This window comes from Panthera leo, chromosome C1, assembly GCF_018350215.1.
Source record: "Panthera leo isolate Ple1 chromosome C1, P.leo_Ple1_pat1.1, whole genome shotgun sequence".
Lineage (NCBI taxonomy): Eukaryota > Metazoa > Chordata > Mammalia > Carnivora > Felidae > Panthera > Panthera leo.
In genome coordinates, this window is record NC_056686.1 from 213,925,058 (window position 1) to 214,061,895 (window position 136,838).

General features: G+C 43.2%; 1 protein-coding gene and 2 long non-coding RNA genes across 19 annotated transcripts; 2 read left to right on the forward strand and 1 right to left on the reverse strand.

Annotated features, from left to right (window-relative positions):
- Positions 1 to 1,950: 1,950 nt before the first annotated feature.
- Positions 1,951 to 90,787, reverse strand: USP40 (ubiquitin specific peptidase 40). 16 transcript variants are annotated; one of them, XM_042950551.1, is made up of 34 exons: positions 90,563 to 90,623; positions 90,126 to 90,233; positions 88,732 to 88,949; positions 85,901 to 85,968; positions 84,404 to 84,517; positions 81,562 to 81,726; positions 79,719 to 79,922; positions 77,607 to 77,750; positions 76,117 to 76,245; positions 69,369 to 69,452; positions 67,819 to 67,926; positions 51,585 to 51,885; positions 47,997 to 48,078; positions 46,337 to 46,508; positions 43,984 to 44,068; positions 42,809 to 42,879; positions 41,767 to 42,086; positions 40,353 to 40,476; positions 38,841 to 38,898; positions 32,614 to 32,667; positions 31,815 to 31,903; positions 30,379 to 30,465; positions 25,648 to 25,684; positions 24,022 to 24,086; positions 22,194 to 22,268; positions 19,656 to 19,782; positions 17,563 to 17,657; positions 15,897 to 16,012; positions 11,375 to 11,440; positions 8,972 to 9,182; positions 8,736 to 8,831; positions 5,118 to 5,212; positions 3,456 to 3,616; positions 1,951 to 3,143 (listed from the first exon to the last, which is right to left on the reverse strand). In XM_042950551.1, the coding sequence occupies exons 3-33, from the start codon at positions 88,928 to 88,930 to the stop codon at positions 3,505 to 3,507; spliced, it is 3,753 nt and encodes a 1,250-aa protein (XP_042806485.1). In that variant the 5' UTR covers positions 88,931 to 88,949; positions 90,126 to 90,233; positions 90,563 to 90,623; the 3' UTR covers positions 1,951 to 3,143; positions 3,456 to 3,504. The 16 variants fall into 16 exon arrangements, with proteins under 16 accessions (XP_042806485.1, XP_042806487.1, XP_042806486.1 ...); XM_042950553.1 differs by having other exon boundaries at positions 1,951 to 3,616; positions 77,607 to 77,678; positions 79,776 to 79,922; XM_042950552.1 differs by having other exon boundaries at positions 1,951 to 3,616; positions 79,776 to 79,922.
- On the forward strand, positions 4,762 to 19,716 carry LOC122226798. 2 transcript variants are annotated; one of them, XR_006205771.1, is made up of 4 exons: positions 4,762 to 5,053; positions 5,165 to 5,906; positions 19,185 to 19,293; positions 19,625 to 19,716. It is a non-coding gene; the product is annotated as an uncharacterized LOC122226798 (long non-coding RNA). The 2 variants fall into 2 exon arrangements; XR_006205770.1 differs by lacking the exons at positions 4,762 to 5,053; positions 5,165 to 5,906 and adding an exon at positions 10,878 to 11,613.
- A 2,685-nt stretch (positions 90,788 to 93,472) lies between the features above and the next one.
- On the forward strand, positions 93,473 to 97,484 carry LOC122226800. The gene is made up of 3 exons (XR_006205773.1): positions 93,473 to 93,538; positions 93,734 to 93,852; positions 97,403 to 97,484. It is a non-coding gene; the product is annotated as an uncharacterized LOC122226800 (long non-coding RNA).
- Positions 97,485 to 136,838: the final 39,354 nt, after the last annotated feature.

Here is a 136,838-nt window from a genome sequence, read left to right on the forward strand (position 1 = left end):
AACATGGATGCCTGTCTTTTTCCTCCTGCTGCTGGCCTGGAGGGTGGACCTGATGGGTGGAGCTCTAGCAGCCAGCCGGGGCCACGAGGTTGGAAGCCTACTCCTCGCACCTCCGTGGTCTCCACGAAGCTCCTGGACAACCTCCTCCCTGTACCTGCCACACTTGTTGTATGTGAGTGAGAACTGCATGTCTTGTCTCTATGTTGAACCTAATCCCTGTAGCGTTCCTCCCATAAAGATTTTGTATTTGGAAGGCCAAAGCGAAAGCATATAGACACGAGTTACACCTATTATACAGGTGTGAGGCCAGAGAAGGGGGACCCCCGGGGATGGGTGAAGTGGTACGAAGAAAGCTTTGGGGCAGACTGGTGCGCACAGGGGGCGGGTGTCTGTGGGGCGTGGAGGCCTCTCTGCAGCCGGGGTCCGAGAGCGTGGCCTGGACGGGGGCCCGCTCACACCAGGGGAGGCCGCTCTGACCCCACCAGCCCGGGCTGCGGTGTTGGACGGTGTGTCCGTATCAGGCAGGAACTGAGGCACCGCCCATTCACGGTTTTCATCCCAAAAGCGAACCAGGTTTGCAAAACTCGTAGAGGAAAAGCAGCTGGCTGGGAGTCAGAGGCTCTGTCGCTCACGCTGTTGATGGAAGCAGATCGACCACGAGCCTTCCGAGCGCTCTCAGAAATCGTGTCGCCAGGTCCCTCGCTGGCCGGCAAAAGCCTGCGGTCGCTCGGCCCCAAGGTCATCAGTGCCAGGCCTCCAGGACGTGCACACTCAGGAAAGAGTGCCCAAGTGGCGTCACCCCAAAGGAGAGTCCTTCCGATGTCCAGGTCAGGTGTGCCCACGGGGACAGCTGACCCCGAGGTCGGAGCGTGGCAGGGCGAGCGAGGCTTTGCCTCCTCGGCAGGACGGGGAGCTCGCGGGTTGCTGTCTAGCTGCGCGTGTCCTGCCCGATGCATTCGCGGCCTCCGGAGAGAGCCTCGGTTGTGGTCCTCTTCACCCCCCGTGTAGACTGCTTCCCGCCCCGATTTCCAGGGCTCTTTTAGGCACCAGCTGCCGAACCGTGAGAAGTCTGGAGACCTCGGACGTGGGACGGGAGCAGGGACTGCGTGTAACCGAGCTGCCCCCCTTCGGGATGGGGTTGGGGGACGCGAGTGTGGTTTGGGCGTAGGTGGAGGAATCATGGGTATCAGGTGGGGCGCCGTGAGCCCCGAACCATCCAGCGGTTCCCCTCTGTGGGCCTGATGTCGGCCCCGTCTGAGGGCTCCTGGCGTTGCCGGAACCAGCCTGGCCTGGGTTCGGTCACCCGGAAGTGAAGGGTCCCGGCCACTACGCCGCGCAGCCAGTGACACGGGCCACCGTGGTGAGTGGGGGCACAGGAGGAAATGGAGTCAGAAATAGCTCTTCCTCTCGGGTACACTCTGCCTTGGGAGGTGAGCGAATTTCCAGGATGTAAACACACCCGTGGTGAATTTATTTTGCTGACCCGTGCCCAGGATGGGCTTGTCACAGAGCACAGAATGTGAGGGGCTGTCGGTGGCCTCTGGTCCTTCGCGATGAAGTCTGTTCCAGAGAGAAACTGGCATCTTCGAAGGCATGATTTTTGATCATCGGGAAATTCTGGTGCCCCACTGCCCTCCCCTTTTGCCAGAAAAATGTCCTAGTGGAATAACTGTTCTCTGTAATGCAACCACCACTGCCCCTCCTCCAGAAACTTGCAGTTTCTTCTGGTAGTCTTCCTCAGGAGTCCCCAGAATTTAAATTTCTGAGGCAGGACTGAGACAGCATTTCTAAATATAAACGTTTAGCCTCTAAAGTGGGTTCGGGAACAAAAGCGGGTGGAGCAGGAAACAGCAGGTGCACATCAGACGTGGAGACGACAGTGAAGAATGGTTTATTGAACAAGGTCTCACAGCACCCCCCCCCCCCCCCCCCCCCGCCCGGGGGCCCCACTCCACCCCCATGTGGAAGGATGGACAGAAGGAAGGCAGGCAGGCTCACCGCGGGCCCACGAAGGCACCGTCTGGCAAGGGCTCGGGCTTCTCCACAGCCAAGCTTTTCAGTTATTACGTCACCATTTTATGACCTTACCACAAAGGGACCGACCACGGAGCTCGTGTGAACAGAACAGATTCTACGCCGAGGGGTGGGCTTTCGGCCACGGCCCCCCTCACGTCTAGCGTTGGTGGCTGCGCAAGGTGCATCCGTGGAGCCCGTCTACACCCTCGGGCAGATCCAGCCCCTGGGGCCCGACGCCAGACACGCGCACGGAGGCCCAGGTCTCCCGCGGCGGCTGGGACCGTGCTAGGAGCGGGGCGGGGCCAGGCCGCTCGGAAGCGGCCAGCTCTGTGGACACGTGGCTCGTGCCGCGGCCGGGACGCTGGCCCGCACCTGTCCTCCCGCCACCTCCAGCCACCGAGTGCAGTGGTGGCAGCGGCAGGGAGGGGAGGCGACGGCCTCGCGGCGAGAGCTGCCGCAAAGCCTCATCTGAGGTAAGAGAGCACGTTACCTTCTCGGGAACCCTGCTCCGGCCCAGCTGGAATCCGCGTGCACCGTCCCAGTGTCCTGGTCAGCCGGCTTGGGGACAGATGTAGGTCTGTCACAAATACCGCTGAGGTCTTTGATTATTGGCCAAGCTTAATTAGGAGGAACAGAATCCTGGTATAGGTTTTCTGTTTTGAAGAAACTCGGGACCATCAGCCCACGCCAGGCCCGTCTGCCGCGGCCGGGCTTCCGGACACACGGAGGCTCCGGCGTTCGCAGCAGCAGCAGCGAGAAGGCTCTGATCACGGACGACACGGGGCAGAGGGCACCTCAGGGCTGCCGAGCTGCCACCAGTGTGGCCACACCTGAGGCTTCCTTCTCTTCAGCAGCGTCCACCGAGCCCGGGAGGCCACCCTGTCTCCTCATCCTGGGAAGAGAGCTAACGCTTTAGAATCGGTTTTAACTCCGGTCAAAGGGGGGGGATCACGTGCCGCGTGGGGGCCAGAAACACCCTTTGTGTCCCAGCGTGAGCCTGGCCGGCCCGTCGGCGTGAGCTGAGCTGTCAGAATCCTTGCTGACGCGGGGACAACCTCGTCTGAACCGTGAAGACAGAAGAACGTGAGTGCTTCAGACGGCGGACCCGTCGGAGGGTAGCGACGTGCCTGCAGTTGACGGGGAACGGGTGAACTTTCTCATACAGATGGCAGCCGGGGTCAGGTGTGGTGCAAGGGCAGCGTGGGACCAGCCGCTGTGGGACACCGCCAGGTCTGTGCAAGCCCCCCAGGTGGGGGTGCAGCTCGGCCACGTGATAAAGCGCGCTTGTCTGGCCGGGGATGGAACGTCCCTCTGCCCGTAATAAACGGAGGGTCTGGAATCCCGTCCGCAGGAGGCGGAAAACCACACGCGTGCGCGCACGGCAGCACCCGGGGAGCTGTGGGGGGAGCAGCGCGCCCATGCCCACCACCCGCCAGTACCGGCACCGCTGGGGTGCGGAGGCCACGGGGACGTCGCTGGCTGCCCGCACTATCTGAAACTCCCGACGTGGATGGAAAGAGACGCTTCTGGTGCTCGGGGCCGGGCCGGCGTCTTGACACCAGAGAAGACGTCACTGCTCTGCACACAGAGGGTTTCTTGGCTGCGGGAGACAGGAGAGGCTGTCATAGACTCACGGTCGTGGACACCACAGGCCTCACCGGGTTGGGGGATTTGGAATGACTCTGAAATTCATTCCAGCTTTTTAAAAAAAAAATTTTTTTTTAGATGTTTATTTCTGAGAGAGAGAAAGAGAGACAGAATGCAAGTGGGGGAGGAGTGGAGAGAAAGGAAGACACAGAATCCAAAGCAGGCTCCCGGCCCTGAGCTGTCAGCAAAGAGCCTGATGCAGGGTTTGAACCCACGAATCGTGAGGTCATGACCTGAGCCGAAGCTTAACCAAGTGAGCCACCCAGGCACCCCCGTTCCAACTTCTTGGGGTTAAGTTACGACGGGCCACAGGGACGCGTGTTTGCAATTTGGACAGGTATTTACAAACTGTTCAGTCGGAGGACCTCAATTTATGCCTCCCCTGCCCCCACCTCACCAACCCTATGTCAGGACAATGGGCTTTTGCATGTTGTCCACACAGCGGGTCAAACTTGGGGCCTTTTCCAATCTGCCAGATGAAAACGTCTCATGGCAGAGTGATCTTTACCTTTTGAATCAATGTGTTAAGATCGACAGACGCAAGGATCTGAAACGTCCAGCCCCGTGGACTGCTGCGGGTGTGGTGCCAGAGTGACACTGCCTCCCGCTTGGCCCTCTCTTCCTTGTGGTTTGTTCCGGCCCCGCCGGGTGCCCCTGGCAGCATGCCTGACACATCGGTACCCAAAGCGGGGACGGGTAGGAGGTGAAGAGTAGGAGGTGAGCAGGGGCTCGGGCAGGTGGGTTACGTCGAAGGCTGCTGCAGTAACTCGGGTAAGAAGCAATCAGAACAGGGAAAAGCCAACTGAGGACTCAGACTTCAGGAGCCTGGAAGCAGGGAGCAGATCGGGAGGACCGTGGTGCCCCTGATAGGGCCTGCATGGGGGTGACACGGATACGGGGGTGAGAGCCCTGTTCAGGCACATGGAGTCTCAAGTATCAATACTGATGGAACATGCCAGCAGATTCTGGTAAGTGTACCTGGTTTATGGGTGGGGGGGAGAGGTGAGCGCCACGAAGAGGAACGAGAGTCCATACTGGCAGAGTGGGGAGAGAGCGGGGAGGGCGCGGGGTTGGCGTGAACAGGGAGGTGCTGGATGAAGGGCAGTGAGCAGGCAGGCAGAGGCTGGAGCCGCTCTGTGACAGTGGTGCTCATCTGTCCAGGAGACCCAAGGGTGCCGGCGTCTGGAGGAAAAGGCCCAGCAAGTGGCAGAGAGGAGGCGGGAGACCAGACCAGGGTGCAGGGGGAGGGTTTCCTCCTAGTGACTTGTTGCCCATGTCGCCCAGGCTGTGTCCCTGTTCCCGGAAAGCCTGTCAGGAGGTGACCAAAGGAGCGTGTACAAGCACGGACAGCGGAGAAGGATCCCTGTCTGAGCCTCGATCAAGAGCACAGGTGGGAAGAGCTGCCATCAGGGCCTTCGAGGGGACGCTGCCCGCGTGAGAGAAACTGGCCGTACCTTTTCTGTTTTCCCAGAGCGAGCTGCTTCTGTGTCTCTTTTCCCAGGTCATCTCTGATGGTACTGAAATCTTCATCATCCTCAACCAGGAGATTCTACATTTCAAAATAACGAAGGAACAGTGTTTTCGGATCTCTTCTTAGCCTACTTTTAAGACGTATGCAAAAAAATACATCAACAGAAGGATATCTGAATTGACGTAAATTAAACAACGAACGTAAGACATGCTGGTGCTGGAAATATGCTCGGCCAGCAGTGGAAATGCCGCGCCGGCCTCTGAGTGAGCACACAGCCCCACTGATGGCCGGCACAGGGGCTCCGACAGAGGACGACATAGGCACAGGGTCCTCCCCGGCCAGGAGCACAGCTGTTTCAGAAATCCTGTCACAGCGGCCACCTGCACACCTCCACAGTGACACCGTGGGCGTCTGTTAACTCTCCGGTGTCCCCAGATGCTGTCCCCACGTTCTCCCGAGGGACCAGACCTCTCCACTCCTGGCACGTGCCATCGGCTTCGTACGTGGACATCATTTGCCATGAGCCCTGGCCACCCCCCCCCCCCGGCTTAGCACGTGGGGACACATCACTTGGGTGACAGCACACGGCTCTGACCCTGAGCAGTGCTCACAGGAACATGTGTAAGCGCAAAGTGGCCATTCTGACGCTCGCCACCTGCCACTGTCTTGTGTGACTGACCACCTCCATCGTGTGCCTTTGGGAGGGGCAGCTACGTGCTAAGATACTGAGGACACGCAGGAGGGTTTTGCTGCTTTTACAAGTAGCTCTCAGGTGAGAAAAAGTAACAAATACGATACGATTTCTGTTCCAGTAAGTGCTGCACAAGGAACCTTTATTCGGGTAAGTGGCGTATGATGTGCTTTTTAAAAACAGAAAAGCTGACTGCAAAGTAAGAGGAAATACAGAGGAAACGGGCCGATGTCCACGTCCTCAGAGCGGTACCTGCAAGACCGCAGGCGTGCGTCCCGAGACTCCTACTCCTACCACGGTCACGGGGAAAAACGGAGGTGAACGTATGCACGTGGACGGTGCCGCGTAGATGAAAAAGCTGCTCAGTGACCGCTGTTAACACCACTGACCTTTGACCACATTTGCACATTTGTTTTCCAAGGAAAACTCATATTCCGCCGCTGGCCCCCCCGCCCGTCAGAGGCCAGTGCTCCGTGGAGGTGAGCCTGGTTGTTGCCGTCCTCCCTCCGCCCCGATTACTACCCAGGACTGTGACCCTCAGGGACCCTCCGCATTTTACAAGGCTTTACATTTCCTGTAAATGACCACTTTGTGACTTTGTTTTCAACCCTAAGTAACTGGAGGTCTGTCCGCGTTAACATACGTCGCCCTGATTTATGGACTTTAATTGCCGTGTTCTAGATCACCACGTTAATACCTTTCTTCGTTTTATCTGTCCCCTTTCTGAGGATCACTGAAGTTCTTCCGACCTATGCTGAGGTGAGCCCTCCGCACGTCTCCTCACTCGTGTGTGAGCTGATTCAGGTTGTGTCTAGGAATGGCCGGGGTTTGCTGCGCACAAGATCGTCCTGCCCGGCGTGGACTTGTCTCCGGTGCCAGCCCGCGTGCGCCCCTGCCGGAGGCGGGCGGTGCCGGCTGCTGCTTCACCTCAAAGGCCCTGTTTCCTGGCCAGTCTCCTCCCATGGGGGGGGGGGGTGTTCATCCTCGCCCCGGTCTCCCCTGTCGGGCTGTCTTTCTGTAACTGACTTACACATGTCCTTCACATTCTGGACCATCATCCTTGTGACCGATCTTGTTCCTCTTTGTGGCTTGCCTTTTCACTGTCATTTCCTTTGATGAACTAAAATTTTTACTCTTTGTTTACAGAGAGAGAGAGAATCTCAAGCAAGCTCCACGCTCAGTGCGGAGCTCAATGTGGGGCTCGACCCCACGACCCTGGGATCGTGACTTGATTTCAGCTCAAGAGTCAGACGCTCAACTGACCGAGCCCCTCAGGTGCCCCTGTAATTTTTACTTTTAGTACAGATTTATCCATCCTTTTCTTTTGGTCTGTGCTTTTTGTTTCTTATGTTGAGAAAATCCTTATGACTTAGGTTAAGAAGGATTTCTTAAATCTTCTAAAGATTGGAAATCACTGCCTTTCACATTTGAGTTTTCATATTGATGTATCTGGTGTGTGAGCAGAGCTGGATACAGATTTTCCGGGGCCTGAAGCTCAAATAAATTTGGGGACCCTCTTTATGAGAATTTCTCCTGTACGAATAACCCATTTTCCCAGTACCAGTTACTGAATAATCCGTTTTTAATGTGGCTTCAAGTGCCCCCCTCCTGCCTGCCCTTGTCACTTTGTACCTGGTGAGGTGAGCACCCGGACTGTGGTCTTTTATTTACTTATCTACTGTTGGTTTATTTTTGAGAGAAAGAGAATGAGTGGGGGAGGGACAGAGAGAGGAAGACAGAGCCTCTGAAGCAGGCTCCAGGCTCCTTGCTGTCAGCACGAAGCCCGACGCGGGGCTCAAACTCACGAACCGTGAGATCATGATCTAAGTTGGACACTCAACCAACTGAGCCACACAGGTGCCCCTGGACCGTGGTCTTTAAACACCTCAGCTCTCTGCCCTGTGCTCCTGCACGTGAGTTTATGTCTCTTACTGACCAGCACTAACTTCACAGACACGGGAAGCATTCCGCTATCTTTGTACCGTGAGGTGTAATATTGCTGTGTGCCTAACTGAAGCTTCAATACTGCTCAGTGTTTTTGTGATCTCTGGAGAGGTCTTCTAAATCTTTCGGCTGGATGCATTCCCGGGTACCTTGTAGTTTTATGTATACCGACCTTGCAGTCTTTTGAACTCTCCTGATCTGAGGGTTTATCTGTACAGTCTCTTGAATCTCCTTTGTAGAACTGCATGTAACGGTTTCATGCTTTCCTTTTAGAATTTCCTTTATTTCTCCCGCAATTTTTTCTTTATTTACTGTTCTTTGGGAAGGGTCCCACTGTTTATTACAATGCTGAATGCAAGTGGTGGGTAAGGGAATACTGGTTCCTTGATGTGAAAATATCAGTCAGCAATTTAATCCTTAGTCAACTTAATACCTGGAAGTTAATTCTTAAATCAAGGATCGAAATGACTAATTCTTAACCTAGAAATATTATAGTGTGAAAAGTAGGTTTGTCCAAGGCAAGCCAGGTGGCTCTGTCACTTATGTAGGAACAGGACACCAGATGAGAGGTGGGAAGCTGTGAAGCTAATTCAACAGGTGCAGACACAGTAGGGATTTGGTATCACAGTGCTCATTCGGGATGAAAAGAAAAGGAGCAAAGTAGGAACGGAAGGAAAGGTCTTCCCCTAATACAGGAACCTACGAACACCTACGGCAACGCACTGAACGACACAACTTCAAAAGCATTTTTTTCATGTGAGTCAAACCCAGATTAAGGTTTTGATACTGAGGTCCTACTGACCTCATAACGAGCTGCCTGGCTTTCTCTCTTCTGCTTCCCATTCTCTGAAACAATTTCTAGAAGACGGGATTATCTGAGCCTTGAAGAACTGATACAACTTCTCTATAAGATCACTTGATCTTGGTGTTTTACTAAAATGGTACATTTGCTGTTAAGTAACTTACCTTGATACCAACAGTGTCTCCATCTTTCAAGTAATAAGGTGCTCCCTGCAAATTATCTTGCTTTTTCTTCTTCTTCCTCTTGGTAATTTGCTGGTTCTATAGAGAAATCAAGCATCTTGAATAAAGAAACGTCAATCTCAGGTTCTCACTAAGTTCCCTATCTGTGGGAAAGCGCACGTGGCCTAGCGACTACACCGGCGAGGCCCAGGCTCTCTGAGAAAGGCCCACAACTTTACCCAGCTGGAGACTGGAAGCCACTCGAACTTTTCGGGGAAGTACTTGGCGATTTCAATTTTCTCCACGGGAAGAGAGCAGAAGTGGGCGATGTGCTGCCTCAAGGAGCCGGCGGTCCAGCCGCAGGCGGTGTCCCACACCAAGTCCACGTGCGGGGCGTATGCCCTCTTGCCGGGGATGCGCATCTGTGTTCTCAGCACCACGTCGTGGGGCCTGCGCCAGAAAACAGTCGAGTGTCAGACCGAGCAAAGTGAGAACGCAGTAACCATGGGGGAGCGTGACGGGCGAAGCCTCCCCTCCCACTCTCCTGGTTTTTCCAAGACCCTCTAATACTCTTCCCTACTCTGACTTCCTTCGGTGCTGATCCGGCCCCGAGCGGGGCGAAGCTCCCACGCCGGGCCGGGCCAGTGTGCCGAGGTCGCCAGACAGAGCTATGGAACAGGTGCCCGAAGGCTGAGCTGCTGCGGGGCAGCCAGGGAGAAGCGAGCAAAGGCTTGGCGTGGGGAAGAGGGGCCCAGGGAGACAAACGCAGAAGAATGGGAGGAGCTGGGCGTGTGGGGTGGTACGGGACATGGGGTTCCAGCTGGAAGGTGGGGAGGGGAGAAGCGGGCACAACTGCTGGGCGTTTAGGGTGCTGAGACCATGTGGGATTTTAAGTGACACGTTTCTGTTGTGTGGGTGCTTTCACCAAAAGAAGGGGTGACATGATGGGGGAACAACTGGGGGCAGTGGCACGGGGAGGGTGCAGGTGTGGTGAGGCTGGGGGTGGGGGGGGTGTGGGACTCTGGGGGCTGGTCAAGGACAGGGAGCCACCAGGGAGGGGGTCCAAGCAAGTGCACGGCCTGGTCTGCAAAGGGACATGTACCACTTACAACAGATGTGACCAAGGGTCAGTGTCACTGAGAAAGCACTCACAAACCACTTTTTCATATGACCCCGTTATAAAATCACACAAAATATATGAATTCACACTCGCAAAATGCAAATGGCTTATAATTACAAGCCCTTGAGAAATACCCAGTCTTACCAGCAATCAACGAACTGAAGCAAATGAGAGAAGACAACCATTTCTCATTTATCAGTTTAGCAAACATTCAAACCAACACTGAATACTTGCAACTGAGGGCAAAGTAAAGTAATACTACTCATAGACACTGCCCGTGGGAACAGCAATTGGTGTAACTCACCCGGAAAGGACCCTAACTTTTAAGAAGTGTAAAATATCCATACCATCTGATCCAGAAATCCCCCTCCAGGGAACTACTCCTGGTCATATGGTTTGTATTAAGAATGTACTGTTACGGGCGCCTGGGTGGCTCAGTCGGTTAAGCTTCTGACTTTGCTCAGGTCGTGATCTCACAGTTCGTGAGTTTGAGCCCCGCGTTGGGCTCTGTGCTGACAGCTTGGAGCCTGCTACGGATTCTGTGTCTCCCTCTCTCTCTGCCCCTCCCACTCAAAAATAACCGTTGAAAAAAATGGTAAATTAAAAAAAAAAAAGGATGCACTTTTATAAACGCAGAGGGGTTAAATGAAAGTCCTGTCGATGGAGGGCTCCTGGTTACTACACAGCAGGACGAACAGCAGGAATGGTGTTCCCATCACATCAGGTAGAAACAACCTATTTTATGATACTGATAGAAGGTCTTATAAAATATTTTATATTTTTTAATTTATTTAAGAGAGAGTGAGCGGGGGAGGGGCAGAGAGAGAATCCTGAGCAGGCTCCACACTGTCAGCACAGAGCCCCACATGGGGCTCGAACTCACAAACTGTGAGATCGTGACCTGAGCCGAAACCAAGAGTTGGACACTTAACCGACTAGCCACCCAGGTGCCCCTAAAAGACTTTCTTGTAATGAGAAAAGAAATAGGAAGGTTGATTACAGACCCCTTAGGGGTGTTTCTTTATCCAATAATTAGTGACCACGACGCACCTGTCAGTAACTTGTGTTACTGCGGCAAGAGCAGTGACCAAAACACAAAGGATGTGTTCTCACAAGGCTTACATCCCAGCAGTGGGAGACCAGTAACACACAATTCAGTACGTATATGTCAGGCACTGTGAAGACGAAAAAGTAGGGTGGGGGGGGCAGTGACAGGTGCTGTGCTAAGTCAGTCTGACAACACACTATCTCAGTGCACTGGTGAGAGCTGGGAATGAGCAGCTTCTTACACTTTGAGATCATTACGGAGTCAGTATGCATTTGTGACTCACTGTTTTCATGGAAAACTGAGTTCTAAATTCCAGACACCAGACATACAGACATATTTGCAGAACACAATCTGGTTTAAGCTGCCATGCTACTCAAGCAGTGGGAAAAAAACCCTTCACTACTGATCACATTGTTAAGTTTTTCAGGAAACTACCCACCTGACGAGACATGTACATGGAATAGGATGGCTTACCCCAAGTTTTCTTCCTTCTGAAGGGGCTCTAGACAGATCTCCGTTTTCCTTCCCAGTTTATACTCCCTGATAAATGAAACAAAATACTATTGAGTGACATTTAAGTTTTTAGATTTTTGGGGGGAAAATTCTAAGTTTTCTCTTGAGCAAAAGAATATACTAAATAAGAACACTCAATATTTGGGAGGCAACTATGAACAAATGGATGCCAACAAACTGGACAGGCTGGAAAAAAATGGGTAAGTCTTGGAACATACTAGACTTAGTATGCACTAAATAGAAAATCTGAACAGACCAACTACTAGCAAGGGAACTGAATCAGAAAAGTCCAGGACCAGATGGTTTTACTGGTGTGTGTGTGTGTTTTTTTTTTTAATTTTTTAATGTTTATTTTTGAGAGAGAGAGAGCATGCAAGCATGAGTTGGGGAGGAGCAGAGAGAGGGAGGGAGACAAAGTAGGCTCCACACTGTCAGCACAGAGCCCACCGCAGGGCTCAAACCCACGAACTGCAACATCATGACCTGAGCCGAAGTAGGATGCTTAACCGACTGAGCCACACAAGCGCCCCACACTGGTTAATTCTAATAAACATTTCAAGAATTAATACCAATCCTCTTCAAGCTCTTTCAAAAAACAGAATAGGGAACACTTGTAAATTTCTATTATGAGGCCAGCCTTACCCTGATACAAAACCTGACTTAGCAAACCAAATTCAACAGTACATTAAAAGAATCCTACACCATGATCAAGGAGAATTTATTGCAGGGATGTAAGAGTGATTCAATATCTGCAAATCAATCAATGTGATACAGTAACAAAACTAAGGGTATATATCTAATCATCTCAATAGAGGAAGAAAGAGCATTTGACCAAAATTCTACATCCTTTCCTGATAAATATTCTCAACACAATGAGTAGAGACAAAACACAACTTGACATAATTAAGGCCATATATGACAAGCTCACAGCTAACATGCTGAGTGGTAAAGTCTGCAAGCCTTTCCTCTACCGTCAGGAGTAAGAAGACGCCCGCTCTCGCTGCCCTCGTTCAGCACAGTCCTGGAAGTCCTTCCGAGAGCAATGAAACACGGAGTAGAAAAGGCATTCAAATCAAAAAGAAATAAGTAAAACTGTCTCCAGTTACAGAAGACATATTATATATAGGAAACCCTAAACACCAAAGAACTATTAAATGAATTCGGTAAAGTCTCAGGATACAAAATCAGTATACAAAAATCATTTAATGTTTTACACACTAACACTGAACTATCAGGAAGACAAATTAAGAAAACAGTCCCATTTACCAGCATTGAAAAGAATAAAATACGCAGGAAGAGATTTTAACCCAGGAGGCAAAAGATTGATATGTTGAAGACACTGATGACAGAAACTCTCTGAAGAAACAATTAAGTGGAAAAGAAATTCCACGTTTGTGAATTGGAAGAATATTGTTAAAATGTCCACATTACCCAGAGATATCTATAGACTCGATGCAATCTCTATCAATTTCAATGGCATTTTTCACCGAAACAGAAAACCAATTCTAAAATTTGTACGGAACCACAAAAGATCCCAAAGAGCCAAAGCAATCTTGAGAACAAAGCTGGAGACATCACCCTTCCTGATTTCAAACTACAGTAACCAAAACAATATGGTTTTGCCATAAAAACAGACACAAAGACCAATGGAGAAGAACAGAGACCTCAGCAATGAACCCATGCACGTACGGCCCATGAGTTTACAACAAAGGAGCCAAGACTCCGCACTGGGGAGAGGAGAGTCTCTTCAACAGACGGTGTTGGGAAAACCAGACAGCCACGTGCAAAAGAACGGAACCGATCGCTCTCTTACGCTGCGCACAAAAATCAGCTCAAAAACTCTTCCTTGGAAGCCGAGCGGCTTCGCTCGCTTTCTGCCGCCACCTCAAGGGGAAAAGCAGGTCGTGCTGTCTGCTCTGTGCCACGGACAGCTACCGGCACAGCTGGAGCCTCGCGTGCCCCCGCGGCTGGGCGCAGCGCGGCGACATCGGCCCTGTCCTGTTACACCGAGGGCGGTGTGGTCCCGTGCCCAAGTGACTATGGCCGGTGATCTGGGAACAGCAGAGCCTGCAGCGCTTAAGGACAGTCGATTCCTGCAAGCAAACTGGGCCCGAGGCGATGCATATCATCTCAGTGTCTTCCGTGGTCCTAGGAGATCGGTTTCACTACATCAGTGGCAGTTTATTTTGTGGACGTGATAGACCCACAACTCTCATCGGTGGCCATTTACGTTCACTTCAGTGCCATCCACTACTGCCAGACCCGGGATGCTGGAAGGTCAGAGTAACGCCAGATGCGTTCCGACCGCGTTCGTCACAGTGAACCCCACGTTGTCTTCAGTAGACAGTTGCTTTGGTAGCCCCAGTGCCAGCTCCACGCCACCGCACCTCCGTCAGACCTGACTGCCCTTCCTACATTACCGGTGTATTAAAATGACTGAATACGAACATTAAGCACCCCACGAACCTGGGCTGATGGAGAGACTGTAGAGAAAATGAAAAAAAGATCCACGGGGGGCACATCTTGGGTGGGGGGAGCATGGGAGGAGGGAAATGACTAATGAAGCTAATTAAGAGAATTAAGAGGAGAATTCAAATCTGCTTTCTACTCTCATTAACAATTAGCAGGGCACTGGCCAGAGTCTGCACCCTGTGTTTTACCTTAACAACATTCTACTTACTCTTTGTATATTTAAGCGTTGTAAGGAAATGTGTTTCAATCAAAACTGAACATGAGATAAAGGAAAGAGATGTGGCATTTGCAACACTCTATCTATCGCAAACGCTTTTGTTGTGTCTCTGTAAAATACAGCGTATGTATGCATGTAAGTGTTCTCGTCCTGATGTTGTTACTTCCATGACAAAGAAGAAAAAAAAAGAATGAAAAAAAAAAAAAATTGGAAGAAAGAAATCAGGCTCATAGCAGCTACTGTGTAGAAATTTCCCCCTACTTCTAATTTGCTGAAACAAGAAAAAAAAAATCTTTTATTTGTGATATTTTCAGAGACAAGTGCTCTAATATGGTGTATTTAAATAATACAAACTTAAAAAAAAAGCAACTCAAAATGGATTAAAGACTTGAATGAAAGGCCACAAACCACAAAACTCCTAGAAGAAAACACAGGAGGTAGGCTCCCTGACATTGGCCTTGGCGATGACTTTTTTGGATTTGGTACTGATACCAAAAGGAAAAGCCAAGAAAAGCAAAAATAAGTGGGACCGACTGCATCAAATTAAAAAGCTTTTGCACAGCAAAGGAAACCATCAGTCAATGAAAAAGCCACCTATGAAATGGGTGAAAATACCTGCAAATCATCTATGTGATAAAGGGTTAAGAAAGAACCCAGAAAGCTCAAAAGCAAGAAACCTCTGAAACAGTCCAGTAAAAAAAATGGGCAGAGGAACCGAATAGACACTTTCCTGAAGAAGATCTACAGGTGGCCAAAAGGCACGTGAAAAGGTGAACATCACTCCTCATCAAGGAAATGCAAATTGCAACCACCCTGAGATGCCACCTCCCACCAGCATCAGGAAGACGAGATTAAGTGCTGGCGAGGGTGTGGAGAAAAGGGAGCCCCGTGCACTGTTGGTGGGAATGTAAATTGGTGAAGCCAGTCTTCTGGAGGTTCCTCAAAAAATTAAAAGTAGAATTGCCAATATGACCTAGCACTTCTGGGTATGCACGGAAATGAAAACAAAATCTCCAACAGGTACTATTCACAGCAGCATTATTCACAACAGCCAGGATTTGGAGACACCTAAGTGTCCATCACAGACAATGACGTGGTGTCTATACGTGTAAGCGACAGACTATCATTCGGCCACGAGAAAGAAGGACAGCCTATCGTCTGTGACAACATGGATGGACCTTGAGGCCATTATGCAAGTAACGTGGAGTGAGTGAGACAGAGAAAGATAAATCAATCCTGTGCGATCTCACAAATATGTGGAATCTGAAAAGGCCGGACTCCTAGGAACAGAGAGTACGTGACGGTTTCTAGGGCTGCAGGAAAAGAGGAGATGCTGATCACAGAGTCCAAACGTCCGGGAGGAAGACAAGTGAGTTCTGAGGCTCTAACGTACAGCCCAGCTCTTCCCGTTCACCGTGCTGTATCCCATATTTGAAAGTTGCTAGGAGAGATCTTGAATGTTCTTACCATGAAAAAGAAATGGTAATTATGTGATGCGATGCAGGTGTTTGCTAACGCTATGGTGGCAATCATTCTAAATTTACACAGTGCTAACATGTCAATTATATCTCAATAAAGCTTGAAAAAAACCTCAAAATTCTGTTCACGGTAGCTGAAGCACAGTAAAAACACACAAAGCTACATTTATGCTTAATGTGGCAAACTAAAGGCCCAGAGTTTCTGCTTCAAAGCATCTACCTGACAACAGGCTACCTGCCTTCTCCCCCGGCCTCTCACCACCTGGTACCACAGCAGTGGAGGAAACGGAAGACAGAGTATCGAGGGGGAACCTACTTGAGTTGCTGCAGGTTGGTCCGTAAAAGCCTGCCGGGGCGCTTACTTTCCAAGGTCCAGGCTCTAAGGAAGGCTGGGGACGGGATGACGAAATCAGAGGAGGACAAGGTCATGGCCTAGAAAAGAAACAAGACGTTTCTCCAATGGTGTGAAAAAGCACTCCCGCAACATGTATTGTTTTTGACGAAACTGAAGCCCTACACAATGTCATCTGAGGGAAAGAGTATCTCGCATAATGATAAAATCTATCAAAAAAAAAAAAAATCTCAGGGATATCGCTTGAATGAAATCAGTCCAGTTACTGTTGTATTCCTCTCTAGGAAAACCAGCTTGTGGGATAAGTGAATTTTCTATTGAGCCATAAGCTCCTTCTAAATCATGTTTTAGAAAATGAAACTTAGAAATTAATTTCTATGAGTATAACTCACAAGAGCTCCAATGAAAGCAAGGGGTTCATCATCCGCTTTCTTTACCGTTAACGTAGTTCTTCAGAGTTTCCTCAGTCAGTGAAAGAACTTGAATTTGAAATGTTTCGGAATCTTTGGATGCAACTGGTAGGCCTCAACTTCTGCACTAATTTTGCAGGGGCTGAGAACTATTTATAGATTTAGGTTGTAGTATATAAAATGGCCAGTATTGGGACGCCTGGGTGGCTCCGTCGGTTGAGCGCCGACTTTCGCTCAGGTCACGATCTCGCGGTCCGTGAGTTCGAGCCCCGCATCAGGCCCCTGTGCTGACAGCTCAGAGCCCGGAGCCTGTTTCAGATTCTGTGTCTCCCTCTCTCTGACCCTCCCCCATTCATGCTCTGTCTCTCTCTGTCTCAAAAATAAATAAACGTTAAAAAAAAATAAATAAATAAAATGGCCGGTATTCATTTTTTATCTAAAAACAGCAATTTTGGATCTCTCAATCCAATATAAGACAAAAAAGTCTCCCCTCCTGTCCCTCATGGGAATAAGACCATTTGCTGCTTCTGAGGAAGGTTATTTCATATGCCGAGGACACAACAGGAAAGTCAAAAGTCAAGATCAGCCACTGATACTCAATTGGACACCCCGATTTTTTTTTTAAGAGAAAGGGATGCCCAGTAACAGTAAGATGCTTCTTAAGCATTTTGTGTTGTTTTCAATCCAGCCTTTCCATTTGGACCGAATGCCCTTTCTCTACTAATGTTAATACAGAAGAAAATGATACAGTATCCAGTTTGACCCCCTACCGTAAAGCTGATGTCTGGACCTGGGAGACGGATAACACGTCTTTCAACGGACAACATTTAACACATGGATCACGATGATACAAAAACAATGTAAATAAAGGGGTAAAGTGAATGCTTTACAGATGTTTCAATAAATCATGTTTCCTTACAGACATCAAAATGAACATAAGCTGCAAGTCACTGAGGACAAATTGAAATGAAAGCACACAGCATGCCTGTCAGAGTGGGGGGAAATGAAAGGCACAAGGCCAGTGGCAGAAACAAACACCAGGGGCCGTCTGAGCCATATGCGTGAGTCGCCTGTTGGGTACTTACCACTGAACATGGCATATAACACATGCCATATCAGAACAGACTGTAAGTGAGGCAAAAGGAAATAGAAGAAGATATTAATATCTCACTGGAAGAAGCCACGCCACCACTAACGTGCGCCACGGGAGCAAGTCTGACCTGGGACTTCAGCTCCAGCAAGGTGGCCTCTTCTGAGATCTCGAGGTCCCCCACGTGGCGGAGGGAAGCCTCTGCATACAGGTCACCTGGAGCGCCTACGAGGGACAGAGCTGGAGGTTAGAGAGGAGCTTTGCCGTGTGTTCGCTTCCTGTTTCTGAAATACACGCCATGTTTTGATATTACAGACAGGGTTAGTATAGCTCCATTCGAGAAACTACGAATCCGAGTTCCTCAAATTGGGTCCCTGGGGACTTGGGAAGGGAGGAGGCCACGCCTGGTACACTGGCAGGGAGGGAGGATGCTGTGGGCACAATGCCACGGTTCTCTCACTGCAGTGGGTTTGAGGAGTCTCACGCTTGTGATGTCCACCTAGAATATTCTTCTCCACATTTTCTCCTTCCTCAGAGAGAACTTTACTGGTAGGATCCTCAGCCCTTACTATTTTACCTTCTTGTTTCTCTCGTAACACTTACCCCAACATGTTTTGTCTGTTTTCTTGTGTGTATGGCTTTCCTACTCTGTCTCCCCAAGACAATGGTCATTTTCCACAGAGGGCAGGCATTCTCCATCTATCCTGTCGGTCTTTCCAGTGTCTGGGATTGGTGGACGCCACATAGTAAATGGCCAGTAAATGTCTACTGACTAAAATTTCCTTGACAGTAAGAAGGACTTTCTACATTTGTTTTAAAAAGGCAAAACCAAAATGTTCTCTTATCTAAAACTCTAGACATAAAAATTGGTAACTAAATTTAAAACTCATTTTTGCTTTGTTGATTGCTGGGCACAGTGCTGATACACAGTAAGATATCAGATTAAGTAAATGAAGTAAAAAAGCTCTTTGTGAGTGGTTCTTCTGTCTTAAGTACACCACGAGCTGATGCCACCAGAAGATACTTTTAGGAAACTCTCAGGAACGAAAACATATTTCCCATATATTGTGATATAGAAGGACTATCAAAAAATGAACTATTTTGGGGGCGCCTGGGTGGTTGAGCATCCGACCGGCTCAGATCATGATGTCACGGTTCCGGAGTTCGAGCCCTGAGTTGGGTGCTGTGCTGACAGCTCGCACTCTGGAGCCTGCTTCAGATTCTGGCCCCCCGCCCCCCTCTGCCCCTCCCCCACTCGTATTCCATCTCTCTCAAAAATAAACATTCAAAAAAAAAAACTTTTTTCTTTACTTTCATGGAGAAAGACACTGCTTTTTAAATTTGTATCCAATTCTCTATGTAATTAATATTCTACCACCAAAGCATTTTAGAATTAGTGCGTATGTAATATAACCCAAACAAACAAAAAAACTTAATGCCAATTTCAGAGGTAATTCAACATGAAGTATTTTATTGCTCGTTACGTATAATCCTGACTTCAGAGTAAGGAGACAACAACGTGACTCATCTGTGTTCATTTCAGTACTGAGGCTTTAAAAGGTAAAAAGAAATATTAAGTGTGTAATACCTCAAGGCACTAGAACAGCTAAATAATGAAGTAAAACACAACAAAAGGAAAAAAATATGTAAAGAGTTGGTCCTACCATAAATATATTCTTTATTTAGCTACAAGGAAAATTAACTTGTGTTTTCTCTGTAATGAAGTGAAAATCTTTTTACGACACATTCCAGCTCTCTGCTAGTGACTTCTTGCTCATCACGATGTGCGCGCTCAATTCTGTCCGTGGAGAACAACTTAGAGTAAAACAGCGTTCGCACTCGGGCTTCTCAGAAGTCAGAGGTGAGGGGCGGGGACCTGGCGGGGGAGGCAGGAAGGAGGGAGCCGGCAGGTGTGGTCTCTGCCGTGGGGGCCGCGGAGGAGCCCCTGCGGGGACTAAAGACTCAGTGTCCCAATCTGCTACAATAAATGGGCTAAATTCATGAGGATCTTGTGGGGTGAAAACATCTGATACACTGATTAATAAGGATAATAAGAGCCGGCACTTTATAGGGGTGACAAAGCACTGTAGGAAAATAGGACAGTGTTATCGTGGCATGAGTTATGGAATAAACAGGTTTCGATTTTCAGCCTTACGCTGAAGACACATACTTCCTTTGTCACTTTTCTTTAGGACACACTGGCTGCCACTGTTCTGTTCTCACCTTGGGTGGAAGTAGCTGTCCAGACCCCACTTGGAGAAGGGGTACCGTCCACCTGGTCCTGATGACTCTTCCAATGACCGGAGGGACCCCCAGGCTGGTACCACCAGATGGGCACCTTCAGGAAACCCTGAAGAATGGAGCATTTCTAACTTCTGTGACGTACATGCATGGAGTGAATTTCTACTTCCACAGAGAGAAATATCTTGATAACAGAAAACGTTCCTGAATGTATTACTTTTCTTTTTAGATTACTGCCATACGCTACATCTGTTTATTGTTTTTACAATCAAAAGTTTAAGATCGGGGCTCCTGGGTGGCTCAGTTGGTTAAGCACCCGACTCTTGTTTTAGGCTCAGGTCGTGATCTTGTGGTTTGTGAGATCGGGCCCTGCGTCAGGCTCTGTGCCATCAGTGCAGAGCCTGCTTGGAATTCTCTCTCTTCCTTGCCCCTCTCCTCCTCTCTCCCAAAAAAAAAAAAAAAAAAGTTTAAAGTCATAAAAAAATTAGTCTTTGGGATGGATGACTGGGACCCAGTGTTCTTTGCTTAGAAGTATCTTAGTAGATACACTTACTTGTAGTATCTTACCACAATAAATGACAAGTATAAACAAGACAACAAAATATTTAACAGAATAAACTGTACAAATATTTTCAGGCATTGTAAGAGCTCCACTAGTACAATGCACCTGTTAGAAGCAGTTTTCACTCATTAAAATTCCTAAAGGAACTTTATAAGGAAGGAAGAACCTACTGCTCTAAGTTGGATTCCTATATACAAACTACAGGAAATAAAGCTGATATATTAGCCCACGTACACAAAGCCACAGATGCAAACTGTTTACGGTGGCAAAAACCACAAACTGGTTACATTATGGTAGGCCATAACCTTTGACAAAGTGATTTCAGTTCTAGGAACTTATCCCGTAGATACATGCGTGCAAATGGCACATATGCGATATTTTTTGCAGTGTTATTTGTATCAACAAGAGACTGGAAACCACCTAAATCCTTGAAAAGAGACTGGATGGATAAACCACGGTACCTCCACACAATGGACTATATTACATAGCCATCAATCAAATAGCTGTATGTATACTAACGTAACATATATATGGAGATAAAATATTCATGAAGAAAGGGAGGTACAGAAAAAGAATTGCATATGATCTTTTGGGTAAAGAAAAACATGCATGTACACAAACATGTATGTATGTGCTACGTATGTACACATACACACGTGTGTGCATATGTGTGCATTAAAAAGTATATACTTCTGGAAGGATACAGTGGAAACTGGTTGCCTACAGAGGGGGGGCACTGAGCAGCTGGAGGGCAGGAGGGATGCTTACTTTTCCTGGCCCCACTTTTTATACACTTTAAATTTTGTATTATGAATATTACCCATTAAAAAGTTCACTTTAAAGGTCATGGAATAAAACAGAATTCTAAGAAGTGATGCAGAAGAATAAGGTGTGTGCTGATATGAGATCCTCAAGATACAGTAAGTGAATAAAAACAAAAACCAAGTGTAAAACAATGCAAAGAATACGACCCCCTTCACGTAAACGTTAGAAGGGAACACACATATCCTTCTGTACCATTCTGCATACAAACAGGCATCAGTTTTTTCTTGGAAGGATATGCAAGGGAAAGTAAATTCATTCTCTCTCTGGGGAGAAAAATATGGGAAAACCTTTTTCATTTTATGGCCTTCCGTGGTATTTGAATTTTCTAATCATAACCAAATGGTTATCTCAGTGCTGGAATCTGGGATCATTTTTTTTTTTAACTTTTGCCTTTACATGTGTCCACATTAAATAACCAAATAAATAATGGTCTTAAAAAGCGGTAATACGGGGGCACCTGGGTGGCTCAGTCAGTTGAGCATCTGACTTTGGCTCAGGTCACGATCTCACGGTTTGTGAGTTCAAGGCCCACCTGGGGCTCGCTGCTGTCAGTGCAGAGCCCGCCTCAGATTCTCTGTCCTCCTCTCTCTGCCCCTCTGCTTGCACTAACATTAAAAAAAAAAAAGTGGTAACATGCAGTGTTTATTTAAGAGCTCTCAGATGTGGCTGATTAGGGATGTCAATGTGGTGCAGCTTTCTGGGAAAGCAACGTGGCAAGATACAGACAGTGTCTGGTCTGTAAAAGTTCATACCTTCTGACTTGCTGATTTTGACTCTGGAACAATTTTAAGGAGGATTTGTATTTAAGTATTAACAAATTTAAAACGGGAATATATATGAATTAAACCATGGTAAGGCATACACTGACTATGATGATTATTTTTGGATTTTGTAGTCAGGTTAAAAAATGAAATATGAGAAGTAGGAAATAACATCGTATACAAACTGGTTTTATAAGAGGGAAACCTACAAAGATGTAGAATCTGGCAGCTGTCTGATCAGAGAACTTACCCCAAATCTCATCATTCTCTTCGTGATGGGTCGCATTTCCCCACAATGAGAATATACCATCTTTGTAATCTGAAAGCAGTAACTGTGATTTATAAAATGTCAATTCAGAAGCGAAATCTTACCGGAAGAGGAAGTTTCCCTTCAATTAAAAGCAAGGTATCTCCAGAACATATCGTGAGTTCTTTCAGGGATGCGTCCTGGGGAAAGAAATTCCTTTATCAGTTCTGACAGCAACGAACAGAGATTAGGTTCTTTTCTTTGCACCAGATGCCTCTACTACGCATTCAAGAAAGAAAGAAACAGTAAGGCAGCTATGGGGGAAGACAGGAAATAAACGGAGGCTGTAAAACAGCACATCATTACGTATTAAATTATCGGGTATGAACCGTAGTATCATAAAAGATTAGGGGAGGGGGAAGTGGACAGAATGAGAAAGGATGAGAGCCTGAGCTACACAGGATGAAATTCTAGTTAAGCCTAAAGGATGGGTTTGATTTGGAAAAAGCTGGAGGAAACGAGAGAAGGGATTCTCCTGAGAAGAAAAGGGTTACGGTAGAGGTTATGTCAAGAATCCAAGAAGAGCTGAGAGATGGGCCGACTAGAGTGTCAGTTGGAGAGGGAACTGATCGGAGGGCGGGGGGGGGGGGGGGTGTCACAGGTGGAAGGGCTGTGAACTAGAAATAAAGGAGTTTTTAGGTGCTTTGAAAAAAGGCACTCAAGTTTTCTGAGAAGGGTGTTTAAAGACCAGTCTGGCTGCCACAGAACGACATACTGAAGTGGGGAACACCTGACTTGGGGAAGCCGGTTGGTGTAATTTAGGTAAGAGGCCAAAAAAGAAGAAAAAAACTTGGCCCAGGCAGCCAGTGGTGGGAAGAATCAGGAAGGAGTGGAGGAGCTGAGAGGTCTCCGAAGGCCAAGACCAAATACGAAGGAGGCAGGTAAGCAGGGGAGGCGCCACTGTGGGCTGACGACACCAGGCTGGGAAACAGCAGGTCTGGGAGGAGGAGCCAGTCATGAGGACACGGAGATGGCTTTTAGACGAACCGATACCGATGTGGGAATTAACAGAGAAGAAAATGCAGAGACCACATGACCAGATACGCTCTCTGACATCCGAACCGTGTGTCCCCAAGATTCTCTGAGGTCCACTTCTTACTCTGGGCAGTCAGATTCCTGGCCAAGACTCAGAGGGGACTCTCTGTGCAGACTCGCTCAGCCCTGCACAGCGAAGAGTATTCCAGTGGGAGGGCCCCAGTCCACCTGCTTGAGTCAACCTTCTGATGATGTTCAATGCCACCACCTGTTACTGAACAGAGAGCACGCAGAGGCAGACTGCGGGAAGAGTGGCTGGTCACAAATGCCTAAGCTTTCTCACAGAGCTTCATCTTGGGGCTCCTTAGAGCCATGGTTTGATGCTACCTGAATCAGCAAGAAGACGGCTGACCAGATTCCAACTAGCCTGTGATAACACTGTTTCTAAGGCTACCGGAAGAGTCTGGATGGATCCTGAGATGCAGTTTTGATCAAAGCCTAAGTGACCGGCTGGGAAGATGAATTCTGCCATCGTTAACATTCAGAGAAACGGAGATTAAAATATTCAGGTTTCCAAATTCAGAGTGTAGCTTCACATTCTTTCACCGGCTCACATGTTTTCTGTTCTCTGAAGTTCTCTGTCTCTCAATGGGGAACTATTATTTTTAGGGACATACTCTCTGAAGTCAAAAGAGGACTAACACAGCTGTTAGAAACATTCCCACGGGGCTGAGATTTTCCCTCTGTCTCAAAAGCCCACAGTAAAGAAGTAAAAGTAGACCCAGGTACAGATTTTTGTGTCCTAAAAAAAAGATTAAAGTTTTCTCTCGAATGTATTCATGAGGGGGGTAGCTGTCCTGCATGAAACACAAAATAAACAATCATTTTAAAGAACAAAATGTGTAGAAATAGTCTTACTTCTTCACATAAAGGCTCTCCCGCTTCATAGCACCAATCCATTTTCCGTAAATGCCATGTGTCTCCTGTGAAGGAATCAAAATCAGTATGAAAAAAAATGATGAGTATATTTTAAGAGTTTGTCAATGATGTCCCTTTTGGATAAATGAGTATCAAATGAGATTTGGTCTAATAACTACTAACTTTTAAAGTAAATGATCTCTTCCAGCCATGATTGCTCTCCATCCCACTAAGATCTGCATACTTGTGAACAGAAATAACGCTTGCTGTGATCACACAATATTTACATTATACCTGTATTATTTACATGTCCACACCCATCACACACAAGTACACATATATGTACACGTATACCCAAGTACAGAATCTCTTCTAAAATCATTATGAAGTTGTTTTATTTCATGGTTTTGGTTGAAAGTATATGCTCGTATCTCTTAGCAACTGATAACATGCACAAACTATTCCCATCCAGTTATCAGTTAATCTAACAAAAAAAGTGTTTTTGAAATAGCATTTTAATGAAGTTGTTGTAAACGAACACTTAAAAATGTAAAATATTCTTTAATTAGATTACTGGCTCTCGATATGCTTCCTATATTGAGATGAAATGGGAAATTCTTTGAGGAGGAGAGGGAAGCTGAATAGAGCAAGAGCTGGAAATCCTGGTCATGAAAAAACAAACAAACGCACCAGCCATGTCTTGTGAAGAGTGAGCCACGCCACCCACCCAGAGAAGCTGCAGCCAAAGGAGGAAACCTGGATCTCCTACTTCACCTGCACAGGCCACAGGTTTGAGTCCTTACAATACTGTTCTTTGCAGACCCTCTCCTGCCATTAGTTCTAGTTTTAAATACAGTAAGAATTACAGCAATATTTAACTTGATCTAAGTGTGTTTTAAAAACAACAAGCAGACACCACCAGGAAGCTGAAAGTGAACACCAATACTTCCAAGCATAACCCGGAAGGAAGAACTCAGGTTCTGTGGGCAGAGAGGCCCAGCTACTTGCCATGTGACTCTGAGTAAACCCTGCAGCCAGTCTCAGCCTCTGTCTGTCACCTGTGAGACGGGAACGGGCACTGTTCCCGCACAGGAGTGTAAGCTCCGAGGACAGGGCCCCTTGTGCAGGCCCGTCAGCTTCCCTCCCGGCTACCGGAACCACAGGTTACCCTCCGGTGAAGTCTGAGGACCACAAATGCTCTAAGAGCTGCGTGATGCCCCTGTGAGCTGGCTCGCGTGATTCCACCCAGGTACCTACTTCAAAGATTTATTTTCTTCATTTGTATCACATTCCCTAGTCTCTAGCACAAAAATCCTGGCATGAAGCACAATGCGCTGAAATTCTGAATCCATGACATTAAAAAGAAAAAAAAAAACCCATCAGTGAACAGCCTGGGTAATTCTGGAGGGCATAAATCCTAACTTCGTCTCTGTGCCAGTGTCTGCTAACCCACAGCCAGACTTCTTCGAGCTTGCAAATATGAACCAGGAGACTTCACTATGTACACACAGAGGTGTAAAGTGTAACAGACCTGGCCCAAAAATGTCTGAAAAGCTTTCATTAGGCTTGCAGATAATTTATTCTAAGGATATAGATAAGACTGCATCATCGTGGTCCGTAACTTACCTGGTAGGCCAGACTTCTCCAGCATGAGCTTTAAACACTGTTTAAAAAAAACACACACACACACAGACACACATAGAAAAAACATGTTCATTAGTTTTCTGTTTTTGAGTTACAGTACTGTGAGAGATACCCCTTTTGGACCCTGCGCCTATTTGTATTACATTTAATAATTCCCGAAGAGATCAGGATGTACATAGCCACGGAGAGGATTTAAGCAAGCTCTGCTTCCTAAGAGCTGGAGCAAACCCAGGAGGGAAAAACAAGTTCCTGGTGTTTGCATCTGAGACTTAGATCCACCCAGGTCTATAGTGTGACCTTCTTCTGCTTGTGAGGACCAACACCACGGTTTTGACTGGATAGGATTAGACTGATTTCACAGATACACATTGAACTGAATCTTACAAAGAGAGATTAGTCTTCATGTAGCACTCAAGAAATACCACTGGTCACCTATAAACTCACAGAGAAAGATCTGTGCAGGTGGCGACCCCACAGCACAACGCAATAAGCGAGATGTGATTAACATGAGTTTAAATAATAATAAAAAATAGAAACTCCCAACTTCCTGACGGAAAAAAAATTCTCAAATTAACTGAGAACAAAAGAGTAGATAAAACGTGATTTATACTACACCAGAGTGGAAGGAAGAATAAGGAATAAAAAAAAGAGCAAAGGATCAAAATATCCATTAACAGGGGAACATTTAAATAAGCTATCAGAGGTCTTAAAACAGCTAAAAGGATACAGGAGATTTATATGCACTGGTCTTAAAAGATCTTTAAAATATCTGAAGTGAAAATTCTAGTATAATACATGCAGCGTGATCCCATTTATGATGTAAAAGAAACCATGCGAAGAAGCCCAGCCCCTCTTCTGTACATACACACACACACACACACCTCCCCATGTTGGTCCGTGCATGTCCAAAGTCTGGAAGGACACACATTCACGGGTGTGGTCAGATCACACCTTCCCAAGACAATGGTGACTTCTGAGGGACTAGCACAGGCTGGTGACCAAGGAGGATCTTTAGCACTGCCCAACCCGCCCCCAGGGAGTCCCCGAGTAGTTGTAGGACTAAAAATAACAAAGACTGTTTAGAAAAGGAGGACAATGAGAACACATCACATTAACACACAGGGAATGGGGCGAAGCTGCAAAGCAAACTGCGGTCTTCACAACAGGCATTATTTAAGAAACACAAACAGGGATGCCTGGGGGCTCGGAGTCTTGATTTCAGCTCAGGTCACGATCCCACGACCCTGCACCCTGAGCGTGCAGCTTGCCTGCTAGTCTCTCTCCCTCTCTCTCTGCCTCTCCCCAACCCACGTGTGCTGTGTGCACACTCAAAAAAAAAAAAAAAAAAAAAAAAAACCAAACCCAAAACAAAACAAAAAACCACCAAACAAACAAAAATACAAACAGCTAGACATCTACCTTAGCTGTGTTCTAAGGAGGGGAATGGCCGATGTAAAGGCCGTGTTGGGGAAGAGCATGGAGGCCAATGTGGCTGAGCAGAGTGAACACTCAGGGCCTCTGGCCGTGGCTCTGAATGAGACAGGGAAGCACAGAAGGGCTTTGAATACAGTAAAGGGATCACTCAACTCCTCTGTAGAAACAGACCCTGGGAAATGCAAGGCTGGAAAGACAAAGATCCATCAGGAAGCGGTTGGAATAATCTAGGTGAGAGCTGACCAAGGTGTGGCAGTGGAAGGAATGAGATGTAGCCAGATCCTAGATAAATTTTGATGGTAGAACCAAAAAGACTTCCTGAAGACCCGGATGTGAAATAAAGAAAAGAATCAAGGACGACTCCAAGGTGTTTTGGCGCAAACAAGTAGAAAAATGGAGTCGCTACCATCAACCGACAGAAGCTGGAAGGGTGAGTGAGGCCCGGAGACAGGTGAGAGGACAGGTGTACAGAGCAGGGGTGTGGTGATCTGGGATGACGATCAGACAAGCAGGCAGCAGCTGGATACCCAAGCATGGAGCTCTGGGGCGAGGTCCAGTCTAGGAACTGAGCGCTGGGGTGCTGACGAGGGGAAAAAAGAGCATAAAGCAAACTGTGAAGGGGTAGGCCTGTGAGGCGAAGGAAATTCTGACGAGTTGTGGTCTCTTGAGGCAAGTGACCGAAGTGTTTCAAGGAACAGAGTCACTGGGGCGCCTGGGGGGCTCAGTCAGTTAAGTGTCCGACTCTTGATTTCGGCTCAGGTCACGGTCTCAAGGTTTGTGAAATCGAGCCCCACACCGGGCTCTATGCTGAGCATAGAGCCTGCTTGGGAATCTCTCTCTGTCCTTCCCCTGCTCGTGCTCTCAGAATAAACAAACGTTAAAGAAAAAACAGGAACAGAGAGGCATCAATCATGTCAAACGCCATGGAGAGTAGGAAGATGACAAGTGAGAACCGCTCCCCGGGCACAGCAACATAGAGGGTAGGAGTCTGCCTGCAGCGGGTTCAAGAGAGCGGAAAGATACGCACATCACATCGCTACTTTGGAAAGTTCTGTGGTTTCTTTTCTTTGAAGTTAAAAAGAACCAAAAAGCTACATGGCAAATGAAAAACTGAGAGAATATTTACAGCAGGTAACAAAAGGTAACAAATAAAAAATGTTCTGCCACGGTCAATTTCAAACACGTGCAGGGGTGGTAAACACGAACCGCCTACACCCAGCCCCCGATCTCCATGCCTGCCCTGGCCCAGCTGGTGTGTCCATACTCCCCTCAGGTTCTTTGAAGCGAGAATATCAGCCATCGTATCATTTATTAATATTCTGTACTCATCTCTAAAAGATGAACATTCTTTAAAAAAAAACGTGAACCGAGAACAATTATGACATCTGAAAAACTTAGGAATTCCTTAATAACAAACACCCAGTTGGTGTTCACATTCCCCCGTTTTTTCCTTTTTTTTTAGTAATAAGCTCTATGCCCAACGTGGGGCAAGAGCTCATGACCCTGAGATCAGGAGTCGCGTGCTCCACCGACAGCCAGCAGAGGCGTCCCTACATTCCCTGAGTTTCTCTTAAACCGTGACTAAGTTTTAGTGGTTTGCCCTTGCTCCCCCTAAGTCTTCCGAGTCCCTTTTAACCTCATCCTGCCACCGATGTCATGAAGAGGGGTTTTCCACCTTGGGACTGTGCAGATGGTAGCCCTGTGGTGCGGGAACACATCCCTTTGTCCCCTTATTCCTTATACACTGCTCCTCAGACCTAAAAGCTCAGGTCCACTATTTTTTTCTGGTTGTTGTTGTTGTTGTTGTTGTTGTTTTTTCCCAGAAGAGCATGGGTATCAATTTGGAACTTCTATAATGTCTAGGTTGTTAGTGGTCTTTCAGGATCATTGTTTAGATCCATTAATTCTCTAGGAGTTAAAAAAAAAAACTGTGACAGTCTAAAATTCTTTCTTCATTTTATTAGCTGAGATAGGTCTATAAAAAAACCTTCTCATTACCTATTTGGTTACCCTGCAGTATCGTCTCCAAAAGAAAAAGGGGAAGAATGCTCGATCCCTTTCCTTATGGCTCACTTGTGTCCACTCTGTGTAACCAATGAAGACGGTCTTTTTAGGATCATTCTCAACTCATGAATTTTATGTATGTGGTATGTGTACTCATCAGCTTTACGATCATTCCTACAAAAGCTCCAACGGTCTTATCTGTGACTAGCAACAGCCTCTTCCAAGGTGGCCCTGGAACTTCTCTGCTGCTCCCAGCAGTCTTTGCTAGTTTACTGCTTCTGTGAGCACAAGACGTTCCAGGCTCACCAGACATGTTCCTGACCTAGATACAGAACCAATGGCTACTTCCAGAAGCCCTGATTCCTTCTAGTAGGAAATGGTATTTAGTAATCGCAATCTGGGCGCTGGGGCTCACTCCCGCCTGGCCAGTCACTGTGTCTAAGCTGTTCTAGGGGACTGAGCTAGAAAAAAAAATTTAAAAAACACCAAGATCATTCTGTCTCTTCTGATCCAAATTCAGGAGTGCGGGCTCTATGCAACTACACCAATGTTATGTGTGTTTCCATTTTCCAACACCGAAAGTCCTAGTTCTTAGTGACGCTAATATAATTCTTCGTTTGCTTTACCCTATACACGCACACATTCATGAAGTGTGCGTGCCATTATGTATGAATATAACCTAAAAACACCAGTAGGAAATATGCCAAAATGTTAACATTAGTGAGATAAAGGATAATGAGGTTTTAATTTTTTCTTTTAATCCATTTCTACATAGCCCAGATTTTTTATTTTTATTTTTTTAAATTTACATCCAAGTTAGTTAGCATATAGTGCAACAATGATTTTAGGAGTAGATTTCTTAATGCCCTTTACCCATTTAGACCATCCCCCCTCCCACACCCCCTCCAGTAACCCTCTGTTGGTTCTCCATATTTAAGAGTCTCTTATGTTTTGTCCTCCTCCCTGTTTTTATATTATTTTTGCTTCCCTTCCCTTATGTTCACCTGTTTTGTATCTCAAAGTCCTCCCAGATTTCTGTAATAAACAAGTATTATTGGTAATCAAAAAAGAAAAAAAATAATCATCTTATTTTAAAACTTTGGGTTGGCTCACCAATTTCCAAGTTCCCCAAATTACTCTTTTAATGAATGCACAGAATTCTTTAAAATATATTATGTGAATCCTAACCTCAAAACCCAAACACGGGTTCCCACAGCTCCCTAGACCAAATGCCCACAGACCTTTCCCCACGCCAAAAATAGTAAAATTACTTACATCTCTCGCAGACATTGTTTCTTCTACGATAATCTCCATCTCTGTACCAGGCTGAACATCACTCCCCACAGTGAAAAACAGGAACAGCTAAGATCAATGAATGCAATTTAATCTAAATTTTAAAATTTTATACATGTATTATTTTCTTCCAGAAAAGACAAGCCAATGGCCCATGGAATTTTAATAAAAAACTCATATTGTATACAAATAAAGATGCAATTTAAACAATAATCTCAACCACCTAGAAACGTAAGATGCTTCACACCAATGTTTTTACTCCTGTAGGTACTATTATGTCAATGTTTGTCTGTCACAGGTATTATTTATTTCACTATGATCTTCACTTCTTTCTCAGTCACTCCTCAGAAGGATTTGCTACACACTGTAAGCATTAGCTGGGTTTTTTCTCTGTCATTTGGTTGTGATCTTGTTTTCTGTCCAGGGAATCTGATCTGTCAGTTCATTTCCTTTCAGACTCAATCTTACTTGTCACATTCCCCTGCCACAAGCTTGTCATGCACTCCGACGTGCTAAAGTTCAGGGGAGGAACGAATTAAAGAGGAGGGAGCTGGGCACTAATGAAGTGGCTCCAGGAACCACAGGGATCCTGACAGGAGTCTAGCTTCCCTGGATACAGTCTTAACAGTAAGGACACTGACTTCTGGATGGTAATAAAAGTTTATTAAAAAAGGTAGGGCTTCTCGCAAAGGTCGACCTAATATCTTACACAGAAAATGAATACTGATTAAAAAGAGAACTGCTATGAGACTATTAGACTCCTGCAGAGAGTAATTCGGGGCAAGATCAATACGCTGTTTTCATTCAATCTAAGAAGCCGTGGCGGTTACTCATTCCTTTCTGTACCTCTAAGAAAGAAACAGTATCAGAAGCAATCACAGATGCTACAGATCTTAAGATGGATCCTAATCTCACGATGTCAAAATGTGGGGGGAAAAGGGTGCATTTTAGATTCAAGTAGGTGGCCACTCAACTTTAGAGGCCCCCCTTAACACAAAATTTTCACAGGAAAAGAACTTTATGAATATACTCTGACAGGATATTCTTGATTTAAACACGAAGAACCATATGGATGTATGCCTAACATAAAAGGTACCATTTAAGAAAGAAACTTCTATGAAAAACAATTACTGCTGCAGTAGTTAAGGTAAGAATTATGAAATTAAGAACTTCTGGGAATGCCTGGGTGGCTCAGTCAGTTAAGTGTCCGACTTCGGCTCACGTCATGATCTCGTGGTTCTTGGGTTCGAGCCCCGCGTCGGGCCCTGTGCTGACAGTTTAGAGACTGGAGCCTGCTTCAGATTCTGTATCTGCCTCTCTGCCCCTCCCTTGCACACGCTCTCTCTCTCTCTCTCAAAAACAAATAAACTTTAAAAAAAGAAAAAGAAGTTCTGACTCTGGGAAGGCTGATTCTGTACCTGGGAGGGAGTTGGTGCTTTCCCAGGACACAGTCCCAATGAACTGCCCATCTTCAATTCCGCTTCCTTCACGGTGTAGCTGTCTGGCACTACAAAGAATGTGGATAACATGATGAGTGTTATGAATTCCTACCTCTCTGGGCAAAATAACATACTGAAATCAGTATTTCTTTGAAAATCAACAATGTCAAGAAAGAAAAAAAATGAGGTGCACTCCATGCAAAAAGATTACCTATATGATAGTTACGTTTGATTTTCAATTTCCACACTCTTGAGTTATCTGTACGACAATGCTAAGAAGTAAGAGGCAGCTATCTGTGAGCCACTGTTTACACGGATTAAAAGCGAGATATTCCCCACCGATTCATGAGTGATGGACCAGCCTCTTCCACATTTAAAGCTGCTGTAGTGACCGCCATTGATTATTTAAGTCGAATGACAAGATGCATTACAGAGGCGAGAGCAAAAACTGTTTCACAACTGCTCTCACGATAAAACGAGCAACACAAATAAAACACTTTGACAATAAAACTAGAAAGATAGGACTCGATCAAAACAACAGCCTAAAATGAGGATCAGCTTATCAGAAAGGCAGGCGTTTTCCTTTAGACGACAGAAGTGTCTGAATTTTTTTCTGTAACACGTGAAGATGGCACTGGGACCATAAAATGTCCTAAAAATTAGTTTCCAAAAGGTAAATTTAAGGATGTTAAGCACTGGAAGCCATTACCGGAAGTTAAGTGTTAAGAAGGACCGATGGCATGAGTGTGCGTAGGTTCTGAAGGCTCCCGCGATTTACCTGGACAGAGAAGCTTCCCGTTTCTACCAATAGGTCTCAAACAGCTGTTCTCAGCTAAAAATAAGAAGAAGCTGGTTAGTGCACCAAACCAAACTAAGGAGAGATGCTCTACTGTGTTAATTAGCAGAAAGCTACCATGAGCTACAAGACAAAACCCCACAAGTACAGACAGCGTTCACTTCGCGGGAGCGAGCACCGAGGGAGTGCAGGTCAAGGTGAAACTGTGCAAAGCCAGCCTAGTAGCCATGAGGGCCACTGCAGATGTCCTGTGACCTTTCAGCACTGTTGTTAAAAAAAACATTTAAAGGGGTGCCTGGGTGGCTCGGTCGGTTAAGCGTCCGACTTCGGCTCAGGTCACGATCTCACTGTCCGTGAGTTCGAGCCCCGCGTCGGGCTCTGTGCTGACTGCTCAGAACCTGGAGCCTGTTTCAGATTCTGTGTCTCCCTCTCTCTCTGACCCTCCCCTGTTCATGCTCTATTTCTCCCTGTCTCAAAAATAAATAAAACGTTAAAAAAATTAAAAAAAAAACCAAAAAACAAAAAACATTTAAATCTCTGTTGGTTATGAGTGTATAGTGAAATTAAAACAAATAGTAAAACTAATATTTAAAACACTAGAGACCCTGAGAATACTTTTTTTTTTTTTTTTTTTTTTGTAAAAAACATAGCAAGACGAGTTTACACAGGGCTCTCTTCTTGTCGGAGAGCTTACAATCCGGAGGGGGCATCTGGTCTATCCCCTGGCAAACGTTCATAATCTAAGTTGGGTCTGCTTCCAAAATTTCCTACGTTGTGCTCAACCTCATGAAGTCCTCCAGGAGCTCCTTTTTTTTTTTTTTTTTTTAAAGTTTTTTATCTATTGATTTTGAGAGAGAGAGCCTGGGTGAGGGAGGGGCAGAGAAAGAGGAGACGGTGAGAATCCCATGGCACTGGCAGTGCAGAGCCCGATGCGGGACTTGAACTCACAAACCGTGGGATCATGATGTGAGCCAAAATCAAGAGTTGGCCGGTTAAACAACTGAGGTGCCCCTCCAGGAGCTCCTTTAACGTGAGGTTCTCTGCCAGCACCACGTCCTCTGGAATGTCGCCATCCTTTCTGTCACAACCACTTTCCTCACATTCATTCACGTCCTCTGGCTGCACATCTGGTCTCTAGAGCTGCGCAGTGCCATCGTGCCCACGGTTAGCTACTGCTATCCCTCTGTGTACTTTCTTGGCTGCACCCTCATTTTGTGGAGCGATCGGTTAGCCATTACTGCAGAAAGTGCACAGGTCGCCACAGAAGGGGGGACAGATCGCACGCTGTGCTGCGGTGAGATAAATCCCTGATCGTGAGGCACGTCTGCTGTTTAAGCAGTGATCTGTGCAATGAAGGGCGAGTAGCAAAGTTTGTAGTTCATGCAATTACTCAGTTAATGTCCAGTGTAGCTGGCATTTGAACCATGTTGCCGGGTGGCTGATGTTACGTAATGAGCCACGGTAACTGACATTCGTGCCCACTGCCTACGTGTAAAATACATTAAGTGACTTTTATGCTTATTAAACGGATTAGGCCCCTACTTTTGTGGGGGTGAGGATTCCTGCTTTGTGGGGAGGAGCCCACCAGGTTTTGAGTCCAGACAGAATTCTTAAATAGCCAGATATGAGTAAGGGGCTGGGAGGATAAGAACAGCATGGGCCTTCCCAGCTCACACTCTGCCAGACCACAGCAAATCTCTGAAATTCTGGAGTTCTCCATGTTACACGGTGGTAATATGAAGCTAGCAAACAATTCTAACACAAGTTTCTTGACAACTGAAACAGCTTACGGAGAGTTCTTCAACTTAAAAACATGCATTTTAAATACCACCTCCTTAAAATAGTCCCATTTGATTCCACGAGCCGCATCGCCTATGTGCCAGACCCGCTCTAGAAGCGGACGGTGCGGCGGGAAGCGGAACAGCTATGGAGCCTGTGCTCAGAGGCTCGGCTGCTGGGGAAAGGGGTGCAGGTAGGGCCCCAGCGCTACAAGGGAGGTACGGGGTATTAGGACAAAACAGACAGCAGTGCAGACCGCGTGTTCCGGGACGACGGGAAGTAACATTTCTGCTGGGGCAACTGAGTGAAGTGAGTGAAGAGGAGGGAAGGGGACAGAGCTGAGGGAGGAGACAGCCCTGAGAAGTTGGGTGAGGTGCGGCACAGCTGGCGCACTGGAAACCCAGAAAGCCAGCACGGGGAGTGTGTTGTGAATAAGCAGAGGAGGGGACCAGAAAGAAGTCGGAGGCCGCGGTCAGAGGAGGCCAGGTCTTGGAGAAGAGGGCGGAGAAGGAGGCTCCAGAGAGCTGGGCGCAGAGTGATACGATCGGATTCGCATCCATTTAAGAAGATCACTTGCTCAATGGAGAGCGGCTTGGAGGGGAGCAAGAGTGAAGGAAGGGAGGCCGGTTTCACGGAAGAGGGTGAAGTATTCATTTTAATAAACCAAATGCTTTCAATTTGAGGTGCAGGTTACAATAAAACACATCCAGTTTACGTGTACAAAGAGTGCGATTTAAACAGTGAGCAACCACCTGCAAACGGAGCTAGATTAGCCACATCCCTCAAACCCCTCATGTTACCTTGCAGTCAACCTCCACCCCCAATCCGATTTTCCACCCCTGTAACTACAGCTTAGGTTTTCTTTTTTGAAAACTTCATGTAAATGGAAGCATAAGAATACGAACTCTTCCGTGCCTAGTTTCTGCTCTGCACTCCGAGAGTCTACATGTTCCGCAGGTGGTGGTTGTCTGCGGCTCTTACTGATGAACGGCATCCCTCTAGAAGGCTACACCGTAGTGAGCTCACCATTCACTGGCGCGTGGGCTTCTGGACTGTATCCCGCTTTCGTTACGAACACTGTATAGTGTTTGTAAGGATAGGTTTGAGTTCTCTTGGGTAAGCACCTAGGACGGATAAGTGAACGTTCAAATTCATACTAAGCGGACTCTCTACCAAAGTGCTACCGCTTTTACACCCCCACCAGCACCAAGCGGGGGCTGCACAAGCCCCACATCTTCGCCAACACCGGGTTTGCCAGTGACCGTAACCATCCCGCTGGGTGTGCGGTGCTGTGTTGTCACGGTTGCAGTCTGATGGCTGATGACACCGAGCATCCTTCCCCGGGCTTCCTGGTCATCCACAGAGAGACGTGTTTTTGTAAAGCGTCCTCCCAATGTGGGGTTGGGCTGTCTTCTGATTACGGTACAAGCACATTTTACGTGACCTGGATGCAAGTCTATTGTCAAATGTGTTACACAAATTGTTTTCCTCGCAGTTTGTGGCCTGTCTTTTCAAATGTCTTTTAAATACAGAGGTTTTAAATTTTAATATTGCCAATTTGTTAGTTTTTTTCTTTTATGGTTTGTGTCTGTTGAGTCCTGATTTAAAAAAATCTTTTCCTTATGATAAAGTAACAAAGATTTTCTCATAAGTTCTCTCCTAGAAATTGTATATAAATGGTTTCAACATTTATGTCTATGATCCACTTAGAATTAGTATTTTACATGATATAAGGCAAAGCTAGAGTATCCAGCACCTTACCTTGAAAATATACTCGTTTTCCCCAGGGAAACACTTTTGCTCTTTTGTTAAAAGTCAACGGATTAGGGGTGCCTGGGTGGCTCAGTCAGTTAAGCATGCAACTTCGGCTCAGGTCATGATCTCGTGGTTCCTGAGTTCAAGACCCACGTCAGGCTCTGTGCTGACAGCTCGGGGCCTGGAGCCTGCTTCCGATTCTGTGTCTCCCTCTCTCTCTCTGCCCTCCCCCCTCATGCTCTCTCTCTTGCTCTCAAAAATAAATAAACATTAAAAAAAAAAGTTAACAGACTATACATATTTGTACCTATTTCTGGATTCTCAATGTGGTCCCAATATAAATATTTTAAGTTCAAAACCACATACAGTCTCTATTCCACATTCTTCTTAAAAGAGTCCTTTAAAAGTATGAAAATTATTCTCGGCTCACTGACTGCAAAGAAACAGGTTACAGGCTTAGGCAGCTTGCTGCCCTATGTTTACTCCTATGCCAGCACCCACTGTCTTGATGCCTACAGCTTTGGACTGAATCTTGAAATCAGACAGGGTAACTCTTCCAACTCTGTTCCCCACCCCCACCTCCAAACTGTCAGGATACTCTAGGTTCTTTGCACTTCCATGTAAATTGAATCAGCCTGTCAATTTCTACACACACACATACACAAGCAAAACTCAATAGCATTTTGAGTGAGGAGGATGCATTCAATCTACAAATCGATTTTGGGAGAATTCACCTCTTAACAATGTCGTCTTTTCTGACCCAAGAACACGATACAGTGCTCCGCTTATTTAGGTGTTCTTTGACTTTTCACAACAAAATTTTTTTGTCGTAAGTATATATATACGTCTTGCACATATTTCGTTAAATTTATCCCCAAGTTTTTCATGATATCTCATGCTATTGTAAATGTTTTCTTAATCTCATTTTCCATTTTTTTTGTTGCTAGTAAACAAACAACGGACTTTTGTGTATTAATCCTGACTTCTTGCTAAGCTTGCTAATTTTAGTATCTTTTTAGTAGAATCCTTTAGATAGACAGCAGGCACATCAAAAGTGCTCACAACTGCTGCATTAGGAAAATCAATTAAACACAATGATAGCAATTCATATCCACTAGAATGACTATAATCAAAAAGATACTTACAAACACTGGCAAGGATATGGACAAACAGCAATGCTGATACATTGCTAGTGGGGATGTAAATGATTCAGCCACTTTGGAAAGTAGTATGGCAGTTTCTTATAAAGTTAAACATACATTTGCCATATGACCCAGCAGTTATAATCCTATATATCTACCCAAGAGAACTGAAAACATGTCCACACAAAGACTTGGATGGAAATGTGTACAGTAGCATTATTCATAAAACCCTAAAACTAGAAACAATGCAAATGTATATCAACTGGTAGATGAATAAGCAAAATGTGATCCATCTGTACCACTGAGTATTTAGTCAGCAATGAAAAGGAACACACTTCTGGTACATGCTCAATCATGGATAAACCTCAAAATGGTATGCTAAGTGAAAGAAGTCAGACACAAGGGACTACAAACCACATGTCTCTGTAAGTCTACAGAGACAGGAAGTAGACGAACGGCTGTCGGGGTTTGGAAGGCAAAAGGTGCATGAGGGATCTTTTTTTTTTTTTTTTAAGTTTATTTATTTATTTTGAGATTGAAAGAGAGAGAAAGAGAGCGAGCGAGCGAGAGAGAGAGCAAGAGCAGGGTAGGGGCAGAGAGAGGCAGGGAGAGAGAATCCCAAGCAGGCTCCACGCCATCAGCACAGAGCCCAGTGCAGTGCTCGAACCCACGAACTGTGAGATTATGACCTGAGCCGAAATCAAGAGTCGGGTGGTTAACCAACTGAGCCACCCAGGCACCCGGCATAAGGGATCTTTTCGGAGCAATGAAATGTTTGGAAACTGGACTGTGCTGATGGCTGTACAACTCCATACATTTACTAATCATCGCTGACACTTAAAATGCATATTTCATAGGATGTAAATTATACCTCGATAAAGCTGTTAAAGAAAACCTAATGCTGAGTGAAGAGTGGGTTTCAGAATGTTATATTCAGTACGACAGAATTAACTTAAATGTGAAAATACACACATACATCTCTATGTGGAAGCATAATATAGAAGTACAATACGAACACACACACTAGACACACACCCAAATCAGATACACTGGTTGCATCTGGGGAGGGAGAGGGACTAGGTCTGAGGAGCAGGACACAGAGAATTTTAACTGTATTTGCAATGTTTCAAACAACAATAAACACATGACAAAATGTTAACAATTGTCCATTTTGTGTGGTAGGTGCATGAATTTTCCCTGTTACTTATTTGAGACAGAGACAGAGACAGAGACAGAGAGAGAGAGAGAGAGAGAGAGAGAAAGAGAACACGAACACACATGCACGAGCTGGGGGAAGGGGCCAAGAGAGAGAATCTTAGGCAGGCTCTATGCTCAGCGCGGAGCCCAACGCAGGGCTTGATCCCACGACCCTGGGATCGCGACCTGACCCAAAATCAAGAGTCGGACGGTCAACTGACTGGGGCCACCCAGGCACTCCTGAATTACTTTTTGTATTCCCACAGTTCTTTCAACCAAAAATCAAAACAAAACTAAATTAAACCCCAAAACCCGAAAGCAAACGTAAATGATTACCTAGTTCCTTCATTAATTTTAATTCCTTTATGGCTTTAATTCGAATCTCATACACCACCTAAAATAGAGAAATGAACTAGTGACTCTGCGGGAGAACAACGGGAGGGGACAGCATGAGGTCATCAGTGCGCACGTCAACAGGTTAGCTGCCTTACCAGTTACTGGGCAGGGTTTCGGCCTACTTGAAAAAAGATTTTTTTTTTTTTCTATCCCTGAAATTCATTTTCTATCTTCTACCAAGTTAAAAATAAAAACTCAGATCTTAATAGTTAAGATTTTACCAAACTGATGTTAACTGGGGCAGAAAGAAGACACTTATGGAAAAACTTAAAGCAATTCTAGCTACAAAGGCAAAAAGCTGAAAACCCACTAACCTTTTTAATGAGAGCAAACAAAAGAAAACAAAGTTAATGGTATTTGTTTATGTTAAGAATGACGAACTCAGGGCCAATGAGCATAGAAAATATAAAAATGTACAGTGCTAATCCAAGGGCACTATTTAAATCTGTTTAAATAATTTTATCTATATTGTTTTTTTTTTTTTTTTTTCCTTTTTGGTTTAGGCTAATTGCCTCTAGGGCATAAAACTGGAAATTCAGCGGTAAAGTGATGTCAGCGATCACGGACAGGATCCTCCCAGCAGCGCCCCAGAAGGTGCCAAGAAGGGACAAGGACTGAATAACCAGGACTTCCCAAAGTCCTCACTTAGGGTCAGGATGGCAGGTCTCTCGAGCTTCAGGGCACCAGCCTTATCCTGTCCCCTCTACTGTACCAACAAATATTAATGCACCGTAAGAAATTAGAGTATTTAAAGAAAACATTCTAACAGGTTTCTTCTGATGTTATAGATAAAAAACCTCAATGAACTGAGAATATGTGAATATAAAAAAAGAGGTTTCCTGGAATGATGTTTAAGGAAATGAGGGTCACGGTCTTCAAGTGGAAAAGTGAAGAATTGCTTTGAAGAGCAGCTGGCTTTATACGGAGCACGGAGTATAATGCAGAGCAAATGAAGATCAACAACAACAACACAACACAAAAGTGAAACATACATGCCTGGTTTAAAAAAGAGAGAAAAGGTCATAGGAAAACAACATTTTATATTTATCGAAGCTGGCAGATTCCATGAACGAATTAAATAGGCAAATCCTATATTCTAACTCCAGCCTCTAGAGGGAAAAAACGGCCCATATTTTCTTGAAATAAATATGCCACTGACACAGGTAAACGAGCAGTAATCAAATGTTAGTAATAAAATGTTGACTTCCTCCCCCCTCCCTTTTTTTTATTAAAGTAGGCTCAACGCCCAACATGGGAGTTTGAACCCATGACCCTGAGATCGTGAGTCGCATGCTCTACTGACTGAGCCAACTGGGTGCCCCCAAAAGTTGATTTCTTTAGATCTAGAAGCCCACTGAGACAACTGTCCTGAAGATTTCGGGTACTGCTTTCCATGTCAAATTCTGTCCAACTAGAAAACCGTCCTCCAAACTTGAAGTGTAACCTACTCACTGTGTTCACAGTGGCTGATATTTTAACTTGCTTCTCCTCAGACTCCACCTCGCATAAGTTTTGAACTTGGAGCCAGCTGGTCTCACTCGCACCAGTGAACCATTTCCCTTGTCTGAGCAGCAAACTGTAGGGAAAAAGACATTAAAAAAAAATGGGTTTTTACACAGCACTTCTACAGATCAGAAAGGATCGGAAAATTAACACTTTCCCTTATGCACTATTTCCAAAATTCCGCAGGCATCTCTGACGTGACTGACTGCAGGTAACCAGGGAGTACGGAGGTGGCTTTAAGAAAGCAGACTATGCTTCTAGGGCAGCGTTAGGCAGTAGGTCTACAGGGTCTGTATTCAGGACTCCAACTATTCTTTGGCTCATACAAATAACCTGGTGCCACGTTTTTCGTCTTGTGTGTTGCCACCGTTTTCAAAGAGAAGTGTCAGAGCGCTTAGACCTGCACCTGGAACCACCAGGGAAGCCGGCCCAGGGCACGGAGGCTCGGTCTTCGCTTCTCCGTTCCCCAAGTCCTAACACACATATGTTATTTTTCATAAAGGAACGTATAATAAACTTTTAAGTTAAATCAACAAAGTGTGGAAATAAATGCCTGGAAAACACTCGTCCCAAAGAGTGGTAGTGATAGATGTAATACAAAATAAAAGCAGTTCCGAGCGCCCTGTGTCACGGCCACCATTACTGATAATACGGAGCCTGTAATGTAAGCATATTCGCGGCACTGGTCAAGGAGCGAACTCATTTGTTGCTGGCAACCTCAAGTCCTCAGTAGACGGAAAGCTGGTGGGTGACGGTGCAGGACGCACTGACCACAGAAAAGCACCACAACCGACGTGGGTGACAAACGGAGAGACGCAGCACTTTGGAGCATCCGTGTGACTCATGGGGACCGAAGTTATAATTCCCCACATTAAGTGCCATATCTGGGCAGATGGGAAGGTCTCAGGAGTCAGAAAAAGGATTATGATGAAAACTGGAGTTGCCTTCTGGGAAACTTGTGACAAAATGGACAAATTTAGCTGTATCTTAATATCCTCCTCATGAAAAAAATTCAGGAACTTTGTGAGAATGTGCCTTCGGTTTTGTAGTGAGTGCTAATCAGAACTGATTTGCGAAGATTCTGCTTTATAAAAAACTACACTATATCTCATCTACACCTATATTATCGACCATACTTACTGGAAAAATTTAAAAAGAAAAAACCCATTTCAGTATCATCTTTCCTCCAAGCTGCCTAACCCAGAACACTCCTGTATACGGTGCACAGAACACGATGTTTAGAAACAAAAGGAAAATACTGAACTCTTACCATTATTAAAATAAAGCTTTAGAGTTCTAAGAGATAGAAAAACTATAATTAAAATTCCTTAAAAAGAAATTCTCTTATGTTTCAGCAAGCTACCTCTTATCATCTTTAGACTCCTGAACGAGAACCGAGCTCCCGTTCCCGAGGCCCTGTTCTCTGAACGTCTTCTTCAGATCTTCCTCAGGAATGGCGACCCAGTTCTCTTCCCCGACAGAGTCGGTGGTGCTGACGAAGAGGATGGCTACGGGCATTGCCAAGGCTGTGAGCACAGCCTGCACTTCTGCATTGGATGGGAACACATGTGGGGCCTCTACCAACTGCTGACACTTTTCCCCCTGGCTGCTTGCTGCGAGATGAAGAACATTTATGAGCACAGGCTCACAGTCGCTACCGGTTGGAATGTGGATGCCACCAACCTACGATGATACCAAGACAAGTGTTAGTATAGTTTCTATCTGCCACGATCCAGTCAACAGAACAACACAGTAAAAGACTACTCTTGAAGAATTCTCATTCTTTTTCTTTTCAAGTGAAATACAGTTTTCACAAATGTCTTGTATATATCAGAAGAACAACTCTAGATTTTTCCACTGAAACTTTCTCTTAGCCATTTTTTACTTTCTAGGAGACAAATCTGGAGTGGAGACAGAGACGGACAAGTCCCCAGTAGTGGTAATAAAGCCTTGGGGAAAAAACAACAACAGAAAAAGAGCCTTGGAAATACAGGAGATGAACCAAGGGCAGTCCACCGAGTGGGTGAGAGGCTCCTTGCCCCTTTCCTGACTTAGAAAACTCACTCTGCTCTTGTAGGTAACTCCTAGAACTCAGTGTAAGTATTTGCCCCCGTCTGAACTCCCTCAGGGAACATGCACAGATCCCTACTTAAGCACCCGGATCAATACAATTATTTACACAGAACGCATGAAGGACTATTTACTTTTGAATGGAACATCTGGCTCCATGGAGGCACTCAATAAACGTCTCTTTAGCATATAACTAACACTGATTATACCTACAATTTATCAGACATGTCAGACTTTTTCTAAAATCTAGCTGCCTTCACATATGCTGAATAAAGTTTTATTCAACAACTGAAAAAAACAGAACCATCACAAATATTTCTTTAATGTGTTTTTACCTCCACCCCATTCCATACAAAGATGTCTTCCCCATCCTCAATTTCCATTTCACACAGTGTCAGGTTATCTCCTAGGAAGAAGAGGCCATCAGTGAGACCATCTGTCATGATCACCAAAGACAACCGAACAAAAACAAAAACCTGAGACACTTAAATATTTGTTTGAAAAAGCATTCTCATAAAGGAAAATTAAGGAAAAGGCAGTCATAATATTATACTGGTATTATTTACTATTACTTTTATCTTAAATTTTTTTAAACATTTATTCATTTTTGGGACATAGACACATAGCACGAGCAGGGGAGGGGCAGAGAGAGGGAGACACAGAATCCAAAGCAGGCTCCAGGCTCTGAGCTGTCAGCACAGAGCCCGACGTGGGGCTTGAACTCACAGACACTGAGATCATGACCCAAGCTGAAGTCAGACACAACTGACTGAGCCACCCAGGTGTCCCGATATTACGTTTATCTGTATTCTTCTCATCATACTCTTACGGTTGTTTTTTTTTTTCCATTTTATGTAAGCATTTCTGCACTGTTGTTATGTAAGCCTCCCGAGCACGAGAGCAGGGGAAGCACTGACCGTAATGAACACCGTACAGGAGTGAGCTTAAGCATCACATGGCCCGGGACCCAGCACTAATTAGCTATCTGTCCTGTGTGCCTCGTCCCCAAGCGTCAGTTTTCTTGTTTAGGAAATGGAGATAAAAGAATTTTGTGAAAATCAAAGGATACAATTTACAGAAAACTTATCTCAGTGTTTAGCACAGTGAAGTCCAAAATAAATGTCACTGCAGCTACTGCTATTACTATTGTTTTGTTGTTATTCACAGGTAGCAAATACTTTTAAGTTCTCAAAGTATTTTTGTCTGCTTTGCTACAAAATCTGTGGTAATACAAAAAAAAAAAAAAATCCAAAGCCTCTCAAAAACTTGTTTTGGTGGAGAGGTGCCCTTAATTTGAAAAAAAAAAATATAAACCACGTCTATGCTAGCAGAATTCACATAGAACATAAATCAGATAAATTAGTTCTTTGAAAACCGACAATGTGATGATAGCCTAGTTAAGGAAGTAGCAAGTAGGGGGAGAGACCGGCTAAGAGAAGACAATCACAGAGGAGATGATCAAAATATAAATATATGCGATGAGTTGTTGTATTTCAGTTGTTTATCTTACCATCCAGCATCTGATAAACGTGAAGTCCTGCAGGAACAAGCTTTGCCACACTAAGCACCAGATCTCCTTCCCAAAATTCTAACAGCTACAGAATATTAGTGGAAGAAAACAGAACGATGGGAAGTAACATTAATTTCACATTTCCAGGTGGAAGAATCACACTGTGCAATTTTACATGTGTTGAGATGAAACGGGGAGCTAGCGAATGAATACACCCATCCCACCCAGCACCAAAGATGTGGCAAGAAGGCATCACTCGTTGCTAAATAAGCCAAATCCAAAGATGGCTAATCTCAGCCATTAGCGACCAGAGAATGCTGCATACGCAGTGAATGTGATGACCACCCCAACGACTGTACTTAATTCACGGGGAAGGCCACTTCCTCGGGAAGGCACACTGACAGCATGCCGGTCCAAAAATCTTTGTCCAAAGAGCAAGAATCATTCGTTTCACTAGCACTGTGCAGGGAAAACCACACACCAACATTTTTGTTAACTTGAAAGGAATGTTTCCCACTATAAGTTCAAAAAGTAGCATTGCCAGTTTACAGAATAGTATCACCATGGATTTTTTTTTTTTTTTTAAGTTTCTAGATCTAAGACTCTGGGGACTGGTCATCTCACCAGGATAACATCGCCTGTAAGGGTCAGTCCTACTTCATTCCTCTCCACAATACCACAAGGTAGCTCCCTTAAAAAGAAATCTCCTCTTTACAGGTGATTAGTTAACTGAGTCAACCCTGCAGCTTCTTGCCAATGTCTTACCTCCAGAATAACAGAGATGTGCACTTAAAACACCAGAAAGCAGACTGCAGCAAATTTGAAACTTACGAAGGTGAAGAGGTCTTTTCCATCTGAAAGGTCCCCCTAGACGGGGTCCCCTTCCCAAACCTACCTATAACAACACTGCCTGGACTGGCTCAGGAGTGAACTTTTAATGCAAAAATTCAGAAACACCAGGAAATTTCAGAAATCCTGATACGAATCCAACATTTAAATATCATTCAAATCCACTAAAGTTAAAAAAGACATTGGCCTGCTTTTCTTTGTACAAGAGGAAAATCAAGAGAAAGTGAATAATTTTGGGAACTGATAAGTGTTTTTTTTATTTTATTTATTTTGAGAGAGAGTGAGAGTGGGAGCGTGAGTGGGGGAGGGGCAGAGAGCGAGGGAGAGAGATCCCAAGCAGGCTCCACGCTGCCACAGAGCCCCATGAGATCATGATCTGAGCTGAAGAGTCAGATGCTTATAGACTGAGCCACCAAGGTGCCCTGGGAATTGATACATTTTTTCAGAAAATTCATTTATTCCTGCAAGAAATTAATGCCTACATTTTCTATTTCCCTTTTCCTTGAGTATGAGTAGGAAGTAGCACAAGGTGAAAAGGTGTGATTAAAAGGAAGGAAAGAGTAAGGAGACCAGGGCCTAGTTCTACCACAACCAGAAGCCCGACCGTACACAAGCCATTAGATGTCCCCAAACCACAATTTTTGCACCTGTAATATGGAGTTAGCTTACCCTGGGTTGCCGTGAGATTAAGAACCAGAGGACATGATCTACATGAAGGCACTGGAAGTAAAGTAAGCAGCACTGTTCTCAGTAAAGCACACCTGGACCGGTTACTCAGAGGAAATGACGGACGACAAGGCTCGTTTGTACTGCACACCAGGAGCGATTTTCCTTCACTGAAAAGCTTTAGTAATAATGCTATTCTCAGGGCGCCTGGGTGGCTCGGTTTGTCAAGCATCCGACTCTTGATTTCGGCTCAGTTCGTGATCTCACGGTTTATGGGTTTGAGCCCATCGGGCTCTGTGCTGACAAGTGTGGAGCCTGCTTGGGATTCTCTCTCCCCACTTCTCTCTGCCCCTCCCCTGCTTGTGCACTGTCTGGCTTTCTCTTTTTCCTTAAATTTTTTTTCTCTTAAAAAAAATTTAAAACAACAAAACGCTCCGCTCTACTTAGGGAAGGGAGAAGTGTTAGATGCTTTTGTTCGCTTAGCTCTTGGTTTTGGGCAACATGCTCATCTTTATTTTTTTCTCCTCTTTTAACAAATAATTTTCCAAAAAAGGGACAGTCTTATACTCTTTCTCCCCAGATAAAATATACCAGGCTTGATTCTCCCCCTGAAAACCTGCTGGCAGGACAGTGTGGGTCTCGGCATGCAGAAAAGCCTCTCTGAAAGATGTACACAGAGAGAACATCTGGGGCAACCCTCATGAAGTGGCAGCTGTAGGATTTTAAGTGGCTTTGCAAAAGAAATAGTTGTCTCCCAAACAGGGTTTTTGAAAAGGAGAGTCCAGCTTGAGACGGACCTTAATGTCTAAATTAGTAAGAGGAAGCAGGGCTAAATTACCTGCAGTATTGACTGTCGAAGATCTCCTAAAGTTTTTCTTTTATCAAAGGTGAAATCCCACGTGCTTTCTGCTTGAGAGACTGTCGGGTGCAGAGCCCCATTGAAGAAATGATAATGAGGGCCCAGGTGCAGATGCAATTCAAAACTATTGTTTGCAGAATCACATTCTGCCCTTTAAAGAGGCATAAAAAATACACAAATGCTAAGTTTTTGTAACACTGTTTCATCCCCAAACAAAAATACTTGATTTACAATATAAATAAGTTCTCTATTCTACCTAATTATCACTAATGTCCTTTTCCTCCATGCTCCAAAAGTAACTCATTTTAGTCTCTCAATGAATAGCAAGTTTTCAGCTCTGCCACCGTGAATTCCAAGGAAAACGAATTTTAAGACACACTGTGCAATATTATTCTGAAAAAGTATCCACGCTCAGAATCTTCCAACCCTGAGACTACAGTTACAAATATGCTAGAAACCTCTTCCTGAGTGCGTTAAGTGCCAGATTTTTAAACTTCTGTCTCACCCTTACTTTCACTAGACCCCGTAGACTCTTCCGTAAAATATTCAGAGTGGATCTCAAGATCCTCCAGAGTCTACTCTCCCCAGGTCGAAGGTCCTCAGCTGCAGCCTGGTGCTGGCTGCTTTTCTCTGAATCCGCTCGGCTCCCCTAAGGCCAGTGCTGGCTACTCCACTCCTGGCAATCTGGCCAAGGGAGAGCTGGGTGAGGCCACTGCTCAGGTTCTCCAGACACAATTCTACTAATGTGGTCAAAGACAGCACTAACTTTTCTGATGGTCACATAAAAAAGCTTAGTGCTGGCTGGCTAAACCCGTTACGTTGTTGCTGCTGTTGCTCTGAACACCCACTGCTAATGTGCACCCATTCATGCAGGTTATCTTTCCTGTTCAAGATGTTTTACTCTAGGTTGTATATTTTTAGTGTCTTGATTTCCTTTGACAGCGGTTTGCCATTCAATCCATTTGCCACTTTTTTCCCCCCAGCTTCAAGTCAATGATAAAAATGCTGAACACATCCCTGCTACATAATGAGCCAGCCACGTGGAGGCCACGAGAACATCCACTTCCCTAATCCAATACCCCACTGACCCTGTCAGAGAGCAACTAAAGATCCAGTTTTTCAGGGTCCAAGCTGACACCTCAAAAGAGAACAGGAAATCATCAAGTTCTCACAAACCGCGCTTGGGATAACCGTTACGGGTTTTTGCCAGAGAGTTTGAAGAATCCACATTCCTTCCTTTTACCCACCTTCGGTCTTCTGTCACTACGTGTCACTTCTCCACAACTAAAATAAGGAGGGGTGATTTTCACAGCGGGCTCTTTGTACCTAGAGCACCACCTGACAGGCCAGGATACAATTCATTTAGCGTCCTGTGTGTTTACCAAGTTCTCCAGTGTTCCCAGGCTTCATCCCTACTCAGCAACGGCCATTCGTGTGACATGATTGCATTCGCTGTCACAGAGAAGGATCATTTCAAAGTAGAAGATACTCTCACTATAAAAATTCAGCAGCTACACAGACACTGGCATTAACTGACTTTTTTTTTCTTTTTAATTTTTCTGATTGAATACTTAAGACCTAAATTAGATCCTCATTCTCCAGAAAAACCACTCGAACTCTAAAAGTAGGTCAAACTCACCTTTTTCTTTGCAGTTCAATGTTGGCCGCGTCCATTTCATTCAGCAAATGACCTGGAACCCCGTACCTTGGATTGGCTCGAGCTGTGGAAAAAACGTCATTAACTTGGGCTGACTACACGAACTCTGGTTGCTGGACACCTGGTAGCAGAGAAAAGGAGAAAGTGCTGGAAGCTAGGAAAGCTTGTACTAACTATCTCTGTGAACACGAACTTCTCATGGATCTAAGCTCTCCCATCTGAAAACCGAAAACATTACGACCAATGAAAGATACATGGCTCTTTAAGCCAAGCTAGTAGAAGGAGTCCATTGCTTTGATTCTCTTTAAATACACTTTTAAAAAAGAACACCCACTATCTTCTCCCTGACAACAAATGTAGTAACTGGTCACTGCAAAAATTCTGGAAAGTATTTTTCCAATATAAAAGAAATAGATATCACCTGTAATCCCATTCCCAAGAGATACTCCTAAAATTTATTATATATACTTCTGGTCTCTTTCTATGTACCTGCGCAACGTGTCTGTACGTGCACACACGCATGTGCGCACATACACACGCTTATTTAAAGTGACTGGCACTGTATTTAACAAATCTGTTACATGCTTTTTCATTTCACATTTGTGTTTCTCCAAAGTTTTAAATGATTGCACAGTAGTCCATTCTATAAATAGCAGAATTAATCTTACCAATCTTTTCTGTTAGACATTGGGGTGATTTCTAGTCATTATTATAAGATAATGGGAGTAACGAACATCTCTGACATCTTTGAACATCAATATTTATACACAACTCTGATTATTTCAAGACCAATTTGTAGAATTACTGGTTTAAGGTTTTTAAATACACATAACCTAATCGGTTATACTACTTTATATACCTAACCAGACCAAGTGCCAACTATCGAGAACAAGATTAGCAGAAACATTTTACTTGGCAGGAAAAAAGTGGCGTCTCACTGCCGTTTCAATGCCTGGTTTTTGATTATGAGTTAGGCTGAATTTGTTTTTCCTTCACTTTATTGGTTGCTCTTCTTCTTTTGTACATTTGCTTATTTATAGCCTTTTCCCAATTTTCTATTAAGCACAATGGAATATACACGAGAGCACTCTGCAGACTGGAAATAAATGTCCTATATTTTCCTGTTTCCCACAGGGCTTGTCATTTGCCTTTTAGATTATTAAATGTTTGTAACATTTTTCCTTAAATTTTCTTTTTTTCCTTTTAAGCTTAGAAAGGTCTTCTCTACCTTAAGATCAGAAAATATATGAGGTGCCTGGGTGGCTCAGTCAGTTAAGCGAACGACTTCGGCTCAGGTCAGGATCTCACGTTTCACGAGTTCAAGCCCCACATCAGGCTCAGTGTGGACACCCCAGAGCGTGGAGCCTGCTTTGGGTTCTCGTTCTCTCTCTCTCTCTCTCTCTCTCTCTCTCTCTCTGCCCCTCCCCCACTTGCACTCCATTGCTTTCTCAAAAATAAATGAGCATTGAAAAAATTAAAGAAAAAGAAAATATGCTTATACATTTTAAGGTTCCCTTTTAACAAAAACATTAAAGGAACTCGAATTTCATTCAAGCGACGAATACAGTCACTTGATTACACTGACTGCTAATTCAAGTGATTAGTAGCTTACTTCCAGCTCTATTTCTTGAGTGATTTCCCTTTCCTCCCCTTTAGCTGAAAAGTTACCTTACCACGGGTTAAAACCTTAAAAACCCTGGACGGGTATCTGGGCTAGCTCTACTCCAGTGATCTGCCCACCTCTCCACATTAAGCACTGTGCTGTCTAACTGCTGGAGCTTTTACAAACAGGTTTTTACTGATGGAGTAAATTCCCTTCAGTAGGTCCTGCGTCAGTTTCCGTTAACTCACCTCTCTGGGTGAATTTAGAATCATTTTGCCATGTTCCATCCCTTTACTCCCCCCAGAAGTCCATTAAGATTTCAGCCAGATCTTTATTCAATTCATAAGCTAACTAGAAAACTATCATTTAGTACCTAGTCAAATCATACACATACTAAAATTCAATTTGGGGAAAAAGAAATACTCCATCTGAACACGTTCTTTTTTGTTGTTAATATATATTTCTAGAACTGTGAATTTTGCCTTCACAGTATTTTTATCAGAACCATTACCGTATTTTTTCCCCCTTCAAAAAAATAAAGCCTAGAATTTCTGGTTAAACAGAATAACTGTGTAACAGTTTTAGATCCAGAAATTTTATTTCCTTTGACTCATGTGCAAATTGGTAACTGCTCTCTTCTTGTTCTTTATAAAAACGATTACTATTTTCATTCTCTAAGAACAGTGTCCTCATTTGCAACCACAGATTTGCCTCAATCCAAGGAACTTCCCTGGTTAGGATTTTTACTTTTGAGTGGACTTTGGGAAGTGACCAAAGTCTACACATTTTGATTCATGTTAGTGCTTTCAATTAAAAATGTATCACTGTGGGGGGGCCTGGGTGGCTCAGTCGGTTAAGTGTCCAGCTCTTGATTTTGGCTCAGGTCACGATCTGCCGGTTTGTGGGACTGAGCCCCACGTCAGGCCCTATGTTGACAGAGCACTAGATTCTCTCTCTCTCTGCCCACCCCCCCAAATAAACACTTTAAAATAATGTATCACTGTGGGTCTCAGTGTTTAACCTCCCTGTCTTATGAGCTGTCTTAGAAGGTTTAACAAAGAATGTTTTGAAGATACTTCAATTGCTCAGAGACTACATTAATTATCTTGAGGGAAAGGAAAAAAGAAGTAAAAAGGGGACATATGAAAACAAGACTAGGGCCCCTTACAACTCAAAGGCAACAAACACATGGCCAAACGACACAGCCAAGCCTAAGCACAGGGCAATCACAAGCAAGTCAGTCCACACAACAAGAACCCATTATGTGATCCAAGCACCCGATTTTGAAACACTAACTATGGCCTCATATTATTAAAGGAGAAAAAATAAATACAAATATATAATTATAAAATGACTGTTAGATATCTTTTGCATAATGTGTTTCCTCCTGTTAATCTTGAAAATATTTAAAAATGTTCCAAGAGTAAACTTTTTTAAATTTTTTTTTTTTTCAACGTTTTTTATTTATTTTTGGGACAGAGAGAGACAGACAGAGCATGAACGGGGGAGGGGCAGAGAGAGGGAGACACAGAATCGGAAACAGGCTCCAGGCTCCGAGCCATCAGCCCAGAGCCCGACGCGGGGCTCGAACTCACGGACCGCGAGATCGTGACCTGGCTGAAGTCGGACGCTCAACCGACTGCGCCACCCAGGCGCCCCAAGAGTAAACTTTTTAAGTTTATTGATTTATTTTGAGAGACAGAGACAGCATGAGTGGGGGAGGGGCAGAGAGAGAGGGAGAGGGAGACTCCCTCCTCGCTGTCACTGCAGATCCCATGTGGGACTCGTACTCACGAAACCGTGAGATTATGACCTGAGCTGAAACCAAGAGTCGGATGCTTAACCGATGAGCCACCCAGGTGCCCAAGAGTAAACTCTCTTTTAAAAGGGTAAAAATTCAAACAGCATTAAATATTTATCACCTAACGTCATCAACTTAAACAAACAGAACATTTTTCTTTCCATACCTTCGGGGGGTCTCTGCAACTGGGATTTCCGATAAAACAACATGTAGGCACTTTCTTTACCCTGAAACTGCTGTTCAATATCTTTTTCCTTGATTGGTTGGACTTTGGAATCATTTATATCAAACCAGTGGGGACAGGAGTTTCTGTCATTTAATCCTGGGGATTCTGAAGTATGCATCTGGAAAAGGTGTTGATCCTTCTTTTGGAAATCGGACTCAGCCTGGAGAGAACCATTCTTCAAGAGACTAACTGTACTTTCATCTGCACTGAGCAGAAATATCTGAGAATGAAGCTGTAAGAACTACAGAGAGACAAAAAACAAATACTAAGGTTAATAAAAAAAATATTTTTTAAATAAAAAACTACATCTTCCTTTCTGTGACTAAATATTTGAACTTCACCTTTATTTTTGGCCTACCCAGCTAAGAAGGGAAAAAAAAAATCCGTTTGAGTCCTGATGAGACATTTAATAACAATCAGAGTGCTCTCCTTTAAACAGTCTAATAGTCACATCAAGGGAGAAAGCTGCCGTGCCACAAGCCAAAAAATACTTTAATTATACCTCAATAACACTAGTTTTGAAAAGTACTTTACTAAAATAGATTAGGCAGAACAAACACTTTTGAGATGTTTCAAACAGAATATAAACAGAGCATAAAACAAAGGCAATCACAACAGTGAAACGTTACGGAAGAGAATTTCAAAACTAGTGACTCAGACAAACTCTGTCTGAGTAATAAAGGAATAAAGTAATAAAGGAATAAAGTAATAATCATAAGCTGAAATTGTCATTTAACATGGACTAAATTGAATGTTGCCTGTCCAGGAAGCTGACAGGTTAGCTCAGGCAATCAAAGCACAGAAGGCTTAAGTCTTAATCCTAAAAACTATTAATCAAGTTCTCGCTAAAGGGTTAGAAAGAAAAAACCACTCTTTCCTCGTTGCCTATCCCCTCTTTCAGCCCTACTCTTGTCCCTTCTCACTGCCTGATTGCTGTGTGGCCTTGCGTCTTCTTGCCTCACAGCACGAAGTTACTTTATGCAGGAAACCACCTGGGAGGTATGCACAACATCTGCTTAGTCCATCAGTCAATATGGAAAGGTGACTCTCTCATTTTCCACTTGGAAGAATGAATGTGCAGCAATGCCAACTCTCTCATCAAAGTAGGATGGTATCACCAACAGAAGGGAATGAGTATATGACCCAGACAGTGTTGTTAACACTGTGTATAAAAGACAGTAAAAGAGTTTTGTAGCTGATTTGTTTAGGTACAATCAAATAACAGTTGGAAAACTTGGAGTAATGAACTTTCTGGTTAGCCATTTTTTTCTTTGTTTAATAATTGAGGATTAATTCTTTTAAGCCTCAAACTTGGCACAATCTGGTCCCAGTAACAGCAGAGAACTTTTATTGGACTAACTTTCCTGATAAGAAATGATAAACTCTAGACAAAATAATGAAAACAAATGTTCGGAGAGTAACCAAAAACAGGCATAAAACAGGGGACATAATCCTTCAAAGGGAAGCAAACTCGATGAGTTTTACATTAACCGACTGCTTCCCAGTTTGTAGCGGTAGAGGGGTTCAAGCAAAGGGCAGGAGTCTTACTGAGCCAAGGAAACAGAATTTGAACATGCCAGAGAGGCTAGAAAGTGAAAGAGCCGTATAAAGGAGCCTCAAATCTACTCCAAATCCCCCTAGAATCCTTGGCTGACTTCTGAACAGTATATGCACAATCCAAGATGCACAAAACCCCACAGGAAGCAACAGCTGGTAGATTCTATCTGAGCACAGACTTTAGCATCCTGCTGCTGGATAGAAGAACGTGGAACTAAAGTCCTGGCAAGTTAGAGGAGTATGACAAACATCTCAGGCTTTCCACTGAAATCCTAGAAGGGCCATACCTTAGGCTGGGGGCTGGCAAACTTGTAAAAGGTTGGACAGTAAACACCTTAGGCTTTGTGAACTTAAGAGGCAAACTTGAGGACATTATGTGGGCACCTATATAGCTTTTTAAAATAAATAACCATTTAAAAATGCAAAGAGAGTTCTTAGCTCAGGGCTGTACAAAAACAGGCAGTGGCCATATTCTGGCAACCTCTGTCTTAAGAGGGAGGACCAGGCGTGTCTCAGGACTAACAGCAACACTGCAATAGGCCCACCCTACAAACTGTAAAATGAAGCTACCAGAGGATCAAGACAATTCAAAGGTAATTTAACAGCCTGGTATGACATACTGTGAAACTCTTTAGAGAACAGCACCCATAGGCAATATAAGACTAAATGACATGCAAACAGGACAGTGTTTCTCATAATCAAGAGATGACACGGTCAATTCACAAGAGAAAAAAAAAGTTAATAGAAATAGACCCAGAGATGATCCAGACATTATGATACTGAGAAATTATTACAAATACTTAATTTATATAGCTTAATAAAGCCAATTAGACTTTCAAAAACGTGGGGCGCCTGGGTGGCTCAGTCGGTTAAGCGTCCGACTTCAGCTCAGGTCACGATCTCGCGGTCCGCGAGTTCGAGCCCCGCATCGGGCTCTGGGCTGATGGCTCAGAGCCTGGAGCTTGCTTCCGATTCTGTGTCTCCCTCTCTCTCTGCCCCTCCCCCGTTCATGCTGTGTCTCTCTCTGTCTCAAAAATAAATAAACATTAAAAAAATTTTAACAAGGGGCGCCTGGGTGGCTCAGTCGGTTGGGTGTCCGACTTCGGCTCAGGTCATGATCTCGCAGTCCGTGAGTTCGAGCCCCGCGTCGGGCTCTGTGCTGACAGCTCAGAGCCTGGAGCCTGTTTCAGATTCTGTGTCTCCCTCTCTCTCTGACCCTCCCCCATTCATGCTCTGTCTCTCTCTGTCTCAAAAATAAATAAACGTTAAAAAAAAATTAAAAAAAAAAAAAAATTTTAACAAAACAAAAAAAAATGTATTTAATTTATAAGAAAGGATGAACAGAGTGGGTTCAGATAGGGAGTTTCAGTGGAGAAACGGACACTCTCCATTACAGCTAAGTGGAAATTCTAAAGCTGAAAAATACAGTATCTAAACAAAAAGTTCACTAGCTGGGCTTAATGGAAGACTAGATATAGCAGGAGAACCAATGACCTTGAAGATGAAGCAATGTAAATTATCCAAATTGAAGGAGAGGTAAAAATTTTCAGAAAAAGAAAAAAAAAAACCCAGTTATCTAACATCTGTGAGGAAATCCAGAATGTTCTAATACATATGTAACTGTAGTCCTAGAAGGAGAAGAGAGATAATGGGGCAGACGATAAATTAAGAAGACCAGTGGCCAAAACTGAAGAAAGACTTTAAGTTACAGATACAAAAAACTTAGCAAATACAAAGCAATTAACGCAAAGAATACCATACTGAGACACATTATTGTTAAACTGCTAAAACCATGGGGGGCCTGGGAGGCTCAGTAGGTAAGGGCCAACTCTTGGTTTCAGCTTAGCCATAAAACACTGCCCTGACAGTGTGAAGCCTGCTTGGGATTTTCTCTCCCCTCTCTCTCTCTCTGCCCCTCTCCAACTCACACTTTGTTTCTCTCAAAATAAATTTTAAAAATAACAAAAAAGAAATAAACTGCTAAAAATCAAAGAAAGAGAAAAAAAATCTTAAAAGCTGGCAGAGAAAAGGACACATTACGTTCAAGTCACGGAACCAAAATGATGGAAGCCAAAACATAATGGAGTGTCACCTTTAAGGTACTGAAAGGAAAAAACAAAAAACAAAACCCATAAAACCAGAATTTTATATCCTGCAAAAATATCCCTTAAAAAAACTGAAGACAAAATAACAATTTCAATCAAACGAGCCGAGAATATTTTCACCAAGACTCGAAGAGGGACATTCTCAAAAGACTTGAAGTTCTATTACATTCCAGGGCAGTGATACCAGATGCACGGCTGAATGTGCAAGAACCAGTGAACACCAGAATAGATAAGCATAAAACACGATTTTTTCATTCAGTTTTTTAAAAAGTTGCTTGGGGAGCCTGGGTGGCTCAGTCACTTAGGCCTCCGACTTCAGCTCAGGTCTCGATCTCACAGTGCTTGAGTTTGAGTCCCACATCGGGCTCTGTGCTGATAGCTCAGAGCCCGGAACTTGCTTCGGATTCTGTGTCTCCCTCGCTCTCTGCCCCTCCCCCATTCGTGCTCTGTCTCTTTCTCAAAAAAATAAACATAAAAAAAAAAAAAAAGCTGCCTGAGTGTTTAAAGCAAAATTTAATAATAATAAAAATAAATAACGTAGAGTGGAGTTTACCTGTAATGGTAAAACATAAGACAACAGCAGAAATGCAATTACACCACTGTGAGCATGTTACACTGTTCATGAAGTGGTGTGCCATGAATCTGTAATTGGTAATACGAACTTACGTATAATATGATCCCTAGAATAAAAAAACTACGGAAATACAGCTATTAGCCAACAGAGGAGATAAAGATGAAATACTAAAAATCACCTGATTAATCTAAAAGGTAAGTAAGAAGGAGCAAAAAACAGGTGGCAAATAAAAACCAAACACCTCGATGGTAAATTCAAACTCAACCATATTAATGCATTAAAACCAAATGGACTACACATTCTAATTAAAAGAAACTTATCAAACTATTAGCTGATAGAAAACAAACAGCATAGAAGAATCAACACATACAAAGTTACTTTCTTAAAGAGTTTAACAGATGTGATGAACCCCTAGCAAGACTGATGAAAGAGAAAGCCGAAACACCCAAATTATCAAGATCAGAAATGAACCAGGGAACATCCGATCCTATGGACAGTAAGAAGGTAACACGGTAATACTTCAAACAACTTTATGCTAACAAATTATGCTTTAAATAAAAGGAGAGATTACTTAAAAATCACAATTATCCCAAATAAAAAAGAGCCAACTTCACACTGCAAGAGACACACTTATATAAAAAAGCTTGCAAGGTTACATCAATACTAGACAAGGTAAATTTCAAGGCAAGGAATATTAGCAGAGATAAAGGAAGGGCACTGTATGTCAGCAGGCCATAAAAATCCAAAATGTGTATGCACCTAATGGTGTCACTTCAGGGTACATGAAGTAAAGTTGTCCAAAGTAAAAGGGGGAGGGAGAAATCCATCATTGTAGCTGGATATTTAAACCAAAAGACACAACCAAAAGACAGAAAAATTAGTAGGGACAGAGAAGAAAACAGAACACGATCAACCAAAGTGACACAGTTGACATTTACAAAATATATCCAGCAACTGCAGAAAATAACTTTTATGGTAAATTCTGAATATTCAGCAACACAGACCATATTCTGAGGTGTGGAACAAATCTCAATAAATTCAAAAGAATTAAAATCAGGGAGAGCATGTTCTCAAGAGTACAATGGAATTAACTAGAAATCAATTTATGGATATAACAAAAAGATAAAAAGAAATCCCCAAATATCTGGAAATTAAGCAACACATTTACACACACACACACACACACACACACACACACACACACCACAAGGGAGATTACAAAATATTTTGAACAGAATGATAATGAAAACATGTCAAATTTGGCTGCAGCTAAATTAGTGCTGAGAAGGAAATTGACAGCTTTAAAAGCATCTATTAAAAGGAAGGTTTAAGGGCGGCTGGGTGGCTCAGTCGGTTGAGGGTCCAACTCTTGATTTCGGCTCGGGTCATGTTCTCATGGGTTCATGGGTTTGAGCCCCAAGTTGTGCTCCATGCTCTATGCTGGCAGTGCAGATCCTGCTTGGGATTCTCTCTCTCTCTCTCTCTCTCTCTCTCTCTCTCTCTCTGCCCCTCCCCTGCTCATGCTCGCTCACTCTCTCAAAATAAATAAGTAAACAAACATTTTAAAAAAAGGAAGGTTAAAAGCAACTCAGATACCAACCCAGGAAACTAGAAAAAAGTTGATCAAATTAAATCCCAGAGGAAAAAGGAAGGAAATAATTAAAAACAAGAGCAGAAATCAATGAAATAGAAAAGAGATGATCCATAGAGAAAATCAAAAGAGGCAAAAGGTTTTGAAAAAGTTTAATAAACCTGGTAAACCCCAAGCAAGACTGATGGAAAAAAGTGAGAAAATACAAATTACTAATATTAGGAATGAAAAAAAGGAAACAACTTCAGGTTCTATAGACACTACAGAAAACACAAAATATTGTGAATAATTTTATGCTAATAAATTTGACATCACAGATAAAGGAACAAACTCCTTAAACAAGAAAATTTTCCAAAATAATGCAAGAAGAGAAAATCTAAAGAACTCTACAATAAAACAAATTTAAACTATAATTAAAAAAGCTTACTCCAAAAAAATTTCAGGTCTCAAGAGAACAGAAAGCCCAGATGTAAAACCACAATTATATGGCCAATTAACCTTTGACAAAGGAGGCAAGAATATGCAATGGGAAAAAGACAGTCTCTTTAACAAATGGTACTGGGAAAACTGAACAGCCACATGCAGATGAATGAACCTGGACCACTTTCTTACACCATACACAAAAATAAAATGGATTAAGGACCTAAATGTAAGACCTGAAATCATAAAAATCGTAGAAGAGGGGCGCCTGGGTGGCGCAGTCGGTTAAGCGTCCGACTTCAGCCAGGTCACGATCTCGCGGTCCGTGAGTTCGAGCCCCGCGTCAGGCTCTGGGCTGATGGCTTGGAGCCTGGAGCCTGTTTCCGATTCTGTGTCTCCCTCTCTCTCTGCCCCTCCCCCGTTCATGCTCTGTCTCTCTCTGTCCCAAAAATAAATAAAAAAAAAAAAAAAAAAAAAAATCGTAGAAGAGAGCACAGGCAGTAATTTCTCTGACACTGGTTGTAGCAACATCCTTCTAGGTATGTCTCCTGAGGCAAGGGAAACAAAAGCAAAAATCAACTATTGGGACTACATCAAAATAAAAGGCTTCTGCACAGCAAAGAAAACCAACAAAACTAAAAGACAACCCACCGAATGGGAGAAGATATTTGCAACTGACATATCTCTGATAAAGGGTTAATATCCAAAATATATTAAAAAACTATATAATGCAAACACCAAAAAACCCCACCAAATAATCCAATTAAAAATGGACAGAAGACACGAACAGACATTTCTCCAAAAACATACAAATGGCCAATAGATGCATGAAAAGATGCTTAACATCACTCATCATCAGGGAAATGCAAATCAAAACCACAATGAGATATCACCTCATACCTGTCAGAACGGCTAAAATCAAAATCTCAAGTGTTGGTGAGGATGTGGAGAAAAAGGAATCCTCGTAAACTGTTAGTGGGAGCTCAAACTGGCACAGCCACTGTGGAAGACAGCATGGAGGTTCTTCACAAAGTTAAAAACAGAACTACCCTACGATCCAGTAATCACACTACTGGGTATTTACCCAAAGAATAAGAAAACACTAATTCAAAGGGATATAGGCACCCCTGTATTGACTGCAGTGTTATTTACAAGAGCCAAACTATGGTAGCAGCCAAGTGTCTCCATTAATAGACGAATGGATAAAGATGTGGTACTTCTATACAACGGAATATTATTCAAATGAAATCTTGCCTTTGCAACAACATGGATGGAGCTAGAGGCTATTATGCTAGGTGAAGTCAGTCAAAGACAAAAACCATACGATTTCACTCATGTGGAATTGAAGAAACAAAACAAAACAAAAAACAGAAGAAATGAGCAAAGGAAAAAAAGAGACAAACCAAGAAACAGACTCTTAATGAGAGTGAACAAACTGGTGGTTACCAGAGGGGAGGTGGCTGGGGGGATGGGTGAAACAGGTGAAGGGGATTAAGAGTGTACTTATGATGAACACTGAGAATACAGGGAACTGTTGAATCACTATATTGCACAGCTGAAACTAATATTAACACCGTATGTTACTTACACTGGAATTAAATAAAATACAATTTCAGGTCTCAATAGCTTCATCAAACATTTAAGAAAAAAATTATCAATCTGAGAGAATTCCTCCAAAAATATAAAAAAAAGGAGTATTTTCCAACTTCTGAGTCCTATATAACCTTGATACTAAAATCTGACAAAGACTTTACAAAAAAAAGAAAATCAAGACTCGTATCTCTCATAAATGCAGACACGAAAATCCCGAATATGAGCTAAATGAAGACAGCAATATAGAGTATCATGACCAAGTGGGATTATTCTCAGAAATATAAGATTTGTTTAACATTAAAAAGGTCAATCAATGGAATTCATCACATTAACAGAAAAAAAGGTGTACAAGACAAAAAAACCCCACAAAACTGAGTCAACATTTGATAAAATCCAACCTCTACTCAAGATGAAATGATCAGTCAACTATGAATTAAAAGCTAACTCCCTCAAAATTACAAAAGGTATTTATATTTTTCTTTTAAGTATTCTGTTTATTTTCGACAGAGAGAGAGAGAGAGAGGAAAAGGGAGGGAGGGAGGGAGGGAGGGAGGAAAGAGGAGAGGGAGAGGGGGAGAGAAGATCTAAAGGGCGCTCTGTGCGCAAAGCAGAACCCAATGTGGGGCTTGAACTCACGAACTATGAGATCATGACCTGAGCTGAAGGCAGACGCCCAACCGACTGAGCCACCCAGGTGCCCCAGGGTATTTATATTTTTTAAAAATCTGCACAACTAATATCATACTCAAGAGTAAAATACCGAGACACTGACCCAATTATTTTTTGTTTTCTTAAAAATTTTTAGTATTTATTTTTGAGAGAGGGAGAGAGACAGAGCACAAGTGGGGGGGGGGGGGGTCAGAGAGAAGGAAACACAGAATCTGAAGCAGCCTCCAGCCTCTGAGCTGTCAGCACAGAGCCCGACGTGGGGCTCAAACCCACGAACCATGAGATCATGACCTAAGCAGAGGTTGGAAGCTTAATTGAGCCACCCAGGGGCCCTTACCCAATTGTTTTAAAGGAAAACCTGGGGGGTGGGGGGAGTTAAGATGGTGGAGTAGTAGGGGGAACCTGGCCTTGCCTTGTTCCTCGAAAACAGCTAGATCAACATCAAATGATTCTGAATTCACACCTAGAAAATCAATCGGAGGATTAAGAGAACATTCTGCGCATCTCGAGGGAGAAAATGTGGCAGGTGCAGGTGCAGTGACATGAATTAGGGGACAGAAGAGCTGTGGTGCATGGAAGGGAGGAAGCCCTTTTTGCGGAGAGGAAAGGGAGAGGGGTTAGAGAGACGTCATGGGGTTCGTGCAAGAAAAGCACTCCTCCAAACCCAGTGACTGGGGAATCAGGAGGAATGGACTATATCAGCAGTTTCTGCAGAGTGGAACTCAAAGTTGGAGGTTATCAAAGTCTACAGCATTCACAGGAGTTGATCTCGGTGGGCAGCTGTGCTCCTGGGGAGGAGGAGGGCAAAGGCCTGGGAGAGGACAGTGGAGTGTGGGGATGCCCCAGGTTACACTGGGAGAGAACGTTCCATTCCCTGGAGTGCATTAGGAAGAGAATATATTGCCTCTTCAAGGACAAAAGACCTGGCTGGCGCCTTTGAGCAGCCGTTCAGCACCAGGGGACAAAGGTGCAAACAGAGGGTGGATAACCTGGCCGCAGCTTTTTGCTGTGCTTCACCATAAACTCCAGGCACCTGCTCGGTCGTGCGACTGCTTTTCTGGGACAGGCCGGCACCAGGCGCAGCGCTGCAAGAATGCGACGCTCCCTGGAGGGGAGTGGATCCAGCGTGTGCAGGGTCCTTTAAAATTTGGAGTTCCGCATCCTAGCTGCGTGCCAAAGATAACCACAAGAGATAAACCAAAGGCTGTGTGTTGACGGCCTGGGCACAGAAGGGTTGAGAGCAGGGATCTGACAGAAACCTGGGACACAGAAGGGGAGATTGTTCGCTGGTCTGTGAGGACTCCCTGAACAGTGGCAGATGTGAGTTCCCCTCTCCTCTCTGGGGAAGAGAGCAAGGTGACACCATCTTTCTCGGCCTGCCAGCAAGGCCAGCACAGCGCCCCCACCAGCGGAAGGTGCAACTGCTTACACCAAACCACACACCCTGTCCCCTACAGGTGCATCTTTTTTTTTTTTTTTTTTTTTAATGCTTTATTTTTGAGAGAGAGAGAGAACCAGTGCAAGTGGGGGAGGGGCAGAGAGAGGGGGACAGAAAATCTGAAGCGGGCTCTGCACGGACGGCAGTGAGCCTGATGTGGGTCTTGAACTCTGAAACCATGAGATCATGACCTGAGCCAAAGTTGGAGACTCAACTGACTGAGCCACCTAGGTGCCCCTGCAGGTGCAGCTTTACTAGGGCAGGTCTGACTGTGAGCCAGCACGGCAAGACTCTCCCCCAGAGGACCAGCACGCCCCCCAGCTCCACATGCACCAAGTCTATGGAACATAAAGTGCTCTGAAGCATCACCTTCAGTTCTGGGGGAAATAGGACCAGGTTTTTTTTTTTTTTTTTTGAATCAGGCTTATAGTTATTTGTTCATTTGTTTTTTCATTTCCTTTTCTTGTTGTCTGGATCAGGCTTTTTATTTTTTTCCCCTTTCCTTCTTTTTTTTGGAACTAGGCTTACAGTTTTTTGTTTGTTTTTTTTGTTCCTTTTCCTTTTTTGAATCAGGCTTTTTAAAAAAATCAGTCTTATTTTAACAAACAAATCAAAGCACACCTAGTTAAAGGTCCAAATGCTCCCCACTGCAAACAAGGATGAACTCTACGTAGGACTGACCTGGGGGAAAGAGCAGCCAAATCACAAAGCAGAGAGCACACAGCATACACCGGAGCGCTTCCTGAAGCGCTAGGCCTGGGCAGCCCGGACGTGACCCCTTTTCTTAACACAGCATTACTCTCAGGAGCAGGACATGTAAGCTTTTGTAACATGCAAAAAACAGAAACCTAGACAAAATGGCAAGGTGGAGGAATTCTCCCCAAAAGAAGTATCAAGAAGAAACCACAGCCAGGAATTTGCTCACAAAAGATGTAAGCAATATATCTGAACAAGAATTTAGAACAACAGTCATAATAATACTAGCTGGGCTTGAAAAAGCATAGAAGACACCAGAGAAACCCTTGCTGCAGAGATAAGAGACCTAAAAATCAGGCTGAAATAAAAAATGCTAACTGAGATGCAAAACTGACTAGATGTATTCACAAGGAAGATCAAAGCAGCAGGGGAACGAATAGGTGACACAGAAGATAAAACTATGGAAATAATGAAGCTGAAAAGAAGAGGGAAATAAAACCACTACATCACAAATACAGACTTGGGGAATTCAGCAATCCATAAAGTGCAATAATATCCGTATCACAGGGGTTCCAGAAGAAGAGCAGGAAAAAGGGACAGAAGGTTTATTTGAACAAATTATAGCTGAGAACTTCCCTAATCTGAGGAAGGAAAGAGGCATTCAAGTCCAAGAGGCACAGAGAGCTCCCCTCAAAAATCAGCAAAAAAACTCAGAGCACCTGGGTGGCTCAGTCAGTTGAGCGTCCGACTTGGGCTCAGGTCATGATCTCGCAGTTTTTGAGTTCAAGCTCCGCGTTGGGCTCTGTGCTGACAGCTCAGAGCCTGGAGTCTGCTTTGGATTCTGTGTCTCCCTCTCTCTACCCCTTTCCTGCTCTCTCTCTCTGTCTCTCAAAGATGAATAAACGTTAAAAAAAAAATCAGCAAAAAACAGGTCAACATCAAGACATACCACAGTAACACCTGCAAAACACAAAGATAAAGACAGAATTCTGAAAGCAGTTAGGAACACAACGTCCTTAACCTACAAGAGCTGACACATAAGGTTAGCAGACCTGTCCACAGAAACCTGACAGGCCAGAAGGGAGTGGCAGGAAATATTCAATGTGCTAAATGGGAAAAAAATGCAGCCAAGAATCCTTTATCCAGCAAGGTTGTCATTCAGAATAGAAGGAGAGATAAAGAGCCTCCAAGACAAGCAAAAACTAAAGGAGTTTGTGAACACGAAACCAGCTCTGCAAGAATTATTAAAGGGGACCCTTAGGCAGGGAAAGAGAGACCAAAAGCAACCAAGACTAGAAAAGAACAGAGACAATCCACAGAATCAGAAACCTTACAGGTAATACAATGGCACTAAATTCATATCTATTGATAATTATTCTGAACGTAAATGGACTAAAATGTTCCAATCAAAAGACACAGGGTATCAGAATGGTCACAAAAACAAGACCCATCGATATGCTGACTCACAAAAGACTCATTTTACACCCGCAGACACCTCCAGATTGAAAGTGAGGGGTGGAGAACCATTTCTCATGCTAACGGACATCAAAAGGAAGCTGCAGTAGCCATACTTAGGCAAACTAGATTTCAAATCAAAGACTATCATAAGAGATGAAGAAAGGCACTAGATCATAATAAAGGAGGCTATCCAACAAGAAGATCTAACTACTAAATATTTATGCTCCTATCTTGAAAGCAAGCAAATGTACAAATCAATTAATAACAAACTTAAAGAAGCTTGTCGATAACAACACAATAAAAGTAGGAGACTTTAACACCCCACTTGCAGTAATGGGCAGATCATCTAAGCAGAAGATCAACAGGGAAACAGGCTTTGAATGATACACTGGACCAGATGGACTTAACAGATATAATCAGAGCATTTCATCCTAAAGCAACAGATACACACTCTTTTCGAGTGCACATGGAACATTCTCCAGAAGAGATCACATGATGGGTCACAAATCATGCCTGAACCAGTACAGAAAGACTGAGATCCTTACCATGCATATTTTTAGACCACAACACTATGAAACTTGAGGTCAACCATAAGAAAAAATTGGGGAAGCCCTCAAATACATGCAGGTTAAAGAACATCTTACTAAAGAATGAATGGATTAATCAGGAAATTAAAGAAGAAATTAAAAAAATAAATGGAAGCAAATGAAAATGAAAACATGACAGTCCAAAACCTTTGGGATGCAGCAAAGGTGGTCATAAGAAGTATTATATATTGTAATACAGGCCCTTCCTCAAGAAGCAAAAGTCTCAAATACACAACCTAACCTTACACCTAAAAGAACTGGAAAAAGAACAGCAAGTAAAGATGAGAGCAGAGACAAATGATACAGAAACCAAAAAACCAGCAGAACAAACTGATCAATGAAACTAGGAGCTGGTACTTTGAAAGAATTAAAAAAACTGATAACCCCCCTAGCCAAATTTATCAAAAATAAAAGAGGACCCAAACAAATAAAATCACAAATGAAAGAGAACACAACCAACACCACGGAAACACAATTATAAAAGAATATTATAAGCAATTACATGCCAACAAATTTGACAATCTAGAAGAAATGGATAAATTCCTAGAAACATATAAATGACCAAAACTGAAACAGGAAGAAATAGAAAATTTGAATAGACTCATAACCAGCAAAGAAACTGAATCAGAAATACAAGATCTCCCAAAAAACAAGAGTCCAGGGCCAGATGGCTTCCCAGGGAAATTCTACCCAATATTTAAAGAAGAATTAATATTTACTATTCTGAAACTGTTCCAAAAAATAGAAATGGAAGGAAAACTTCAAACTCCTTCTATAAGGCTAGCATTACCTTCATTCATTCCAAAACCAGACAAAGACCCCACTAAAAAGGAGAATTACAGACCAATCCCCTGATGAACATGGATGCAAAAATTCTCAACAAGATCCTAACAAATCCAACAGTACATTAAAAGGATTATCCACCACAATCAAGTGAGATTTATTCCCGGGCTGCAGGGGTGGTTCAGTGTCTGCAAATCAATTAACGTGATACACACCTTAATAAAAGAGAGGATAAGAACCACATGATCCTCTCGATAAATGCAGAAAAATCATCTGACAAAATATAGCATCCATTCTTGATAAAAACCCTCAAGAAAACTGGGACAGAAGGAACATACCTCAACGTCATAAAAGGCCATATACAACAGACCCGTATCATCCTCAATGGGGAAAAACTGAGAGCTTTTCCCCTAAGTTCAGGAACACAACAGGACGTCCACTCTCACCATTGTTGTTCAACATAGCACTGGAAGTCCTAGCCTCAGCAATCAGACAACAAAAAGAAATAAAAGGCATCCAAATTGTCAAGGAAGAAGTCAAACTTTCACTCTTCACAGATGACAGGATACTCTATGTGGAAAACCTGAAAGACTTCACCAAGAACTTCACTGCTAGAACTAATTCAGCAAGGTTGCAAGGATATAAAATCAACGTACAGAAATCTGTTGCATTTCTATACACCAATAATGAAGCAGCAGCAGGAGAAATCAAGGAATCAATCCCATTTACAACTGCACCAAAAACCATAAGATACCTAGGAATAAACCTAACCAAAGAGGTAGAAGATATGTACTCTGAAAAGTTTACAACACTTATGAAAGAAATTGAAGACACAAAGAAATGGAAAAACATCCCGTGCTCATGGACTGGAAGAACAAATATTGTTAAAATGTTGATAGCACCCAAAGCAATCTACACCTTCAACCCAATCCCGATCAAAATAGAACCAGCATTCTTCTCAGAGCTAGAACACACAATCCTAAAATTTGTATGGTACCACAAAAGATCCCGAATAGCCAAAGTAATGTTGAAAAAGAAAACGAAAGCTGGAGGCATCACAATTCTGGACTTCAAACTGTATTACAAAGATGGAATCATCAAGACACAATGGTATTGGCACAAAAACAGACACATAGACCAATGGAACAGAAAAGGGAACCCAGAAATGGACCCACAACTATGTTGTCAGCTAATCTTTGATAAAGTGGGAAAGAATATCTAATGGAAAAAAGTCTCTTCAACAAACAGCGTTGGGAAAACTGGACAGCGACATGCAGAAGAATGAAACTGGACCACTTCTTACACAATACACAAAAAATAAACTCAAAATGGATGAAAGACCTAAACGTGAGAGGAGGAAACCATCAAAATCCTAGAGGAGAACACAAGCAGCAACCTCTTTGACCCTGGCTATAGCAACTTTTAACTAGACACATCTCCGGGGGCAAGGGAAACAAATGCAAAAATGAGCTCTTGGGACTTCATCAAGATAAAAAGCCTCTGCACAGCAAAGGAAATAATCAACAAAACTAAAAGGCAATCCACAGAATGGGAGAAGATATTTGCAAATCTGATAAAGGGTTAGTATCCAAAACCTATAAAGAAATTACCAAACTCAACACCCCCAAAACAAATAATTCAGTTAAGAAATGGGCAGAAGACATGAATAGACATTTCTCCAAAGAAGACCTACAAATGGCTAACAGACACATGAAAAATGCTCAACATCACTCATCATCAGGGAAACACAAATCAAAATCACAATGAGATACTACCTCACACCTGTCAGAATGACTAAAATTAACAACTCAGGAGACAACAGACATCGGCAAGGATGCAGAGAAAGGGGAACCCTCCTACACTGTCAGTGGGAATGCAAACTGGTGCAGCCACTCTAGAAAACAGTATGGAGGTTCCTCAAAAAATTACAAATAGAACTAACCTATGACCCAGCAATTGCATTACTAGGTATTTACCCAAAGGATAAGAAAAATACTGAATCAAAGGGGCACGTGCACCCCAATGTTTATAGCACTACTATCAACAAAAGCCAAACTGCAGAAAGAGCCCAAATGTCCACTGACTGATCAATGGATAAAAAAGATGTGGTGTAAACACAAACACAAACACACACACACACACACACACACACACACACACACACACACACACAGAGGAATACTACTGAGCCATCAAAAATAATGAAATCTTGTCATTTGCAACGACGTGGATGGAACTGAAGTATATTAGGCTAAGTGAAAGAAGTCAGTCAGAGAAAGACAAATATTGTATGATTTCACTCATACGTGGAATTTAAGAAAACAAAACAGATGAACACAGGGAAAGGGAAGGAAAAATAAAATAAGATGAAAACAGAGAAAGAGGCAAACCATGAGAATCTTACCTACAGAAAACAAACTGAGGGTTGCTGGAGGGGGTGTTGTGTGGGGGATGGGCTAAATGGGTGACGGGCATTAAGGAGGGCACTTGTGATGATGCTGTTGTATTACAAGCCCTTCTTTTTCTGCTTACTTCTTGATTCTATAAATTATTTGATTTGATAACTTAATAAGTAACTTAACTGAATTTTAACCATTAAATAAAAAAAGTGATTTTATTTTCACCTAATTCAAATTTCCTTTGCAAAGCGATCATAATAAAATTTCCCGGGATGGGACCTCCTATACAGATGTCATGTATTACCTTTCGCAGTGGTCCATACTGTTTTCTGTACTTCTTGTTCCAAGATATTCCTATCTTTTTCAAGAGTTTCTGGCCCAGCTGATCAACAGGAATCAGATTACTCTCCTCCTTGTGAAAGAAACACAAGATCATTTAGGAAAATTTGATGAGATGTAAATGTAACATTTACAAGTTCAAAGGGGCCAATAGGATTATATCTAATTAAATGTGCCTATGACAGCTGAACATGGAAGTGGATTAACCATAACTACTTCAAAATAAAAAAAGTTTTTTACAAGTAGATTAAGCCTCAGTTTAGAAAACCTGAATTGCGCTTTCCTGTGCCAAAGTTCAAACATTTAAGGAGCCAATATCCAAAGAGTATTCTGAGGTTTGGTAAATTCCTGATATTTTATGGGATGTTTATAAGAGATATTTAAGCGCAAAAAAGGATTATCAATATCTTTTCTGAATGTTTCCAGATATAAACCAGTTCTAAAAGGGAATAGGAAGTGACTGTTTGGGGCTGAAATGTACCCCCTCCCCACCCCCACATTCATACATTGACTCCTGAACCTTCAAGATTTCAACTATGACTATATTTGGACAGGACCTTTAAAGAAGTGATTAAGTTAAAAATGAGGTCATTAGGGTGCGTCCTAGTCCAATCTGACTGGTGTCCTTATAAGAAGAAGAAATAATGGACACACAGAGACACTGGGGATGCACATGCACAGAGGAAAGGCCATGTGAAGACACAGCGAGAAGGCAGCCATCTGCAAGCCAAGAAGAGAGGCCTCGGGAGGAAACAAACCTGCCGGCACCTTGATCTTGGACTTCCAGCCTCCAGAGCTGTGAGAAAATAAATTTCTGTTGTTTAAGCCACCCAATCTGTGGTATTCTGTTACGGCAACTCTAGCAAACTAATACAGTGGCCACAGACCAATGCAGTTAAAGGACTCAGACTAGGTCCGTGGTAAAGAATTAAGAAAAATTGTTCACAGGAATGAATAAATACGTAAAAGGAGACCTACCACCTTTACAACACAGCACTAAGCAAACGTTAAAAGTCACAGACTTGAGGTATTATCAGCGTATCAGTATTAGGAATGAAAAAGAGGACATAACTTCAGGTATTACAGGCATTAGGAAGGGTAACGTGGGAAAACAGCAAATTCCAAAACAATATGTAAAGTGAATCCCAATTCCATTCAAAAGGACAGTAGTACCAAAAAACCCCATAACCCAATCCCAACATATATATATGCATAAACACAGAGAAAAAGCAGAATGTAAAAAATATACATCAAAGTATTAACAATAACTGGATATTTGATTTATATTTTTATTATCTTGATATATTTCCTAGTATTTTTTCTCTCAAATTTTCTACCATAAATATGAATTTTTTTATAACCAGAAAGTCTCCAATAAAAAAATTATAAAAATAGACACAGAGAATGTCCCAAAGGAAAAAGACTGTCAACAGTACCAGAATCAGTTCTATCAATGAAATTTCATGTATCTATGTGCATGTCTGTAATATACACACACGAAAATATAAACTCTACCTGTAGTAAGATTGCTTTTAGAATTATCAATGGATCATCATCAATCTCCTCTTTATTCTGGAGAACTGGTTTACTTTTTTCCTCCTAGAAAGGAAAACAATAAAAAGGTTTCTATCATTACTCCCTTAAAAGGTAACTAACAAAAGAGAAATGTTTGTGCCACGGAAGTTTCAAGAGGGAGAAGGGATAGTAACAGCATCGTAATAACTTATATATACTTTGGAATCAGGCAGACCTGGCTCTGAATTTCAGTTTTGGTTGAATAATCCTGAATAAGCTACTTAATCTCTGCAGATCATTATCTGCAAATGGAATTATGAGATAAGCCTCCAGCACAACACACGCTCGGCAGGTTCTGACATTCTCCCAGTAAGCACCACCCCAGCTGCACCCTACAAATCTTGACAGGTTGTGTGTGAAACACTAGCAAGCTCAGCTTCAGGCTCCCTTCTATTTCCCAGTCGTCTTAAGTTTTCACCCCATTCTATGAAGTTATTTGGGAACATATCAAAATAAGGTATTTTTTTTGATTGAATTTTTGGTACATGCCATCTTGCAAAAGCATTTTGATTTGACTTAAAACCATAAATACAAATAGACCTAAACAATTAACACAAGACCAAAATACAGAAAGAGTAAAACAATATGGTACATTAAGTATAATCATCTTTACCAATTACTAAAAATGCTGGATAAAGTAAACTCAACAATAAAAAGCAAAGGCATCTTTTTAAAACACACACTGAATTAGCAAGAGAGTATCAGGGAAATCCTGAGGGAAAAAGTGAAACGGGAATCCAGGGAGGAAATCCAGAGCTGAGGCCTCCAGCCGTCCAACCTGGCCGATGCAGCTTCCACTTTGATGCTCATACAGGACATGGTTTGGGAGGCAAAGCCTCAAGACCTCCAAAAGTACGGAGTTGAATGACTGGTTTTCCAAACAACCAGTTTTGCAGTTCTCTGACACCATCTGGGTGTCCTACAATTCAGTCCAGTTCTGATACGAACTTCACTCAGTCCCACAGGACTGTCCCCACTTCAGACAACACCCACAAACAGGGTCCTGCGCAGGGTCCAGGCCACCTGTGCTTTTGCCTGGCTGATTACAAATTCTAGGGTTCCTACAACCCCCACTTCACGTTTGAGAATTTCCTGGAACAGCTCACAGAACTCAGGAACTTGTACACCCTGTGGACAGGGTGAGGTCGGGAAGGGTCCTGAGTACAGCAGGAACCTCTGTCCCTGTAGAGTCGGGGTGGGCACCCTCCCTGCACATGGATGTGTTCACCAGCCCACAAGCTCCCTTAGTCTCCTTGCTTCAGAATTTTAATCAAAGTTTCAGTATGCAGGCATTACCGATGGACTGAATTCAATCACCAGCCCCTCCCCGGGTCAGGGACTGGGGCTAAAAACACCAACCCTCTAAGCATGTGGTTGGTTCTGCTGCTGATCAGCCCTCATTTCGAAGGTATCTAGGTTCCCACCAAGAGTCACCCCATTAGCATGAACTCGGGTATGGTTGAAAGGGGTTCGTTATGAATAACAAAAGACAAGCCTATCACTCAGGAAATTTCAAGCTCTATTCCAGGAACCTGGGGCAAAGACAGAATATAAATATGTATTTTTTAATTATACCACATAGACAGACTTCAGCAAAATGCTAGAAACCTGAAAAGAGCCACCCTCTCAGTATAAACATGGCCTAGACAAATCCACCCCACAATAAAAAACAATGAGAAACTTGCTTTTACTTTGATACTAGATGAAGGTAGAAAAACACCTCCTCTAAATTTATAATCACAAGTCCCCGCTTGGGTTTGTGGCCCACATGGCATGGCTCCAAAACCACTAGGTCAAAGTTAAGGGTTGGAAGGGACCCTAGGCATGTGGTAGAGACAAAAACTTATCTTTCTCAGAGGAAGGCACTTTCAACCTAGCCCATGAATTACTCCAGTAAATCATGTTCTTAAAAAAACCACCAATCAAGTAAGACTACAGTCTAAAATAACAAAATCCCAAGGAAATAGAAGCAGTAGATATCCAAGCAGACCTACAAAGTCTTCAGATACTGCAATTATCAGAATAATAAAATAATATGTTTAAAGACATGACTAAAGAATAAGAGGTTTAAAAATGGTAGAAGAGGAAAGGCAGGCCAGCACTGCCCCTACGTGTCTCGCTGGTGTGGGTAACCGACAGGCTAGGCCCAGTCCTCCTCCACTCTGCCAGTGTCCAACCTTGGCCTTGTCCGGACAGTAGGAACTAGCTCTGGGCTGCCTACTGGGAGTTGTTGTGAAGGCTTCTCTGACCCCTTTCTTCAAATGTGCAAGGTAATATTCAAAGTGATGTCAACAACCATCAATGAAGCAAAAGGTCTCTCCGGAAGCAAAAAGCAGGGGCACCTGGGTGGCTCAGTCGGTTAAGCATTTGACTTTTGATTTTAGCTCAGGTCATTATCTCACGGTTTGTGGGTTTGAGTCCTATGTTGGGCTCAGCGCTACCAGCACAGAGCCTGCTTAGGATTCTGTCTCTAACCTTCCCCTCCTCTCTCTCAAAATAAACAGGGGGGAAAAAAAAAGGAAGCAGAAAGCAAAGATCAGGCTCCTTTTTACAACCAGATCTAGAGTCACATTTTGCAGTGAATGGCCTCCATACTAGAAGAAAAGGGATCATCTTCTAGATACACTAAAGAGACTAAAATGTTGCCTTTATACACTATACTATATTATATCATATAATACATAATTATTGTTTTTTAAAGTAAACTCTACCCCCAACGTGGGGCTTGAACTTACAACCTTAAGATCAAGAGTCCCATGCTCTACCAACTGAGCCAGGCAGGCACCCCTGGAAAGCTGACTTTAAACTCAGGAAAATTATGTCAGGTTGGTCATGAAAGTTATTCCTTTGCAGACAGCAGCTACTAAAGAACTCCATGAACGCAGGGAACGGCTCCTTGAAAGGAAGAAGAAATTGCCAAACTATAAGCAGAAAGAACATGTAGCTATGATTAGAATATTTGGAATCCTATGTCTCTAGGCACAAGCAGTCTCTCAGCATAATGGCAATACAAAGATAAGCAGTGTGCAGATGTACGTATTGAGGTTGAAATTTTTAAAGCATTAATCATTATTTGAACATCACAAAGCTCTGGATGAAAAAACTAGTGATTCTGAAAGAACAAAGGAAAAAATTTAACAAACGGGATGCTTCATAGAAGGCATGAATAGTAAAATATACCAAGCACAAAGGGAAGCATTCTGATTGTTCTTTAAGCCCCAAGAAAGACCTTGCTAAAGTAACCAAGCGTCAAGCATAGAGAGGCAGTGCAGAGAGCAAAACCAAACGAAAGAATGCCTGTCTCTCTTCCCCAGTCACATAACAGAACCAGGAGAAGAGCCCAATGATGCTAGAAAAGAGCTAATTAACTCTGAGGAAATGAACACAAAAGGGCAGGGATATCCAAGGAAGCACAACCCAAAACGAAGACACGGAAGACAGAATCAATGCTTGAGACACACTACCGCAGCACTGCAGGAGTCCACCTGTGTGTGTGACCTCCACGATAAACTTGAAAATGAAACTGCAGAAGAACAAAGACTGATGATAAATCTCATCAACTATAAAAATGCCGGAAATCAGACAGCGGCTGAAGAAAATCTGCGGTGGGTATTGAGGGGAGCGGAGACACGCTCCCTGCCCTGGCATCTGACCGGTGCAGAAAGTGGGAGTGCTCTCTCGGACTGAAGAGACAGGGCAACACTGGAAAACAAGGTTACACAGACGAGGGCGGAGCTGGAAAAAAGAAGTCAAGACCACGGCGGGCAAGGCAAAGAGAAAAAAAATAAATGAACAACCCAGTATTTATTGGATCTGTCCTCAAGCTTGTATCAGAAACTAAGAAAAACCTTCAACATCATCTTTTAGAGAGAAGGGAACTGAGCTAATTTAATCGTCTGAAAAGGGTGGGGGGAGAACGGCTGCTTAGAGAACCAGAGGTCTCTGCTACGGGACCCCGGACACTAAAGACAGCAGCATGAAGAAAGGTAGTATGATAAGAATCGGCGCGAACTAAGTACGGACACACTGAGGGCTGAATTAGAGCAGATGAGGGCAGATGTGCCCCACACCTAACGTCTTGGCAAACGTGGCACAAGCACCCGAGAGTGATGCTTCCGTGGCGCTCTCGGCCCAGAACGAAATGGAAGGTAACGGACCGGAAAGGGGGACACAAACCAGTCCTTCTCCAAACATGTCTGCAATATAAGAGGCGTTTAGCGAGATGGTTGGTTGTAAAAATCAATAAACTAATGGTAATTGCATTTCGTACGCTAGCCACAAATAGTCCAAGAAATACAAAGTACGGCCACAGCCCCACAGAACATCTTCTTGGTGGAACAGTGTGACTTTTTAAACATCCAAATGCTTTTTAATATCCAAGTACAACTGACAGAGCATCAGAAATGCAGACAGGTGCTCTGGAAAGCAAACACCAACAGGTAGAACGTGCATCTGCAACACTGCTGGCACCAAGAGAAGCGATACCACTGCGTGTGGCCAACTATTCACGAACAACCCCAATTGTCTGATCGTCAGGAAGCTGTCGTAAGCATCCTATTCCTACCATGATGGCTTGTAACTTACATACTGACATTTCACTGTGTTCTAGTTACACGTTAGAAAGCTGGCCAAGAGGCTGGGGTTGGTGTGTTACACCTTATGACTTTTCCCACTGCAATTAATTGGAACTAAGACTTCAGTTAGTGCTTTCCTTCAGAACATCTTAAGAAAATTACAAAGCTTTTTTGTAAGAAGCTCTAAAATATGAAAAGATCTATCTGGTTTACATATCTAGATTCAAAACTCTACTACTTCTGAGAAGGTGTGTACATGTGTGAGAATACTGACAAGCTGGTTCTAGGAATGTCTGCAGAAGAGTAAAAGGCCAAAACAGTAACAATACTCCTGAAGAATAACAACATACAGGGAGACTTGCCTGAATCACGACTTAATGATAATGCTACAGAAATTAACAACGTGGTATCTGCCTACCAACAGAAAAAAGAACAATGAACACAATAGATGCCCAAATGGACTCATACGCAAATAACTGACAGAACAAAACTGGCACTGGGGATTGGTGGGGAAAGAATGGATTATTCAATAAATGGGAATGGGCAACCAGATACCTAAATGGGGGGAAAAGTCACACACCATTCACAGGAAACCATTCTGGGAAGACTGAGAAGTTTTAAGTTTTTTAATGTTTATTTTTGAGAGAGAGAGAGAGAGAGAGAGAGAGAGAGACAGAGCGTGAGCGGGGAGGGGCAGAGAGAGAGGGAGACACAGAATCCAAAGCAGGCTCCAGGCTCTGAGCTGTCAGCACAGAGCCTGACGCGGGGCTCGAACTCACAAACTGTGAGATCATGAGCTGAGCCGAAGTCGATGCTTACCTGACTGAGCCACCCAAGCGCCGCAAGACTGAGAAGTTTTAAATATATAAGGCAAAACTATAAAACTTTTAGAAGACAATACAAGAAGAAAATCTTTATCATCTTTGGTCGGTGCCATGAAAGACAGAAAAGCCGAGGAACAGTTACCAATTAAAGGAGACTTAAGAGATGTGCTAAGTATAACGTGGGACCTGCACTTGACGCTAGAGTGGGGAAGAAATGCTGTAAAGGATCCGGAAGAGACAACTGGTAGAATCTGAATATAAACTCTTTATTAGAGAGTAGAAATGTTTCAATGTTAAAGTTTCTGATTGTGATCTATGCTTGTGTAAGGGAACATCCTTGTTCTCAGGAGATAAATACTCAAGTGTTTAGGAGTAAAGGGGCCTAATGTCTTCAGCTTAATTTCAAATGGTTCAGCACTCCTACGATGTGAGCTGTGTGTTTGCACAAATTTGGAAAATTGCTGTTGTTTTTAAAATGTTTGTTTATTTTTGAAAAAGAGGGAGAGAGAAAAGGCCAGCTGGGGAGCGGTGGGGAGGGAGGAAAGGCAGAGAGAGAGAGGGAGACAGAGAATCCCCAGCAAGTTCCACAGTCAGCACAGACCCCGACGCATGGCTTGATCTCACGAACTGCGAGATCGTGTCCTGAGCTGAAATCAGGAGTCAGAAGGTTAACCGACTGAGCCACCCAAGTGCTCCATTGTTGTTGTTTTTTAAAGTTTAAGTAATTTCTTTCTTTCTTTTAATTAGTTTTCTTTATTTCTGAGAGGCAGAGAGAGACAGAGCATGAGTGAGGGAGGGGCAGAGAGAGAGGGAGACACAGAATTTGAAGCAGGATCCAGGCTCTAAGGTGTCAGCACAGAGCCTGATGTGGGGCTCGAACTCAGAAACTGTGAGATCATGACCTGAGCTGAAGTCAGACGCTCAACCGACTGAGCCACCCAGGCGCCCCTCTTTAAGTAATTTCTACCCTCAACGTGGGGATCTTGAGATCAAGAGCCACGTGTGCTTCCGACTGAGCCAGTCGGGTGCCCCAAATTTGGTGAATTGTTAACAACTAAAGAATCCAGGTGAAGAGCATATAGAAAGTGTTTGTACTAGGCTGGTTTTTCTTCTGTATGAAACGTTTTAGAAATAAAAATTTCAAACTTCTAACTATTAACTTTGCTTCCCTATAAAAATTTTCTAGGGTAGATACATATAATAAATGGCAAAAGGTCATTTTCACCAAAACAGTAAGACCAAAAAAGGGAAAAAGTGCAAAGATACTTCTAAACTAATCTCTATGCTTACTTGAAATTGCCAGTTTCCCAAATGATCGACATCTTTAATATACACGTGATAATGTCCTCCATAGCAACCACCTTGGTGGATAATAACCGAAAAGAGGTCATAAACATACTCCAAGTCATCCAATTCACTCTATAAGAGAAAAGAGCATAAACATTGATAGTTTACTTGAAAGGTGCCAATTATCTGAGAAACTTATTTACTTGGAAAGTAACTAGTATTTCTGGTTCAGGCAAAAGATGAGAGATACAAATAGATGCAAAGTGATAATTTTTTTCATTAATATAGAAATCGAAAAGTAAAATTATGGTCAATTTCCTAGCTAAGTGCTCAATGTTTTACCTATTTCACTTCTGTTATTTCAAAGCATGTTAAAATAATGTGACAAACTACTGTTTTAAAAAGGGCCTAAAGTTTTTCTATAGGAGACAGTGGCTGTTAACTAAACCTGTGGTGGCCATCATTTCGCAATATACGTAAATCAAAACTTATCATGCTATACACCTTCAACTTACAGAGTGATGTCTATCAATTATTTCTCAGTAAAACTGGAAAATAAAAAAAAAGAATTAACTCAATTATCCTGTTTTATTCAGGCAGTAAATGGAGGGGGACAAGTATATTAACTTATGCTGGAAAAACTGTTCATTCCGTATGTCCCAATAAAATAAAACCCAAAAAGCTCAGAAATTAGGCTTGAAGTAGAGGAAGGCCCATCTGAATTTAAGAATAAATGAAATATTACTTTTATACATGGAAATTCAGTAGTTAATTAATAAATGTCCCGGTCTTAATGAACATATAATGATTTGTAAATAAGAAACACAGCAGTCTCGTGGCTCTGATGTTGGCATGTATAGTGATTATATAGACAATAGTTTAAAATGGCTTATAAAGTAGGTTGCTTGTAATAATTTGTTTTTAAATTACGTGTCTCAAGGATTATCAACTCTAGCGAAGTTCCCATTACCTGTTCACTTTCTACATGTGTAATTCATTACTGCATCTCATGTAAACTAAATCCAAATAGCAAAGTACTAATTAATGGTAATCTCTCCTAACGTAGGGTCATTTCTAATTTCGTTCTTAAATTTTCCTTTCAAAGATCTTCCAAGGAGAGTTTAATAAAAAGAACTGAGAACAAACCATACTTCAGAAATTCAAAAGGACTGTAATAAACCAGTGGTTCTCAGCTGGGACTGATTTTACCAACCCTCTCCCTCCAGGCGACATGGACATTTGGCAAGGTCTGAAGACATTTTTGTCACTACTAGGGGTGGGATGCTACTGTCATCTAGTGGGTAGAGGCCAGGGATGCGGCTTAAAATCCTACAATGCATAGGACATAGACCTCACAACAAAGAATGACCCAACTCAAAATGTTAACAGAGCCAGGTTGAAAGATTCTGCAGTAAGTCAACTGAAAACCAGGCCGATAAAGATTAAATCCTGACAGGGTAAAAGAAAAAATTTCAAAATAAAAGAGTTCAAACCTGTTCACAAAAAGGCTTGAGATTGATCCGGAGAGGGAACGTGTAACAGCTAGTTTCCTTGTATCGTTCGTGCTTCACAAAATCAAAATTAAATCTTAACAATGAAACAGTAAGAAAGGGAGGCAGCTTACGTAATTTGGCCGACTGTTAAAAGAAAAATTTTTACAGTTTTTTAAAAAGCAGAGTTATAGAAAAGAATATGTAAGATATCTTAAGATCTGAAAAGGCAACCCATGATGCAGTTTTAAGAGAAATAATGTCCTTAAATCACATAAATTCATCACCTTGGATTCAATTCAGCTGACATGAACTCATCTATTTCATGGGACCAAAGGTGATTTATCACTTACTTATGTTTATAACTAAAAAGTTACAACCCGAGTTCATGTTTTTAGCGCGGATATCCCAAAATCAAAGCTGTCCAACAAACATGTTGTAACTGGTGCTCCCCACTCTAACAGTGCTCCCTCCCTCCATGAGCCCTGGCGTTTCACCTTCCTCCTTTGCCCAGGACAAAGGACCCAATGATTGGGGTTTTATAATGAATGCCCTTTAAAGCAGATAAAAAAAATATTTTTGTTTCCTTGTTTTAAGACAAAGCACTAAATGAAGCTGCTTTTTATTTAAAGTCATCAGCTTCCCCCCAGTGTCTTAGCTCTAATGGTATGCTGGCTAGGGGGTGGCAAAAAAACCTTCTCATCTGTTAAATCATCGTTAATGGTATTATCATCCTTACATACAAATATCTAACGTTCTTAAAAATATATTTAAGACAATTCCACAAATTGGGGGTTAAAAAAAAAGTTAAGTGAGAAAATGGCAACATGACATGGCAGATTTTCCAAGAAGTTTAAAAAAAAAAAATACACCTAAAAAACCCGAGTATCTCATCTACAACAAGGCTGAGAAAAGTGACTGTGCTCAGAATAAGGAAATCTATATTAATTTAGGTAGCACGACCAAACTGAAATTTAGGATGCAATTTAAAAAATATCAAGATCAAAAGATTTCCATTGAAAAAAAATTAAACCAATGACATACCACTGACATACAAGAACTGCTTTTGTTGAGCTCAGGGTTCTTGTTTTACTAATGTGCTAATTAAGTTCAACCAAAACAAAGAACGTGTTTACGTATCTTTCCGAGACCTTTCATCCTCTGAATTTTATATTTATTTTACTAGACTGTAGTTGTGATACCAAAGGTGAAATACCAAATAAGTAAGCAAAACAATGAACCTCTCCGTGTGTCACAAAAAGGCAAAGGCTGGATGGAAATGCATACTAAAGAATGTCACATTCACACTGGTTTCAAATCCTATTGTGAAAAGCTACAGGCGTGGAGTTTGTTTTTCGTTTTTCATTTGTTTTTTACATTCTCACCTACAACCTCCAGGAGCTAAATCAGTATTGTGTTATCGAAATCAGTCCTCATTTTGTTGGAAAATTTAGTAACTGTCAGCTCTAGGGATGGTGCTCTCTGTCACACAGAAGACCTGCAAAGACCCATCTTCGGTGGTGGCTCCTGAAGCCAGTGCTCAGTAACCACTGACCGGGCAGCCTATGGCATCATCTGGCAGCAGTGGCTTAGTCACTAAGGCTTAGCCCTCCTGTCATCCCCACAGTGAGAAAGGAAGCACTCTGGCTGAGTATTTCCCTCCTCTGTGGGAGGAGGAAAGGGCTTATTCGATTTGCTAGAGTCAGGGAGGTGTTATCTGTCAATATCGTAAAAGAACCACATGTGCAGGAAATGAGGCCCTCTGTTGTCACAGCAGGAGGCAAAGAAAGAAAAGCGCAATGAGCTTTTTGGCAGAAACAAAAACATACCGCCTTCTTCCTAGTGGTACTTTGCCAAAAGCAAGGATATGGGCAGTCTATTTAAAAAAAAAAAAAAAAAGTGTTTTTAAGAAATGCTGAGGTACAGATATATTTTTCTTGGGAGGGAAAGAAGTTGTGAGAACTGTTGGGTTGAAAACGTAAAAAAATGCTTTACTGTAAAAAATTAAAATACAGATTTGTGGAATGGAAAGGTGTTTTCACTCCTCGGTTGCAATTAGGGGCTTCCTGTGTATCCTCCAGACTTTCTCACGCAAGTTGGCTTCACTTGACAAACCTTGGTGCTGCCGAGTGCGGAGGGGGCGCCCAAGAGAAGGCAGGTGTCTGTCTTTACCTTGGCTGCTTTAACCAGCCTGTCACAAGTCCCACAGTGGTACAGGTTGTCATAGTCAAAAACTTCCTCTTCTACATACATGTTCCAGAGTGCATCTTCCAAACCTGATACGTTTTTGACTGCTACTGTGAGATCTAAGAAGTCTTCCTGAAACACACATGAATGTCATATTGAAAGAAAACAATTTCACAGTGGTTCACAAACACATCACCAACTCCTACATATGTTGGGAATAACAGATAACTTTTCCCTAAAACACTGTACGTAGTATGAGGGGACAGATGGCCTGATTGGATACTGTGAAATTCATCACACAATATTACCCTAAATCAAACTGTAATTTGGCCTAAAATATGTCACGAACTAGTCTGTAAGTTCCCGGCAGCTACAGTAAAACTTACTTTAGTTGGAAATAAGCCACTGAACACACATCTGGACTGAGAAGCGTATGTGTTCAGTGCTTACGAGTTCTGTCTCATCTCTAGGCTAGAACGGCACAGGCAGGGCTGGACCCTCTAATGTAAACCCCGCTTCTTCATCTCTGCTAGGGCTGGTTTACGGGAGTTGTAAGAAAATTATTTTGAGCCAGCATAAAAAGGTATTTTTCTGAAAAGAGGACAGTATTTTGCAAACAGCAGTCTGTCAAGTCTGCTGTAACTACATTTCAATGGCAACTTATAACTTCTAAACACGTGAAATCTGATCAGTTTCAATCATACATAGTTCTGTGGGTGTAACAGCATTGCCCTAAGGGATTACAGGGACTGTAAAATAACTACTAACTAGCTCATGGTGGAAATCTAAAGGAACAGAAACAACATTTATATGTAGTTTATAATATGTACCTATGAAAAGTTGATGTCTATAACTTATTAGGTGCCTTCATGTACATTATGTCTTAAAATTATTTTGTGAATTATTACAGTGTAGTTAAGTCAATCATATGGTAATCCAAAGACACACAACGTCTTAATATTTCCAAATTAAGCTGACCAAATCCTCTATCAGCACAGGCAAAAAGGACCAAAAAGTTTTTCTTTTACCCCAACTCTTTCATTAAAAAAAAGGAAAAGAATATATACATATATCCAAAGAAGCAATTAATGCAACATTTAGAAAATGGCATTTAATATTTTACTCATACAGTCAAATACAGCAATTTTCTAGAACTCTTGCCATAATAAAAAGAGGCTATTAAGGGACAACTGTTCAGTGATGCAACTATGTGCTGGGTAAGATTTATAAAGCAAGCAGAGACATTATATTTACAGGAGCAAATTTCCAATATCTAATTTTCAAGTAGATTAAATGGACAACATAAGCTCACACATACAAATGAATTTTCTAAAGGATATTAATAAACTAAATCCAATATTTAATTATAGGTGTTTGTCAATGTAAACATTCTTTAGTATTCTCTATTTCTATCACTTCCTTAATTAACTTTTGTTACAATACTCCAACCAACCATGAAATTGGGTCTGCTCATGAGGCCACAGATCTCTACCTATAAACATTCCCCAAATCTATTTTCTAAAGATTAGAGTACTGAAGAAAAGATTAAAGCTACGTTTTAAGATATTTGCTTCTTTTAGTTTATATGAAGAAATCTGAATCATAAACTCAGGATTTAGGTGTAGGTGGAGTAAAAGAAAATAACTGATAAAGTTATTTCTAGTAACAAACGCTTTAATCCTCACGTGGCATTACAGATCACAGATTTAATTATGTGAATTATAATTTATGATATAACTTATTACTAAAACACTCTTGTATATATATTCACCTGCTTTTCACTGACATTCTTACATTCTTTACAAACAACCTGGTTAACAATGGTCCCGTGATACAGACGATTGATGAGGTCATGGCCGGAGGTCCCGACTAAAGAAGTTTCCAAAGCACTAAAGAGAATTCGATTCAGTTCTTGCACATCATGTTGCCTCATTTCCTATAAAACAGGTAACTTTTAAATGTGATTTTGTGCTTCAGGTTTTTAAAAACAGATTTTTAAAGTGGTATTAGTTACAAAACATAAGATTTATCTAGAAATCCAAAGTTAAGCCTTGATCAAATACAAGGATGACTGGGCTAAGCAAACGGAGAGCAGGTGAAGAGATCACCACTGTTTTTACTTTCACTACAAAATGAAAACATGAACAGGGGTGTTCAGTGTGTACATATAACTCAACTCACTTGAAAACAGGAAAGTGCTTTCATTCTTGTGGGAAACCACACACGGCCACACCACAGGAGAGGAGGGAGAACACAGCAGGCACAGAGCAGTGTCTAAGAGCCGGCAGTGCATGCACAGCAAAATCTCCCTTACATCAGGGGATCCGAATTACCAGCATTTGAAAAGAACCAGAATTTACTGTTTGCACATGCAGACCGACTAACACAGCGCTGAGAAAAATTCGGAAGCAACTTGCTTCACTCCACCAGGGGTCACGCAGCTGTGTGTGAACACACCGAGCGCCTTAAGCACAACTGATAATCCAGAGCCAAGGGGACGCCAACACTCAGAAGTGGAGCAGAGGAGGAAGAGCCAGGGCCGGGGGAGAGTCACAGGAAGCAGCAGAAGCTGGTGCGTTAAGGGGGGGGGCAGGCAGGGAGTGCTCTCGAGAGCCCGCTCAGAACAGAGAAGTGTCTCCTGGAACTTGGCCCGTGGATGTCATGAGTGACTTGGACAAGAAGGGAGAAAGGAGGTAGAGGGACAAATGAAAGGTGCAGAAGTAGAGACCATGAGGGGGTGAAAAGAAGCTGATAAAGTGGATGAAAGCTGGAGCAAGAAGTGGGCTTCAGGATCTTTTTTCTTGATTTTTTGAGATACTAGAGCATGTAAATTTCTCCAGTATCACTGGCTCTGAAGGGACCGTGTGGAAGTGTGCAGGCTCTGTTTCTGAATAATTCTGAGGCTGCAAAAGGTGCCTCAGAGTCCCTCTCTACCAGTCCTAGAGGGTTTCCTGAGAGGTTTTATTTAGAAAGTAATAAATAATAAGGTTTTCACTGTTTTAAGAGTATGAAATCAGCAACTCAGTGGCAGCTCATGATCTAAAAGGAAAATCCATCAGCAGATGACTAGATTGAAACACAGCGTGGCATATCCCTCTTGTACAGTATTACTTGGCAATAAAAATGGATGAAGTGCTGATGTGAACAACACAAACGAAACCGGAGACATGCTTTAAGTGAAAGAAGCTAGTTACAAAGGATCACATATTGTATGACTCCCTTTCTGTGAAATGTCCAGAACAGGCAAATCCATAAGGGTAGAAAGTAGATGAGTGGTTGCCAGGGTCTGGGGGGAGAGTGTCTGCTAATGGGTATGGGGTTTCTTTTTGGGGTGGTGAAAACGTTCTAAAGCTGACCGCAGTGATGGTTGTACAAGTCTGAACATACTGAACAGCTGCTGACTCGTACCCTTATGAGTGAATTTTATGGCATGTGAATTACAGCTCAACGAAGTGGTCATTTTTAAATGTTTTTATAATTATTATTTTTTTAAGTTTATTCATTTATTTTGAGAGAGAGCAAGCATAAGCGGGAGAGGGCAGAGAGAGAGGGAGAGAAGTCCCAAGCAGGGTCTGCAACTGTCAGCGCAGAGCCCGATGTGGGGCTCAAACTCGCGAACTGAGAGATCATGACCTGAGCCAAAACCAAGAGCAGGACACTTAACTGACTGAGCCACCCGGGCGTCCCACAAAGCTGTCATTTTTAAAACAAGGAAAGAAGAAGGACTTGACCCTAAGCGCCTGCTCTAACCCAGAAACTTAACTGCGTAATACCCCACTTCACTTCAAAACCCAAGCCGTACCTCTTCAACCTCACAGCATCATCTGGTTTAGGAGTTGCTCGTCATTAGAAGACCACAGTTCAAAGTTTATGTTTGAAGGCAATGTTACGTTTTTCTGGTCATTGCCTCTTTAAATTCTGCAATAGTCTCCCACACCTGTCTCTTGTAAGAATACATCTACTCCATTAAAAAATCACAGCTCATCAATATCGACAACAAGCACCTTTACTCGCTGCTGACATGTTTCGTGTTTGCATGTAGTGAAGTACCCTTTAGAAACTCCAACAGAAAACGAGAGAACGTGCACACACAGTAGGATACGGGAAGAAAATGAAGAGTCAGGAGGGAAGCAGGACAGAAAAATGAAAAGACCAGCTAAGAATGTTTTCACCATTTTCCTTGAAGCAAATGTTCCAATGAGAATACCCAGATTCAAACACAAACGCATGTCATCAAGGTAGACAGAATTGCTGCCGGCCGCTTTTTAAGCTGGTTAGCAATTTGTTACATAAATGAGAATTTCCATGTAATAGACACCGTTATCTCAACTAGACTATATAAAGGACAGGGACTGTACAAGTCTCCCTGTGTCCTCTCCCTGCGTCCACAACCCTCTCTCCGAAGCCAAATCACACCCATTCATAAAATCTCGCATAGAGCAAGTGTCTAGAAATAGATTTCTGGCTTGTAATTATTGAACGTGAAAAGCAAATATTTCATCTATTTCTTGAGACCCTAAGACAAAATGAAAGGAAGTCAGATACTGTTATTAAACCAACATTTACTCTTTATTGCTGATAACTCTGTTCCTTGGAGAAGCTGACCTTCGTACCTCATCGCTGGTCCACCCGAAGCTGTCAGTGAGGTCCGTGGTGGACGCTGCATCCTGGTCTAAGAGCAGAAGCTGAGCAAACATCCGCTGTAACTGTAAAGGGATGATTCGAACCTGAAAGAGAAGCAAATGAGGTGTGCATCTCTAAATGAGGTCCTTTAAGTGTGGGTGGGGGCAGGGAGCTTTAAAAGAACGGCAAACCAGTTTTCTCCTTTCTCCTAGTCCATTCACTTCAATCAGGAGGAAGTTTATAACTATTACACGGGGTGAACTAAGATTCACTTTTTTATTAAGATTCTAATTCAATCCAAAAAGCTTTAGCTATCTGGAGTTTTCTACCTCGACACGGTACATGATCATTACTAACACCCAAATAGTTCTAAGAAACCACCCGATTACTCACAGTGGTTTCAGTCTCTACTAGTTCGCTCCCTCTCTAAAATCTCTCAGAGACACACTCCCCACGAGGAATTTTCCAGTCACGATTTTCACTCACTCTGGAGTCCGGACACCTCACCTGCTTCCTGCTTTATCTGGTGTGGGGCGGGTTAGGGCAGGCAGAGAATGTTGCTCAGAGCCTCGTGGGCAGACTGGACTTAAGTATCTAAAGTGAGAGTAAGACTTTAGACACCTTTATGGCAATCTGACATCATTGCCGCCACATTTTTATTATTACATGTTACAAAGTATGACGTGCAGGAGATGGGGAAGAAAAGGAAATAGGTAAAAATTGCCTCTTCGCAACACAGGTGGTCTCAGAAGACCTGGGCTGGATCACAGAAGACTACTATTACGAAGTGCAGATGTTAGCCTGAAAGCAATAAACTTCTGAATGGTGTTTAGGCAAGGAGGGACACGATTAGAAATGCACTTTTAATAAACCAATTCCTCACGTGGTTTATTTCCAGACTACTAAATTAAAACAGCACCAGTGTCTAAGTTTTGTTGTTGTTACATATGTATTAGGTAGATTTTTTGGTAGGCTAGTGTGGGTCATTTGCGAATATCTTCTTGATCAGGTTGTGTCTATAAAGCCGCTCCAGCACTATATTTGGAGAAATAATTCTTTTTGGGGAGGAAGATTCCCTTACCAGTACGGTGTATGAGCCAAATCACTTTTCTGAAAATAAAGATTAATATTCAGTAATTAATAAAATTATGGATTTCTATGAGCAAGGAACTTAATTCCTTACTCAGAAAAACATTTCCTCAGGGGTGCCTGGGTGGCTCAGTTCGGTTGAGCCTCCGATTTTGGCTCAGGTCATGATCTCATGGTTGACGAGTTCGAGCCCTGTGTCAGGCTCTGTGGCTGACAGCTCAGAGCCTGGAGCCTGCTTTGGATTCTATGTCTCCCTCTCTCTCTGCCCCTCCCCCTGCTCATGCTCTGTCTCTGTCCCCAAAATAAATATAAACATTAAAAAAAAAAAAATTTCCTCAATACTCCAAAAAAAAAAAAAAAAAACCCACAAAAACACCTGTAAATCACAGATTTAATACCTTTGCGTCAGGTTTATCCTTATCCTCGAATGAACCAAGCTCTTCTGGGCCAAGGGAAAATAAGGCTTCTAAACAGAAAGGTAGAATCAGTGATAGAGAAACGTCATTATTTCATTTTAGAAAACTGTTTTAGAAAGCCAAAGCCTCCAGTAAATAAAATCAGTTAGAGATTCTGAAGTATGATTGTGGCAATGTTTATACTGTGACTCCATACATTTTATTTCCTGATAACATTACTTTTTTTTTTTATGTTTATTTATTTTTGAGACAGAGAGAGACAGAGCATGAACAGAGGAGGGTCAGAGAGAGGGAGACACAGAATCTGAAACAGGCTCCAGGCTCTGAGCGGTCAGCACAGAGCCTGATGTGGGGCTTGAACTCCCGGACCGCGAGATCATGACCTGAGCTGAAGTCGGACGCTTAACCAACTGAGCCACCCAGGCGCCCCATGATAACATTACTTTTAACCACTGACTCTATAAAGTGGCATGCTAAGGTTTCAGTAGGGAAGATCTACACAAGGAAAACGATGCTTATGAAAGTACAAACAGTAATATCAGAAATCTTTGAGGGTTTTCTATTGCCTATGGCAGTGGGTCCCAAAAGCCACATGAGGAAACATACAATATATAAAAGTATCACATGTTCATTACAAGCCACATGTGAAGCTTTCAACCATCTTTGAAGAGAAAGACCACCTTGATCTCTGAGATCACACCCTTCGTTTTTAGTATAACAATGTCTTTTCTGTGTTAAGGGTAGTAACAGATGGTAGTGACCTTACCTGGAGTGCTAGTCTCCACAACTGTTTTATACTCCCAAGTCTAGGCATGTCGCTCAATGGGGCATATCTGAATCTTATGGGAAGTCGACATTCAAACCACATGGGAACCCCTACTAGGACACTTTGATCTACTCCAGGGAGAGAATGGATGGGATGGGTCTTGTTTCCCTCTGCAGACCACTGCTGCCCAGGTGATTACTATTACGAATGTTACACTCCTTCTGAGCTCCAGGCAGGAAATGGGAAGAAACGAGCTACCAATCTAAAGGTTAAAGCATAAAACCATACAAGGACTTTTACGATCATTTCCCACTACTCTCCGTCACCCTGAACCAGTACAGTGGAAACCAATCCAGCCCTACTCAAGGTACTGTGCCAGAAGATTCCAAAATTATTCTCCCCCCAGTACTCTGCCAATTCCTACCCCTTCTAAAACTGTATCTCCTCTTCAGTCGGCATCAGGATCCATGCTAAGCCGTATAAGGAATGCACGGTCCACACTAAGATATGTGCTTGGCCAGTGACCTCCTTTGCTGAGAATAAGATGGCCTGGGCTTTTGCTCAGTGGCCATCTCCATTCAGCCCTATCTTTGCTCAGGTGCCCTCTCTATGACCTGGACTGCCTGCCCACCAATCACCTTCCTCAGTCTCTTTTCAAGGCTACTTTTCTACTGCAACTGTATTAAAGTTTGAAAGACTTTTAATCTCCTAGGAATCTGCTGAAATTTATGCTGAAAATCTCTAATGGTGGAATAACTGCATACATTAGGGAGATATGTTTACGGACAAGATGGAGTCAAGGACAAACGGCTTCACTCTGAAATCCCACATGCAGTTTCATCCATTAGAATGGCCCTGGGAAGGGGATGATGGTAAATATTTACTAAATCTCTGGAGGCAGGAAGTGTTTCCAAGCTAAGAAGCAACAGAAAATGTCAAAAAATTTTGCTAAATTCGGTACTGATGGGAAGTGGGGGATGAGATACTGGACACAGGATGAGCCAGGTTGTCTGTCCTCAGCATGAGGGGACACTGTGGAGAGCTGAGGCACAGTCATGCAGCTGTGTGGTTCAAGGCCCCAGTAGGGGCCACGTGAAGGTAATGTTCATATTGAAACCAAGAGACTAAGACCCTTGTGGAGGAAGCTAGTTTGCAGAGATGGGAATGGTACAAACATAAAGAGAAATACAGTGGCAAGAAATCAAGGGTCCAGTGAGGTCAGGCTGGCTCCCTGTAAGTGGTTTCAAGGAGATTCCCTTATATTCTTGTAGTAAACCCCCCTTTTAATTGACCTAATTGAGTGTGTTTCTGTTCCTTGCACATAGTCCCTTGTCTAACATCTTGGGTCTTTGGAATTTCCAGCTTTGAGAAAGGTAATAAGAAGAAAGCTATATATATGTTAACATTACATCCCCAGCAGGATCTGAGATAAACAGTATCCATTAATTAAGGAGTTCACATTCCTGGAATAAATGTATGAATATCCACCCAAGTGAGACAGCTAAGACTATAAACGGCCTCACATGTGGTTGGGTTCTGAGGCTAAACAAGTTCAGACCAGGTTATTGGAATATTCTGGATTTCAGAATTACAGATAAACGTTTGTGGACTGTATAAATAATGGGACATCCCGTCCTTGCTCCAAAAGGCAGGATTTAATTGTTTTAGGTAACTTGAGTGTTTATTACTTTAGTGAAATTAAAAATTTTTTTTTATTTTAAAAATACAAATAGCATAACAATAATGAAGGCTGGCACTCACGACAAAATTGTCTTTATGTGGTATTTTAAATTATAGGAATCAGAAAAGCAATTCATCGTCTTATTTTTGTTACTAAAAACTACCGTGATCACACAGAATATATTTAAGATAATGTAAGCTTCACATTTCTCTAGAGAGAATTACCAATTTCCGTCTTTCAGCAGCAGTAATACACCCATGCTGTGGAATACAACTTTAAGATACTTTTGTAATTTTGCACAATTGATTACAAGTAGAGACAAGGGTACATATTACTGACTAATCAAATGCATGTAACACAGCATACCTCTGAATTCGGGTGTGAAATGAAGAGTCTGAAGAAGGGAATTGAGGTAACAGGTTCCACCCTGATTTCTAATTCCGCTTAAATTGGTGAATTCTCTAGGAGCCGGTGGCTCCAAAACCTTGGTCTTTAATTTCTTCTCGTTTCCATACTGATAATTTGACACACCGGAATAATCTTCTTCAAACAGATCCCCAAACATCGTGACACTAAATACTACCCTTTAAAAAAAAAAAAAAAAAAAAAAAGACAGGTTATACAAATGCTTTTATTTTTAAAACACATTTTCCACACACCTCCCTATCTTATGCTTGGGAATGTCTCTTTTAAATCGTTCCTTACAAAATTTATCCAGTAGTTTGGGGTTTTGGAGACTGCAAGACCTGGATTTTCTCATCCTTGCTAGGACACCCTGCCTGTGTTACCGCAGGCAAGTTACCTAACCTGTGTTCTTTAGATATACAATGGGATACCACCTATCACTCAAGGTCCTTTAAACCAATTGAGAGAATTTAAGAAAGGCACTTGGTGCATAGGGTTTGGCTCGCAATAAATAATAGCTGTTTTAAAAGAGGCATATTGGGGCGCCTGGGTGGCTTGGTCGGTTAAGTGTCCGATTTCGGCTCAGGTCATGATCTCACGGTTCTTGAGTTCAAGCCCCGCGTCAGGCTCTGTGCTGACTGCTCAGAGCCTGGAGCCTGTTTCGGATTCTGTGTCTTCCTCTCTCTCTGACCCTCCCCCATTCATGCTCTGTCTCTCTCTGTCTCAAAAATAAACGTTAAAAAAAAAAATTTTTTTTTTTTTTTTTAAATAAAAGAGGCATATTGAGGGACACCTGGGTGGCTCAGTCAGTTCAATGTGAGTCTTGATTGCGCCTCAGGTCATGATCTCACAGTCGTGAGATCCAGCCCCAGGTCGGTTCTTCCCTGAGCAATCAGCCTGGAGCCTGCTGGAGATTCCACCCCTCCCCCACTCACGTTTTGTTTTCTCTCTCTCTAAATAAACAAAAACACGTATATAAAAAAAGTAAAAAGGCATACTGGAATCCCTAGTGAAAAAAGAAAGAAAACCCTTCATTAACCCTTATCTACTGCTGGGGTGGCAAAGCCAATCCTAGACTCTTGCGAGTTAATAAGGGCCTGGGGACGTTCAACCACCTCCTGAAATCTCAGCTTCTCACACTCCTTGTGCCAAGTTATGCCACTCGAAGGAATTAAATGGAACAAATTCATCTCTACGGCAGTTTAGGACATGATCCCAAAGCTAGAGGGCGGGAAGGAGGTTCACTGGGAGAAAAAACTGCCATTAAAACCAACGAGCCTAAAGGCCCCCCCAACACGTATCCAGTGATGCCAACATTAGGTCTGGGAACCTACAGGACCCGCTCAAGGTCTCACCTCGAGAGTGGAGGAGGGTCACTTGGAGATGAGAAATATAAAGTGCCTAGCACAGTTGCTAAGGGACAGGAAGCGCTGAAATGCAATATATTCCTTTTCAACCCGTTCCTCAGAAGAAGAAAAAAAAAAAAAAAAAAACAAAAACAAAAAAATGGAACTTGAACGTCCGGCCTCGAATTCGTGGTCTGGATTCCGGTCTCCCCCACGCCGGGGCCCGAGGCCAGGCCCTCAGGCCCTGCACGCCACCACGGAGCCCAGGGGCGCGAAGAGACAGGGGTCCCCGCGGCCGCGCACCGCTGACGCCACGCCAGGAGGGCGCCGCGTCCCGAGGCCGCCCGGGCAGTCCCTCGCTTCGCCGTCCTCAGGTGTGCCACCCACAGCGTCCGTGCGCCTCCCACGTCCCCACGCCGGGAACCCCGGCCGCCAGCCTCACTTACTGCCTAAAGCCCAGCCCCACGAGCCGGCCCAGACCTACGGTCGAAACAAACGTACGCGCCCCTACTGCGCGCAGCCATGCTTGCGTGGGCAGCTGCCCCGCGGCCCGGAGCGTGAGGGATTTATGCAACGCGCGGACTACGCTTCCCAGGACGCCCCGCGAGAGCGCCGGCCCGCCGCGCGGCGCCTTATGGGCAATGTAGTCTCTTGCCCGCAGAGTTCTGGAGTCGTGGTGGGAGGGCTACGTTGGAGATGCCATCTGTTCAGGGGTGCGCGGGTCAGTTTGGTCCGCCGGCCACGCGTGCGTTCACGTTTTAAGAGCTTATATTGACTGCTTTTCGCAATCCAAACTAATCTTTTGGCTAATTTCCAAGTTACCTGCACATTGGAAACTGTAGGGCTTCAAGTTTGCCACGCTCTTTCATGGAAAAATGTTTCACATAACCGTAAACCTTTATGACATCCTCAGTGTTTATTTTGTCTGTACCAACTCTAAGTAGCATACCCAGGAGTACGTAAAAAACCTCAAAATTTCCCTCTCGTCCCCTTGGAGACTTTCAGTGTGGACTATTTCAATAGCCTGTTCAGGCTCTACTTCTGGCATCTTTCTCTTATCCAGCTTCCATCCAGGAATCAACGAGGAAGACAGGGAGAACACCGTTTTTACATCAGCAGGAAGGTCTGAGAGATTGAGAACAGCAATAGTGATAGATAAAATGGCAAAGCAGTGTCAAAGTAAATCCTAAGGGATTTGTACTTGGAACTTTTTCTTTTTTCTTTTTTTTTTTTTTTTTTTTTTGAGATTTTAGTGTTTTAAAGTAATCTCGAAACACAACGTGGGGCTTGAGCTCACAACCCAGAGATCAAGAGTCAACCCAGAGATCAAGAGCTCACAACCCAGAGATCAACTGAGCCAGCCAGGTGCCCCTGTACTTGGAACATTTTAGGGAGATGAGTGTGGCTGCACTATTCAGGGAGTGTTCGTAGAGGAAGAACCAGAGGCAGAGGACCAGCGGGAGGAAGCTAAAGGTTTAGATTAGGAAACCACAGTGGGAATGGCCGTTCCCTGTTATCATCAGTCATCACTGGGTAACCTTGCCCCCTTGATAGCCTCCTCTTCATGACTCTGCTCCCTGGTTCCATGATATTCTATCCTATGATATTCTGCCCTTTGACTCCTTCTCCCTTGTCTGCTGTGCTTCATCCTCCTTTTCCTAAAAGTAGATAGTCCTCAAACTTCCATTCCCTGACCCAGAATGAACCCCTGAAGGTCAGCTCCGTGAAGACACAGGCTCTCGGTTCCGCAGAGGTGTATCCCAGCCACCTCAACAGTGCCTGGCTCATCACAGGCTTTTAATAAATATTTGTTGAATAAATGAATGATTTCTTAACACCATCATCCTTCTCATACAGCATCAGAGTCTTGCAGCTATATTTGAAACTTCATCTTTTGTCCATGAACCCGACCATTTGTGTTGCCTGGACAATACTTCGTTCATTTCCTATGCTCCCCCTCTGCCCATCAGACCTTCCCTGAGCCTCACCTGCGTTAGGATGACCGCCTTTTCAGTGGAATCTCATTTCATCCATCCCATCCTACATGTCGCTAGGAGACCCACCCTGAGGTCACACTTCCTATCGAGAAGCTTCAGCGTTTCCCCAGTGTCTACTCTAGAAACTCCTCATTGTTCGTAGTTCACTGTGGCCCCAGCACCCTTCACGCTGTATTTCTCACTACTCACCTGTTTTCTACTTAAAGTGTTCCAGATGTGCTGCCTGCCTTCTTGCTTCCGTGACCTGCTTCACGTTGTCCTCTCTGTGAGGGATATCTGTCCTCTCAGATCCTCCCTTCACTCCCTTCCAATGAAAACCCATCTCAAACCCTGACTCATCCATTAAGTTTTCCACATCTCTCTAGACACGACATGACATTTTCTTTCACTAAGCCTTTGGGATTATATGTAACACTCCTGTAAGCCGTGAATCTCGCAAAGTCACGTATGATCATTTTGTCAGTGTCTCCAGCTCAAGGATTGCGCCGTATCTGCCCTGTCGCCCCTGCAGCAGTTACCCTCCAATTACAAACCCCGCGGACACCTTTGGGTCTAAATCCATCTCCCCATTCCCCCTGCCCCCATCGACTTCCCTTCTGTGTTAGTGAGTGATCCCATCACCTCTCCCTCTGCCTGTGCAAGAAACCCAGAAGCCATTCTTGAATCTACACCCGTCCTTATAACTCCACCCCATTCAAACCACAGTCCTGCCAGCTCTTCCTCCCCCATACTAGATTTGATCTCCTGTTTCCACGCCCCTGCACAGATCAGGCCCACACGCTACAGTTCAGCCTTCACTCGGCAAGTGCGCTCTGGGCGGTTGTGGGTGCTGGGCATGGCTGCAGGTGTGCTGGCCTCCAGCGATGGACACACCTGACAGGTCAGCTCTCGCTGCAGCTGACATTATCTGGGCCGCCGAGAGTACTGGGAAAGCTAGCAAACATGATCACATCAGACAGCAACAGGTGTTATGAGACGGAGTGATATGAAAGAGCACGGTGGGGGTAGGGTAGGGTGGCAAGGAGAGATGAGTTGCCCTTTATTTTTCCATTCATTCCTTCACTCATTCTCCAATGAATATTTCCTAAGCATCAACTATATTTAATAAGCATTCACTAGCAAGCACAGGGCTAGCTCGATATCTAAGATGTAATATTAATAAGATTGACATATTGAGGTGCCTACATTCATGGAGCTCAATTTTGAGTGGAGGAAACTGAGAAAAGGCTATTTGAGAGGTGTGCACGGTGATAAGTGGGTCCAGGGAGACAATAGAGGGATGTGACAAAGTGAGTGGCTGGCATGAGGGTGGGGGCTGTTTCTGATGTCGTCCTCAGAGTAGACTTCTTGGAAGAGAGCTAACAAATGAAGAGCCCAGGGAAGATGACTCCAGGCAGAGAGAAAAGCAAATGTTAAGGTCCTGAGGTGGGAAAGAAATTGTCGTGTTCCAGATGCAGAAAGGAGGCTGAGTGGAGGGAATAAGTGGAGTTGGTTAAAAAAGGTGGATGGGAGCCAGGCTCATGCAGCACCTTTTGGCCAAGGGAAGGCATTCAATGGTGTTATGCAAGAGATAGCTTAGTGATCGATGTTGGAAAAGACCCCTCTGGCTTCCGTCTGCAGGGCGAGACTGAAAGCAGGACCTTCAGTCAGGAGGCTACTCCTGGCATCCAAGCAAGTGATGGTGGCAGAATGGTGGAGGCGGAGGTCGAGAGAGGGCAGATCGGAGATCTATTTTGGAGGTAGGACAGGACGCGGCGATGGGTTGTGTGGTGGCTTTGTAATGAGTCAGGTGGGTCAGGCTGGGTTTCATTTCTTGGAATTTCCTTCCTTGGATGTTCCTGATTAGGATGTGTCCCCGATGTTTTTGCCTGAAATTACAGGGTGGAAGGGAGACAGAAGCCATTATTGTCTTCTTATGTGCGGATGTTCAGGACAGGTGATTTTGTGGCTCCCACAAGTTGTCGCCTATCTGTGAGCTCCTTCCCTGGCTCCTCCTACACCTGAACGGGTGTGTTTAGCTCTGTGAGGAAGAGCGCGAGCTTCTCCTGCAGGACCGCCGGTCATCAAGGCTGGAGGCACTGAGCACACTGCAGGTTTCTAGTCCCTTCTTCTGGGTTTCAGCCCATTTTTGTGTGTCCCAGCTTGTCTTTGCTTTCCCTCACTTCACGCCCATCCACCCCTTCTGAAGACCCACCCTGCTGTCCTTAAGCTCCAGCATCAGACATGAGGACTGTTTATAGAAATCGTCCAACCAGCTCCCACTTAGTATAAAATCAATTCCCTGTAACAAATCCTTGACCATATGTATCTTTGGTGGCTTCACTTCTCTGATTGAGCCCTGTCTGACATAGGGCGAATGGTGGGGCTTGTACACTTTGTGACCTGAAGTACTTGGTAGATGGAAATATCATTACTGAGCCTGGAAACTTGGGAAGAGAAGGAAGAGGTCATGTAGGGAAATCGAGAGTTGGATAGACTAAATTTTAGAAGCTAGTGAAGTAGCATCTGAATGCCATTAGAGTCTAATCTGTACTGCCAGAATATATAGATCAGGACCAGGGAGAAGTTTTTGAGTTGTTTTCATAAGAAAGAGCTTCCCCAAAGTCTGGGATGTCTACAGATGGAACAGGTTGTCTCCAGGGTGGGTTGAACAGCTGACGTGTCGGCCGGACGTCCAGGCAATGGGCAGAGGTACAAAGCTACATACTTGTTTTCAAGTAATCATCTAAAATCTTTTCTTCACTAAAACTTTAAATAGTGGCAAAGGATGTTTTAAAAGTTAATACTTTAATTTTTTTTAAGTTTATTTATCTATTTTGAGACAGAGACAGAGAGAGGGAGAGAGAGAGTAGGGGGATTAGAGAAAGAGGGAGAGAGAGAATCCCAGGGAAGCTCCCCATTCAGCATGGGTTTAAAAGACTTGGTATGAAAAAAGGAATATAAAACATCTCATTCCTAGGGGCGCCTGGGTGGCTCAGTCGGTTAAGCGGCCGACTTCAGCTCGGGTCATGATCTCGTGGTCCGTGAGTTCGAGCCCCGCGTCGGGCTCTGTGCTGACAGCTCAGAGCCTGGAGCGTGTTTCAGATTCTGTGTCTCCCTCTCTCTGACCCTCCCCTGTTCATGCTCTGTCTCTCCCTGTCTCAAAAATAAATAAATAAATAAATAAAACGTTAAAAAAAAAATAAAAAAAAACCCATCTCATTCCTATTTGATTTCATGTTGAAATGATCATATATTGCATATACTGGGTTAAGTAAAATATATGATTAAAATTAATTTTACCTGTTCCTTTTGTTTTCTTAATGTGACTACTAAAAAATGTAGAACTACGTATATAACTCATGTTGTATTTCTAGGGGACAGCGCTGGGATAGTTGTTTGTACCTAGGCCTTTTCCATAGATCCTACTGATCAGGAACTAGATCTTAAGTGCTGTTATTAGGGAGGGGACAGGCAGGGACCTGGGTGTGAGAGGATGGAGAATTTTGGGTTCATGGATTGGGGAACACCAGGTTAGTCGATTTATGGTCCAACCCCCAAGATTCCTGATTCTGCGCTTGGGTGGAAGTTTTTCTTCCTCTTGGGTACTGCCCACAGACATTCTCCAACAGGGCATCCTGCATACAGTGGAATGACACCACACCTAGAGGTCCACCCCGGCCAGAAACTGCACAGAGATCCCACAGATATAGTAACAGATACAAGCAGTAATTGCTTAAGGCCAGCTCTGTCAAGGTTCATAGTTACTTTTACAAATACTCTGGGATTTTTGCCCCAAATGATTGGCATCAGGTAAAAGACCCTGACCTGAAAAACTTATAGTTTTATTTAACATATTATGAGTTTCCTTATCTACACCGTGTCATTTACTGTACAATGTATTTGTTATGCGGTGCCATAAATAAGAATCTTTTCAAACAATGGGGCGCCTGGGTGGCTCAGTTGATTAAGTGTCCAACTTCAGCTCGGGTCACGATCTCACGGGTCGTGGGTTTGTGCTCCACATCGGGCTCTGTGATGACAGCTCAGAGCCTGGGCTCTCCTTTGTATTCTGTGTCTCCCTCTCTCTCTGCCCCTCCTGTGCTCATGCTCTGTCTCTCCCTGTCTCTCAAAAAATAAAATAAAACATTAAAAAAATTTTTTAAAAAAGGTTCTTTCCAACTGAAAGTCATGTCTTATTAGTGGGTTATAAAATCTATCTAGAGGGGATTGTAATCAGCATTTAAAAGGAGACAGAGGTAAAAGAAAAGAAAAGAAATAGCATAGGATGGGATTAGATGGAAAAAAACAGAGTCATGAGGAGATCCATATCTGTGTACTGTTTGAATGTTATATATAAATTATCTCTGTGAATCCTCACCCAAATTCTTTGAAAGCCGCTGTCTTCGACCACCTGTTGACCTCGTGGAAAACATTTGTGCAAACTTTTTTTTTTTTAATTTTTAAAAGTTTATTTATTTCGAGAGAGAGAGCCAGCAGGGGAGGGGCAGAGACAGAGGGAGAGAGAGAATCCCAAGCAAGCTCCATGCTGTCAGCACAGACCCTGACATGGGTCTTGAACTCACGAACCGTGAGCTGAAGTCAAGAGCTGGGCACTTAAATGACTGAGCCCCTTAGGCGCCCCCATTTATGCCCACTTTATACAGAGTGGGCCAGTGGTCACCAAAGTGGAGAGGACAAGACAGTGTGTTGAAATACTAGGATAAAAGAGTAGTTGTCCTTTCATGTATCAGGAAGTCATTCCTTTTTACTGTCGAGAAGCAGTTCATTTATGGACATACCACAATTTGTTTATCCAGTCACCTGTTGATAGGCCTTTGTGCTGTTTCCAGCTCTTTACACTGCAAATAAAGTGGCTGTGAATATTCACATGCTGTGGCCATGCACTGAAGAAAAAGTTCTCGGACACTAGACTGAGCAGACATGCAGGGCCGCCTCCAGGAGACAGCAGCAGCAGCAACAGTAGGCTGCATGTAGCTTTTATTTTCTATTTTATCAGATATAAGTATTAGAGAGTATCAAAGTATGGAAAGAGAAGACAAATGATCTTAGTGAAAGCGTGCAGGGAGCACGTGCAGCTCCGAGGAGTGTCAGGAAGTTACAGCGGGTTTTGGATCTAATGCCCTCTGTGGGATCATAGGGCTCTGTATCTCAACGCTATCGCGTTCGACAGCCTTGAGCCCAGAACATCGCTGACGTTTCAGCTACTGCCCCATTCACCCTCCAGGGCTCACAATATATTCTCTAGCAATAACTCCACGTCTCCCCGCTTTTGTCTTTTGGTTGTAGGAACAGGGGTTGCAGAGGAAGGGGCGAGCATCTGGGTATCGACACAGAACACCTTAGGTGATTTGGAGCAGACAGACATCATCATTTTGAAGACTGCAATGGGAAACAAAATCATGACTAATACTATAATAGTAGTAAACCAAGAATGAAGATTGAACGCAGAGAACCAGTTTTTGGGGTTGATCCAATGAGAAAAGTCATTGACAACATCAATCACTGCTTGTTGGTTTTCCCGTTGAAGCTCTCGTAATTGTTTTTGTAACCTAGTTTTTAGGTTATCAATGGAGACATTTAGGGGTGAATCGAGTACCCGATTAAGATATCGATGTATTTGATCCCAGGACTTGTTGTATCAAGTGGGGGCTGGGGATAGCATAAGTCTCTAAGGAATTTGAAAGCAAGGTTTTCAGGATCTTGAGGGGCTAGCTAATGTTAAGATAAGGTTACTTTTAGTCTCTAAAAAAACAAAAACATTAAGGAAGTAAGGCAGCCATGAGTTCTTTGAGCAAGGTCACACTCTGCATGTATCAGTGGGCTGCGAGCTATAAGGAGATTTGATTTGTGTTACGTTTCTCTTGCCTTTGTTTCCCTCATCATTTCTGCCCCCTGAACAACCTTGACCCTTAAATCTTTAAGGCTGTCAACGGTGGAAGGTCTCATCCTCTTTAGCTTCTTTCTGCTGAATAGCGGGTGTAGAAATGTCCCTACCTATGGGCCAAGGTTGGCCAGTTGAGAATTTAACAGGAGTTAGGAAAGGCTCAGGCAGCTGTATCTAGACTTGATAATATATGAGTGTTCTCTTGAGCCAAAAGGATCATCTGTTGGCTTGAAGTTGTGCCAGTGAAGGAGTCTTGGCATCAGGTGGAGAGACATGGGAAAAAACAGCAAAACCTGATTAAAATAACAAAAAGAAAAAGCTCAAACAAGAGTCCTTTGACAGTTGCAAAAATTTTTCTTTAGTCTAGGAGTTTAAACAATTATTAAAGGAAAGAGAGGGATCATTTAAAGGACCGATTTATATACTCGTCAGTTAAAACCTTAGACGTATTCTTGTGGTAATCTGGAATGTGTACATAGTGTTCTGTTTTTATGAGAGTACAAGTTCCATGTTGTGTAGCACTTAAAACATCTAATGCCATTTTATTTTGTAGGGCTGTTTAATGCATTTGAGTTATTTTAGTGTTTAATAATAGAATGTTATTTTGAGAATCATTTAAGGCCTTCATTGTGTAATAGGTGGTGTTAACCATCATATAGACTGTCTTGTTTAGTAAACAATCAAGTAATTAGTAAGAGACACTTTAATAGAAACAAGAACAATAGGGGTTAATGGTTAGAGCAAAATTATAAACCCAGTGTCTGCCAGTGAGAAGAGTTTTAGATGTCAGTATTGAAGCATCCTCAGATGGCATGTGAGTAGGCAGAGGTAATTAGATGGTTTTGTTTTTTGGTTTTTGGTTCTTGGGGTTTTTGTGGGGGGGGTCTTGTGATTCAAATGTCTGTGGTGATCTGTTTGAATGGCCCATAGAGCAACGGGCACAAAGATTGTCTATCTGTGAGTTTGGGGATATTTTTCTGAAGTTTACCTCAAGCTGTCTAGTTTAGGCAAACAACAAACATTTAAAGACAATCAGAACTAGAATGTAACATCCATAAATGTGCATTATTGAGATATAGTTTTTCTCTCTAAAAACCCTCATTTCCAGAGACAGCCAAATCGAGACTAATTTGTTTGTAGGACAAGTTCAGTTTTTAACAAACTCAGCCTCATTGTTTACATAAGCTTAGCAAGAACAGTGATTGGTCATATAGATCTTTTAATGTTTGCTTTGCTGGAACTTTTTATAAGGAATCTCTAGATTGAACTTTTAGTAGTCTCTCCAGGCCAGGAGCCAAGCCAAATACTTGCCATCAGACGTGACTGCAATACCTGTAGATTTGGGTGAATTTCTCTTCATGAGGTTACCAAGATATCCTGAGGTTTCTGCACCTGCCAGGAAGTGCCATTCTTTATCACCTTGTAAGGCTGCTGGGAACTCAGTAAGCAAGGTATTGGGCCAATATTTCCAAGGGGCTTTATGGCTCCATGCTTCATAAAGTCAACCCTAGTCCATCTGAACCACATATAAAAAAGTTTTCCCAAAGATTTCCCTTCATGAAACGTCTACAACTTTCCTTTGCATTTAGATTTTGTCCCAAGCCATTTCTCTCCAAATAGCCAGTCTCATTTAGGACAAAATTACTTTCTTTTATCTTCAACAAAAATGTGTTCCCATTTCTTATATCTTTTTTACATATCTCCTTCTTTTCTACATGCAGAGTTGCTTTCCTTATTTCCGTCAGTCTTAATTACATTTGGCAGAATTTTAACTCTTAGAAACCTTAGTCTCCAGTGAAATAGTGAACTGTTTGCTGCATTAGAATTTTTTAGATGCCAAATTTCTGAATCAATTAAGCACAAAGCATGTTTTTTAGAAGATGCAAATATCCTTAGTCTTTCTGCAATAAGTTAAAAATACAAACCTATGTTTAATAATCAGTGTTTCAGCATTCCATCCAATTTGGAAAAGGCCTAAATGTCCAATGAATTTAATCTAGTGTATCATCCAAACAAAACCGTAAAGTTTCAGGTTACCAAAAACCTTGAAAGCTATCTCAACAATTACCCATGAAAACTTTTGAGACAGAATTAACCATCATTTTAAGTCATCTTTTTGTTAACAAATTGCAACAGGGATAACACGAGCTTATTTGACCTTCAGTAAACATAGGTGGAAAAAGGTTTACATTTAATGTTGATAATTCGAAAGACAGGTCTGTCTTAGTTAAACCAACAAACTTAAATTACTTTAAATACAATACCAAATATGTTGCATTTGTGTCCATTTAAAAATCAAGAAATTTGTTCACCATTGTCAATTTTTACCCGGGACATTGGTGGGGAGATCTGAAGTGGGCGGTGTAGGTGCAAGGGGGTGTTCTTTGTTCCTGGACAGTGGGGGGAAGAAAGAGGAGGAACCCACAGTGCCAGAGACACCCAGATGGCAGAGGAGTGAGTTATGCAGGTGGCACCTGAGATGATGTAGAAACAGGTGGAGGGGGAGGGGAAGGCAGAAGAGCTGAGGTGTTGCCAAGAAGCCTGGAGGCAGATAAAAGGCCAGAGGGCAGAGAAAGAGCTCAAGCCTGTCAGCTTGGACAGATGAGCAGGAGCAGAATTTCAGACGTGAAAGAGAAAGTAAAAGAAACAAGAAGACAAGGGATTCTGCACGCCTGATTGGAACAGAAGAGATTAGGGATGCTCTTATCATCTCATCGCAGGCATTGAGTGCCATAGTTCCCACCTGGATGAGTGGACGTCCTTTCCCTTCCTCGGACTTGAGAGACGAGGTACGTGGCCAGGAACCAGTCAGACTCTTCTGGTCCCTGTTAGAGGGCCACTTGTGGCCGCGCACTGAAGACAAAGTTCTCAGACATTAGACTGAGCGGGCATGCAGGGCTGCCCCTGTGAGACAGCAGCAGCAGCAGCAGCATTAGATTGTATGTAGCTTTTATTTTATATTTTATCAGATATAAGTATTAGAGGGTGTCAAAGTCTTGGAAGAGAACACAAAGGATCTTAGTGAAAGCATGCAGGGGGCATGTGCAACTCCCAGGAGTGTCAGGAAGTTACAGAGGGTTTTGGATCTAACTGTCCTCTGTGGGATCGTAGGGCTCCGTATCTCATAACACTGTCGCGTATTGTGTTCAACAGCCTTGAGACCAGAATATTGTTGACGTTTCAGCTATGACCCCATTCACCCTCCAGGGCTCATGATACAGGGCTCTAGAAATGACTCCACGATATGCCAGTTTGTGTATGGCAGAGTTCTGCGTCCTCTTATATGGTGTTCCCTTAGGTGCGGCCACAAGAGGAGACACAGGAGAAGCTCAGGAAAACAAAGTGTATTATACTCACAAGTCCTACAGACAACAGGCATGCCATGCAGGGCTACGTGGGGGAAGTACCGGGTTTGTTCAGGAGGCAGAAGATCCAGGGGAGGACCCAGGCCATGGAATGGCAAGGCAGGGCAGGGCAGGGCAAACAGCTTAGGACTGCCTAGTTTGAATACTTTTGGTAGGCTATAAGCTATAGGGGTATTCCTTGGTTACCTGGTCTCTAGCCCTGGGATGATTATGGCAGGGGAATATTGCCTGCTATGGTTCTAGGTTGGTTACTTTGGATATTAAAGGCACGCACTGGGCTGGGCACGTTGCTATCTCTAAGAATTAGTGCTAGTGAAAGTGTGGGAAGGGGTAGTCTCCCCAGCCAGAAGGTTTTTTAAGATGTCAAAACTTCACCATATATGGAAAATGGAAAATATAAGCAATTCAGGAAGTATGCGTTCTTTTCTCACGGATAAATACCTAGGAATGGCAAACTTGGGGTTATATGGCAGGTGTATGTTTGTTTACATTCCGAAGAAACTGCCAAACTATGGCAAGTTCTCACTGGCAGCATCCAAGAGGTCCAACTCTTTCGCACCCTCACCAACAATTGGTGTGGTCCATCTTTCAAATTTCAGCCATGCTCTAAAATTAACAACACAGGAAACAACAGACGTTGGCGAGGATATGGAGAAAGGTGGGAATGCACCTGATGGGATGCACCTTCCACTGATGGTAGGAATGCAACCTGGTGCAGCCGCTCTGGAGAACAGTATGGAGGTTCCTCAAAAAGTTAAAAATAGAACTACTTTATGATCCAGCAATTGCACTACTAGGTACTTAGCCAAAGGATACAAAAATACAGATTTGAAGGGACACATGCACCCTGATGTCTATAGCAGCACTATCAACAATAGCCAAACTCTGGAAAGAACCCAAATGTCCATTGACTGATGAAGGGAGAAAGAATATATATCCATATATATATATATATATATATATATAATTTATATATAGTTTATATATAATTCCTCAGGCATCAGAAAGAATGAAATCTTGCCATTTGCAACTGGAGGGTATTATGCTAAGTGAAATAAGTCAGAGAAAGACAAATAACTCATATGTTTCACTCATACATGGAATTTAGTTAACAAAACAGATGAACATATGGGAAGGAAAAAAAAAACAGAGAGAGAGAGAGAGGGAAGCAAAGCACAAGAGACTCTTAACTATAGAGAACAAACTGAAGGTTGGTCGAGGGAGGTGGGTGGGGGGATGGGCTAAATGATTGATGGGCATTAAGGAAGGAGCTTGTTATGATGAACACTGGGTGTTATATGTTAGTGGTGAACCACTAAATTCTACTCCTGAAACCAATATTACACTGTATGTTAACTAACTAGGTTTAAATAAAAATTAGAAGCAATAAATTAATTAAAAAAATTTTAACCATGCTAATAGGTTTGCAAATAAATTATAGTTTTAATTTGACTTCTGTAATGACTAATGATGTCTGTATATATTATATATTCTGTATGTAAGTTCTTTATCAGATATATGCTCCACAAATATTTTCTCCCAGTCTGTGGAGTCTCCTTTTTTAAAAATAAAATTTTAATTTTAGAATAGACTTAGATTTACAACAAAGTTGCAAAAAGTAGTTGAAAAAACTCCCATATATTTTGAGTCCAGGTTCCTATTGTTAATAACTTCTGTTTATGATGCATTTGTCACAATGAATGAACCAATATTGATAAGTTATGATTAAAGTCTGTATTATATGCAGATTTCATTAATTTTTACCTAATTTCCTTTTCTTTTCCAAGATACCATCCAGAATAAAATATTATAGTTAGTGGCTCCTCTAGATAGTGACAGGTTTCTCAGACTTTCATTGTTTTTGACGACCTTGGAAAAGTTTTTTCCATACTATGTTTCAGTGTTTTTAATTCCTCCAGTGTTCATAGTTATATTTTTTACAGTGAGGAATTTACGTGGTGTAAGGATCTAACTTCATTATTTTTCTAAATGGATAGTCCATTGTCCCAACATCATTTAATAAAAAATCCATTCTTCATCTGTTGAGCTGAAGTGCACCTTTATCATATTTTAAATTTCCATATTTATTAAGCATCTACTTTTTAAAGTTTTTTTTTTTTTGAGAGAGAGAGAGAGAGAGAGAATGGGGGAGGGGCAGAGAGCGAGGGAGAGAGAGAATCTCAAGAAGGCTCTGCACTGACAGGCAGAGCCCAGTGTGGGGCTTGAACCCATGAACTGTGAGATCATGACCTGAGCTGAAATCAAGAGTTGGTCTCTCAACCGACTGAGCCACCCAGGTGCCCTTGCATCTACTTTTGAACTCTCAGTTTTATTCTGTCAATTTATTTGTTTACTCATGTGCCAGTATCATATTTTGCTTATAGTAGCTTTGTAGTAGGTTTTAATATGTGGTAGGGCAAGCCCCATACTCACTACTTTTCTAAATTTTCTTGGTGAGTCTCATAATTTACCCTCTTTCACAAAATTAAAAACTGTCTTGTGTAGGGGCGGCTGGGTGGCTCAGTCAGTTGAGCGTTTTTTTAAAAAATTAATTAATTAATTAATTTTTAAAATTTACATCCAAGTTAGTTAGTTAGTTAGTGTAACAATGATTTCAGGAGTAAATTCCTTAATGTTACTTACACATTTAGCCCATCCCCCCTCCCACAACCCCTCCAGTAACCCTCTGTTTGTTCTCCATATTTAGGAGTCTCTTAGGTTTTGTCCCCCTCCCTGTTTTTATATAATCTTTGCTTCCCTTCCCTTATGTTCATCTGTTTTGTATCTTAAATTCCTCATATGAGTGAAGTCATATGATATTTGTCTTTCTCTGACTGCCTAATTTCGCTTAGCATAATACCCTCTAGTTCCATCCCTGTAGTTGCAAATGTCAAGATTTTATTTTTTTGATTGCTGAGTAATACTCCACTGTATATATATATACCACATCTTCTTTATCCATTCATCAGTTTATGGGCATTTGGGCTCTGTCCATACTTTGACTATTGTTGATAGTGCTGCTATAAACATTGGAGTGCATATGCCCTTTTGAAACAACACATCTGTGTCCTTTGGATAAATACCTAGTAGGGCAGTTCCTGGGTCGTAGGGTAGTTCTATTTTTAATTTTTTGAGGAACCTCCATGCTGTTTTCCAGAGTGGCTGTACCAATTTGCATTCCCACCAACAGTGCAACACGGTTCGTCTTTCTCTGTATCCTCACCAACATCTGGTGTTGCCTGAGATGTTGATTTTAGACGTTCTGACAGGTGTGAGGTGGTATCTCATCATGATTTTGATTTGTATTTCCCTGATAATGAGTGACATTGAACATCTTTTCGTGCATCTGTTAGCCATCTGGATGTCTTCTTTGGAGAAGTGGCTATTTATGTCTTTTGCCCATTTTTTCACTGTGTTATTCGTTTTTTGGGTGTTGAGTTTGATAAGTTCTTTATAGATTTTGGATACTAATCCTTTATCTGATATGTCATTTGCAAATATCTTCTCCCATTCTGTCGGTTGCCTTTTAGTTTTGCTGATTGTTTCCTTCGCTGTGCAGAAGCTTTTTATTTTGATGAGGTCCCAGTAGTTCATTTTTGCTTTTGTTTCCCTTGCCTCCTGAGACGTGTTGAGTAAGAAGTTGCTGTGGCCAAGATCAAAGAGGTTTTTGCCTGCTTTCTCCTTGAGGGTTTTGATGGCTTCTTGTCTTACATTTAGGTCTTTCATCCATTTTGAGTTTATTTTTGTGTCTGGTCTAAGAAAGTGGTCCAGGTTCATTCTTCTGCATATCGCTGTCTAGTTTTCCCAGAACCACTTGCTGAAGAGACTGTCTTTATTCCATTGGATATTCTTTCCTGCTATGTCAAAGCATAAGTTTGTGGGTCCATTTCTGGGTTCTTTATTCTGTTCCATTGATCTGAGTGTCTGTTCTTGTGCCAGTACCATACTGTCTTGATGGTTACAGCTTTGTAGTATAGCCTGAAGTCTGGGATTGTGACGCCTCATGCTTTGGTTTTGTTTTTCAAGATTGCTTTGTCTATTCAGGGTCTTTTCTGGTTCCATAAAAATTTTAGGATTATTTAGTCTAGCTCTGTGAAGAATGCTAGTGTTATTTTGATAGGGATTGCATTGAATATGTAGATTGCTTTGGGTAGTATCTACATTTTAACAATATGTGTTCTTCCTATCCAGGAGCATGGAATCTTTTTCCTTTCTTTTTTTTTTTTTTTTTTTGTGTGTGTCTTCTTCAATTTCGTTCATAAGCTTTCTGTCATTTTCAGTGTATAGATTTTTCACCTCTTTGGTTAGGTTTATTCCTAGGTATTTTATGGGTTTTGGTGCAACTGCAAATGGGATAGATTCCTTGATTTCTCTTTCCATCACTTCATTGTTGGCGTATAGGAATGCAACCGATTTCTGTGCATTGATTTTATATCCTGAAATTTTGCTGAATTCATGAGTCAATTCTAGCAGTTTTTTGGTGGAATCTTTTGGGTTTTCCATATAGAGTATCATGTCATCTGCGAAGAGTGAAAGTTTGACCTCCTCCTGGTCGACTTGGATGCCTTTTATTCCTTTGTGTTGTCTGATTGCAGAGGCTAAGACTTCCAATACTGTGTTGCATAACAGTGGTGAGAGTGGACGTCCCTGTCTCGTATCTGACCTTAGGGGGAAGGCTCTCAGTTTCTCCCCATTGAGGATGATATTAGCATTGGGTCATTCATATATGGCTTTTATGATCTCGAGGTATGCTCCTTCTATCCCTACTTTCTTGAGGGTTTTTATCAAGAAAGGATGCTGTATTTTGTCAAATGCTTTCTCTGCATCTATTGAGAGGATCATATGGTCCTTGTCCTTTCTTTTATTGCTGTGATGAATCACGTTAATTGTTCTGTGGATATGGAACCAGCCCTGCATCCCAGGTATAAATCCCACTTGGTCGTGATGAATAATTTTTTAATGTATTATTGGATCCAGTTGGCTAATATGTTGTTGAGGATTTTTACATCCATGTTCATCAGGGAAATTGGTCTATAGTTCTTTTTAGTGGGATCTCTGTCTGGTTTTGGAATTGAGGTCATGCTGGCTTCATAGAATGAGTTTGGAAGTTTTCCTTCCATTTCTATTTTTTGGAACAGCTTCAAGAGAATAGGTGTTAACTCTTCCTTAAATGTTTGGTAGAATTCCCCTGGAAAGCCATCTGGCCCTGGACTCTTGTTTTTGGCAGATTTTTGATTACTAATTTGATTTCCTTACTGGCTATGGGTCTGTTCAAATTTTCTATTTCTTCTTGTTTCAGTTTTGGTAGTGTATATGTTTCTAGGAATTTGTCCATTTCTTCCAGATTGCCCATTTTATTGGCATATAATTGCTCATAATATTCTCTTATTATTGTTTTTATTTCTGCTGTGTTGGTTGTAATCTCTCCCCTTTCATTCTTGATTTTATTTATTTGGGTCCTTTCCTTTTTTTTTTTTTTTTAATCAAACTGGCTAGTGGTTTATCAATTTTGTTAATTCTTTCAAAAAACCAGCTTCTGGGGGCGCCTGGGTGGCTCAGTCGGTTGAGCGCCTGACTTTGGCTCAGGTCATGATCTCACAGCTCTGTGGGTTCGAGCCCCACATCGGGCTCTGTGCTGACGGCTCAGAGCCTCGAGCCTGCTTCGGATTCTGTGTCTCCCTCTCTCTGCCCCTAACCCACTTGCATTCTGTCTCTGTCTCTCTCAAAAATAAATAAACGTTAAAAAAAAATTAAGACAAACAAACAAACCAGCTTCTGGTTTCATTGATGTGTTCTACTGCTTTTTTGTTTGTTTGTTTCAATAGCATTAATTTCTGCTCTAATCTTTATTATTTCCTGTCTCCTGGTTTGGGGTTTTATTTGCTGTTCTTTTTCCAGCTCCTTAAGTCATAAGGTTAGGTTGTGTATCTGAGATCTTTCTTCCTTCTTTAGGAAAGCCTGGATTGCTATATACTTTCCTCTTATGACTGCCTTTGCTGTGTCCCAGAGGTTTTGGGTTGTGGTGTTATCATTTTCATTCACTTCCATATACTTTTTAATTTCCTCTTTAACTGCTTGGTTAGCCCATTCATTCTTTAGTAGGATGTTCTTCAGTCTCCAAGTATTTGTTACCTTTCCAAATTTTTTCTTGTGGTTGATTTCAAGTTTCATAGCATTGCGGTCTGAAAATATGCACGGTATGATCTTGATCTTTTTGTACTTACTTAGGGCTGATTTGTGTCCCAGTATATGGTTTATTCTGGACAATGTTCCATGGGCACTGGAGAAGAATGTACATTCTGCTGCTTTAGGATGAAACTTTCTGAATATATCTGTTAAGTCCATCTGGTCCAGTGTGTCATTAAAAGCCATTGTTTTCTTGTTTATTTTTTGATTAGATGATCTGTCCATTGCTGTGAGTGAGGTGTTGAAGTCTCCTACTATTATGGTATCACTATCAATGAGTTTCTTTATGTTTGTGATTAATTGATTTATATATTTGGGTGCTCCACATTTGGCGCATAAATGTTTACAATTGCTAGGTCTTCTTGGTGGATAGACCCCTTAACTATGATATAATGCCCTTCTGCATCTCTTTGATACAGTTTTTATTTTAAAGTCTAGATTGTCTGATACAAGTATGGCTACTCCGGCTTTCTTTTGTTGACCATTAGAATGATAAATGGTTCTCCATCCCCTTATTTTCAATCTGAAGGTGCTTTTAGGTCTAAAGTGGGTCTTTTGTAAACAGCATGTAGATGGATCTTGTTTTCTTATCCATTCTGTTACCCTGTGTCTTTTGATTGGAGCATTGAGTCCATTGACGTTTAGAGTGAGTACTAAAAGATATATATTTATTGCCATTATGATGCTTGTAGAGTTGGAGTTTCTGGTGGTGTTCTCTGGTCCTTTCTAATCTTTGTTGCTATATATATATAAATATATATAGTATATATACAAACACGTATATAATATATATATATATATAAATATATATATATATGTATGAATATATATATTATATATGTTTATATATATAATATGTATAAATATATATTATATATGTTTATATTTATATTATATATTTATTTATTCCATCTTTTCTCCCCTCAGAGAGTCTGCCTTAAAATTTCTTGCAGGGCTGGTTTAGTGGTCACAAACTCCTTTAATTTTTGTTTTCTCTGGGCAACTTTTTATATCTCCATTTTGAAGGAGAATGCCATGGCCTGCCATGTTTCTGTGGATAGGTCTGCTGCAAACATGAGCTGTCTTCCCTTGTAGGTTAGGGGCTTTTTTTCCCCTTGCCGCTTTCATGATTCTCTCCTTGCCTGAGTATTTTGTGAATTTGACTATATGATATGCCTTGTTGATGGTAGGTTTTGTTGAATCTAATGGGGGTCCTCTGTGCCTCCTGGATTTTGATGTCTGTGTCTTTCCCCAGGTTAGGAAAGTTTTCTGCTATGATTTGCTCACATAACCCTTCTACCCCGATTTCTCTCTCTTCCTCTTCTGGGACCCCTATGATTCTGATGTTTTTCCTTTTTAATGAGTCACTGATTTCTTTAATTCTTAAATCGTGCTCTTTTGCCTTCATCTCCCCCTTTTTTTTCTGCTTCATTATTCTCTATAAGTTTGTCCTCTATATCACTGATTCTCTGTTCTGTCTCATCCATCCTTGCCGCCGTGGCATCCATCCGTGATTGCAGTTCAGTTATAGCATTTTTAACTTCATTCTGACTAGTTTTTACTTCTTTTATCTCTGAAGAAAGGGATTCTAATCTATTTTTGACTCCAGCTAGTATTCTTATTATCGTGATTCTAAATTCTGGTTCAGACATCTTGCTTGTATCTGTGTTGGTTAAATCCCTGGCTGTCATTTCTTCATGCTCTTTCTTTTGGGGTGAATTCCTTCATTTTGTCATTTTGAAGGGAGAGAGGGAATTAATGAGGTAAAAAAATTAAAATTAAAAAATATTAAAATTAAAAAAATTAAACACACACACAGAAATAGAATAAATGATTCTAGATCCTAAGCGTGTTTTGGTCTGGGTGTTGAAAGTGGTTCGACAGATTAGAGAAAAAAAGGGGGGGGGGGGGAAGAAAAAAAAAAAAGGGAATTGTTTGAGAATTTGAAAAAATGAATACACTGAAGTAGACTAAAATGAGATGATGGGAGTAAAATAGAATTTGAAAAAGTTTACACAAAAGTAAAGAATTAGTAGAAAAAAATTAAAGAAAAATATTTTCAATAAAAATAAAAAATAAAAATGAATTTTTTCTCTTTCTGTCTTCAAGAAAAAGAAAAGAAATGAAAAAGATAAAAAAGAGGAAAAAAAGGAAATCATTTGAAAATTTGAAAAAGTGAATACACTGTAGTAGATTAAAATAAAATGATGGAAGTAAAATAGAATTTGAAAAAATTTACATAAAAGCAAAAAATATAGTAAAAAAATTAAAGAAAAATATTTTTAATAGCAATTGAAAGTAAAAATAAAGTTTTTCTCTTTCTGCATTCAAGAAAAAGAAAAGAAATGAAAAAGAGGAAAAAGAAAAAGAAAAAAGAAATCATTTGAAAATTTGAAAAGGTGAATACACTGAAGTAGACTAAAATAAAATGATGGAAGTAAAATAGAATTTGAAAAAAATTTACACAAAAGTAAAAACTATAGTAGAAAAATTAAAGAAAAATATTTTAATAACAATTGAAAATAAAAATGAATTTTTTCTCTTTTTGTATTCAAGACAAAGAAAAGTAGTGTAAAAGAGAAAAAAAAGAAAGAAAGAAAATTGAATAGATGGACCTAACAGATTGAAATAGGACTGAAATTACTTCGTTTTCCCCTAGAAGCCAGACTATGCAGCGTTTTATAGTCCATAAACTAAGCCTGTGGTGAGACTTGTGTTCTTGAAGAGCGAGGTTGACCCAACTGTGTGGGGCTCAGTGTATTGGCTCCGTTCTCCACTAGATGGCGCTGCTACCCTACTGGGGTGGAGGGTTGCGGCGCTCTTAGGTGCGTATGCGCATGCGCGGGGGGGCTGAAAATGGCGTCTCCCAGCTCCTCAGTCTCTAGTATGCGAACTTTTCTCTGCGATCAGCAATCGCTCAACCACCCTCTGTCTTCAGCTTTCGTCCACTCCCGGCTTCTTCACTGTCCGTGACCTAGTCCCAGGCAGCACCTCTCTCCCGAGCCCTGTCTCAGACGTGGCTGTTTTCCCCGACCCCTTACTTCCGAAGGACCGCGGCTTTGACCCGTCCCGCCCCTCTGCGGGAGGGCCTCACCGAGCACCGGCCGAATGAGCAATGGCCGAATGTCAGCTGCGCCCAGGAACGCTTGCGGGACCCTGCTGCTGCCGGTGCCCCGAGACTGCGGCCAGGTGCCAGCCCGCCCCAGAAAAAATTCGCGAGATAGCGTAGCAGCAGCTTTTCAGGGATTATGGAAAAGCACCGCACACTTCTGGCACCAGGCTTCACCCTTAACGACCTTGTTCAGGCACCAGCGAATGTGGCCATTTTCTGGGGGTCTGCCGGGACCAGGTGGCTTCAACAGTCTCTACCAAATGTCCTTCCAGCAGTGGAACCGCTTCTCCCCGTGTGGCCCGAGAACCTCCCGGACCCCACTCTGCTCCTGAGGATTCACCCTTCCCACCAGAGCACCGTCAGGTAGGGAGCTGCGGAGTTGCAATGTTTGCGCTCCCCTTGTTTACAGTCTTAATGGAATTTAAACCCTCTCCTTTCTCCCTTTTTAGTTTAGTCCCTGCGGCTGTTTCCCATTTTCCACTTTCTCTCCAGCTGCTTTTGGGGAGGGGTGCTTTTCCCATAGTCTTCCCCCCCCCCCACCCTGTCTCCATCCTCTCTCCACCCACAAAAGCACCTCCCTTCCCGCGGCTTCTCTCTCCCCAAGTTCACCTCTCCGCGCCGCGTACCTGCTGAATTCTGTGGTTCGGGTTGTGCAGATTGTTGTGTTTTCATCCTCCAATCAGTTTTCTAGGTGTGCAGATGGTTTAGTGTTGGTCTGGCTGTATTTCATGGACACGAGACACACAAAAAACTTCCATGCTGTTCCGCCATCTTGGCTCCTCCTGCTGGTGTTATTTTGATAGGGATTGCTTCGAATATGTAGACAGCTTTGGGTCGTACCAACATTTTATCAATGTTTGTTCTTCCAATGCAAAAGCATGCAATCTTTTTCAATTTTTTGGTGTCTTCTTCAATTTCTTTCATAAGCTTTCTATCGTTTTCAGTGTATGGATTTTTCACCTCTTTGGTTAGGTTTGTTCCTAGGTATTTTACGGTTTTTGGTGCAATTGCAAATGGGATCACTTCCTTGATTTTTCTTTCTGTTGCTTCATTATTGGTGTATAGGGACGCAACTGATTTTTGTGCATTGATTTTATATCCTGTGACTTTGCTGAATTCATGGATCAGTTGTAGCAGTTTTTGGTGGAATCTTTTGGGTTTTCCATATAGAGTATCTGCGAAGAGCGAAAGTTTGACTTCCTCCTGGCCGATTTGGATGCCTTTGCTAAGACTTTCAATACTCTGTTGAATAACAGTGGTGAGAGTGGACATCCCAGTCTTGTACCTGACCTTAGGGGGAAAACTCTCAGTTTTTCCCCACTGAGGATGATATTAGCGTTGGGTCGTTCATATATGGCTTTTATGATCTTGAGGTATGATCCTTCTATCCCTTCTTTCTTGAGGGTTTTTATCAAGAAAGGATGCTGTATTTTGTCAAATGCTTTCTCTGCATCTATTGAGAGGATCATATGGTTCTTACCCTTTCTTTTGTTGATGTGATGAATCACGTTAATTGTTTTGCGGATATCGAACCAGCCCTGCATCCCAGGTATAAACCCCACCTGGTTGTGGTGAATAATTCTTTTAATGTATTGTTGGATCCAGTTGGCTAGTATCTTGTTGAGGATTTTTGCATCCATGTTCATCAGGGAAATTGGTCTTCGGTTATCCTTGTTAGTGGGGTCTTTGTGATTTTGGAATCAAGGTAATGCTGGCTTCATAGAATAAGTTTGGAAGTTTTCCTTCCATTTCTATTTTTTGGAACAGCTTCAAAAGAATAGGTGTTAACTCTTCCCTAAATATTTGGTAGAATTCCCCTGGAAAGCCATCTGGCCCTGGACTCTTGTTTTTTTGGGAGTTTTGTTTTTTTTTTTTTATTACTAATTCGATTTCTTTGCTGGTTATGGATTTATTCAAATTTTCTATTTCTTCCTGTTTCAGTTTTGGTAGTTTATAGGTTTCTAGGAACTTGTCCATTTCTCCCAGATTGCCCATTTTATTGGCATATAATTGCTCATAATATTCTCTTATTATTGTTTGTATTTCTGCCATGTTGGTTGTGATCTCTCCTCTTTCATTCTTGATTTTATTTATTTAGGTCCTTTCCTTTTTCTTTTTGATCAAAATAGCTAGTGGTTTATCAATTTTGCTAGTACATTCAAAGAACCAGCTCTTGGTTTCATTGATCTGTTCTACTGTTTTTTGTTTTTGCTTTTGTTTTTTCTTTTGTTGTGTGTTTGTTTTGATAGCATTTGTTTCTGCTCTAATCTTTATTATTTCCTGTATTCTGCTGTTTTTGGGTTTATTTGCTGTTCTTTTTCCAGCTCTTTAAGGTGTAAGGTTAGGTTGTGTATCTGAGATCTTTCTTCTTTCTTTAGGAAGGCCTGGATTGCTATATACTTTCCTCTTATGGACCACCTTTGCTGTATCCCAGAGGTTTTGGGCTGTGGTGTTATCATTTTCATTGGCTTCCATGTACTTTCTAATTTCCTCTTTAACTTCTTTGTTAGTCCATTCATTCTTTAGTAGGATGTTCTTTAGTCTATAAGTATTTGTTATCTTTCCAAATTTTTTCTTGTTGATTTCAAGTTTCATAGCATTGTGGTCTGAAAATATGCACGGTATGATCTCAATCATTTTATACTTGTTGAAGGCTGATTTGTGTCCCAGTATGTGATCTATTCTGGAGAATGTTCCATGTGCACTCGAGAAGAATGTGTATTTTGCTGCTTTAGGATGAAGTGTTCTGAATATATCTGTTAAGTCCATCTGGTCCAGTGTGTCATTCAAAGCCATTGTTTCCTTGTTGATTTTCTGTTAAGATGATCTGTCCTTTGCTATAAGTGGGGTGTCAAAGTCCCCTACTATTATGGTAATATTATCAACGAGTTTCTTTATATTTGTGATTAATTGGTTTATATATTTGGGTGTTCCATGTTTGGAGCATAAATGTTTACAATTGTTGGATCTCCTTGGTGGATAGACCCCTTAACTATGATATAATGCCCTTCTTCATCTCTCGTTACAGTCTTTATTTTAAAACCTAGATTGTCTGATATAAGTATGGCTACTCCAGCTCTCTTCTGGTGGGCATTAACATGATAGATGATTCTCCATCCCCTTACTTTCAATGTGAAAGTGTAAGGGTTAAATTGTAGTGTAGGGCTAATGCTCAGCTTGAAAAATAACAGCTTTGTTCTGACACTGAAGGTCAAAAGATAACAGCCTTGTTTTTACTCTTGTAAATCACGCTTCATACTCTTGTAAATCAGGCTTCACCAATGTAGGAAACAGAAGCTCAAAGAAAAGAGCATCAGAGACAAGGTCAAGGAGATCCACTGGTTGCAGAAAGTCTAAACACCTCATTCGGCAACTGTTTCTAACTCATCTGGGAACTGTTTCTCTGTTCTGTTCCCAGGTAATGATAAAATGATGTGATCAGCTTTAAAAACTCTGTACCCCAGCTGTTCGGGGCCGCACTCGTATCAAGAGTGTTGGTCCTGATCAGTCGGCCTTGCCTCTCATTGTAATAAACTTTGTTGTGACTGTCACTGGTGCCCATAGCATTCTGTTTCAGGAGTCGTGTGGATGCAACAAAAGTACTTTGAAAGTACATTGTAATCACATTGAAAAAAACTGAATAGATGGACCAGTGAACAGAATAAAATACGATCGAAATTACATCCAGTTTCCCCTAGAAGTCAAACTATGAAGCACTTTATATTCATAAACTAAGCAGGGGGAGAGACTTGTGTTGGCCTAGTTGGGAGGGACTTAGTGTAATGGCTCCATTCTCCAATAGATGCCACTGCTTAGCGGACTGGGATGGATTGCTGTGGCACGTATAGGCATATATGAGCATGCACGGGAGGGGTGAAAGTGCCATCGCCCAGCTGCCCAGTCTTTAGTATCAGAGCTCTGTGCTCTCCCTAACTGGCAATCAAGCACCCCTCCGTTGTCTTCAGCTTCCATCCGGGAAGCTGTCAGGCTGCATGCAGCACCTCCCTGCTGAGTTTGATCTCAGATGGGGTTGTGTTTCCCAGCCCCTCACTTCTGAGGGACTGTGGCTTTGATTTGCTCAGGCCATCTGGGGGAAGTTCTTGCTGAGCAGTGGCCAGGTTCTGGCCTGCCCCCAGGAACGTTCACGGGGCCATGCTGCTGCCAATGCCCAGAGACTGTGGCTGGGTGCCAGTTTGCTCCAGAAAAAGTTTGGGTGATCGTTTCAGGGATCATGGTAAATCACAACACACATCTGGTGCCGGGCTTCACCCTTAACATCCTTGTTCCAGCACCAGTGAATGTGGTTGTTCTCCAGGGTCCACTGGGACCTTTGTTGGTGGGGAGGCCTCACAGCCTCTACCAAATGTCCTTCAAGGGGGGGAACCACCACTCCCTGTGTGGCCCAAGGACCCCTGGACCTTGCTCTCTGCTCCTGCGGATTCGCCTCTGCCACCAGAGCACCACCAGGTATCTAACTGCAGAGTTTCAGATTCTGCGCTCCCCCATTTATAGAGTCTTAATGGAATTTAAACCCTCTCCTTTCTCCTTTCTCCTTTCTCCTTTTCCCTTTTTTGTTCAGTCCCTTGCAGATGTTTCCAGTCTTCTACTTTCTCTCCAGCTGATTTTTTTTTGGGGGGGGGGTGCTTTTCCCATATTCTCCCCCTGCCCCCCGTCTCTGTCCTCTCTCCATAAGCAAAAACAGCTCCCTGCCCTCCATGGCTTCTCTCTTCCCCAGTTTACCTCTGTGCATCGCATACCTGCCGAGTTCTGTGGTTCAGTTTGTGTGGATTGTTGTGTTAATCCTCAAATCAGTTTTCTAGGTGTGCAAGATGGTTTAGTGTTGATCTGGCTGCATTTTAGGGACGAGGGATGCAAAAAAAACTTCCATGCTGTTCCACCATCTTGGCCCCTCCCCCACGTCCGACTTTTGATTTTAGCTTAGGTCCTGATCCCAGGGTTGTGGGATCTAAACCTGAGTCGGGCTGAGCATGGAGCCTGCTTAAGATTCTCTCTCTCTGCCTCTACCCCTCTCCCCTGATTTCACTCTCTCTCTAAAATAAAAAAAAAAAATGGTCTTATCTAGTTCCAAAAATAAAAATGAAAACATTAGGGCTCTGTTTATATTACGTAAAATGCTTTTATTAATTTGAGAAAGATTGACATCTTTAGGCTATGAAATTTTCCTATTTAGGATTGAACTATTTCTCTTTAATTATTCAGGTCTTACTTTAAGTCTATTGAGAAAATTTTGCATTTTACTTTACATGTCTTTCACCTTTCTTATTAAAATTTATTCCTAGGCATATTATTATTTTTGAAACGATTGTGAACAGGACGTTTTTCCTTACTATTTGAACTGATTATTAGTAATTAAAGAATAGTTGGTTTTTGCAGATTTATCTTGGATCTATTCATGTGACTAATTTCTCTTATTAGTTTGCAAGACTCTTAGGTATACAATATTATCTGCAAGTAATAATCCCTCCCCATATTCATACCTCTCATTTTGCTTTATTGGAGCATGTACCTCCAAAACATTGTTGAACAATTAGTTCAGAACAATTATCCAATAGTTCATGAATAACGTTAAATAGTTGGTCCATGGGGTGCTTGGGTGGCCAAGTCGGTTGAGTGTCCAACTTTGGCTCGAGTCATGATCTCATGGCTCATGAGTTCAAGCCCCACATAGGCCTTTGTACTGGCAGGGCAGAACCTGCCTTGGATTTCCTGTCTCCCCCTCTCTCTGCCCCTCCCCTCCAAGATAAATAAATAAACATTTAATAATGTTAAGTAATTGGTCCAGTCAGTTTGATTTGGGGTTCGGTCATTGTAGTTGAAAAGGTCTTGACAAATACAAAAGATTCCTGGTAAATGAATCACATCTAAATCCGGATGAAACACCTGGTGGCATGTTTCTCTTTTATTTTATTATTATTATTTTTTAACATTTGTTTATTTTTGAAAGAGAGACAGAGTGCAAGGGTGGGAGGGGCAGAGAGAGAGAGGGAGACACAGAATCCTCAGCAGGTTCTAGGGTCTGAGCTGTCAGCACAGGACCCAATGGGGGGGGGGGGCTCAAATTCATGAACTATGAGATCATCACCTGAGCTGAAGTTGGATGCTGAACCGACTGAGCCACCAGGTGCCCCTCAGTTAATTATTTTTATTATTATGATTTTTTTCCTAAAATTGCAGGCCCATACCACTCTAGCCTCTTGGCTTCATTCTACTTTTTAAAAGAAATTTTTTTTTAATGTGTATTTTTGAGAGAGAGAGACAGAGACAGACAGAGCAAGAGCGGGGGAGGGGCAAAGACAGAGGAAGACACAGAATCCAAAGCAGCTCCAGGCTCTGAGCTGTCAGCACAGAGCCCAACACGGGGCTCAAACTCACAAACCATGAGATCATGACCTGAGCCAGAGTCGGACGCTCAACCCACTGAGCCACCCAGGCGCCCCTCAGTTACTTATTTTACTAGGGACATACTCTACATTTTATCTATTGATCTGGATGCTTGCAAGGTTCAGTACATTTTGTACAAGTCATAGTCTGTCATATATTGGGAGCCTGATTTTTCCCCCTTTGAACTCAGGAGTGGCTAGGAATGGATCATGCCCTCAGTAAATCTGTGTTGTGGACATGCTGCTTGTATACCTCGGATTACTCACAGCCTGAACCACGTCTGGCAAAGATAGCATTTTGTAAGGGGCTCTGCTCACCTTGCCTGCCCACTGTGGGCACCAGGATCTTCACATAGCTGAAGAAGTTGCACTCAGATTACACACCCCCCCATGTAAGAAATCTAAAATGATAATGAGGGTTTATTTAGCAGGACCGCAAGCAAATGAGAATCAAGGGATCTGTTGGCCTGTAGGGTATATAGTCTCATATAACGCATCCCATTTATATGAGGAAAAGTTGGGGGCATAAGAGTAATTAAGCACTTTCCATCATACATGTGTTAAAAGTGAATTTAACTGTTGTAGCAGACAATGTTTCTTGTCTGTTAAATTTACGATGCTACATCGGAGATTGGCAAACTCTTTTGTAAAGTGCAAGAAAGCAAATATTTTATTTTATATGTTTTATTCATTTTTGATAGAGAGAATGTGAGCAGGGAGGGGCAGAGAGAGAAGGGGACAGAGAAACCTAAGCAGGCTCTGTGCTGATGGCAGTGAGCCCGATGTGGGGCTTGAACTCGGGAACTGGGAAACCACGAACTGAGCTGAAGTCGGATGCTCAATGACCTGAGCCACCCAGGTGTCCCAAGAGAGCCAAATATTTCAGACTTTGCAGGTCATATACAATCTCTGTCTTGCAATCTTGTTTTTCATTTTTTGCTTCTTTGTTTAGAGCCCTTTGAAAGTGCAAAGTCCATTCTTAGCTCACGGGCCATACAAAAAACAGGTTGCTCAAATTTTCCCATCCCCTCAGAGGTGGGGAACAAGATTTCTGGGCCCCCTAGGGAAAAGTCAGAAGTGAGATAATTGAGGAAGAAGGGGAATCTGGTAAGAAAACTTTAAGTTTCTGAAAAAAAAAAAAAAAAACCCATTACACCACCAGGTAGTAAGAAATATGTTACTGTAAATGAATGCTACTGTTACAAAGCAGGGTTACTTACAGGAGTCATACATTTAAATTTAAAACATCTGGGGGATAACCAAAGTCCTTCTGATCAGCTGTGGACCCATGGTTTGTGTTTGCATCCATTTTTTAAAGAAAAATATTGTGGTTGGATGCAAAGATTATGTTCATGCTACTACAGTTGGGGTTCCAACATTCCCCCACAGGCATCTTTCCATCCGTAACAAATGCATTGGAAGCAAGGTAATTTTGTAATGTTCTTGACCCCCTGATGCTCCTCATTTAGGATTTGCACATGGCTACCTGTGCGGCCAATTGAGGTCTCTGTCCTGGCCCATCTGACTCCCCTTCTCCTTGGTTGTCTCACTTCCGACTTTTCCCTGTTCAGGAAGGGGAGGGTGGAGCGGGATGAGGGCGGGGGGAACCTTGTCTTTCACCTGCAAAGGGATGGAACATTTCCTGGGTCACGTCATTGAGCTTTCTCTCCCCTGCACAGCCCAGGAGTGCTTCAACTAGTGCTTCCCAAAGGTAGAAAACAAAAGCCTTTTCTTTCTTCCTGGAAGAGACACTCAACTCACAGACTTTGTTGGGAAGCTATCAACCAAGTTACTAAGAGATGCTGAGATGTGATGGTTCTACACTGATATTTTCCATCTTGCATTCAGAATGCAATGGGGCTAGGTCTGTGCTATAGCTAGAGGGCTGGGGACGCTCTGGTCCAGGGGATAGACTCGGGAAGTGGAAATGCCCACACATTGTGCAGAAGTGCACAGAAAGGGGAGCCTGGAACCGTGGCCAGGGAAATCAGGGAGGCTCCGGAGAGGAGGTGAATCAGACGTGGGTCAGAAAGGCTGATTGGAAAAGTGGGAGTCAAACCTCATAGATAGTCCAGAGCCAGCCCTGCTTTGCCCATTTATGGTCTCTTGGCCATAGGCCAGGGGCCCGAATGAAAACCAAGTCCCTTAGCCCGGCCCCCGCTCAGGCTAAGGACAGAGCTGGGGCCCACACCAGCCTTGGAAAGGTGTGAAGGAGCAGGAGTCAATCCTTCTCCAGCGTGGCCATCCAGTACCCGGGGCTGGGAGCAGAGGGAACCCACATGCGGCCCAAGGGTGGCAGTGGTGGCCTCAGTTGAGCTGATATGAATTTGGAATTGCTGCCCACGAAGCCAGGCTGGTAGAAGCAAGCCAAGGGTGGCCCAAAGGCGCCTGTTTGTGGCTGTTGTGTGGTGATGGCGCAGCAGGTGGGTCTAAATCGTCCGCCGTCGCTCATTGGGCGGTTAATAAGACAGCTGGCAGAGGAGTGTCACCTTCGCTGGGCACGGCATCATTTGCCTGTCTGTCTCCCCTGCCCGAGGTGCTCTCCTGCAGGCCGGGGGTGAGTCTCCATCTTTTCTTTAATAGACTTCATGTTTTGAGAGAAGTTTTAGGTTCACAGTAAAATTCAGCGGAAGGACCAAAGACATCCCATATACCCCCTGGACCCTTCTTAGCCCCTAGACTAGGTGTCTAGTCTCATGCTCAGGACCCAGCACATTCTCAGCAGATGTTTGATGAATAAGTAACTTTCCAGCCAAGTGATGGCAAAGTGAAATCATGCTCTTTCTAAAATCCAGGTGGTTAGACCTGTCACAATTAGGCGTGACTTTCTGCTCTTGGCAGGGATAGTCTGTGGTTGTCTCGATGGCAAGGAGATCGAGTCGCAGGCTTCTGAGGGGCTGGGCCTCCCCGGTTTGCTCTGTGTCAGTGAAAGTACCGGGCACCACCCAGGTACCCAAGGGTGGGGTCCTGCAGCTTCCCAAACCAGTGCTGAACTGGGTCACTCAGAGGGGTTTAGAGATATATAAAGCCGTATATGTTTTTATAGCTCCCTATCATATAGAGATCTATAAAATGTATTGAACCATATATAGCTTTGTCTATGCTTGGTTATACATATTTATAAATGTATCTAAAATATATATGGCTTTATATATCTACTAGAGGATATATATATGAGAGGTTTTATAGATGTAAAAGGCTATATATGTATAAATATGTGCTTCTATTTTAAAGCACATATTTATAAATATAAATTTAAAGTCGCTATAATTCTTGCTTTATGCCCAACATGGGGTTTGAACTCACAACCCCGAGATCAAGAGTCACATGCTCTACTGACTGAGCCAGCCAGGCACCCCAAAGTAAGCAGAATTCTTTTTTTTTTTTTTTTAATTTTTAAGTGTATTTATTTATTTTGAGAGAGAAGAGACGGCGTGCGTAGGGGAGGGGCAGAGAGAGGGAGAGAATCCTAAGCAGTTCCACACTGTCAGCACAGAGCCCCATGTGGGGCTCAAACTCACGAAATGGTGAGATCATGACCTGAGCCAAAACCGAGTTGGATGCTTAACCGACTGAGCCACCCAGGCGCCCCACAGAATTCTTAAAAGAGGAATTCTGATCTCAAAGAGGGCCCTTTTTTTTTTTAATTTTTTTTTTTAACGTTTTATTTATTTTTGAGACAGAGAGAGACAGAGCATGAACGGGGGAGGGGCAGAGAGAGAGGGAGACACAGAATCGGAAGCAGGCTCCAGGCTCCGAGCCGTCAGCCCAGAGCCCGACGCGGGGCTCGAACTCACGGACTGCGAGATCGTGACCTGAGCCGAAGTCGGACGTTTAACCGACTGAGCCACCCAGGCGCCCCAAAGAGGGCCCTTTAACAAAGAGCCTCGGGGGCGCTTGCATGGCTCAGTCGGTTGAGTGTCTGACTTCGGCTCAGGTCATGATCTCACCGCTCTGCTTGAGGCCCTGGGCTGACAGCTCAGAGCCTGGAGCCCGCTTCGGATTCTGTGTCTCCCTCTCTCTCTCAGCCCCTCCCCCCGCTTGTACATCGTCTGTCTCTTTCTCTGTCTTTCAGATATAAGCAAACATAAAAAAAAAAAAAGAGAGAGCATTGGATACAGCATAACCGCAAAAGTAAGTTTCATCGAAAGACCTGTGGACGCTGTAAATTTCTCCTGCCTTGTTTCAGAGGGCCAGGCTGTCTTTTAGAAAAGGGACATCGTTTACTGTATCTTGCTTGAGAACAGGAGTCATAGTCTCAACCTCATCTGTCCCATAGAAGGAAACAAAGCCTGATGACAGTGTGTGTTATGCATGTGTGTATTTGTGTCCGTGTGCCGTGGCTCAGGCCCCATGAGGGGGGTTTTCCTGAGGGTCTCTTAGAGCAAAATTTCCTTTACTCTGTTCAGGGGAGTTATATATTCAAGGATGTAACTAAATAACAAGGATGATAGATCATCCTTCAGAAGAACATTAAAATAGTTCTAATGGGGGAAAAAAATCACTTCCAGTATTTTCCAATTTTTGGTGCGTTCCATCAGAATTGATTGCAGGGTCCAGCTGGAAAGAATTGAGGCTCAGCCTATACAAATCAGGGTAGTTGTTCCAGCTCTGGAGAACTGGAAGCAGGATGAGTTTACACGGCAATAAAAGATCCGTGCCCTCCCCATTTCTCTTAGCTTCTGGCTTCATTCCAAAATTCAAATTTAAGTTTATCTGTTAGTGGGAAAAACAGCATCTCTCGCCAACATTATTTATTTCAACTTTTTATCATCAAAGTTTTCAAACAGGCACAGGAGAGACTGTAGAGTAACAAACACCCATATGTCCATTCCTAGGTTAATAATTTTCAACATTTTGCTGTATTGATTCATCTTTTCCTTTTTTTTCTTTCTTAACAATTTTTGACTGTTTTTTTTTTTTTTAGTGTTTATTTAGTTTTGAGAGAGCACAAGCAGGGGAGGGGCAGAAAGAGGGGGGCAGGGGATCCAAAGCAGGCTCCGCACTGGTGACAGGAAGCCTGATGTGGGGCTTGAACTCACGAACTGCCAGATCATGACTTGAGCTGAAGTCAGATGCTCAACTGACTGAGCCACCCAGGTGCTCCTTGGCTGTTATTTTTTAAAGGAAGTTCTTGACAAGTCATTCCATTCCTAAAGACTCACTCAATGTAAAAAATAAGGAAAAATTTTTTATTCTGTAACTGCAATATCATTATTACACCTAACAAAATCAATAGTTCTTTAATATTATCTAATTTCCAGGCTATGATTAAATTTCCCCAGTTGTCTCAAAAAAATGTTTTCTAGATATAGATAAATGGAATAGAATTACAGATTTTGAAATAAACCTACATATCTGTGGCCAATTGACTTTGGACAAAGGGTCTCAAAATTGTACAATGGTGGAAGAATAGTCTCTTCAAAATGTTGCTGGGACAGCTGGGTATCCACAGACAAAAAATTAAGTTAGACCCTTACCTCACACCATATATAAAAAGTAAGATGGATCAAATACCTAAATATAAAAGTAAAACTATAAAACTCTTAGAAGAAGCTATTGGACTAAATCTTCACGACCTTAGATTTGGCAATGGTTTCTTAAGTGAAACACCACCAGTACAAGAAACAAACAAAGTGATAAACTGGACTTCATCAACCTGAAAAAACTTTTATACACTGAAGGACACTATCAAGAGAGCGAAAAGGCAACCCACAGAATGGGAGAAAATATTTGCAAATCATGTATCTGATAAGATTCTGGTATCCAAAATAGACAAAGAACTCACAAACAACTCAATTAAAAAATGGACAAACAGCTTGAATAGACATTTCTCCAAAGAAGATATTTAAATGGCCAACAAACACATGAGAAGATGCTCATCTTTACATGCTAGAGAAATGCAAATCAGTGTCACAAAGAGATGCCAGTTCATATCTGATATGACTATACTTAAAAAAAAAAAAAGGGAAAACAGGTATTGGCAAGAATGTGGAGAAACTGGAACCCTCATAGGTTATTGGTGGGAACGTAAAATGGTGTAGCTGCTGTGGAAAGCAGTTTGGCGGGTCTCCTATAAGTGAAACAGGGAATTACCATGTGACCCAGTAAGTCTGCTCCTGGGGATGTACCTAAAGAATTGAAAACAGGTACAGAAACAGAAGAGGTTTCTGTTCATAGCAGCACTGTTCATCACAGCCAAAAGGCGGAAACAACCCAAATGCCCTTCAACTGGTGAATGGATAAACAAAATGTGGTCTATTTATCCGGTGGAATGTTATTCAGCTGTAACAACAGACGAGGACCTGAGACGTGCTATCATGCAGTTAGATGCTGAAAATGTAATGCTAAATGAAGGAACCCAGACACAAAAGGCCATATGTACTGATTCCATTTGTGTGAAAGATCCAGAATAGGCAAGTCTGTAGAGATAGAAAACAAATGCGGGGTTGCCAAAGGCTCAAGGGAGGAGGGATGGGGAATGGCCATTGAATGAGAAGAGGTTTCCTTTGGGGGCGATGAAAATGTCCTGGAACTAGATCTTGGTGGTGGTTTCAGAGCACTGCAACTGTACCAAATGCTACCAAATTATAAGCTTCAGGATGATTATGAAGAATTTTAGGTCATGTGAATTTGACCAAAATGTTTTTTTTTAATTAAAAAATTTTTTTTAAGGTTTATTTATTTTTTGAGAGAGAGAGAGAGAGAGAGAGAGAGAGAGAGAGAGAGTTCTAGCAGGGGATGGGAAGAGAGAGAGGGAGACACAGAATCCGAAGCAGGCTCTAGGCTCTGAGCTGTCAGCACAGAGCCCCACGTGGGGCTTGAACTCATGAACTGTGAGATCATGACCTGAGCTGAAGTCAGAGGCTCAAGGGACTGAGCCACCCAGGTGTCCCTGACCAAAATGTTTTTAAAAAGAGAAACCGTATGTTTCAAAGGTTGATTTGTTTGAACAGGATACAAACAGCTTCCCACCTTGCATCATTTCTTCTAACACTCTGTTAATCTGTAACCATTCCCTCCCTTTTCAAAACTCCTGTGACTTTTTGTAGTAACTGGGTCAGTGTCCTGGAGGACGACCCCTCTTCTAGTTTGTCTGATTGCTCCCTGGCAGTGGTGGGGAAGCCGTTCCTGGAAACTGGAAGTCGGCGTGACATGGCTTTGATGGGTCCATGTTCCACTGTTTGACAGGCAAACTTCATCCCCAGCGCTGTGCACTTTGTATTGTATCACATTGGAAGGCACCATATATCTGACTCAAGTGTGTACTTTGTATCACATTGGAAGGCACCATATATCTGACTCTTCAGGTGGAGAGTCACATTGTCATGTGTCTGCTTTGGCTTCCCAGCAGTCCTGAGGGACTGAAGACCCAGTGACCAAGCACGGGTTACATTGGACGAGCATTAGCCTGGTGGCTAAGAGGGTTTTTAGGAACAAGAGTATCTAGTTGTGCTTTAAAAAGTTTTTTTTTTTTAAGTTTATTTATTTATTTTGAGAGAGAGAGAGAGAGATAGAGAGAGAGAGAGAAAGAGTGGGCAGGGGAGGGGCAGACAGGGAGAAAGAGAGAATCCCAAGCAGGTTCCACACTATCAGCGTGGAGCCTGAGGCCGGGCTCGAACTCATAAACCTAATATGATCATGACCTAATATGAAACCAAGAGCTGGACGCTTAACTGACTGAGCCACCCAGGCGCCCGTCTACTTGTGCTTTTAAGTAGGTTTCTCTGTGCTCCTTCCTTAGGAGCATGAGACAGCCTGGCATTTACAGTTGCTTCGGGGATGGTATGAAGGGGCTGGGTCCTATGTTTGATTTGAAATAAAAGAATATACAGAAGATAGAGAAGGGAAGACCTGGAATCGTCGGAAGCTGCACACAGGACTCAGAAGGTTATACTCTGATGGGGAAGGGCTGGAGCTCTTGACTCGGTGTTAAATGGGTGTTCAACTCAATCTTCTCTAGCTTGTAAGGGGCCAGAGGACCTCAGCCGATAGGCACACGGAACTGCCTCCGGATTTCACAAAATCCCTCTGCAGACCCTTCTCCTTTCCCATCTCCCCCACCCCTCTTCACCTCTCTATTCTGTTCCCCTTCTCTACCTCCTTTCCCACCCATGTCTTTCCTGTCTGTGTCACCTCCTCACCTTGAGCCACTAGGGCTCTGCAAAGAGGGACGTGTACTGGCTGACTCATGCCTGGTGGCCGTGGGTAGTTAATAAGTGAGGCAGTGAGGCTTGAATACCCCATCATGGTTCAGGCACCGGAGGACTTCAGGAGGAGGTACCGTATACAGGCTTTGCGCGTGGATTCTGGAACCATCCCAGCCTGGGTTCATACATACTCCAGCTCTTTCACTGAGCAGCGACGTAAGCTTGGGTAAGAACCGTAGTTTCTAAATAGGTAAAACAGGAACAAGGTAGCACCACTGTCCAGAGCTCTTTTCCAGATTAAATGCAACAATGCATGTGGATCGCCTGGTATGCAGTAAGGAACCACAATTGGGTGGGTCACGTGCATTTCCCAGCACAGATTATTTCCTACCTCCACAATATTAACATCAATCGTATGATCAAGCACACGATCAGATGTCAATAATCCCCTCTTCTTGGGAGCCTCCCATGAATTACTTAAGCCTCAGATGGGTGGACTGTACCCTTAGGGAGAGGTTCCAAATTAAATATTACAAAGCCAGTGAACGTTGGTATTATTATTAGTCCTATTATGCAGATAATGAAACTGAGGCGCAGAGAGGTTGAGTGGCCTGCCTGTGGTCACACCAGTAGGAAGTGAGGAAGCGGGGATTTGAACACAGACATTCTTTTTTTTTTTCTTTTTTTAATTGAGATACGATTCATGTATCATAAAGTTTGCTCTTTAAAAATGTGCATTTTAGTGGTCTTTAGTATTTTCACAGATACGAGGAACCATCACCACTGTCTAATTCCAGGTCAGTTCCTCGCCCCCAAAGGGAACCCCCTGTCCCCCTTGGCAGTCATTCCCATCCCACAGCCTTGGCAACCACTCACCTACCTTCCGCCTCTGTGGATTTGACTGTTCTGACGTTCCGTAGAAGTGGAATCACACAACACATGGTCCTTCGTGACTGGCTTCTTTCGCTTAGTTCTCAAGATTCATCTGTTTTGTAGCACTAGTCAGTACTTCATTCCTTTTTACGGCTGAATAATATTCCATTGTATGGACATCACATTCCGTTTGTCCATTTACAAGCTGATGGGCATTTGGTGGTTTCCACTTGATGGCTGCCGTGCGTAATGTTGCTGTGAACATTCATGTACACTGAATCCAAGCCAGACGTTCTGATGTTAGAGCCCATGTGCCTAACCTTTATGCTTGAGTCCCTCCCTGTGCAGACTGGAAACATCTCAGAAAATGTTCTGCCTGTGGTCTTTGGGGAATGTGACATGTGGTGAAATTTGCCGAGGGCAGGCTTGACTTACACCCCATGGCTTCCAAATTAAAAAAAAAAAAAATTGTTTTAACGTTTATTCATTTTTGAGAGACAGAGTGCAAGCGGGGGTGGGGCAAAGAGAGAGGAAGACACAGAATCCCAAGCAGGCTCCAGGCTCGAACTCACGAGCGGTGAGATCATGACCTGAGCCGAAGTCAGACACTCCATCGACTGAGCCAGCCAGGCATCCCAATACACCCCATGGCTTCTAATCACTCAGTGGGCATGACTTTTGTTGGTTTTGTGGTGTTACAGAATCTTATGCCCCCTTCCTCCTTTTTTTTAGTGATTTAACTAACACAGAAGGTCCTTCTGTGTGCGTGGCTTGCTGTCCAGTAGGGCGGACAGACATTGATCAATTACAAATCTTGAAACATACTTTGGGAGAAAAGTAAAGGGTTTAAGGAGAACTGGTAATAGGGGGCCTTGCAGGCTGAGGAGGAGCAGTTTCGGGAGGAGTTGGGGAAGAGCGTGCCAAGAAGAGAAGCCGGTGTGGCATGAAACCACATATCACGAGGTCTTTAATGTTTGGGACCCAGGCATGTTTGTCCTCTTTCTCCCTGTGTTCGAGGGGCTCTTAACCTAGTAAATGCAGGCAGGTGAAAGTCTTATTGTCTGTACCCTCTGAGTAGTCCCTTTGTCATGACTAATTAGTGGCCCATGCCCCTCCACTCTGCTCCCGGCTTCTGGGACCACCACCCACATCAATGGGGACCTCCCAGGGCCGTCACAGACACAGCCCTTACAGTAGGATAAGTGTTCACTGGAGATGTCCAGCCGAGCAAGCCATACCTCTCTAGACTGTCCTGTCCCATCCCTGGCGACTCAGACTTGACCATTTTGGATGTGCACCGGGACCTGGGCAAAGACCACTGATTTCTGCAGCTCTGTCCCTGCACCCTATTCAATGGATTAACCTGCTCCAGGATCCCACATCACACACACCGTCCATGTCACTCGATAAGCTGAACAACTGTGGACCACTCGCATGGAGATATATTTGTGTAGTTGTTTAATAAAACATTTATGAACTTGATTTTGCCATTTTTGTGTTCTGTGTTCAGCAAATGTCTTTTGTCAGGTGTCAGGCACTTTGCAGGGGCTTTTAAATCTGGTAGGTCCAGGCTTGTGGGTAATTCAAAGGGCAGCCTTTCTAACATTCCCCTGCTCCTATCCTGTCATTCCCTCCATGCTCGCCTTTACGACTCCCCTCTACTCAAAATGCCCGGTGTCCTCTGCTGTCCTCTGGGAAACCTCAGATTTCATCCCAAGATCTGCCTCTTTGTCTCCACTGATACATGACGCACGCTTAGTTGTTGGGTCTGCAGGAATCCCTGAGAAGAGATTGGCCTTCTCCTGGATACTCCGTGATGCCTGAGGACACATCGAGCTCCACAGCACCGCCCAGGGCAGGCCTGGTCTCCAGGGTAGCTCACCTTTAGGGTCTCCACACCATTGGGACTGTTAGACATACTGGATTCTTCTTCCCATCGCCCTGTGTGCACACACATTCTTAGAAATAGTCAGCTCTCGGAAGGAGGAAGAGAAATGTTTTCTAAAGCTTTCTTTTTTTAAAATTTTGTATTTATTTTTGAGAGAGAGAGAGAGAGCGCGAGCAAGAGCGAGCCGGGGAGGGGCAAAGAGGGGGTGGGGACAGGGGATCCGAGGCAGGCTCTGAGCTGACAGCAGTGAGCCGACGTGGGGCTCGAACTCACCGACTGCGAGATCATGACCTGAGCCGAAGTTGGACACTCAACCCACTGAGCCACCCAGGTGCCCCTAAATCTTTCGTAATTTGTGAGACGGCTCTCTGGTGACTTTTGCAAAGTGGGGTTAGTTCCTTTCCTTTGTCTCCTGCCTCCAATGAACGTCCCTGTGGACCTGATAGGAAAGAGAACGGCCTCCCAGACAAGCCATGTGCTTTTCCACCCACTTCTTGTTTAGCAACACAAAGACCAGAGCAGGGCTCTGCTAGGAAGGGCCCGGCCAAGGTCCTCGGCAGAAGTGGGGGGTCTGGTGTGAAGCATCTGAAGTTTGTAGCACATTTTGCTTCTCCCCTCCCACCTCTGCACACTTGCATAAGCCTCTCCCCCTCCAGATGTACTGCTCTTACAGAGGACCTGCTCAGCCCCTGCCTGCCTGGAGCGGTGCACCTGCTCTGTGCTCGCTTTGTAACCATCTTGAGGTCTGATTGCTGTCACCCTCCTGCCTCTGATCATTGTAAGTGGGAAACCCTGCTGGTGTCCCTCCCCCTGCGAGGTTGCAATTAATTTGTGTCTCGGCCGAGTTCTTGGGGCCAGTCCTGGCACGCCACTCCTCAGGCTTCTTCTCCTTTCCTAGGTCCCAACATGCCTCCTGAGCCAACGGGCATGGGTTATGACAAGCACTTGTGTGTCAGTCTAGCTGTGCGTGACTAGCTCTGGGTGCATCTGTTCTAGCCAGGCTAGGATTCACCTTTCACTTGGAAAGCCTGGTTTCCACATCCATCATCCTCTTGGACCTCCCTCAGCCATGTGATATATCACGCAGGATAAACATGACCCTTTCTCTCTGGATCTCCGTTGAGAAACCTGACCGTCAAGAGGCGGGTCATGCCTGGGGCTGACAGGTGGCAGGGCTGGAAGCAGACCCCAGGTAGTCTGACTCCTGCCCCAGGGCTCTCACCACGTGCTGGCTCCACTGAGAATCTGAGCTTCCTAAAGGCAAGTGACCGGTTACCTGCTCACATTGTTGTTGACCAGTTTCTTCTCAAAAAAGAGCGATGGTTCTTTAAATTTCTTGTGTGAATTCTCACCACTTGAAAAACAAAAATGAAACGTAACAATAAAACAGGTAGGCAAACCAAAGTCTAGTTCATTAATCAGCAAACATTTATTGAGAGTCTACTGTATGCTTGGCATTCTTCTAGATGCTGGGCATACAGCAGAGAACAAAAGAAATATTGTCCCTGCCCTCAGGGGATGTCCCTGCCATCCCCCGATCTAGAATGGTAATTCTTTTTTTTTTTTTTTTTTTACGGTTATTTATTTTTTGAGAGACAGAGACACAGGGTGAATGGGGGAGGGGCAGAGAGAGAGAGGGCGAGGGAGACACAGAATCTGAAGTAGGCTCCAGACTCTGAGCTGTCGGCACAGAGCCTGACGCGGGGCTCAAACCCAAGAACTGTGAGATCGTGACCTGAGCCAAAGTCAGACGCTTAACCGACTGAGCCACCCAGGGGCCCCAAGAGCACGTATCTTTAGCATTAGATTCTGTCTTCTGATAGAACAGAAAACTCCAAACAATGGTGGTTTGCCCGGAGCGTGGGGGGCAGTTGTATCAGACTCTTCTGTGCCCACTCCGCTTCCTGTGGCCCAGCTTCTAATCCAGCTGTTGCTGAGGTAACCGGGCCACCAGGATGGGGACTGGGCAGCTGTGTGGTGTGTCAAATCGTGAGTTTGGCATCTGTTGACACGTCCCTTCTGAGAAAAGCTGAGGAAGTAGAGAATTACTAATAGCTATTCATGCACGGACGTCGTCACCTTGCTGTGGAATCCAGACAGCTCAGGACGGAGGACTGCCACCAGCCTCCAGGGGCCTCCCAAGCTGTCCTCAAAGTGTGACTGAGTTTGGGAAGGAGAGGCACAATGGTGGAGAGAAAGAGAAAAATAAACCTAGGGTTCAGGTGAAAGCTGGTAAGGGGCCCCATTGGCTCAAGTTCGCCGTGTGTATGAAAATGGTTGATATTAACTTAGGTTCTTTTAAAACAAAGGGCAAAATTCAGAGCCAGGAGAGGTAGGCAAGGGCTGTGAAGAGCAGTGGTTACTTGAGGGAAAGTAGCCGGCAGCCCTGAAGCTGAGAGATCGTAAGCTATTTATCCTTGTTGCTGCCTGTCTCCGTCCCCCCACCCCCCACCCCCCGCGATGGCCTGAGCCACGGGCTCAGTCTGAAGGACACAGTTGAGCTTCTCAGTGAGAAGGGACATGACATGGTAGTGCTGGTGTCAGAGGTCAATCTGCTTCTGAAGGAATCCAAACACTACACGAGAAAAATCTATCCAGTGCCATTTGACCGGGAAGAGCCGGAGCACCGTTTCTGATCTTTTGGAAACAGTCACTTCGCTGAGAGGTGGCTCCTGAACCCTGCTGTGCGGGAGGACAGGAATACCATGATTGTTACCGACACGTACTTCGCCAACCGCTAGAGCCTCCTGGAGGACTCGCCACCTTGAGTTTCCTCAGGGAGAGCAAGTTCAACACCCTCTTCACAGACCCAGCCCTGCCCTGTGGGGTGATCTTGGCAGAGTACCTAGGCCTGCCCTCCATGTATCTCTTCGGGGGCTTCCCACGCTCCCTGGGGCACGCGATCAGCCAGAGCCCGAACCCCGCATCCTACATTCCCAGATGCTACACTCAGTTCTCAGACCGGATGACCTTCCCCCAACGGGTGGCCAACTACCTCGTTCATTACTTGGAGACCTACCTTCATATTCAAAGTATGAAGACCCCGCATCCAATATCCTCAAGAGAGATGTGCACTTACCCACCTTGTATCGGAAGGGCTCCGTCTGGCTGTTACGATACGACTTTGTGTTCGAGTATCCCAGACCAGTCATGCCCAACATGGTTTTCATTGGAGGGACCAATTGCAAGGAAAAGGGAGTCCTGTCTCAGGTCAGTGGCTTTGTTTCTCTTTGATCGCTCTGTGTGTTCATGGGCAGACATCGTTCTCACGTGCACAATCTTCCCTCATGCATTTGGCTCTTTGAGCCAACCTGGGAGGGCTTCCTGAGGAAGGGGATGCCAGGCTCGGAGTGGACTGGCATGGAGGGGGTCAGAGGCTGAGGTTCTGAACGATGGAGAGGCTTTGAATGAAGACAGGGTACATGCGTGGCAATAACAGGCAGTATCTTTAGCGAGGTTGTCTGGGGACAGTCATAGAATCATAGAATGAGTCTTGGAAATTTCCAGTCCAAACCCTACACCTACCTGCCGAAGAAACAGGTGAAGCCTTGACCAAGAGGACACTGAGCTGAGGGGTGCCTGGGTGGCTCAGTTGGCTAAGTATCTGACTCTTGATTTCAGCTCGGGCCACGATCTCATGGTGTGTGAGGTAAAGCCTTGGGTAGGGCTCTGCGCTGACAGAGTGGAACCTGCTTGGGATTTTCTCTCTCTCTCCCCCTCTCTCTCTCTGCCTTTCCCCTGCTCAAGCTCTTTCTTTTTCCCCCTCTTTCAAAATAAATGAATAAACTTAAAAAAAAAAAAGGGAGGGCGCCTGGGTGGCTCAGTCGGTTAAACGTCTGACTTTGGCTCAGGTCATGATCTCATGGTCTGTAAGTTCAAGGGTCATGTTGGGCTCTAAGCTGACAGCTCAGAGCCTGGAGCCCGCTTCGGATTCTGTGTCTCCCTCTCTCTGTCCCTCCCCCAGTTGTGCTCTGTGCGTGTCTCTCTCTCACAAATAAATAAACATTAAAAAAAAAAGGGGGGACACAGATCTGAAAGGACAGTCCGTGTGGAAACTATTCTCCCACTTCTGTGCCTCACTCTTTCCCAGAACTCTGAACCAGAGATCCTCAAACAACAGCCAGTGGACCAAATTTGCCCAGAGGCCTGTTTTTTATATGGCCCAGAGCTAAGAATTTCAAAGGGATATTAAAAACAGCAAAAGCAAAGAATACGGGAGGGAGATGTACGTGACCCACTAAGCTTACATATTTGCTACCTGACCCTTTATAGAAAAAGCATGTTGACTTCTGACCTAAGGCAAGTAAGTCTTTTCAGATGCCTTCCTGACGGTATGGGAAGAGAGCCCAGAGCTATTTGGAAAGTAAAAGCCTGTGAGTTTTTTGTTTTTGTTTTTGTATTAATATTTACACCTTCGAAAGGCTTCAGATCACTCTTTCACACCAGAATTCTCCTTTTCAGTGCATTTTTCATCAGAAAGAAAGCCTCAAGTAGGTCCCAAAGACCCTTATCCCTCTTCTTTAACATCGGGTGATTTCTTTGCTGACACATGGGATAGTTGGACATACCTACGAGAGCTGGCAGGAATGTGGAATAAATGAACATAGTTGGACTGGTTCTATAAGGCATGGGGCACAAAATAGAAATACCATATGCCAGGAAAATTGAACCAAGTAGTTAGTTCATAAGCAAAAATATAAGAAGAATTTGGCATAAGAAGGAAAAAAATAGCACTTTTGTTACCGACCATTCTATTTTTGCAAAAACAGAAATGTATTTAGTCGTATCAAAAAACCAGATGGTGGTGAATGTGTTTTTTGAGCATCATGAACTTAGTCTGGAATCTCAGTTGTCATCCCAACATATTATGATGTGACATCATATGTCACCATATTATGCAACATGTAATTATGCAACATGTAATTATCAACTTGTACTTTTAAATTAGGAATTAAAGGGATCAGAGTCAGAGTTTTTTCATTAAATGATCAAACCAGGTCAACCCTGTGAAAAAAAATTTGTACTTTGCCGTGATGGAAATATTTTAGGATCATGTAGAGGTGGTGGTTGCATGATATGGTGAATGTACTAAATGCCACTGAATTGTTCGCTTTAAAATAGTTAATTTGCTTACGTAACCTCATATAAAAAAGTACTTGAAAAAGAAGATACGTCATAGATCAGGAAAAATAAAGTCCTGATTTATAGCTGAACCCCCCCCCCCCCCCAAACCAGGCATTCCTTAGTAGGCAAATAACTTGGTTGGGTAATCTGTAACTACAATACAAGTGGCCACGAAAAGTTTGGAAGCATATTTGACTTCAGAAATAATCCAAGAAATTCAAATTAATAAACAACGAGATTCAATTTTGCCTACGAAATCAAGCATGTTTTATAGGTAACTCTTGGCTTACCTCTAAAACAGGGATAGTAAGTGTCTTATTACGCTCTTGCTAATGTGCAGAGCCTTTTGAAAGCCAGAGCTTGGAGAACGGTCCATGCATAACGCTATGATTCACAGTTCGGGGAAGTGTGATTATTCTCAGGGTCTCAGGGTAACCTGTGTGCTCCCACTCTTGCTTGTGTGGAACAGCAAGAGATCACTTCCTAGTGCCCGTGTTAGAGTGACTGACTACAGACTCTCTTGGGTCCTCTGCCCGGGGAGGGACTCAGCCACCTCAGGTCCCTGGTTTCTTGTCTGCCTGGTTGATGGTTTCCACTGGGAGACCTTCAGAGGCTGGACCTTGGGGCAGCCTCAGATGTCCTGAGGCTTATCCCAGCCCTACCCAGGGCCCCCTCTCCAGCCCCATACACCTTGTCACCTGCCCCCAGAGCAGTTCTTCTCAGGCCACATTCTCGAAGGTGACTTTCCCTGTGCCCAGAGGGGCTCCAATCCAGGTCACATGCTGGAACAGTCTCTCTGTTGTCCTTGCTTCTTAACTGATACCCATCCTTCCCATGGCTAACCTCTTTTCCTTAGGTTTCCAATATCCCTATTTTAGAAGAGAGTTTGATGTCACTATTAGAAGGGGCATTGAAGTGTTTTTCTTAGAACAAACGAATTCAGAGAAAAATTCTAGTCTCTTCCACTCGCAAAGCAGAGAACTGCTCAAAGCTTCAAGGACAGGTTTCCACTCTCCCTTTTGGGGCTACACAAACCCAGGGAGCTCAGGCTCCCGGACCAGCACATCCTCTCTGCACAGCCTGCTCCATGGGAGGGAATGAACCAAAGCCCAGCCCTAGCCTGAGCCAGGGTAGGAAAGGGGCAACTTTCCCTCACCTCCTGGCTCCTGGGATCCCTCCTTCGCCCCCATTACATTAGTCAAGTAAGAGCTACAAGCCTTGCATTCAAGCCCAGCTGTGTGGCCAAGGCAGGTGGCTTCTCTCCGGGTGTTCATTTCTCCATCTGTGGAATGGGGACACTCTGGGGTTGGGGGCAGGTACGATGGTGTTTGCGGGAGAACTCTGAAAACCATACACACAACATATGCAGGACAGGCTGCTTTAGGCTGGAGTAACAGGACGGAGACCCCTCAGATAGGAGATAGTCCAATTCTCACACGAACGAGCAAACCGAAGCTTCCAGGCAAACCAAGTGCGGTGCCCGAGGTCACAGGCTGCAGTGAGAACCCACTCCCTTGTCACTCTCTCACCCTGAGACCACACTATTGGCCTGGAACTGTTTTTCCAGGGATACAAGACCTGGAGAGTAGCAGCCTCCTGAAGGGAGGAAAGGAGACTGAACAACGATTCAGCTGATCTCAGGTGCCTCGTCTTTGCCATGTGGCCTTGGACTTCAGCCTTCTCATCTTAGAATGGGGCTGAGAGCATGTGCCTCGCTCCTCACAGGGTTGTTTGAGGATCACATGGGCAGCGTGTGAAGGTGCTTTGTGGACTATCGGGGGAAGCTATGGTCCCTGTCCCTCTCTTCTCTGGACCTTAGCTCAATGCAGGCTGAGAATTTCTGTGAGGTGATGTAAACATTGCTTCCTCGCAGTACGCTTTGGGGAGCATTTTCTCAGAAAGCTAGGTCCCGATTCCTCAGGACCAATTCTTGTGTTCCCAGGTTTCCCCCTCTTGGGTTCTGGAATCATCTAGATGGCGGTTCTCAAACAGGGGCAATTTTTGTCCCCTGGGGGGCAACGTCTAAAGACATTTTTGGTGTCACAATTAGGGGATGACAGTGTCACTTAGTAGACAGAGACCATGGATGCTATTAAAAACCCTATCTATGAAGCCAAGAAATACCCACCCACCCTCTCCCAACAAAGAATTTTCTTTCCCCAAAAGGCACTAGCGCTACCGTTGAGAAATACTGATTTAAATCAATTCCACATGAATATCAGTAACTTCTACCCTGCAGGGCCCACTCTCTGAGCCATCTTATCTCCCTTCAGGGGTCTCTACAAGTAATAGTCACTCGGGCTGCAGTGTCCACATTTATTGGGCAGCTGAGGATTGAATTCTAGGCAAGTCAGGGGAAGAAAACCTCAAAATGCCAAGTCATTCTTAATATGCACTTTTAGAAATACACGACTTATGCCAATGTCTACAATGCGTTTCATGGTTTGTTTTCCTCTCAAAAAGGGTTTTGAAATGTGTTTATCTTTATGACTGATCAGACGTGCAGAGCATTTTGACAGTATTGTTTCTGTTAATAAGTAATTATCCAGAATAGCTAATGAGTCAGTATTTTTTAAAAAAGTATTCAACATGAGTATCTGAAAAACTCGAACCTTGTTTGATTCCTAATTCATGTAATTCTAAGAGAATGAGATTAAGTGGGTTTAAAACAAAAGCAAACAACTTTACCGAGATATAATTCATAGAGCATACAATTCATTCATGGCAAGTTTATAATTTGGGTTTTTTTTTTTTTAGCATATTTGTAGATTTGTGCAACTATGACCACAATCCATTTGGGAATATTTTCAATCACCCCTAAAAGAAACCCTGGCCCCATTAGTAGTCACTCTTCAGCCCCTGGCACTCTGTGTTTATGGATTTGCCTATTCTCATCACCTCATACAACTGGAATCACAGAATATGTGACTGGGTTTTTTTTTTCTTTTTTTTAACATAATGTTTTCAGGGTTCATCCATGGTGTAACATTATTTTTATTGGTGAATAATATTTCCTTCTGTGGATATACCACACTTTGTGTATCTTCCAATCAGTTGATGGACTTTTGGGTTCTTTCTACTTTTTGGCCATTACGAACACTGCTTCTGTGAACATTCACGTACAAGTTTTGTGTGGACATATGTTTTCAATTCTCTCCGGTACATGCCTAGCAGTGGAATAACTGGGTTGTGTGGTAAGTCTATTTTTTATCTTTGAGGCACTGCCAGACTATCTTTCAAAGCGCCTGCTCCATTTGTTTTATTGTGGTAAAATACCCATAAAATAAATGTCACCATTTTAAGGGTTTTTGTTTGTTTGTTTGCTTGTTTTGGAGAGACAGAGACAGTGCGAGTGAAAGAGAGAATCCCAAGCAGCCTCTGCGCCACCAGCACAGAGCCCAATGCGGGGCTTGAACTCACAAAACTGTGAGTTCACAACCCGAGCCGAAACCAAGAGCGGGAAGCTTAACCAACTGAGCCACCCAGGTGCCCCAAATTTCACCATTTTAAAGTGTGAGGTTTAGTGGTATTTAGTATCCCCCCAGTGTTGTACATTATCACTACTACCTAGTTCCAGAACATTTTTATCATACCCAAAAGACGCGCACACACCTTGTAAGTAGTCACTCTGCATTCTGCCCTCCCCGGCCCCCGGCAACCACCAATCTGCTTTCCATCTATAGATTCGCCTCTTCTGTATATTTTATAGAAATGAAACTATATAAGGGCATCTAGGTGG

Coding starts and splice junctions, on each gene's coding strand:
- USP40 (XM_042950556.1), bottom strand. CDS start 88,930: ATGTTTGGGGATCTGTTTGAAGAAGATTATTCCGGTGTGTCAAATTAT. Junction 46,509..47,996: donor ATTGAACTGCAAAGAAAAAG/GTGAGTTTGACC, acceptor GCCTCTTTAAAG/GGCAGAATGTGATTCTGCAA. Junction 3,617..5,117: donor GCTCTGGGAAAACAGAAAAG/GTACGGCCAGTT, acceptor TGTCTCCCGCAG/CCAAGAAACCCTCTGTGTGC.